Genomic DNA, 138,336 nt, shown 5'->3' with positions numbered 1-138,336 from the left:
ACATTGTCATATACGTCTAAAAGAATATCAGTTTCATTCAACTGTACCTACACCTTTAAAAAAACACCCAAAGTATTGCAAACTAGGACTCAGTCTATTCCATATTCAAGACATTCTTTAAAAAAAATACATTGTAACTTCAGCAGGAAATCAGTCTGAGAAGGCACTTAGCTCTTTGTCTAAGGAGACTAGTAGTCATCGGGTTCACAGTCCCCCAGGTTCATCCTGAGCACACCTTGGCTGTGTAGTTGTAACAGCAGTTTGAACTCAACTGGCATGGCGTGGAACGAAGTAACCTTTTGATCATCATAATAGTGGTTAGACAGTTCATGGAAATTGTATGGGTGAACAGCGAAGGGCCAGAATCCATACAGATCCACATTTTCACAAAGTTCCAGCGCCAGGCTAGCCATTATAATACCAGTGCTTGGTCGTACTGCCTTCAAGCCTTGAGAGCGCCAGAAGAGGCTGACATTATATAGATAGTCTGGATTGATGAAGACAGGTTGGACGGGTCCTCCAAAATCCTCAATGGTGTAGAGAACCCGGAGAGATACAGCAGTGTTCATGGCAAAGGAGAAAGGTGGAAGAAGAAGCAATGAGTTGCCATAGATACGCAGTTTCTCCATTAACGGAAGTCGACGTCCGTTCAGACCCCCATACCTACAGATATTCATGTGGTTTTAGGAAAACTAAACAAATTTTATTTAAGGTGATCAATCACTCCAATATTCATTTACTTGCGCACTTTCGTAAAAAGATGGTTGGGTTCGCTGTCACAAGGTTTGTCTTGATGCCAACATCTTTCTTGTATTCGTCTGTCAAAGGAGGTAGGTTGCACCTGAACAAACAACAAAACCACAGATCATGTTAGATGGAACTTTAACAGAAATATGTATGATCACCTGGGCAGCTCTCTCACCTGATAACAAATTGAGCAGAATCGATCATTTTCCCACAGTTGCTGTTTCCCAGGATTCCACTATTTCCAACCACAGCACAGGTGTGCCACTTTTTCTTTGGGAATGGATTTTCCTGGAATCATTATTAACAGAAACAAAAAAAAACAAGACAAATAAAAAAATAACTAGAAGCACTCAGAGAGTACAAACCTCTGCTAAGGCCAATTAAAAATAGCACAAAACAGATTGTGATCCAGATCACAACCAAAATTCATTGTATTTTTTGTCAAACTCCAAAATCTCCAAAGATTTCATCAAAATTTGTTCAGTAGTCTTCATGTAGTCTTGCTAATAGACAAACAAACCAATCGACATGACTAAAAACATTACCTTGGCGGAGGTAATATTAATATATTGTACATATATATTTATATATGTGGAGAGAGGAGGCGAGGTAAACAAATGAGGAATAATGAATAAAAAACAGCTTACTTTTGCAAAGTTGTTAAACATCCCTTGGTCCACCTGGTGGGTTCTCCACCTTTCCCCATCAAAAACGATCTTTGATCCCAGTGGAGTGTTCTTCTGGGTGATGATGGCTGCTTCTGAACCATTGCATTTGCTGCTCAGCTGAGAGCTGGAGAACCACAAGGACTTTGTTGTCAATAACTGAACAGTTGGGGGCTGAACACAAAGATTTGATTTTGGAAAACAAAGAATACCTGCAGGTCAAGTTAATCTGTAGCTTGTTATGTGACCCAAACAACAGCAAGTGTGTTTATGCAATAATAATCACCACAGCTGTTGATTGCGTTCTTTATCTCAGTTTCCTTTGTTCACTGCCTTGTCTGTCTAGTCTAAAGGCGTCCAGTCCTGATCCTCGAGGGCTGCCATCCTGCATGTTTCACTCGTTTCCCTGCTCCAACACACCTGATTTGAATCAATGGGTGATTAACAGGCTTCTCCAGAACACGAAGAGGTGATTTAACCACTGAAACAGGTGTGTTGGAGCTGGTTCCTCAACCAAGTCATGGTTTAGTCTTCGAAGTGGTCCAGGAGTACACCCCTCCACCAATCCCAGTTCATGCCTCCAAGGTGGTCCAGGAGGACTCCAACGCCCAACTCTGAGGCGGTTCAGGAGGATCCCAGCAACTGTCTCTAAGGGGACCCTTCCACTGATCTCAGCACCAGATTTTTATGAGTTTCAGGGGGACACCCTTTGGGTAAAACTAGCACCTGTGTCTAAGGAGGTCCATGGAGACACTCGTCCATCATCCCCAGAGCCTAACTTTAACGGGGTACAGGGAGACACCTCTCCACCAAATCCAGCACCCAACTCTGAGTAGGACAGAACACCTCTCTCTGTAATAAAACTAATTAAGCTTTATGAACTTTTAGTATCTTGCCTGTTTCATATTTAAAGACATTATCTGTACATAATTGGAAAAACATTTTTTTCTAAATCAAAGAAATTAAAAACCGAAAGTTAAAAGCATTTAGAGGACATCCTCACCTGAAGTTTTGGTAATTGTGTTCCTGTTTCCTCCAGGTTTGAGAGTAAATCTCTAATGCTTCCTTTATATTATTCCTGGGACACAGAAACACATTTCAGTGCTTTAAGGTGAGGTTTGAACTTGGTGCTGATCAGACCTGATTAAAGAAATGAACAAAAATGTTTCTAAAGGAAAAGTTGCTGTAGTCTGTTCTCACCCGCAGCTTTTACAAGACGCAAGGGACCGAGAAGCGCTTTTCATTTTAGGCTGATATCTGTGAAATTTCATGGTCCTGTAATAACAAGAGAAAAACAACAAGATCAACAAAAACAGAATAATGTAAACCAGAAGCTCTCAGAGAGATCAAACCTCCACTAAGGTCACAGCGTGATTAACAAATATTGTGAACAGGATCACCACCAAAATTTAATCCATTGTTTTTTGTGACAATCCCAACATTTCCTGAAAATTTCATCCATATCTGTTCATTACTTTTTACGTGATCTTGCTAACAGAATAACAAACACAACTTCCTTGGCGGAGGTAACAAAAGGGTCGCATGTAGGAGCAAAGAGAAGTTTTTAACAAAGGGGTTACTTGTGATCTTGACCTTTGACCCCATGACCTTGAGTCTTGGTCATCTTTGACCTAAGAGGTGTTCAACTGTGCAGTTTAACTTTCCTCCTTTGCATGGTTGCATAGTTAGTGCACAAGGTCACCTTGAAATCAACAATGATCACCCCTGAGGTGCCCATCTGTGGAGTTTAACATTCCTGTTACACAGCTGCAGAGTTAGAGCATGGGCTGATCTGTGACCTTGACCTTTGACCTTGAACTTTGTCCAGTTCGCCACCAAAATGTAATCACTTGTTTCTTCTACCATGTTTGACGTCTCCTGAAAATTTCATAACTTTTTGAGTAAACTTGTACACAGACGGACAAACAGATGCTACTGAAAACATATTGCCTTCGTGGAGGTAATAAACTATCCTACACTGAGTAGCATCTTCACTGCTGGTGCTTTTCACTCTTTTTCAACCTGGTGGATAAAGCTTTTAAAAGGTTGGATCCTGTCTTAAGTTGAGCCTTGTTCAAAGTTTCACATTTGTCCAAGAACAATTTTAGATTCTGAGGTCAATCAGAAGTCAAAAATAGAATAAGTATCCGGAAGCAGATTTAAAAGTGAACAATGCTCTTGAAGGAAGAGGACCTTTCATTTCATTGTATTTTTGTGGAAAAAAATCTGTTTTATATCAAAGTATTGTCATGGTTTGTGGGGGTAAACCCAGAATGCAGGCCGACACAGAAAACTCAAATATTCATTTTACAAAAGGTTGATGTGAAAGAAACAAAAACACACAGGGAACATGAGGAGCTGGAGAAGACACAGACACTTTGCTGCCACCTTTTTGTTACAAATCACTCCTGAAACTTTTCTCCATCCACTCCATCCTGCCTGGACTCTGTTCTTCACCTCTTTACCACACTCCCCGTTTTCCTCGACAATCGACCCTCTTACCCGCTAACCACTTACTCTGGATAACTTCCTGCATTTCACTATTCCACCACCAGGTTTCCTCATCATCTTTTCTTTGTCCAGATGACACACCAAGTACCTTCCTACCAGTCATGCCCAGTCATCTGGAAGCTCTTTCTTACCACCCAGAGCCTTTAACAGCTCCTTTCTGAACTCCTTACAACATTCTTCCTTCCTCAACTTACACCATTTGGTCTTCTTCTCTACCTTTCCTCTTTTCCTCTTCATCACCACAACACTCACCTTACACACCACCATCTCAATGCTGTCTGACCTCACTGTTCCCTGCCACAGCCTTACAGTCTACAATCTCTCTCTTAGGTTATCTATTCTACACAAAATGTCGTCTACCTGCGTACTCCTGCCTCCACTTTTATAGGTCTCCCTGAGCTCACATGTGTTTTTTGACAAAAGTGATGCCCAGATGCCCTTCCTGACACAACCCTTACCATTTATCTTGGCTTGGGACCGGCATGGAAGATACATTGACTTGTGCTTGCTAATGGCTGGAGAACATTTTGAGAGGAAAGGAATTAGGAAATGGTTAAATGCCAAAAAATGTCTGTAGAAATAAAGTTTTTCCAGAAAATATTCAGATTAAATTTCTTTGTTGGTGTCTTTACTCTTGATATGCTTTGTATCAAAGCAGCAATCAGTCATTCAATTTGACAAAACCTGGTAAATTAAGAATAACTCAGACAAAAATCTGACGAGCAAGAATCTGTTCCTCTCAATTTGGCATCACAAGGAAAAGTGTCTGAGAAGATTCCAGACAGAATAAAAACTCATCCGTGACATGCGCATCTTCCACCACTTCTTTCAAACTCCAACAGCATCACCAACAGAAAGGAAAATTTGTTTTTATGAGTGTTAATGTAAAATAGATGCAGAAGCAAACTTACTTGTCGTTCAACGTGTACCACATGAGAGTTGTCAGCAGGCTCCCCAAAAAGAGGAGATGGATCATCACAGAGAGCAGCTGTGTCCTCATTCTTTCCTCCTTCCTCACCTGTTAGTCCTCTCACAGTTTATCTTTCTTATTATTTTTATAACTGCACAGACCTGCTATTGCATATTTTTATTCCATCCCCCCAAACGCCCACCCACACCCACACACACACATTTACCACACCCCTTTCAGAGAATTGAATCTCTGGGTGGAACACACGAACTCTCAACACTGTTAACATGTTGTTGTTGTTGTTTTCTTCTTAAAAATGAACTTGTGTTAAAAAAACACAAGTAAAAAGGTACAGATACCAACACAAGTCTTCAAGTTTAGTGGTTATTTACATAGAGTTTACATACAAGTGAAGTTTATTTACTCAACTTCCATTTAATATTTACTTATTTAACAAAGTCAGTCATGTGGGCTGTGACAGTAAAAACAGGTATTTTTATCAGTAACTGACTTTTACATGGCAGGCTTGGTTACTCTTTTCCTTTTTAGGTGCTACATGTTTGTCAGTGTTGTATTACTCCAACCTTCTGGATAAAATAAGAATCACAATCTTTGCCAAAGAACTTCAATGATCAGGTTGGGTGGTTGAAGGTCGGGCCCAGAATGCAGGCAGCACGAGGAGGTCGAAAAACTAAAATACTTTCATTAAAGAAAACAAAAACAAAAGGCTGACATGGCAGCAAACTCACGAAAGGTAAACTTCAGACAACAGCAAGGAGACACAAGGACAATCGGACAATGCATGACTGCAACAATGCTTCACCGACTTATAATATTTTATGTATAACTGTATATGGCAACTTCTTTACTATAAATAACATACAAACCATATTTTATTACAAAACTGAAATTAACCTGCTATGAATTTCAAACATTTCTGGCGGTGGTGCTTTTCTGTCGCTAAATGCTGGTAAAATAATGACCAAATATTAGACAAATTGGTTTGTTGCGTTACAAGACAGACTGAGTTTTTGTATCGTCTGAGACATGGGCATTTTCCAGCTCTTCTTTCGAACTTCAACAGCAACACCAACAGAAAGGAAAACTCTTTTTAAGAGTCTTAATGTGGAATAGATGTAAAAGCGACTTACTTGTCGTTCAACGTGTACCACATGAGAGTTGTCAGCAGGCTCCCCAAAAAGAGGAGATGGATCATCAAAGAGAGCAGCTGTTTCCTCATTCTTTTTTCTGTGCTTACCTGTTCGTCCTCTCAAAGTTTGTTAACTATGTCATTCTTTTAGAATCTCACTCACTCTTCATGTCTTTGATGTCTGTCAAGCCTTTGCATTTGTTTTGTCTTGGAGTTTGGATCAGTCCTGTGCTTGTGGCACGTTGAGCCATTTGCTGTGCGTTTGTACCAGTCGGCCACAATATTGTGCTGTTCATCAACCTTTGGCTCTGAAAAATCTGGTCATCTAAAACATAAAGGTTATCTTTGAAATATCTGAAATCCCCATTAAGGCTGAATGTTTTGGTATTAGTATGTAGAGTAAAACTCCTATTAAACACTTACTTTAAATACAAATGTTGAAAAAACAAAAACCCTTGTGATAAATAGTTTTTATTAAAAGTTTACTCTTCACAAACATATGGGAGGATATCACAGTGTTAATTTACTGTTGAAGTATTTAAACATTTTAAACACATTTACTAATACATTGGGCAACGTCACACTATTAATTTTCTTTGTAATTATTGTAATTATTATTGTAACTTATAACCCCCAGCCCCTCCAAAAAAAATAATGAAATACACAAAACAACTGCACTTTGATTCTGCAGTAATAAATGTTTTGTTTCTTATCCAGGGATCTTTCTTAATCCAAAACTGAAAAATCTGAATTTCAATCTTTAAACCTTACAAGATGCTTTGTTTCTGCAGCTAAATTTACATGCAGATAAAACTCACTCCTTTCCCAGCAGAGAGTCATAAGGGTCTTTGTTTGCCTGGCTCACAAGAGAGATGCTTTGGTCACATGCATCAAGATGTGAATTAGAGCAAAAATAACTGGGTATAACTCCATTTTCGGTTAAAGAAAATGGAAATCTGAGACCTCATCCTCTGTTTAAAGTTCTCATTTGATGCAAATGGCTTCTTTATTTACTTTTCAAACCATCTGTTTTCTCTGTCCAAATTATGAACATTTTGGTACTCAAATGAGTGTTTCCTGGCTGCAAAGTTGTCGGTCTTAAGCTACAGAATAGAAATTCAGTTGTTTTGTTTTTTTATTTGTCATGTCCTGGATGACCAAGAATCTACACTAGCACATTGTCATATATGTCTATAAGAATATCAGTTTTACTTAACTGCACCGACACTTCTAAACAAATACCCAAAATAGTGTATATTAGGCCTCATGCTGAAGTTACAGAGAAGGCACTTAGCTCTTTGTCTAAGGAGACTAGTAGTCATCGGGTTCACAGTCCCCCAGGTTCAACCTGATCACACCTTGGCTGTGTAGTTGTAACAACAGTTTGAACTCAACTGGCATGGCGTGGTACGAAGCAACCTTTTGACTGTCATAATAGTGGTTAGTCAGTTCATGGAAATTGTATGGGTGAACAGCGAAGGGCCAGAATCCATACAGATCCACATTTTCACAAAGTTCCAGCGCCAGGCTAGCCATTATAATACCAGTGCTTGGTCGTACTGCCTTCAAGCCTTGAGAGCGCCAGAAGAGGCTGACATTATATAGATAGTCTGGATTGATGAAGACAGGTTGGACGGGTCCTCCAAAATCCTCAACGGTGTAGAGAACCCGGAGAGATACAGCAGTGTTCATGGCAAAGGAGAAAGATGGAAGAAGAAGCAACGAGTTGCCGTAGCTCCGCAGTTTCTCGATTAGTGGAAGTCGATGTCCGTTCAGACCCCCATACCTACAGAAATTCATGTGATTTTAAGAATACTAAACAAATTTTATTTAAGGTGAGCAAACGTTCCAATATTCATTTACTTGCTCACTTATGTACAAAGATGCTTGGGTTCGCTGTCACAAGGTTTGTCTTGACGCCAACATCTTTCTTGTATTCGTCTGTCAAAGGAGGTAGGTTGCATCTGAACAAACAACAAAATCACAGATCATGTTAGATGGAACCTCCACAGAAATATGTATGATCACCTGGGCAGCTCTCTCACCTGATAACAAACTCAGCAGAATCGATCATTTTCCCACAGTTGCTGTTTCCCAAGATTCCACCATTTCCAACCACAGCACAGGTGCGCCACTTTTTCTTTGGGAATGGATTTTCCTGGAATCATTACCAACAGAAACAAAAACTAAATAAATAACTAGAAGCACTCGGCGAGTGCAAAAATCTGCCAAGGCTGTAATACTGTTAAAAATAGTGTGAAATGGATTGCGATCCAGACCACTACCAAAATCTACTAAAATTTAATCCTTTCTGAAAAATTTCATTGAAATTTGTTTCTTAGTTTTTACCTAATATTACTAAAAGACAGACAAACAAATCAACCAACACGACTAAAAACATAAAATACTAGGCTGTAATAATAAAATATAAAAATATAATACATAAAACAGATAATCCTTGAGGTAAATCACTGAGGAACAGTAAATAAAGAACAGCTTACTTTAAAAAAATGGTCAAACATCTCTTGGTCCACCTGGCGGGTCTTTGACTTGTCCCCATTAAAAACAATCTTTGATCCCAGTGGAGTGTTCATCTGGGTGATGAGGGCCATTTCCGAACCATTGCATTCACGGCTCAGCTTAGAGCTGGAGAACCACAAGAACGTTGTTGTCAATGACTGAACACAAAGATTTGTAAAACAAAAGATACCTGCAGGACAAGTTAATCTGTAGTTTCTTATGTGACCCTAACAACAGCAAGAATGTTTTTGCATATATGACTGCTTTTGCACTGTCTTCAGTTTGGCTCTGACAAAGTTTAAGTTACTGGCTGTCGTGATCTTTTTCTTTTTGTTTCGTTGATGAGGGGTCTCTTCCTTTTCCACTATCCAGCATGTTTATTTATTTCCCTGCTCAAACACACCTGGTTCAGTGGTTAAATCACCTCTTCATGTTCTGCAGAAGCCTGTTAATCACCCATTGATTCAAATCAGGTGTGTTGGAGCAGAGAAACAAAGAAAACATGCAGGATAGTGGTCCTCCAAGACCAGGATTGGAGATCCCTGCTGTGGAATGACTGATTTTCACTGGAAGATCTGGACATTTCTGGACCAAACGAACCACCCTGAACTTCAGCCAGAGGCATCAGAATTTAACGAGGCTAATACTGGATCTGCTGAATCAAAGTGTCTGTGTAGGGTCCTGGAAAATTGCAAATGAAACAAAGGCATTATTTCATTTGAATGGCTATATTATGGTGAATTCAGTGCCATATTTTTCTATGGCACTATTTTGAGTTAGAATGTCTATCAGTGTGAAGGAAACTGTTATGGTTGAGTGAGGCAAACCCAATACGCAGACTCATAGCAAAGTAAAAAATTACACTGATTTATTAACAAAAGAGCACAAAAACAAAAAGCTGACGTGGCAGCAAAAAAAACACGAAGTAGCAAAACCTTTCTAAGAAAACGAGGTGTGAAAACACAGGAGCATTAACATTAAAAAAGCAAACGTGTAGGAATGAAACAGCGACGCATGAATGAAAAGAGACCGGTTATAAAGAAACACAGGGTTAGTGGATAATGGGTTACAGCTGGGACATAACGAGGAACAGGTGAGGTGGGCGTGGCAGACAGAAAGGAGAATTTCTGAGCTGAAGGAGGGTAAATAGTGACAGGAAAAAACAAAAAATAAAAGTAATACAGAAGGCAAAGAACCAAAGAAAAAACTAAACAATATACCCCAAAACTAAAAACACAAGGATATCAAAAATGAATACAATAAATAATTACAGAAAAATAACACACACAAACTCAAATCATGACAAAAACATGTTTTTTTTTTCATCTTTGAATTACGGATTTTGACAGCAGGATCTGGCAAGATCTGGACCCAGCCGACTACCCTGAACTAAAGCAGGAGGCATCAGAATCAAAATTTATCGAGGTTAATACTTGGTCTGCTGACTAAAGGTGCCTGTGTAGCAAATGAAACTAAAGTAGTATTGAATTTGAATGGCAATGGTATGATGAGTTCATTGCCATAGTCTTCCAGAGAGACTCCTGTTTGGAGTCAGGAGGTCTATTATTGTAAAAAAAAAAACATGATTATTTTTGAAGACTATATCTATTACTGACATTTCCAGAGTTTTGTCATAAGAAAGAATCTGGACACTATTAGAATTTATATCAAAAACCAACAGTGAATGCTATATAATATCTTGTCAAACTCCACGCCACCAAATTTCTGAGATAAAAGTCTGAGCCTGAACTCAGGACTTAGTTACCACCATCCTCCCTGCCAGGAATATGCCACAACATATCCTGGGATCTGCAGAAACTCTTCTTCCACAACAAGTTCCCATCTCTGAGCTGGTTCCTTGACCAAGTCATGGTTTGGACTTCGAAGGGATTCAGGAGTACACCCCTCCACCAATCCCAGTTCATGCCTCCAAGGTGGTCCAGGAGGACTCCAACGCCCAACTCTGAGGGGATCCAGTTTGGCACCCTTCCCATGATCTCAACACCTGATTTTTATGAGTTTTAGGGGGACACCCTTTGGGAGATGCTAGCACCTGTCTCTAAGGAGGTCCATGGAGACACTCGTCCATCAACCCCAGAGCCTAACTTTAACGGGGTACAGGGGGACACCTCTCCACCAAATCCAGCACCCAACTCTGAGGAGGTCCAGGACACCCCTCTGTATATTTCAAACCAAAGTTACAAATAAACATTTAGAGGACATCCTTACCTGAAGTTCTGGTAATAGTCCTCCTGTTTCTTCCAGGCTTTGGAGTAAATCTTTAAAGCTTTCTCTATGTCCTCCCTGTAACACAGAAACATATTTCAGTGCTTTAAGGTGAGGTTTGAACTTGGTGCTGATCTGACCTGATTTAAGGAATGAAAAACATTTCTAAAGGAAAAACTGCTGTAGTCTTTTCTCACCCGCAGTTTTTACAAGATTTGCGAGCAGCGCTTTTCATTTTAGGTTCCCGTCTGTAATGTTTCATGATCCTGTGATAACAAAAGAAAAACAAGAACAAAATTAGCAAAAACAGAACAATGGAAATGATCTATCCTACATTGAGTAGCATCTTCACTGCTGATGCTCTTTCCTTTTTCAACCTGGTTGATAAAGCTTTTAAAGGTTGGATCCTGTCTTAAGTTGTGCCTAGTTTAAAGCTTCACATCAGACCAAGAAAAAATGATTTTGGTTACTTAATTTTTGACCAGGACTGAAGAAAGGAACAGAGAGATGACAAGTATGAATAACAGATGAAGCTTTATAAGATCTAAATATGTGATAAAGAGGAGAAAACCAATACAGCTGTTAAAGGTCGAACAACCTGTAAAACAGGAGCAGAAACTCAATGACACGAGTTATTGAGTTTGAAAATAAACAAAGAAACTCAAATGATTTAATTCTTTTAGTTTACCTTTGTGATCAAAGCTTTGAGTGTTTTAAGCAGTTTATTCCAGCAGTTATAAAACTGAAGCTAATTATGTTCAGTTTAATTTAATTTTGTGTTTAAAAAAAAAAAGTGATGTGTTTAGTGCACAAATTTATTTACTATGACATTTTATGGCATCAACAACATATCACACATCTTAAAATACCCCGTCGCTCATTTCCAACAGTTTTAACAGTGCTTTTGTTGTTAGGATCTGTGCTTTTTAAGCTGTTCTTTGGTGATTTTATGTTGGGTTTTATGATTTCCCACTTCCTTCAAACTCCAACAGCAAAGCCAACAGAAAGGAAAATTTGTTTTTATGAGTGTTAATGTAAAATAGATGCAGAAGCAACTTACCTGTCGTTCAGCGTGTACCACATGAGAGTTGTCAGCAGGCTCCCCAAAAAGAGGAGATGGATCATCACAGAGAGCAGCTGTGTCCTCATTCTTTCCTCCTTCCTCACCTGTTAGTCCTCTCACAGTTTNAAAATCTGTTTTATATCAAAGTATTGTCATGGTTTGTGGGGGTAAACCCAGAATGCAGGCCGACACAGAAAACTCAAATATTCATTTTACAAAAGGTTGATGTGAAAGAAACAAAAACACACAGGGAACATGAGGAGCTGGAGAAGACACAGACACTTTGCTGCCACCTTTTTGTTACAAATCACTCCTGAAACTTTTCTCCATCCACTCCATCCTGCCTGGACTCTGTTCTTCACCTCTTTACCACACTCCCCGTTTTCCTCGACAATCGACCCTCTTACCCGCTAACCACTTACTCTGGATAACTTCCTGCATTTCACTATTCCACCACCAGGTTTCCTCATCATCTTTTCTTTGTCCAGATGACACACCAAGTACCTTCCTACCAGTCATGCCCAGTCATCTGGAAGCTCTTTCTTACCACCCAGAGCCTTTAACAGCTCCTTTCTGAACTCCTTACAACATTCTTCCTTCCTCAACTTACACCATTTGGTCTTCTTCTCTACCTTTCCTCTTTTCCTCTTCATCACCACAACACTCACCTTACACACCACCATCTCAATGCTGTCTGACCTCACTGTTCCCTGCCACAGCCTTACAGTCTACAATCTCTCTCTTAGGTTATCTATTCTACACAAAATGTCGTCTACCTGCGTACTCCTGCCTCCACTTTTATAGGTCTCCCTGAGCTCACATGTGTTTTTTGACAAAAGTGATGCCCAGATGCCCTTCCTGACACAACCCTTACCATTTATCTTGGCTTGGGACCGGCATGGAAGATACATTGACTTGTGCTTGCTAATGGCTGGAGAACATTTTGAGAGGAAAGGAATTAGGAAATGGTTAAATGCCAAAAAATGTCTGTAGAAATAAAGTTTTTCCAGAAAATATTCAGATTAAATTTCTTTGTTGGTGTCTTTACTCTTGATATGCTTTGTATCAAAGCAGCAATCAGTCATTCAATTTGACAAAACCTGGTAAATTAAGAATAACTCAGACAAAAATCTGACGAGCAAGAATCTGTTCCTCTCAATTTGGCATCACAAGGAAAAGTGTCTGAGAAGATTCCAGACAGAATAAAAACTCATCCGTGACATGCGCATCTTCCACCACTTCTTTCAAACTCCAACAGCATCACCAACAGAAAGGAAAATTTGTTTTTATGAGTGTTAATGTAAAATAGATGCAGAAGCAAACTTACTTGTCGTTCAACGTGTACCACATGAGAGTTGTCAGCAGGCTCCCCAAAAAGAGGAGATGGATCATCACAGAGAGCAGCTGTGTCCTCATTCTTTCCTCCTTCCTCACCTGTTAGTCCTCTCACAGTTTATCTTTCTTATTATTTTTATAACTGCACAGACCTGCTATTGCATATTTTTATTCCATCCCCCCAAACGCCCACCCACACCCACACACACACATTTACCACACCCCTTTCAGAGAATTGAATCTCTGGGTGGAACACACGAACTCTCAACACTGTTAACATGTTGTTGTTGTTGTTTTCTTCTTAAAAATGAACTTGTGTTAAAAAAACACAAGTAAAAAGGTACAGATACCAACACAAGTCTTCAAGTTTAGTGGTTATTTACATAGAGTTTACATACAAGTGAAGTTTATTTACTCAACTTCCATTTAATATTTACTTATTTAACAAAGTCAGTCATGTGGGCTGTGACAGTAAAAACAGGTATTTTTATCAGTAACTGACTTTTACATGGCAGGCTTGGTTACTCTTTTCCTTTTTAGGTGCTACATGTTTGTCAGTGTTGTATTACTCCAACCTTCTGGATAAAATAAGAATCACAATCTTTGCCAAAGAACTTCAATGATCAGGTTGGGTGGTTGAAGGTCGGGCCCAGAATGCAGGCAGCACGAGGAGGTCGAAAAACTAAAATACTTTCATTAAAGAAAACAAAAACAAAAGGCTGACATGGCAGCAAACTCACGAAAGGTAAACTTCAGACAACAGCAAGGAGACACAAGGACAATCGGACAATGCATGACTGCAACAATGCTTCACCGACTTATAATATTTTATGTATAACTGTATATGGCAACTTCTTTACTATAAATAACATACAAACCATATTTTATTACAAAACTGAAATTAACCTGCTATGAATTTCAAACATTTCTGGCGGTGGTGCTTTTCTGTCGCTAAATGCTGGTAAAATAATGACCAAATATTAGACAAATTGGTTTGTTGCGTTACAAGACAGACTGAGTTTTTGTATCGTCTGAGACATGGGCATTTTCCAGCTCTTCTTTCGAACTTCAACAGCAACACCAACAGAAAGGAAAACTCTTTTTAAGAGTCTTAATGTGGAATAGATGTAAAAGCGACTTACTTGTCGTTCAACGTGTACCACATGAGAGTTGTCAGCAGGCTCCCCAAAAAGAGGAGATGGATCATCAAAGAGAGCAGCTGTTTCCTCATTCTTTTTTCTGTGCTTACCTGTTCGTCCTCTCAAAGTTTGTTAACTATGTCATTCTTTTAGAATCTCACTCACTCTTCATGTCTTTGATGTCTGTCAAGCCTTTGCATTTGTTTTGTCTTGGAGTTTGGATCAGTCCTGTGCTTGTGGCACGTTGAGCCATTTGCTGTGCGTTTGTACCAGTCGGCCACAATATTGTGCTGTTCATCAACCTTTGGCTCTGAAAAATCTGGTCATCTAAAACATAAAGGTTATCTTTGAAATATCTGAAATCCCCATTAAGGCTGAATGTTTTGGTATTAGTATGTAGAGTAAAACTCCTATTAAACACTTACTTTAAATACAAATGTTGAAAAAACAAAAACCCTTGTGATAAATAGTTTTTATTAAAAGTTTACTCTTCACAAACATATGGATATGGAGGATATTATAGTGTTAATTTACTGTTGAAGTATTTAAACATTTTAAACACATTTACTAATACATTGGGCAACATGTCACACTATTATTTTTCTTTGTAATTATTGTAATTATTATTGTAACTTATAACCCCCAGCCCCTCCAAAAAAATTAATGAAAAACACAAAACAACTGCACTTTGATTCTGCAGTAATAAATGTTTTGTTTCTTATCCAGGGATCTTTCTTAATCCAAAACTGAAAAATCTGAATTTCAATCTTTAAACCTTACAAGATGCTTTGTTTCTGCAGCTAAATTTACATGCAGATAAAACTCACTCCTTTCCCAGCAGAGAGTCATAAGGGTCTTTGTTTGCCTGGCTCACAAGAGAGATGCTTTGGTCACATGCATCAAGATGTGAATTAGAGCAAAAATAACTGGGTATAACTCCATTTTCGGTTGAAGAAAATGGAAATCTGAGACCTCATCCTCTGTTTAAAGTTCTCATTTGATGCAAATGGCTTCTTTATTTACTTTTCAAACCATCTGTTTTCTCTGTCCAAATTATGAACATTTTGGTACTCAAATGAGTGTTTCCTGGCTGCAAAGTTGTCGGTCTTAAGCTACAGAATAGAAATTCAGTTGTTTTGTTTTTTTATTTGTCATGTCCTGGATGACCAAGAATCTACACTAGCACATTGTCATATATGTCTATAAGAATATCAGTTTTACTTAACTGCACCGACACTTCTAAACAAATACCCAAAATAGTGTATATTAGGCCTCATGCTGAAGTTACAGAGAAGGCACTTAGCTCTTTGTCTAAGGAGACTAGTAGTCATCGGGTTCACAGTCCCCCAGGTTCAACCTGATCACACCTTGGCTGTGTAGTTGTAACAACAGTTTGAACTCAACTGGCATGGCGTGGAATGAACCAACCTTTTGACTGTCATAATAGTGGTTAGTCAGTTCATGGAAACTGTATGGGTGAACAGCGAAGGGCCAGAATCCATACAGATCCACATTTTCACAAAGTTCCAGCGCCAGGCTAGCCATTATAATACCAGTGCTTGGTCGTACTGCCTTCAAGCCTTGAGAGCGCCAGAAGAGGCTGACATTATATAGATAGTCTGGATTGATGAAGACAGGTTGGACGGGTCCTCCAAAATCCTCAACGGTGTAGAGAACCCGGAGAGATACAGCAGTGTTCATGGCAAAGGAGAAAGGTGGAAGAAGAAGCAATGAGTTGCCATAGATACGCAGTTTCTCCATTAACGGAAGTCGACGTCCGATCAGAGCCCCATACCTACAGATATTCATATGATTTTAAGAATACTAAACAAATTTTATTTAAGGTGATCAATCACTCCAATATTCATTTACTTGCGCACTTTCGTAAAAAGATGGTTGGGTTTGCTGTCACAAGGTTTGTCTTGACACCAACATCTTTCTTGTATTCGTCTGTCAAAGGAGGTAGGTTGCACCTGAACAAACAACAAAACCACAGATCATGTTAGATGGAACCTCCACAGAAATATGTATGATCACCTGGGCAGCTCTCTCTTACCTGATAACAAATTGAGCAGAATCAATCATTTTCCCACAGTTGCTGTTTCCCAGGATTCCACCATTTCCAACCACAGCACAGGTGTGCCACTTTTTCTTTGGGAAGGGATTTTCCTGGAATCATAACCAATAGAAACAAAAAATCAAGATAAATAACTAGAAGCACTAGCAAACCTCTGCCAAGACCATTGTGTTATTTAAAACTAGTAAGTAAGTAAACTTTATTTATAGCACCTTTGACAGACATAAAATCACAAAGTGCTTAACAGAAATGGAGACAACAATATAAAATCAGTGAACAAAATTAACAGAAAGCCAGACTGAAGAGATGTGTCTTGAGACTTTTTTTGAAAGAGTCAGTACATTCTGAGCAGCGCAACGCTAAAGGGAGAGCGTTCCAGAGCCTCGAGGCCACCACCTGAAATGCTCTGTCACCACGGGTTTTAAAATGAGTTCTAGGTACCGACAGCAGCATCTGATTTGCAGACCTCAGAAGCCTAGACGGGCAGAGAGGCCTCAGAAGTTCTGATATATATTTAGGTGCCTCATTATGGAGTGCCTTAAAAGTTAAAACCAATATTTTAAAATGAGTCCTAAAATAAACCGGGAGCCAATGCAAAGAAGCCAGAACAGGAGTTATGTGAGCTGTTCTGTGAGTTTTAGTTAAAAGCCTGGCTGCTGCGTTTTGCACAGACTGAAGGCATGCCATGGAGGATTTACTCAGACCCACCAGAAGGTAGGTAGGTAGGTAGGTACATTTATTTATATAGCACTTTTCAGCACAAGGCGACTTAAAGTGTTTTACAACACAAGAACAAAATTACAGACAAAGTTACAGAACATGATAATGAACAAAATTACAGACAGGTACAAGATACAATGATAACTAATTGTCTAAATAAGCTAAGCTAAACCAACAGATCTAAGCATGACTAAATGTACAGAACTAAGCTAAGCTAAAACTAAAACTAACGGTACCGAACTATCTAAAAGTACCCCAGGCCCGCTATACAGCTGAAGTAAAACCAGACATATCTTAGCATGAGCTAAGACAGTCAAAAATAGTAGCTGAACTAAACAGATCTAAACATGACTAAATGTACAGAACTAAACTAAGTGTACAGGAAGATAAAGCTAAACTAAACAGTACTGAATTTCTAAATGGTACCAGTGACCCGCTAAACAGCCTATGTAGTAATTACTAAGATAGAGAAAGAGGGAAGGAGGAGGAGGAGGGGGGGGGAGAGATGACAGAAACGAGTGTGACAGCAGAGTATGAGTATGAGAATGTGTGTGTGTGTTTCCAGACGGTAGGAGGCGGTGTGATGCATTTGTGTGTGTGTATGTTTGTGTGTGTGTGTGTTGGCAGAAAAGTCCATGAATCACATTCACAGATGTTCAAAGGCAAGAGGGCAACGGGCTTCTGTTGACATAAATTCCAGGGAGAATTGATAAGACTTTGGCCTTCAAGGCCACATCAGGAAGCCAAATGTAGATAATAACAGTTGTTTTGGAACAGGCTGACTTTGTTTTGAGTCTGCCTTGAAGTCTTTGCTGGTACATTCTCGAATCCAAATAGACGAATTTCAGGTCCAAACTGTTGTTCCGAAACGAGCAGCTTCTCCAAGATTTTAACCTTTTCCATATTCTGAGTCCAGAAATTTCATTTAGCCCAGAGGCCATTGTCTTTGATGATGGAATATCAGCCAGTTCGGAGTAGTTTGCAATTTCGCTGAGAAACCAGCTGATCAGATCCATATTCTTAAAATCTTTGGAAAATATGTAAAAAGAGGCTTCGAAAAAAAAAGCAGGGCGGGTGGGGGCAGTTCAGGTGACAGAGAGACAGAGAGAAAGGAAACACGTCCGCCTTCCACTAGGTGCAGGAAAATTAAAAAAATAAATTTAAAAATTAAAAAAAAAAGAAAGAAAAGAAGGCCATTACAATAGTCTAAACGAGAAGAAATAAAAGCATGGACAATCATTTCTAATTCCTTCTGTGATAAAATAGCTCGCAGCTTCGAAATATTCCTTAAATGGTAGAAACAATTGCGAGCTAGACAAAGAACTGTTAAAAACAACACCCAGATTTCAGAGACCAATTTAAAACAATGCCAGAAAAACCAAAAAAATCTCTTAGTCTGTTGATAAGAACAATGTGATCCACAGTGTCAAAAGCAGAAGTCAGATAGTGCAATGCAGATTGTGATCTGACTTATAAATCTTATATTTACATATAAACTTCCATCTCGCCCTATGTATTCTACATTGGCAGTTCCACTTCATTTTAGCTCAGGTCCTCTTTCAGAGGCCTGGGAGCTTGAGGGTTCTGTTCAGTATCTTATGCCCCTTTTACACAGGCCCTAATTCAGAAGTCCGGCTACACTCCGCTCTACTCAGCTCGATAAAGAATGCATTGCGTTTACACCAGCCAGTTTGGTCGGTAGCAGAGGAACGCCTCCTCAAGTTGCGGGGGGCGGGGCCGTGGTGCAGGGGGTTGTGCTACCGATACCGAAACTTGGCGCAAGTTGTGTAAACAACGAAAACGCTATGGACAACGTTGGCCCTGTGTTGTTGCTGTTTTTTAAACTTATGGGGATTCTCTTGAGGATCATAGAGGGATCATATAAATGTTGATACAGGTGAACCGGCTCTGTTAGAGCACAAAAATCCTCCATTTTGAATGGAGCACAGTGTGCATGGTCCGTGCATAGTTACAAAACTTCGGAGGTGCACGACAATGCGCAAAAGTTTATGGCAAAAGTTCAAAAATGGTAGCAATCATTGACAGTACATCTTATAATCCAGTGCGCCCTAAAGTGCGGAAAATACTGTATATAAATATAGTCTGTGTGGTAAATCACAGAGGAACAAAATTTGAACAAAACAGCTTACTTTTGCAAAGTTGTTAAACATCCCTTGGTCCACCTGGAGGGTCCTAAACCTTTCCCCATCATAAACGATCTTTGATCCCAGTGGAGTGTTCGTCTGGGTGATGATGGCCATTTCTGGACCATTGCATTCAAGGCTCAGCTTAGAGCTGGAGAACCACAAGAATGTTGTTGTCAATGACTGAACACAAAGATTTGTAAAACAAAAGATACCTGCAGGACAAGTTAATCTGTGGCTTGTTATGCGACCCTAACAAAAGCAAGTTTGTTTATGCATATACAAATACTAATAAATTACTGCTTTTGCATTGTCTTCAGTTTGGCTCTGACAAAGTTGTAACTTACTGGCTGTGGTGATCTGGTGGCTTTTGCTTTGTTGAGTGTTTGGGTTTTTTTTGTAACTGAACTAGTTATTATTGTTTCCTGTTTCATAAATCCCCTCCCTGGTTTTTATCTGGTAGTCTTGCTTATTGAATACCAGCTTCTAGTTTAGCAATCACCACAGCTGTTGATTGCTATCCTTATCTCAGTTTCCTTTGTTCACTGCCTTGTCTGTCTAGTCTAGGGGCGTCCAGTCCTGATCCTCGAGGGCTACCATCCTGCATATTTTACTTGTTTCTCTGCTCCAACACACCTGATTTGAATCAATGGGTGATTAACAGGCTTCTGCAGAACATGAAGAGGTGATTTAACCACTGAACCAGGTGTGTTAGAGCTGGGAAACAAGTAAACATGCTGGATAGTGGCCCTCGAGAACTGGGATTGGACACTCCTAGTCTAGTATGTTCTTTAGTTTAGGTTTTATACCATTTCTTGCCCTATCTAGTTCTGTTCATCCTGCTTGTGCAGTGCCATTGGTTTTGTTTCACAATATAATACTATTGTTTGGTGCACACTATTTTCCTGCCTCCTGCTCTTGTGTGGGGGTCCTTCATCTTTGAATTACTGATTTTGACAGCAGGATCTGGCAAGATCTGGACCCAGCCGACTACCCTGAACTAAAGCAGGAGGCATCAGAATCAAAATTTATCGAGGTTAATACTTGGTCTGCTGACTAAAGGTGCCTGTGTAGCAAATGAAACTAAAGTAGTATTGAATTTGAATGGCAATGGTATGATGAGTTCATTGCCATAGTCTTCCAGAGAGACTCCTGTTTGGAGTCAGGAGGTCTATTATTGTAAAAAAAAAAACATGATTATTTTTGAAGACTATATCTATTACTGACATTTCCAGAGTTTTGTCATAAGAAAGAATCTGGACACTATTAGAATTTATATCAAAAACCAACAGTGAATGCTATATAATATCTTGTCAAACTCCACGCCACCAAATTTCTGAGATAAAAGTCTGAGCCTGAACTCAGGACTTAGTTACCACCATCCTCCCTGCCAGGAATATGCCACAACATATCCTGGGATCTGCAGAAACTCTTCTTCCACAACAAGTTCCCATCTCTGAGCTGGTTCCTTGACCAAGTCATGGTTTGGACTTCGAAGGGATTCAGGAGTACACCCCTCCACCAATCCCAGTTCATGCCTCCAAGGTGGTCCAGGAGGACTCCAACGCCCAACTCTGAGGGGATCCAGTTTGGCACCCTTCCCATGATCTCAACACCTGATTTTTATGAGTTTTAGGGGGACACCCTTTGGGAGATGCTAGCACCTGTCTCTAAGGAGGTCCATGGAGACACTCGTCCATCAACCCCAGAGCCTAACTTTAACGGGGTACAGGGGGACACCTCTCCACCAAATCCAGCACCCAACTCTGAGGAGGTCCAGGACACCCCTCTGTATATTTCAAACCAAAGTTACAAATAAACATTTAGAGGACATCCTTACCTGAAGTTCTGGTAATTGGCCTCCTGTTTCTTCCAGGTTTGAGAGTAAATCTTTAACACTTCTTCTATGTCCTCCCTGTGACACAGAAACATATTTCAGTGCTTTAAGGTGAGGTTTGAACTTGGTGCTGATCTGACTTGATTTAAGGCTCAGTAACACAAAGGAGCGGAAAAAAAACTTGATCCTCGGCAAGGGCCAATCTTGATCAATAGTTATTAAAAAGAAATGCAAAATTAACCTTGGTTTTAGATGTAATATGTCAAATCATTCATAAAGGAATAATCAAATACCTTTTCCCTAGTTGCATGTTGCATAGAATTATAAAAAAACATAATTTAATGAACACAGAAAAATAGATTAAGTTAATGATGCACAACACTCAAGTCAGATATCCGATATTGTTTCTTGGCTGCAAGTTCATCAATAAGAGTTTGATTTCCCATTTGATATTCTCTGTTGAACTTTCCATGTCAAAAATCAAAGATTACAGAAAAATTTAAACTTAATTTTCTTGGCTTCAAAGCCACAAGGACACTTTACTAAATAGGCTCATTTTTTAATGAAAACTGAGAAGCAATATAGACTCAGTTTGTCACAAAATGAACGGCCAGATCTAATAACATTTACTTGTTATCTTGGTGGCCAGATGAAATGTTACCAAGGGCCGGATCTGCCCCGTGGGCCTTGAGTTTGATGCATGTGCTTTAAGGAATAAATAATAATGTTTCTAAAGGAAAAACTGCTGTAGTCTGTTCTCACCCGCAGTTTTTACAAGATTTCCGAGGAGCGCTTTTCATTTTAGGTTCCCGTCTGTAATGTTTCATGATCCTGTGATAACAAAAGAAAAACAAGAACAAGATCAGCAAAAACAGAAAAATAGAAATGATCTATCGTACATTGAGTAGCATCTTCACTGCTGATGCTCTTTCCCTTTTTCAATCTGGCTGATAAGGGTTTTAAAGGTTGGTGTCATGTGAGGTGGAGGTGATGGAGACAAACCCAGTGCACAGACTCATTTTTAAAAAAGAAACTAATTTATTAAAGTAAAAATGAACTGAACAACAAAACAAAAAAGCTGACGTGGCAGCACTGACTAAATAATAACAAAGACAAGTACGTAGGACAAGGAGCGATGGAAAACAGGAACGGGCACAGAGACGGAAATCAGGACACAGAAAACATGCAATGAACCAGCGGGGTATTGACAGAAATGACCAGGTTTTAAAGCACTGAGGATAATCAGGTAAGTGGGAACAGGTGACATGATTATAAAACTTGAACAGGTGTAGGTGGGCGTGGCGGGGAGACAGAGAGAGATAGACTGAAGAGGGAGGAGAAAGTGAAAACACAAAATGAGACAGAAACCAAACACAAACCAGCAAACTAAATAAGAATAAAACAAAAACAAAACACAGGAAAAACCCAAATCCCCACAGTTGGATCCTGTCTTAAGTTGCACCTAGTTCAAAATTTCACATCAGACCAAGAAAAAATTATATTTTGGTTACTTCATTTTTGACCAGGACTGAAGAAAGGAACAGAGAGATGATAAGTATGAATAACAGATGAGCTGCCTTAAGCTCTAAATATGTGACAAAGAGTAGGAATACAATAAAGGTATTAAAGGTTGAACAACCTGTCAAACAAGAGCAAAAACCCAATGACACGAGTTATTGAGTTTGAAAAGAAACAAAGAAACTCAGATGATTTAATTCATTTAGTTTACCTTTGTGATTAAAGCTTTGAGTGTTTTAGGTAGGTCACTCCAGCAGTTAATAAAAAAAAGTGATGTGTTTTGTGCACAAATTTATTTGCAAGGACATTTCATGGCATCAACAACCCCCTCAGGCCTTCATATTCAGTATCTGCCATCTCTTCCTCACTGGTTCATTGTCAGCTCAAGCTGTGATCTGGTTACTACTTTTTGTCTGAAGTAGAGGCATAAAACGCTCGCCAAGCTGGAGACTCCAAGGGTTGACTTTGCAGGACGATGACTGGACCTTCTGGAAACGTGGTGAATGCACCCTCCCTCCCAAAGAGTGCTGCACAAATCAGACTGGAAGTCCAGCTTCTCTATTTTACATCACAATAAGTTTGCATGTTTATAGGAAAAAAGCTGAAACAACTTGCAACATCAAAACGAAACCAAAGTATCTTTAGAAGTCTATTCAGGCATAAATACACCCATGATGACATGTAGTCTAACCTGCAAGGCAAGAAAAGATCCTTGATACATGATAACAACAAAAAACTGTTTTAAAAATTCACAAAGCTCTTTTTGTGGCATCAGAAACATAAAACATATCTAAAGAAATTGCATTTTCTGCAGTAAAGCAGTGTAAACGCTGAGTGCTAAATGACTTTGCTGAAGAAGTTGAAATGGTGTAAAAGCTTCAAGAAGCAGAGCCCTAAAAGTACTGAAAGGCAGAAAAATAAAAGAGGAAGAAGGCTTTCTAAAAGCTAAAATAAACAGTACAATAGCTAGCATTAACAAAAGGTTAGAAACTTAAAGTAGAAGAACAGTAGCTAAAAACTAAAACTATAGTGTGAAAAGATGTCAGAAATCTAAAACAAAACAAGAATCATAAAGCAGGTTTCACAGCAGAAGGAAGTCAAGATTTCATTATAAAATATTTTGTATAAAAGCATAAAAGTTGCAAAACCCAAAGTTCTTGGTGCTTATTTCTGTGAGCTGATTGTTTTGATAAATAAATAGCTAAAATAGCAGAGTAGGAGGAAATGGTTGAATGTCAAAAAACATTTGTAAAAACATTAGTGAGAAATTAGAATCTGTTCCTCTCAGTTTGGAAAACAGCAACACCAACAGAAAGGAAAATTTATTTTTATGAGTGTTAATGTAAAATAGATGCAGAAGCAACTTACCTGTCGTTCAACTTGTACCACATGAGAGTTGTCAGCAGGCTCCCCAAAAAGAGGAGTTGGATCATCACAGAGAGCAGCTGTGTCCTCATTCTTTCCTCCTTTTTTCACCTGTTAGTCCTCTCAAAGTTTGTTAACTATGTCATTCTTTTAGAATCTCACTCACTCTTCATGTCTTTGATGTCTGTCAAGCCTGTTATTTTTCGTTAATCCACAGCACCTCACCACACACCCACATGCAAATTGTTTCTCTGGGCGGCACCCATGAACTCTCAACTCTGTTAACATTTTAACATAATTACATGTTTAATTTACTTATTTAACAAAGTCAGTCATGTGGGCTGTGACAGTAAAAACCGGTATTTTTTTATCAGTAACTCTGACTTTTACATGGCAGGTTTGGTTACTCTTTTCTTTTTAGGTGCTACATGTTTGTCAGTGTTGTATTACTCCAACCTTCTGGATAAAATAAGAATCACAATCTTTGCCAAAAAACTTCAATGATCAGGTTGGGTGGTTGAAGGTCGGGCCCAGAATGCAGGCAGCACGAGGAGGTCGAAAAACTAAAATACTTTCATTAAAGAAAACAAAAACAAAAGGCTGATATGGCAGCAAACTCACGAAAGGTAAACTTCAGACAACAGCAAGGAGACACAAGGACAATCGGACAATGCATGACTGCAACAATGCTTCACTGATGGGAGACTGAATATAAAGACTGGGCTGATAACTAAAACTAGAAACACCCAAGACTAAATCTAAGTACAGAAACACATGAAGACCAAACACGGAATTAATGAGACTAGAAATCTCACAAGCTGACAGAACTACAGAACTGAACGCTGTCATAAATCAATTGTAGTCAATATAAACGGACTTTTTTAACAAAAGAATTGTCAAAAGAACCTTCAGTGTCAAAGTGAAATCAAATTTCTACAGAGTAATACCAATTAAATCAAAATATGTCATTTAAAATAAGTGATTTTATAAATATTCATTCCCTTTGAAGTGGCTGTCCTAATATAAACTCAGAAAAAATAGCTTATCGAAAAGTCAGGGGATGGAAACAAAACAGTTTAGAAGACACTAAACATCCGCAGGAGTTCTGTTAAAGCCAACACGAGAGGGGAGGAATATGAGACACGTGTAAATCTAACAAGAGCTCAGTCCTCACAGACTGAGAGACGCCACCAAGACACCTGGGACCTCCTGAAGGAGCTTCGAGCTTCAGCAGGTGAGCTGTCTGAGCTTTATGGGAGAGCAGCAACGAGAAAGACACTGTTGAAGAAAACTCAGAATAAATCTCGACTATATTCGGCTGCCCAGAAGCACTTCCCCATGATATCGCCCTCATGCCATTTGCCAAACTCTAACTGAGATGATCACATTTGCACGAGCACCTGCATATTTCTCTGCCAGCCAAGTAAACCAGTTTCCCGTTGCGCCCGTGACTGAAAACACGTGCACCATAGTAACAACTCAGAGAGATGAGAACAAACCGGAACATTTTCCCAGCATTTCAAAGTGAGAAAGCTTGTTCTTTTAAGAATGTAACCCAGTGACTTGGCAGAAACCTCACTCTGTCACCACTCCCAGAAAAGTTTAATCTATATAATTCGTTTTTGGCTTCGCCAAGTGTTTCTGTTAAACTGTCTGTCAGCACTCCTCCAGCAGAAGTAATAAATTACTTTCTTTGTCCCACGAAGCGAAACAAATGAAGACGAGTTTTTCAAGTTACTTTTCGTTTTGAAACAAAAACCTCATATTTATTAAAGGAAGGCATATTGTAATATGAACTACTTATTCACTGCAACCATACAAAATGTAAGCACAATATTTGTGCAATTGACTGAGTTATAGCTACTGTTGTGTTTTTGAGGGTCAGGTGGCTGTGGCAGCCATCTTGAACCCGGTTGACTCTAAAAGGTTCTCAGCCTATTTCTCCCCGTCACACCCCTCCACAGGTGGTTGGTGCCTCTGCCCGTCGGTGCGTGGGTGGCTCTTGTCTGGGGCCTGGGTGCCCCTGGCTCGGTCGGGCCTCGGCTGGGAGGTGGTGCGCCCTCAGGGCTCGGGTCTCTCTGTCCATGGCCGGATCTGCTCTGGCGTAGTGGGTTGCCGGCGGGGCCTGTGGGCTTGTGGCCCCCTGGGGCTTCTGCATTGTGGCTGCTGGGGGGCGGCTGGGACTTGCCTCTGCTGCCCTCCTGGGTGGGGTCTGGTTGTCCCTGCGGGGGCCCCACGGGGCTCCGGTCTTGGGGGGCCACTGTGCCTTCGCTCTTCCTCATGCCGTCCTCCTGTCCTGGGGGGTGGATCTGTTGGCCCCCACGCTCACTACCAAATACTCTTAGAGAGAATCCTTATAGATGCACATATATGGGGTTCCATTAGTTCCAAAAATAAGTCGATGTCATATGTGTAGATGTGTCGTTGCTATGTGTCGTTGGTCTATGTCGTTGGTCTATGCTGCATATGGGGTTCCATTAGTGCCAAAAATAAGTAGATGTCATACGTGTAGATGTGTCGTTGATATGCAGCGAACGCATATGCGACATAGACATATGCAACATCTACATGTGCATCATCTACATGCAGCATAGACCAACGACATAGACCAACGACACATAGCAACGACACATCTACACATATGACATCTACTTATTTTTGGCACTAATGGAACCCCATAACTCTAGATACCTGTGTGTATGGGGTTCCATTAGTGCCAAAAATAAGTAGATGTCATATGTGTAGATGTGTCGTTGCTATGTGTCGTTGGTCTATGTCGTTGGTCTATGCTGCATGTAGATGATGCACATGTAGATGTTGCATATGTCTATGTCGCATATGCGTTCGCTGCATATCAACGACACATCTACACATATGACATCTACTTATTTTTGGCACTAATGGAACCCCATATAGATTCAGGTGGTTGTCAGATCCACCTTCAGTTGGGTTGCGGTTGTCACTAAATACCTTCTTGTACTTTCCATTGAAGTTAGAACTATTATTATATACCTCAAATGCTTATTTTCATTGTGGATTCTTTGTTTTGTTTCCTCCTTCTGCAGGTCCCGAGGCAGATTTCAAGGGTGTTGACTTGTTTTATCTCTATGCTTTTCTTTTTCTCTTCAAACCTTTTCCTCCAGCTCTTTTCTCCCCCTTTCTCATCTTTGTGTCCATTACAATTAAAATAAATCCAAAGCAATTTTTTTAAATAAAGTTTCACATACCAAGGGGAACATCATGGCGAAAGCCGAAATGCTCCGCTCGTGAAAGCAAATCTGTTGGGTCTTACCTTGACATTCAGCAGGTTATGTATTCTCAATCAAACTGAAGTCCCTTTTAGAGTCATGCTTATTTGGTCTTAATATCAAAATTGTGTTTGCTTCCAAGCTTGTTTGAACCAAATCATTTTGCTTTGTTTCTTTGTTTCCGTCAGTTCATAAATTTCAGCCAAGTCTATCCGCTGTTCCTGTTCTCACTCCGAATACCGCAAACATAATCTGTAATAGACCTGTAATTACAGTTCCTGGCAGCAGCCCAGCTGGTGCGATGTGTCTTTTGTTGACAGGAACATGCAAGTCTTACAGATCATTAAGTGAGGAATCAGGTTTTTCTAGAAGTAGCACATACTTTGTTGGTGTCTTTACTGTTAAAGATGCTTTCTGCTGGAGCAGTCAGTCAGTTTGACAAAGGCTGGAAAATTAAGAACAACTCCGAGGAAGATCGGTCAAGCGAGAACCTGTTTCTCTCGATTCGGCATCATGAGGAAAACCCTAACCCTCACATCCCCTTAAATTCTAACAAATGATGGCCGATCCTGAGCGAATTAGTGATTTCTCAAACTGTGAGTCTTTCTACACTTTGGTTCGGACCCGGCGCCAGAGGGCTAACCCTAACACTCCATTCCCCCAAGACAGATTACAACTCCAAGTAAATTAGTTGAACCTATGCAATGTAGTGACTCAATTCAACCAGCAGAGGGTGCTGGAGGCGATTAAAATGAGGGATTCTTGACTCCAGAATCTGATTATTGAGTTCAGTAATTTTTTTAAGATGGGTGAAGTTTTCTTTATTTGCATCACGTCAGGTTTGTTTAACAAAAGAGTGTAAATGTTAAAAATGTTCTGTATTTTTTAAAAACATTTCCACCTCTCTTCAGGAGAAGTTCATGTACAATTGCCTTCAAGTTTCTGGTGTTAATGTTTTAAACACAATGATTATAACGCAGTGCTAGTTTCTAAGACTTGTGCAAATATTGTTTATGAAAACCTGAGCATAATTTCTCAGCATTTTCTGATGACTACATGTCCCTGTTTAAGTTATTTGTTTTGTATTAATAAACAACATATGGTTATCTCAGTTGCAAGGTTACATAAACGTTTTTTTAAATGTATTTATATAAAATAAAATGACTATTTAATGCCCCCCTAAAAAATATTCCTCAGCCCCCCAGTTAAATTCTTCTGGAGCCGGGTCTGCTTTGATTATGGGTTCTGTGCTCAGTGTCTTCACACCAAAGTGAACTGATGGAGGTCTAAAAAGCAGGAAACGAACAACCGTCGGCAGAAAAACTTTGCATGAACCCAAAGATCAAATAGCAAACTCACACAAAAGAGACAAACAATCCCTCTGTGCAGCGGGGCTAAGAATTTTCATATCCTCTATGACCTGCAACGTATACAAGGACCCTCATGTATGACATGCAAAAAACTAAAAAAGATGCAAAATGTTTACTCTGAGTCAAATGGCTCTTGTTGTTGCCCAAAACTGTTTGTTTTTTTTTATTTTGCCTGAGCTACAGTGTTCAATTAATACTTTTAAAGGTGTAATAGCTAAAAAATATGGAGGGTTAGGAGTGAAAAAATTAAATAAATAAATATAATTTGAGATACATATGTGTAAATATCCCATGAATTATTTAAAAACATTATGAAAAATATCATTAAATAATTAAACATAACATGAAATATGCAATTAAATATTTAAATGTCCCATGAAATAATTAAATCAATCTTTTTAATAATGGATTTAAATGATAAAAAACAAATTTTATTTAATAATTTTACTGTGTATTTATTTGTTTCACGGCTCCTGCAGGCGCTGCGGTCATGAAATAATTTAAACTGAAAAGTGGGCGGGACTTGCGTGGCTCTTCTACAGATCCTGGCATCTGATTGGCTGCTCCACACAGCGAGTCACGACAAATCCACTACAGATAATGGCTTGGGCCCAGCCAGAATACACGTTCCCAAAACATTAGGGTTTTGCAAGAAAACAAAAATGTGTACAATCTTTTCTCTTTTTTGACATGAAGTTATTAGTTTGAAAGGAAGATTTAATCCTTTTTTTTTTTATCTGGGCGATTCTGTCCACCTTTCTTACCACCGGGTGGCAGCAATGCATCTTTAGTTGTTTGCCAACCCCCCCAATGAACAAGAAGCAGAATATGCACCTTTTGAAGCCCAGAGGAAGGAAAAATGTTGAAAAGTTGTCCAGACTTACTTCGATACAGCAAATTCCTTTGTCTTAGACTGAGTTCAGGCAAGACTGGAGCTTAGGTACCTGCCAGGTGAGAACAATTAACTTCACCAGCCACAAGGTAATTAAAGGCAAAACAACCCAGAATCTTCACACCTTTCGAAAAATGCATCACTAAAATCCAGCAGAAATTTTAATTATTAAACTTAATGCTCCTTTCTAACCTGTTATCCAGCAGAAAAATGTTAATTTTTTTCATTATTATAACGTAAACCAGCAGATTTTCACTCTTAAAAAAAGCCAAACAGGAGTCCTTCGGTGTCTTTATGTACACTTTTATTGGTGACCCGGTCAGGCAGAACAAAAAGAACCCTGTTTACTTCTTGGTCTCCTCCTCTTTGGACAGGTTCTTGATGATCTCCTCTTTCTTGGCCTGGAGACGCTCCTCTCTGCGCTTGCGGGCCTCCTTCGTCTTGGAGCGACGAGCTTCGGCCTGATCACTGCAGAGGAGGAAGAGAGAGTCGTGAAACGGTGCACGAGCTTCCAACCACTCCAAGAATTAAATTTTAATCTGTTTTCAGGAGACCCAACTGAGGCCACAACAGCTTCTAGCTCAGCGTCCACACTTCAGAGCCGATACTTACGCCAGGAGCTTCTTGCGGGCCTTGTCTGCCTTCAGCTTGTGAATATGCTCCATTAGGATGCGCTTGTTCTTGAACACGTTACCCTTGGCCTTCAGGTAGAGGCTGTGGTACCTGTGGAGGTGTAGCAGTGGAAAATGAACCCGTAAATAACATAACCAGGACACGCAGAGTGTTTGCTATTTCAAAAAAGCAAATCTTCATGATAGAGGATTTTTTTTTTTTTTACAATTTAGATTTAGTTTTAGACAGCAGGTCTTAGAAGCGTATTACACGGGAAAAAAACATTCCGGTGTTCATAATCACGAGAAAGGATAGAAAACTGGAGAAACTCAGAACCTACATGTGCCTGTCGATCTTCTTGGCCTCCCTGTAGCGACGCAGCAGACGGCGCAGGATCCTCATGCGGCGCATCCAACACAACTTCTCTGGCATACGGGCATTGGCCGTACCCTTCCTCTTACCTGCAGGCGGGGGTTAACACAAAGCATCAGTTTTGTCGATTCATTTCACATGTGCAGAAGTAAAACTCCACCATATGAACCACTTTCTGCCCCCCACAACCTTAGGCTTCAACGTACCGGGCCCCGTGTGCCTTCCCTTGCGGCGAGCAAGTGTGTTCTTGCGGCACCGGGCCCTGGAGTGGACCGTAACAGGTTTGCGGATGATAAGACCATCCTTCACCAGTTTACGGATCTGCTGACCTGCAGCCAGGAGGAAACAGGTGAGCTGTCAGACGGGCTGAACTGAACGACCACGAAGGAGCTTCGTTAGTCAAAAGAATAGCTAAAAAAAATGACATAAACGAGCAACGTGAAGAAACACCAGAGTCAAGTTCAGATATTTTAAAGACAAACTTGTATTTTCTAAATAGATCTGATTTATCTTATCCAGCGAATCTGGAGGAAGTCACTATTCTGCGTTATGGCTTTAATGTGTTTCATAAACAACAGAGGTTTTAACACAGAGCTTTGTTTTAATGTCTACGTTATAACAGCAATAAAACCACTGAGTTTCAAAGTTGTCTTAAAGGTTAAAAACCCAATTTTATTCATTTTACATCACTTGTATTTTGGCAATCTGGTTGGCAGCAAACAAGCTTTCAAAAACTGTACCACGAAGAAACTAATGTTTGGAAAACAAATTGGATGTAAAATATTTAAAAAGGAAAGTACATTTATATTAACGGGCTGCCCATAAGAAGTGTACATCTTTGAAATACTGACACAAATTTGCTTCAGAGACTTGATTCTACGACGCAAAAAGGAAAATTTGGGATTTAACTACAGAAAAAAAAACAAGTGATGCAGACAAACAAATAAAATTTGTTTGAGATTATTATTTATTAGGCTTCAGCCAACCCTTTAATTTAATGAAACTTCGCTTTAAATTGTGACTTTGTTACGACATTAAGCTCAGTCTTTACTGAAGTTTGATTCTGTACATCACAGCCTAAATGCATAAATTTTTTACTTTTCGACACTCAAGAGACTGATCACTTCTTTAACAGCATGGTTAAATTGAACCCCGGATTCTCTTTTTTAATGATTAAGATAAACTAAATATAAACATGTAGCACTGAGGGAGCTGTCAGTGTGTGGGGTAGTAGTTTGACACCATCATAGTCCAGGTGGACTAATAAATGCTCTTCTTACGGGAGTTGGCGTTAGCGATCTCATTCGTCTCGTTGGGGTCCAGCCAGACCTTCTTCTTCCCGCAGCGCAGGACGCTGGAGGCCAGCCTCTTCTGGAGCCTGAGCATGCTGCGGAACACAAAATAAATCGCTTATTCTGAGCTTTAAACCAAACCACGAACTCCTGCCTTCCTAACTGAACAGGTGGCGAGTTTGATAACTAGCTAGAACGGCTGTAACAGTGTCAGCTACTAGCTGGTTGTTAGCCGCAAAGCTAACATCCAGCTAACCGCCGGTTGGTGAGCCAACATGGCCTCTTCGTCTACATCGTGTAACAAAAATTAACCTAATATGTGGAATTCGGAGGTGTTCAAATTGGAAATATGCTTACAAATTATCTTGGGTCCTCGTTTACACAATATGAAGTTGTTATGTGCGCATTTAAACTGTTAAATCGTGACCTTTACTGATGCGCCGACAAAAACCCTACCTCGTGGCTGCTACTTCAATAGGAAAAGGAAGGCTTCACGAGCCCGTCCGGAAGCTACCATTTTCACAGGAGAGTCCAACTGAAAACACGAAAAAATCGGCTGTCACTAGTTTTAAACTTTAATATATTTTACTTTTATTTTTTACAGCGCGAATAAACATCAATGTTAAAACATCGAGCGAATATAAATTTACTCGAACGAAGGAAACGTTTAGGTTGCCTTCCATTTCTTAGTCCGTTTTCCCCCGCTTTGTAATATAATGGTACAAACCTATAATTTCGCAATGCATTGTGGGTTAAGAGTCACCCAAGAACGTATTCTGCTGTTTGAACACCAGAGGGTGGTGTTGAAGCGTTTTATTAACTTTTTTATTGTTTGTTTGTTTTGTTTGGTTCAGTTTAAACGTACAATAAACCATTTCCAAGAAAAACCCACAAACTTTGGTCATTTTGTTGCATGCAAAACAACAGAAATAAACAAAATAGTCAAAATGCACTTAAAACCAACAGCTGTAGAGAGTAATAATTATAATTTATTATATGTGTGTTTGCATTTTAACTCTACAGCAGTTAATAATAGCTTGTATGACCTGTAATGAAACAAAAGTACTTTACTTTATTTTCTGCTATGCCAGTTGTTTTTAGGACTACTTTTTTTATCTTCTTGTCTTTAAATGTATACATCTGGTTTTCAAGTTTATGCATACAGATTTTATTTGATCTTAGCTATGCTCAGTGATGTTACAGTAAAATCTCTGAAAGGAGGGGAAATGCAAAACCAGAAGAACCAGAAAAAGAAGAAGCGTGCAAATTGCTGAAATAGCACACAAAACAGTTAATCTTTCCTGATTAGGGATGCACTGTTAAACCCCTGAAACGTGTCAAAGGAAGCAAATAACGACAAAACACGACAGCGAGGAATGAAAGAAGCAGTTCAACTATTCAGAACATTTTGAAGAGAGAATTAAAATACTGGCAGTTTTTTTGTGTGTGTGTGTTTGAGTGGGCTCTTTTTTTTTCGAGGTGGAAATGAAAACAGTGTTGGTGTAGAGAGCTGATACTTACAAAGACTCTTATAAAAATAACCAACCAGCACGCTGCCATTTGACCAGCTGCTAATTATGGACGCTCATCTCTGTTCGGCAGCCTCCGTCACCATGGCAACGCCGCACGCTTTTACAGTGTGGGTGCATGAGGACCTCTTGTGTGACTTCTTCACCTGACGCAGTCCAGAATCAAATCGTCCTCGCCGGGCGAAACGCTCGGCTCGAACGTCTCCTCCAGGCTGAATCCAACACAGAATGGTGGAAATGAAGACGCTCTTCGCCGGTGAGGAGTTTAAACCCTCTGAAACTCGACACGGCTCTCTGACATTTGGTATTTGGAGGTTTAACATCTGGAACACCAAAGATGAGGTGATTTTTACCATCAGCCCAAGGCTTCAAGGAGGAAATACACCTCAGGGATTAAAATACTATTTGAAAAGTCATTTAACAGAAGATTAATCAAGATTTTTACAGGAAAATGTCTGAATTAAAGGTCTACACATCACCCACTGCTTTTCATGCCAGAGTCCAAATTAAAATCACCTTTAGTGAGAAATGACAGAGTTTTAAAACCTTAAAAAATAACGTTATGTTGCCCGAAGTCACACTCAGACTACCTGCTGTGAATGACTCTCAGCTACTACCACACCGAATTTTAGCTCAGTATCTGTAACACTGACTGAGTTGTAGCCACTGCTGTGTTCCCTAACATCAGTTGGCTGTGGCGGCCATTTTGACTTGTGTTGGCTCCATAATTTAATCAATCATGGAGGCAAATTTGATGATGATTTAGAGGAAGTGTCATGGAAATCCTTCCAGCGGTTCATGAGGCAGGGTTGACATCAAATAGTTAAGATTTTACACAATCCGTTAGCGCTCAGAATACGCGTTGGGAACCAGTCTCAGCTACTACCACACCAAATTTTAGGTCGACATTTACAAAATTGGCTGAGTTATAGACATATTTGCATTAATATTTGGTTAATCAGTAGATGTTCATCCATAGGTTACTTCCTGAGAGTTTTATTAAAATTCATCAAGTGATTCTTGAGATATTTTGCTAACAGACAGACATGAACACGCACCAAGTGATAATCTAAAATAATCTAATCCCACTGATCGTGAAATTAAAGGTATGAAGCAACAACAGAATGGTTATAAAGCTTTAAGGATTAATCCGTTAAGTGTCGACTCATTTGAACGCCTGCAGAGATTCTGTCCAAGCAGCAGCGACGAAGGACATCAGTTAGATGTCAAAGGTGTCGCCACGAGCTGAAGACGTCCCCTGACTCACTCAGTCACCTCGGGCAGCGGCAGAGGGATGAAGGAGAGGAGTGAGTGAGGAACCCGAGGGCAGCGTGGATGTCTGAAAGTACTGCTGCTTTTAAAAAAGAGGCTAAAAGAGGCTTCCTCCCACCGCCTGACAGGAAGTCTGAGCAGCAGAGGGACAGTCTAAAACTCTGCCATGAAGGTCGGCGGGTGATATGCATTCCTTCAATAACTGATAGGCCTTTAATTATAGCTTGTGGCCTTGTTTATTTATTTAAAATAATTTGTTGGTTTTAGATTCACTTGCACCACATTTAGCAGCATTTAGGATCAAATTGTTGAACAAAAATTGAATTTTTGAACCAAGAATTTCACACTTTCGCTCCCAGTTTTTGGTTGATTCCTGAGCTGTAATGTGAAACAGGAGCCAAAATATTTATATTTATACTGATCAGTAATTCAGCTTTAATCTGCCACGTCTGACCTCACATCCTCAAAAATCACAACCAAAAGACAGAAAACTATAAAAACACACGAAAGGGGACATCAGAACGTAAACAAAGGTGAGTTAAAACAGTGAAAAAGACAAAAAAAAAGTAAATAATTGAAGGATTGTTGCAGGTTAAATTATGTTATTGTTAAATATCTGTTGAGCCTGTTGGGTTCAAACAGTTTGATGTAAGGATGCTGCTTGAACACCTGCTGGCTCAGGTGTGACTCCGCCCACTCAGGGGTCCCCATCAAGGAGTCTGTCTGTGAAACAAACCTCACCCAGCTGCTTCCTGCGGCCTTCATCACCGGAGCGCTGCTGCTTCCTCCTCCTCATCATCATCATCATCATCATCATCATCACGGTGAAGGTGGGGTCTTCTCACCGGGGCGTGGACCTCGGGCTTCCAGCTGGAGTCTGCCGAGCGCGAGCTGAAACGACGTCAAGGCGGACAGAAGACGCGGAAACACACCGGAAGCCGAGGGTGCCGCCTTCAAAATAAAAGCGCCCTCAGATGTCCCTTTTTTAATGTATTCATCGCTTTGCTCATGTAAAAGTCACTATTGCTTGTTTTCCATAAACTGTAGAGCGGGGATATTCAACTGGCGGCTCGAGGGCCACATCCGGGCCACAGGTGAGCTCAGTCCGGCCCACCGATGAAATCATTTAAAATAAAACTAGAGTTTAAATCAGTGAGAAAAACATTTATAGATAATATAAAGATGATCTGCAACTCAGCCCGTCTGAAATGGAGTTCACTTAAACCAAAAGTACATTTTAAATCCTAAATAAAATAAATATAAAGAGAAGAACAGACGGATGTCGGGCTCCTGAGCTGCGGCTGTGGAGGACTCAAATACAAAACCAGACTCAGACTCCATTTTAGGACGGCGCTTCTGTTATCCATCTAGTTTCAGAGCAATCAGATCCCCGCTTCACCAAAAACCGCCTAAAAGTTTCTTTAGGGAAGCTTAAAATACTGAAAAATGAGGCCATGATGGAAGGCAAATTATAGCTACTACAACTATAACGTGGCTATAAAAGCCAACTTTTACAGATGTTAAGTTCAAATTTGGTGTGGTCGTAGCTCAGAGTCGTCCTAAACGTTTTTTGCTCCAAAGGTTTGGCACTAACTGTTGCTGTCAACCCATCCGTTTCAAGATGGCCGCCACAGCTGAACAACATGAACCCAAATACAGCTGAGAGTCATTCTCAACATGTTTTTACTGGACCCTACAGCTGCGGCGGGCGATGAGCATGGTGTCAGCAGCAGTCGGTGTTCTGGTCACGACAATAAACGAACTTTGATTCATTTATTTATCTTGACGTGACCGGATGCGCGCGCGCGTCATGCCGCCTCCTTCACAGCCGCCGTCAGAGCTCGGTGCGGCTGCAGGGAGGCAGCTGTTGCCATTATCACCACCAAGCAGCTCAGATAGATTCATCCTTGGCGTTTCTCTCTCCCTGGACCCAAACCAGAACAACAACAACAAACAGACAAACAAACAAACAAAGAGTCGGAGAGATGAGACTGTCGGCTCCGGTCTGAACACGCTGCAGCAGATTCTCTGAAAGTAAAATCAAATGGTACAGAAAAGTAGTAGTATGTCCAGGACGCCTTCCACCCCGAACCAGGAGATCCCGATGGGCATGATTGACCACCACCCGCACGCGCAGGTAAGACTCCTCAGAATCAGGATTTAAACCCAAAAAAGCGCAAACCGTTCGCGGATTTCACGGCGCGTTTTTTTTTTTCCAAGGCAGCAGAGATGCTTCACTTCTGATTAACAGGTTGTTGCCTCGGGAGTCGAAAACGCTCCTGTTCTCCCATTTAAACCCTAATTTAGTCCAAATAATTCTGATGAAATGAATCATTTCCACACCAGCACCACACCTGAGCGGTGCAGCTTTGAGCCATGATGTAATTCTTATTTCTGTAATTATTTGCATTTAATAAAGTAGATGTTGTAAAAAAAAAATGGAAATGACTTTTTAAGGCTGATATCTCTTCTTGGCTCGTGGCACCATCTGAGATGTTGACTTTTTACTTTATTTCCATTGATTTTTATGTGTTTTTGCTGCTTTTCCTTTTGCTGTTTAGGTTTTTATCATGTCTTGTGACAGCTGTAATGTGTCATTTATTGTAACTGTAGCTCCTTGGTCCTGTGGTTTATATATAAAGCTTCTGTCACCGATGAGAATTTGGTTCAAATTTTAAACCTGCTGGGAAGAGATTAACTGTTCAGTAAAGTTTGTATCGAGTAGGTTTAATCCAGCAGGGTCGGGTTGTTAATTTTAACCAAACAACCCAAAAAATTGGGGTTAAAATGACCAATTTGTTCAATTAAAGGTGAGATAATTGAACAAGCCAGAGTGGGTTGGTGTTAGGGTTAACCAACAATCAGAAGGTTAGTTTTAGGTTTTATCGAGCTCTTTGCTTATTTTAGCTTTAGTTTCAGCTTATTCAGCGAAGTCACTCACAGAAAATCCCATTTCTTTGTGTCCAAAATCTGTTGTCGCTTTAAACGAAAAGTTGCCAAATTTAACGGACAGAAAGCAGCTGAAACTGACAAAGCTTAGCTTTGTTTAACCAAATTATATTTCTGTGTAAACCGCCGTCTCACCTGTTTTATTTATCATCTATAAACAGGAAATAAGGAACAAACTGCCTTTTTTATCAGCTTAATAAGAAACGAGTTGTTTTAGTTTCAAATAGGACAAGATTCGTTCCTTTTAGGGGGAAAATGGCAGCCTTAGCTGGTGCTAGCTAGCACCAAACAATGTTTTTTTTAGGAATCCATTAAAGGACTTGTAATATTTTCTATTTCCATCTCCACTCTTAAAAAGTTTGCAGTTTTATTTCCCGTCTTTTGATAATGTCGGTCTTTTTTTAAGGCCTCGTTTTAGGCGCCAGCTCTTTGGAAGTGAGATGGTGATGTGGGCATGTTTAGTCATGACTCTTTAAAGTGATTAAAATAAAATAAAAACCAGAGTATCTAGAACAAACACACCCACGCCGAGCTCAGTCATTGTCTCTGTAGAAAAGAAGAAATAAAAGAAAGGAGAGAAACCAGCTCATCACAGACAACCGGTGCTTCAAACCATGCCAAGTCCTGCTCTCTCCTCTCTTCCTCCCACTCTTCCCAGCTCCCTCTCATCGCCCTCATCCCCCTCAGCTCCTCTGAATCCTTCCATGAGTGGCCCGCTATGTTCTCGCCATCTCACCTCGTCGTGTCTGTTTTTAGAAAATCAGATTTTTATCTGCTGAGAGGCTGCAGTGAGAAACAGATGGATGGCCTCCTGGCGCAGGCGGCATGGATTTTTTGTTTTGTGAGCGCGGCGCCTCCTATAAATCAAACGCGGCGCTCGCGCTGACGTGCTGGACGAAGGGAGGAAATGCTGCTCTGATGTCTCCAAGGAGGTGATCCGAGGTTCTGCCACAGAAGAAGAAACGAGCCCTCATCCTAATTCAGACTCGAGGGGCGCCTTGGATCAGGGGTGTCCAATCTGGTCCTTGAGGGCCACCATCCTGCAGGTTTACTTGTTTCTCTGCTCCAACACACCTGATTTGAATCAGTGTGTGATTAACAGGCTTCTGCAGAACATGAAGAGGTGATTTAACCTCTGAATCAGGTGTGTTGGAGCAGAGAAACAAGGAAAACATGCAGGATGGTGGCCCTCGAGGACCAGATTGGACAAACCCTGCCTTAAATTAAAGATCCCGTCGCAGATCGCAGATCAGCGAGGAGCTCTGAGCAACAAAACAGGCTGAAGGAATGCATATCACCCGCTACCTTTCAAGCCAGAGTTTTAAACTAAGACCACCTTCTTTTAAAATAACATTATTTGTGTCCAGCTACTAATTTTAGCTTTTTTTGTGTTGATCACCTTGAATTGGGTTGACTCCAAAAGCTAATCAGCTGTAGATTTTATATCCAATGATTACTTTTGTTAAAGTTTCATGAGATATTGTGCTAACGGTGCAAACGCAGACATGTGTGGTGGAGGAGGAGGCGAACCCGGAGCTCATTTTCAAAAAGAAACTGATTTATTAAAGTAAAAGATAATCGTGGCAGAAAAACTAAACATAACAGAATCCAGGAACGAGACACAAGACGAGAGGGACAACCAGACATGTTGCATGAAGCGACAATAAAGGAGATGACCAGGTTTTAAAACAGAGGGTAATTAGGTGAAGTGGGCACAGGTGAGATGATTACAACTAGGATCAGGTGGAGATGGGCGTGGCAGGAAAACAAGAGACTAAGAGGTGAATGATGACAGGAACCAAAGACACGAGGAACAAGAACTGAACTAAGACACGGCTAACAAAGACGACTTAATAAAATAAACAATAACCTCAAACTGAAACATGAATTCAAGAGAAGCAATAAACTGAATACAAAAACGCAAAGAAAACCCAAATCCTGACAAACAGAAACGCCACTTTGGCGTTGGGCGACGACGGCGCGCGAAGGATTCTCCCTAAAAAAGGAAATTAAACATTTCCCTGTCAGGGTGGCACTAACCCTGCCGCCCGCCGCAGTTTTAAAGCCCTGCGTTCATGCAGCCTCTTTAATTATACACCTAATCTGGGAGGATGTTTACCAACAGGAAGCCTCCCCTCCCTACTTCCTCTGGCATTTCTCTGCCCTTTTTCCTGAAAACAACCGGCCTCGTTTGGCTGCACAGATCTCTCAAAACAACCGTCTTCCTTTTTTCGTTTTTCCCCAGATCACGAGTTTTTTAGGTGTGATGTCTTCATCTAACAAATTAATTGCTAATGTATTTGGTGGCAATTCATCATCTCCAGCTCAAGAACCTTGTGATTCAAGTCTTATTTTAGAAAAACTCACACAATCCTCATCATTATTCTTTTTTTTTAAAGAACCTCATATTGGTTTGTTTTCAGATAGTTAGCAGCTTTTATCAGATTTTTGCTCAGTTTTCAAAATTGGGTTTCATTCGTAAGTATTTCCAAACAACGTGCTGCAGTGGGTGATTAGTTATTTGTTAATTATTGGTATTTAATTACCTCAGTTGCCGGATTAAACCTGTTGGGTTAGTTCAGCCGTGTCAACATTCGCAGTCCACCGTTTTAAGCCAGAAGTTGATCTAATTTATCTGCTTTAGAGTGTAATAAATAAAGATAAATTAAGATAAGATGGTAAAAACAACTAGTAAGATGTTTAACCTGGTTGGCTTTGTTAACATTAGTTTGCAGTAAATAGTGAGTTTGTGTTTTTAAAAATTCATCAGCTGATGCTAATACAGATTAGCACCAGCTAGCGTTCAGCTGTAATTATCTAATAACCCGTATTTTGGGTTGTTCTTTTCAATATAACCTTTTTAGTAGCTCTAATTCAAGAATTAGTCATTTTAATTGATTCTGGGTAAAAACAAACCTGTTAGTTGGGTTAAACTGACAACCAGCTGCAGAGTTCAAACTAACCAGGCTTGGCTCGGTCCAGATTTCACCCACAGTTGGGTTATTTTTTGTTAACCCGGCAACTTTCAGTGTTTGAAAGTTTCACACTTCGATTCTAGAAAGTAAAACGCCATCTAGAGTCACCCGGCTCCAAGGAGGACGGGTTTAAATGTGATCAGAATGCAGCCATTCCTAATTATTTCTTATTTTATTAAATCAGTGAACATTAATGCGCTTTTAGAACAAGACATGAAGAGCAATATATACATTTACTGACTGCATATCGCAGTGTTTGGTGTTAAAGACTCTCAGCTACAACCACATAAAACTTTAGCTGAGTATCTACAAAACTGACTTGAGTTATAGCCATTTTTGGCTACCTGTGGCAGCCATCTTGTATGGGGTTGACTCCAAAACTTAATCAGTTTTGCCCACTTTTTGCCTTTCAGTGGCAGGAGTTAAAAAAAAAAAAAAACTCGGAAAGGAGATGAGCTTGAAGTGGATCCAACTGTGCAGAGAACAAACGGTGAAAAACACAATTTACAAAGAAAACAGATAAAAAGTGATAAGGAAATCACAGGAAGTTGAAGTGGTTTAAATGACTCTGCTGCAGTTATTTAAACAGAACTTTATCAGCTCCTCCGTTACCTGGTGGGGATAGAAACCTGACGCGTTTTTCTATTTCCTCAGCAGCTGAAATGGAGACAATGTGGCTTCTGTCTGCTTTCTTCTTGTCATTTCAATTACAGACCCTATTTGTCTCCATTAAAGCAACAATTCTACTTTGTTCAGTCTGCATTGATGTTAAAAAGTGATCCGAAGACGACCTGCCTTTTTGTTTCAAGCAGACTTTGATCCGTCCGATAAATCCAAGGCTGATTTTATCCGTTCTGTCCCGGTTTGATGTTGGATTGTTGTGCTCACAACAAGGTGATGAATTTTTATTAGCATCTGTTGTAACAAAGTCTGCTATAAATGACCTTATCCAGGCAGTACGTGCTGTTACGTTCGGTTTAAAATATATAAAATCATGCAAATCTAAAGCTATTACCGGGGCCCCTGCCATAGAAAAGCAAAGGAAGGAATGCAGTTTATTCTTACGTAAACAGAAGAGTGCAACGACACAAATTATATATCAAAACGAGCAGTTCGGCCACAAGATGTGTGCCATTTTGTTTTGATTTTCCAACAAAAATAACCCATTGGATTACATGGAGAATCCTTCAAATCCTATTAAAACTCATGAACCACTGAATGAAACTTATTTAGAGAGGTGCCTCTACGACCGATTAGTTTATTGGCTAACACAAAAATGGCTCTAATTCAGCCATTTTCAGAGCTACTGAGCTCAAAGTTGGCGTGGTAGTAGCTGTTAGTGATCCCTAAGATATACTCGGACGGCTAACAGATCCTTCAGTTTACCTAAAAAATACTGGGGGGCAAACATAATAGATTTTAATTAAATCCTTATCAATCATTGGACAGATGTCTGACTGATTCAAGATGGCCGCCACAGATAAACACACCATCAAAGTTTCTTCAGGGTGTTTTCTGGTTGTTTTTTTTACTTCCACGCTGATTTAAATGTTAAACATGTGTATTTATGTCAATTTATTTATGATTCGTAGAAGTCGAGCTGTGTTTTTTTGCGTCTGAGCGTGTTTCCCCCTTTGAACGATAAAAACGCAGCACATATCTCCAGCTTTGTATTCATCAGAAAATATAACTCTCCGTGTCGCAGGAGATAAACTGGGCTGATTTCTCGTGCTCCGTTTTCAGAGGAGAGAGCGTAACAGATGTGCTTCTCTTCTGGAAACCTCTTGGCCGAGTGCGTCTCTTTGAGTTTGCACCAGTTGGCGCAACAGGTCGTGTTTGTTTAAAGGCAGGCCCGATAGCCTCATTCATCCGAGGGCTTATTAAACATCCTGCAACAGGCAGTGACAACAAAATGCTGAGTGACGAACGGCTATTATGGCTGGACGGTTCATCTGTCTCTGGGTAACCTGCGATTCCAAGAACAAATTTGGAGCGTTTCGAGGCAGTCGCTCATTGTTGACATTATCGTGGCTGACTGGTTCACTTTAAATGTTTGTGACAAGTTGCAGATAAATGAAATGGCTCCTCATGGTGTGAGTAATAAACCAAACAGGGTTTAAGAATGTCCCTGTGAAGAGAAGATGTTAAGGACGCATTAGGAATGCTTAAAGTGTTGCTCACTATTTGAGCACAGCGTATTTTAATGCATGAGTCACATTAGATGCAGGGGGATTTTTGTAAACAAGATGAATTATGCACCGGCGAGGCCTTTTGAGGTGCAACACAGCAGCTGGTTTGGCTTGGAGCGTTGTCAGAAAGGTAGGGGGCATCTGGATTTGAACCGGAGACCTCTTGATCTGCAGTCAAATGCTCTACCCCTGAGCTATACCCCCACAGCCGAGCCAGGCACAAACACACCTTCAGCGTGACGCGCCGCTGTGTTTATTCTTCACCAGCTGTTCTCTGTTCATGCTTCAATAGCCAGCCTCCTGATTGTCAACAGATTTGATTAGTCTGCGTTGCGTAACCATGGCGATGTGGGCCCAACCCCAATAGGCCATTTGCCTTGAGGTCTGCCGATGAGATTACGAGGTCTCGGTTTGCATCAGGCCATGAAAAACATCAAGTAAAAGCGTCTTCTTCGGCTGACTTCCTCTGCGGTCTGGGACGCTCGGCGGCGTTATCAGAGGCGTTTACAAACTCCAGCCCAAATGTTACAGGCCGTCCAGAAACATGGTTTTCTAGACAAAAATAAACTGTCAGGATCACGTTGTAGAGAAGGATGATTAAACATGTTCTGTTTCTTTTTCCCCCCCGCCCCGCTGCTCTCCAACCTTTCAGGGAAAATACGCCAAGAGGAAGAGCCGATTTAAGCGCTCAGATGGAAGCACCTCCTCTGACACCACCTCCAACAGCTTTGTCCGACAGGTAACACTCAACCTTCTCTCCAAAGAGTCCTTCAGGGCCACAGACTTCAACTTTTCTCTTGTTTCATTTCATAAAGTACAGTTTAGTTTATATAAATGTGTCATTTTTGGACACTACATGTGACTTTTACGTCTTTGCTGCTCCATCTTAAGAGTTGTTACCCATCACTTTTTACCCTTGAAGTCAAAATATCCAAACAAATAATGTTTTCTTTATTTAAAATGTACAATTTAAGGATATCACCATCAGCTTTCATGTTTAAAGTAATTTGTCAAGCAAAAACAGTTGCCATTTGGTATTTCTGGTTTCTCAATTATGAGAATTATTTTGTTTTTTTTTTCAACATTTCCACTATATTATGGCATAAAATGAATCCCATTGTAATTTTAGCTACAAGTCCGACCTTTAAAGTAACTATTCCAGATTAAACAAGAAATTACTTAAAACTGCATTTGTAACTTGAAAAAAGAAGTATTTTTTAATTTATTTTCAGACAAATGTCCCATATTTCCTAAGATTGCTTGATTTTATAATGAAATTATAATAGTTGTAGTTTTAAAGCTACATGTAACTCATATAACTAACCTTTGGATGCATCAGATGTTTGTTGGTTGGACTGTCTCTTGCTTTAAACAAAAGTAATCTTCAGAAATAAAGTGACGTATGCAATAGCTGCAACATTTACCTCTCTGCAGAGACTGAGGGGTGTATTTGGTCTGCCCTGTTGGCGTTTTCTTCTTTTGCTGTTACTACCAAGTCAGTTTTCATCCTCGGCTGTCTGCAATTTAGTTAATCCGAGTGCCAAAAACCCCTTTATTTCCTTGTCTTTAAAGTAGACACGTCTTTCTGTCCTCACCTGCGTGCACGCCACGGACTGAAATGGCTGCTGGGATGTCGCCGCTAACAGTCGGAGCGGCCATCCGTCAGCAAAGACTTCACCGATCCTGATGGTGATGATGATGGCGGTCATTAAATTTACCCACAATAACTCCCTCTGACCTTTATCTATCTATCTATCTATCTATCTATCTATCTATCTATCTATCTATCTATCTATCTATCTATCTATCTATCTATCTATCTATCTATCTATCTATCATGCTAATTTATTGTAGTTTCTGCAGCATTTCTAGTTTTTACAGTAATTAATTTTAACTTTTCCCACTTTTACTACAATTCTTCCTAAGTTGCACAGCGTTTCCAGCGTTTAAGGTGATTCGTTTTCATCTTAGTTTGCGCAGCTTTTTTAGCGTTTGCAGTAATTCCCATGCGCCAGATGGTGGAAAACTAGCATGGCTGTCACTACAAGAGAAGATAAATAAATATATTTTGGACCTTTGCTAGAGAAGGAGTTTAATTATCCAGCTGCAGGAGTAGATGTCCCTGTGAAGCACGGATAAAGAAGCTTTCCTCGCAGAAAACGCTGGGGTTCGAGCAGCACAGACTCCTGACCCCCGCAGCATATCGGGTCTGGACATGACATTTCTCAAAGCCATGTTGTGTCGCAGCTAAACGTGTCGTCCCCCCCCCCCCCTTTTCCGCCTGACCTCTTCATTTGGGAGAGGAAACGATGTGCCCCGTGCTGTTTCTTTAAATAAATAAATAAATAAATAAAGAATCCCCTCGCTGTCGGTGAACACGGGGAGCTGAAGTCTCCTGTGGTTTCCAAAGGTTAGCCGTCTTCTCGCCTGCACACACACACCCTCCTTCTCCGCTGCCTTGTCCTTCATTAACTCAAAGTGGAGAAGAACCACGTGCACGGGAGCCTTTCAGTAATCAGGATTTATGGCGCTGTGGAAGGACCACATTACCAGCTGCAAGAATGAAACATGCTCCTGTGTTTCGTGATTTTGCAAATTACCGCCGGCGGGGCTCGGCTCGTGGACTGCAGGCTGTACGGCACGTCCTTCCACACGGGCGAGCTCTGAAATCATTTTAAAATTAATAAAATAAAATAAAAAAATCAGCATTCAGGGTTCCTTATGGGTTTCTGTAAATATAGCCTATACGGCCAACTGAAGGCACAGCCCTGTATAGGCTTTACAGTCTCACACATGCCCACGCAAGCGCACACTCGCTCTCTGCACACACACACACACACACAAGAGCCCACAATCAAACCAACGGCGGAGCCGGCTGGTACACTCGGCCTGGTTTCCATGGCAACCGGGCTGCTGAATCTTCCCCTGCGTGTGAGCGCAGTGGGATGGAGAGACAAAGCAGAGGATGTTTCGATGGGTTCGCGTTCGCCCGTGGGTTTAGCGTGCGCCGGGTCGTGGGCGGGCGCAGCCCACGCCTTTCGTTAGTCTTGCGTGTCGAGTTCAGGAAGTCTCTAGGTGCGCAGAAGACAAAACAAACGACGACACCAACAGGTCTCCTGTTGCTCAGACCGGGCCTGGAGAGGCAGTTCAGGTTTTATTTTAAAGTGTGTCATTTCCACCCAGTCGGCACGCACACACTCATTAACCGCTCGCTGTGCAACGTCACATCAGAGGGGCTGCCATGATGCACGCTCAGGACCTGGGAGTCCTTCAGGCTACGTGAAGGCTTGCGTTTTCCTCTTCTGCAGAAGAGACGGTCTAGACTGAATCAGAAAAGCACTAATGGTCTGAAAGTGGTGATTGCTGGCGAAACAGGATGCTGCGAACAATCAGCATACAGACACGTTATTGTTCCTCCTTTCTCTGTCCCAGTTTTCTCCGCTGTAATGACTCTTCACTGAAGGCTCCAAATGCTAAACAGATACGGAGTGAATAATAGGAGGTGTAATTTACATTGTGTAACTGTCTGTTTTCAGGCTAATTTAACACTAAGATTCGAGCCTTCGTGAAAAGGCTTATGGAAATTAAAGACCAAGCATTCCTTGAAGGAATGCTTATCGCCCGCCATGTTTCATGCCAGAGTTTTAGACTAAGATCGTCTTGTGTTGAGTTGTTGCCGTTCTGATTAAATCTTGAAACAACATGATGCTGAATCTCACGGGATACGGTGAGATGTGTTAGTGCTCAAAGGTGTAAACGACTGTCAGCTACTACCACATCAAAAATGAGCTCAATATCCGTTAAATTGACTAAATTATAACTATTTTTGTGTTTTGTAACGTGAATTGGCTGTGGTGGCCATCTTGAATTGTGTTGCCTCCCAGTTTTGATCAGTTTTAGTTGCGCAGCCATTGATTACTTTCTGACAGTTTCAATAAGATCTGCCCAGTGGTATATGAGATATTTTGCTAACAGACAAACACGGTTATTGCTAAAGTTTTGGCAAAAAATCCTTCACAACATCTTGAGCTCAGAGTATGTGTTTTCAAGGACTCTCAGCTACAACCACAACAAATTTCAGGACAATATATGCGAAATTGATTGAATTATACCTTTTTTTGTGTTTTCTAAGTTTGGTTGGATGTGGCGGCCATCTTGAATCGGATCGGCTCCAGAAGTCAATCAGTTGTAGATGCTTATCCAGCGGTTACTTCCTGAAAGTTTCAATGAGATCTCTTCAGTGGTGTATGAGATATTTTGCTAACAGACAGGCAGCGCAGACTCCAGCAGTTAACGCCCAAAGGTTTAAACGCAGCTCTCACATTATCGGTTAGCGCTCAGCGCATAAGTTAGGGGTCAGTCTCAGCTACTACCACACCAAATTTTAGATCAATATCTGTAAAATTTACTGAGTTATAGCCTTTTTGTCTGTGCTACTGTTGCTTAGCTGCGGCAGCCATCTTGAATGTAATTGACTCCGGCAGGTCGAGGCCCTCCTGTTGGATCTGTTAACAGCTCTGCGACTCGTCATCTTCCCCCCGGCTGATTGTGTTGTCACTGGCTACAAACGCAGGCCAGGAGGATGTGGATGGGCAAAAAGAGAGACCGCCGGCATCGTGTCCGAGGTCGCCCTCTTGTGGACGGAGTAGATCCTGGTTTCAGAGTGGACCTTTTACTGTCCCAGTCCCATAAGACGTTCAAATCCACAATTTATACGATCCTGCTGACGGCACCGAGGAATTTAGAGGTCAGAAATATGAGATTATGAGTATTTTAATTGGTTTGCTTTGATTCACCGAAATCGCTGAGCTTTGTGTCCTCATTTCAATACTGATGAACCGAACTGGTGTTTTTCAGATGAATCCGGAGGATAGACAGAGGTGTTTTGCAGGAATGATATCGGAACAGAAGCTGTGGAGGAATGGGGCAAAAAGCGAGAGAGAGAGCGGGGGGGGAGCTTTCCTGGGTACACGTCAGCTGGCAGCACTGAATGGCTGACGGCTGCATACCAAACCTCCTTCTGGGTCTCGGCGTGTTCACGGCCCTGTTTCTGCCCAGCCAGGGCTAAATATATTTACCCAGATTGCAAATGTAGCACAAGTCCTGCAACCCGACCCCCTCAGCCCCGCTCCAGCTCCCTTCCTCTCCACAAGGCTCCTCTGGGCTGTGGAGGTGGGAGGTGGGGGTCCCATAGAGGAGTCCTTCTCTCTTATCACACACACACACACACACACACACATGCACTTGTTAAACTAGCTGCAGATAACTCAGACGTATAACTCTGTCCGTGGAGGTTGGCGTTGCCCCCCCCCACCTGGTTTGCCGTGGTGAGGCGAGCGTGGCAAACGAGGCATGGAGAGGACTGAGAGGATCCAAAGGCCCGTGGTGGTAAGAAGGATCTCGATCACTCACCCCAGCCTGTCGGCCTGCGTTTCTTTCACAGATGGAGTTTTTGAAGTTTAGAGGACTCTTTTTACTCTGAGATACGAAAGCGCGGGTGCAGCTTTCAGTCGCTCCCTCTCGTCCCCCCCGAATCACGTCCTGCGCGATTCCATTTTGGGCCGGGCCACAGCTGCTGGAAAGGCGCCGTGTTTTTAATTAGACTCCCAGTCCCGGTAGCTGAGACCGTCCAGCCATTTCTGGGCGTGTCGCTTCTTCCACTACAGTCGCCCTGTCCCCCCGACGGGCCCGGCTCGAACCCGAAGCCAGACTTTAAAATGTTTGTTTCTGTAATCTTTGCTTAGAGGAACGACGGGTTGAAGGCATTAGTTTGTTTTTAGGATTTACAGTCAGTTTGATGCCTGTGTGTTGTATTTTTCAGCTCAACAGAACAAAAAAAAACAACTTTTTCAGAGCTGAAAACAGAAGTCACAGGTTTGTTGTCCTCACAAACCAGAGATTCACAACCTTTAAGATTGAAAAGGACATTTTTATTATCTTAAGCCTTAAAATTGATCATGTTGTTGGTTATTTAAAATGCTGAAAGAGCTAAAAGTAGGAGTCTTTTATTTAATGGTGCTCACTGTAACGTCATGAAGAACGGTTAAAAAAATAAATCTGTTTTTTCACAGTTTTTTTCCTGGTATCGACGGGTAACGTGTCCTTAAATTAAGAACATGGAAGCCAAATTTGTGTGTTTGTTTACCCACGAAAACAGCCGAAGTGACTGAAACCAGGTCGACAATGGGGACGTCCACAGAAGGGATGTTTGGGAGTAAAGTATGCAGATAAAAAGGCTTTGTTTACGTTGAGCGTGGACCCGCATTTCAGAAACGAGTGGAGTCAACTCGTTCAAACGGGTTTCTGCTGTATTTGGAGAACAAGCCTAAAAACCGACAACAAATTACAGCATTTTAAACTGAAAAGTGCTAAAAGTGTCATTTTAGATGTAAATGTTACTCAGGTTGGTCAAAGTTACAAACGGCCCCTGCAGAGGCTCTGAGGGGCCACATGTGGCTCCAGAGCCGCAGTTTGGAGACCCCTGTCATAAACATCTGAGGAGCGGCCATATTTTCACAAAACGTATTCATTATTTGGTCAGAAAATGCTCTTCTTTTATTGATTTTATTGCATCAAAACAACTGATTTGATTTATTTTGTTTGGGACTTTCTCCTATTAGTCCATGAAGAGAGAGATTTTAATTTTAATTTTTTTGTCTGTATTTTTAGTTTGCATAAAAATCCGATCTACGCCTGATTAAATGATGGACTTTTTTCTAATAGTTTTGTTTTAACTGTCTGGTGATCAGAGTTGACTTAGGATTGAATTAATCTAAGTAGTTTTAACATGTAAGTGGGTTTATCTGAAACAGATCTGCTGATCAGCCATAACATTACGACCAGAGGCCTGTAACGAGACGTGCTGTCGTGTCGGTGACCAAATTTTTTTTAAGTTTAAGTTGTTAAATGAGGTCTGCGTGGATCGGATGGAAATCCAGAGAATCTGGAGTGTTTTCCTGCTGAAAGAGGCCCCAGGTGAACCAGGTGTGCTTGGATGCACACCAGCCCTGATAAAAACAAAAATGTGGTTCATCCAATCATCTTCCAGTGGACTGTGGTCCAGTTTTGATGCTCACATGTCTGTTGTAGGCAGCAAACCAGGATGCACTGTACGTTTTGTTAGCTTTTTATCAAAACCAACGTTTTATGGCAATTTGCTCTTTTGTAGGATTTATCAACACTGGCCTTTGCTCCATATTTGCATCGGTGAGCTTTTATCACTCGTTAAGGTGCTGTTTGTTCACGTTTTCCATGGATCGCTGCTGTCTGCAGCCTGGTAACGTCTCCCAAAGCCAGCAGCTGTGGAGCAACTATTACAGATAATGCTGTTCAAACCTTTACATTCATCCATTAGTCTGGTTTCAAAACACCCTCATCCAGGACAGAATGCTCTGTCCAGACTGTTTTTCTGCTCTTGCCCGTGGTCGGGTCGCAGAAGCAACAGGTTTGGGAGGAAAACCAGACATTCCTTCCCACAGTGTTACATTCCAGCTCCTCCTGGGGGATCCCAAAGTGTTCCCAGAATCGGAGAGGATGCATAACCCCCCACCACCAGTGAGGCCTGGGTCTGCCCTGAGGTCTCCTCCCTCAAAAACCTCCAAACGAAGACACCCAGGAGGCGTCCTAATCAGATGCTCCTCACCTCTCTCTTTTCCGTCGCTGGGATCCAGGATCTCGTTCCGTCAGTCATGATCCCTCCTCATGACCAGAGCAAAGCTGAGAATTGGGATGTGGATGGTAAATAACGCTTAGACTCCGTCATTACTGCAGACGAGGCTCCGACCCTTCAGCCCGTCTCCTGCAACATCCTCCCTTCACTCCCTGACACCTGTAGAGACTCAAAAGGAGCGATCCACCTTAAACAGGTTATTAAATGGCTTTTCACTTCACCTACGAGTGGTCATAATGTTATGGACGAGAACTGTATGTTTCTAATATTCCTCTCTGTGAGAAAAATCACAAAGAAGCCATTTTTAAATAAAAACCACCAACTCAAAGCCCATCAGTGGAGCCTGAATCTGATTCTGTTTCACATTTTAATCTCTCAGAAGAAATTCGGCCGATCTGTTCCTGCTGCAGGAGTTCCTCTGCTGATGTGTAAAAACAGGAGTTTCTGTTCCCGTCTGTGACTCATCTTTCTGGTCATTTCCACACCGTCCAGCTGGTTGCCATGACGCTGCGACAGGAGAAAAGAAAAGGCCGTTTACGCCGCCAGCTGAAGGATTCAGATGTCCTTTGTACATGTGGCTATTTTCGATTTATCCCCCTTTCATTTCCAGTCGTTAGTTCGCTCATTCAGCCTTAAACTGAGTTCATCTCGCTCCGGATTTCATGCTGGCGTTTCTGAAGAAACTAAAAATTTAATCCTCTCGCTTTTCTTTCCTATTTTTTTATAACTTGCACCCCATCTGATGCGATAGGTGTGAAGATATTTTTATCTGTTTAATTATCAAGGTGGAGGGTGTCAGCCCTCCGATGGTAATCAGTTCTCCGTCAGACGCCGAGCTTACGGCACCTCCTGCCGCGCTCTGATTGCTGCCGGATGACTAAAATCATTAAACTCTGCTCTGTTATCTGCACAGATACAGGAAGACAGTGTGGTCTTTGTAACAACAGCTAAGCTATCACAATAATTATGCCAAGTCAGTATTTTCACAGTCTCTTAAAAACAAGTCAGTTTTCTTGCTGTAGAGCAGTGGTCTCCAATCCTGGTCCTTGAGAGCCACTATCCTGCAGGTTTTACATGTTTCTCTGCTCCAAAAACAAGATTCAGTGGTTAAATTACCTCTTCTTGTTCTGCAGAAGCCTGTTAATCACCCATTGATTCAAATCAGCCCACAATAGTCTGCCTGTTAGCAAAATATGTCATGCACCAGTGAAGGAAATGTAATGAAACTTGCAGGAAGTAATCATTGGACGCACATCTACAGCTGATTAACGTTTGGAGAAATGGCTGCCACGGCTAGCTGATAATAAGAAAACAAAAATGGCTTCAGCTCAGTCAGTTTTACAGATACTGACCTAAAATCTGACGTGGTATTCGCTGAGGGCGACTTTATTCATTTCAAGGTTTGACCAAAACTCATCATAACTTTAGTTTTAAAACTCTGGGCAATAGTCCTTTAATTATTCAAATAAAAGTCATCTTTTGCCATCTTGCCCTCTATTACCCCTCCTCTGTTCTGTTGCTCCGTCTTCCCAGCTCCATTTATTGAGTGTTAATTCTAACGAGGTGCGGATTCATCAAAGTGGCAGCCACAGAGTGCGAAAAGGAGAAAGAATTTCTGATTAGGCAGCATCACCTCTCACCCTTCCCTGTCCCCACACGACTGAAAACTTTCAGCTCTGTAAAAAAAAAAAACCTCTTTAAAATCCCCCCTTTAAATGTCGTACTGTCTCGTTTGATGCAGCCTCATCGATCACCTGTTGAAAAGCTCTGCCTGCCGATTATTTCCCCTTTGTGTGTTTACAATCGATCCCCTCGGAGCCCTCGCCAGGGCCGCCCGTAACGACCTGCAGCCGCGGTTACTATGACACTGAGGCTCGGCCAATGGGAGCGCGGCTCTGCCGTCAGGTGACCTGTAGCTATTTTGATCGGGAGCTGAATGTGAAGTGAAGCAAGCGGCTAAATTAGAGGCACAACCTGATGGCATCAGAGAGGAAGAAGTGAAAAGCCTCGGCTTATAATTCCCCCTGCCAGGACCTGCTGGTGGCTTTCATGGGGAAAGGACCTTTCAGAGGCTCCTGAGGAGTCTTTTTTTCCCTCTCATCCTCCAAGTATTGACTTTTTCCTCCCTTCTGTGCTCCTGCTTCCTTGTTGTGTGTGATGTTAAATCAAACAGACGGATGACTCAGAGGCAGATCCACTAACACGAAAGCATTGTCCACCTGTCTTCCCCCCTCATGTTTTTGCTGCATCACTGACCTGCTGTGAAAAGCCGGTTGGGTTATTATCACCAACCACAGAAGTGTGTGTGTGTGTGGGAGTGTGCGTGTGTTCATTTGCCTGTACTGCTGGCAAAATGTTTCATGAATCACTGGACTGGTTTTAATAGAAAGTGATCATTGGGTTGACGTCTACGACTGATTTTGGAGTCAGCTTGATTTAAGATGGCCGCCTCAGCAAACACGAATCTGGCTGTAACTGAGCTGAAAGAGTCGGTGTGTTATTTGACTCTGAGCGCTTAAAACTTTTGCCATTAAGCCGTTTGATAGCGAAACATCTCGTAACCCACTGAGTGACTTTAAATGAAACGTTCACAAACTGATCAGTGGGTGAACATCTGGTTAAAGTCGCCGGAAGCGGCTGAGAACAGGTCCAAGATGGAGGAGGCGTCTGAGCTGAGAGGTCCGACAGGCGGCGGGCGATATGCATCCCTTCAAGGAATGTTTGGCGTTAAATTTCCTGTGGGTTTTCCCTCCTCAAGCTGGATCACTTTGACCGGTTTGACTCACTGAAACAGGAAGCGGGGACGGTCTGCGGATGCGGCCGGCCGTCGCCGTGGTAACAGGGAGTGTCTCACCGTCGCTCTGCCGCTGCCGAGTCGCAGCGCGCCTCGAGCTTAAATCAGCATCAGTGTTAGTTTATTTCTTTTATTTCAGGCTGCTTCTTTTCTTCATTTTATTTTGTAAACATATAACATCTTAGATATATAATAACATAAATGCTGGAGTCAACCCTGTTTGTCTGTCAGCAAAATATCTCATGAAGCAGTGGACGTATATAAATTAAACTTTCGCAAACTAATTATTGGATGTTTATCTCCAACTGATGAACTTTTGGAGTCAACCAAATCCAAGATGGTCGATGATTGTTTTATTATTTATTAGTTTTATATCTATGATGTGAAGCAATTTGTGACTTTTATCTTGAACAGCAAATAAATAAAGATTACTTACTTATACTTGGTTATTGGTTATTTGACAGTAGTGGCTGTCATATATTTGTATACATTATAAACAGTCCTGTTCTTCAGTGACACAGTTTCATTAAAATTTGTTTGGTAATTCATGAAATAACATTGGACACAGAAAACATCCCGAGAGCGTTGGCGCACTTTGTGAAGTTTAAAAACAGTTCTGAACGTTTTGACGTGACGCATCGGGTCCGAAACTGATTCCACTCCTGGTTGATTTGTGTTTAATGTTTATCCTCTCTGACCTGGTGTGGTGCAGGTCATCTCTTCTCACAACTCTTTAAAAAAACACCTACAGCGAGCGACGACTCCTGCCTGGCAGCACCTCCTACAGAGCGCCAGGCAGCCTGTCAGCTAAATTAAAAAACAAAAGAAAAAGAAAAAAAACCCCGAGAATGAGTGGGATTGTTATATAAATTGAACACTCCAAACTCTTCATGGGCTGAACGGTGCTCCGAGCTGCAGCTTTTTTATCGTAGCACAGGTGCCTGAATCAGGGTCAGCAGGAGGGAGTCAAGTTACAGCAGCGTGAGCGCTGAATGTGCTGGAAACTTTAGCCACTTCATGAGAATTTTATATCCTCGCTGATATTATAAACAGTCCTCAGCCCGGTGTTTTTGTCCGTACTCGACACGCCCACACGCCAAACCCATTGTGCCTTTTTGCATAAAGATTTCAGAGCTCATTTGCACTTCAGCTGTGGTGGAAACGTCCCTCACTCGTTATGCATCATTTCCACCTCAGGTTACGCAGAGTCAGCCTGCATACAATATGTTTATGTAGGTTTCCCTCCACGGGGTAGGCTTGATGCATGTTGGAATGAGGCAGGGGGGGACAGGAAACCAGATGGAGACAAGCAAACGGGTGATTTAACGAAAAGATGCTCTTGCCGTTCCAGTTGTGGTCCGACTCTCATGTTTTTTGTGAATTAAATGTGCATTTCAGGGCTCTGCAGACTCCTACACCAGCCGGCCGTCGGACTCGGACGTGTCCCTGGAGGAGGACCCCGAGGCCCTGAGGAAGGAGGCGGACAGGCAGGCTCTTGCCACACTTGAGAAAGCAAAGGTCAAACATCCACATCCGTCACATTCAGTACTCCATGAAAGCTTTAACCGACCTCTAATTTCTTTAAACTTTGCTTCCAAAGAGCTGGATTATCTTGTAACCCGTAAAGCTAATCCTGATCAACAGTTGCAGACTTTCTGAAGGCATTTCAAAGTGTTTCTTTGGACTCTGGCTGCTTTTTTAAGCATTTTCTGCCTGTTTTCTTGTGCAGTGAGTGCATAAAAAATTAGGAAAGTGGCCAAGTGGAGGACAAAAGAAGTGTCAACCTACAGAGATAAATAATATCTGAAATAAGAACGAATCCATCAAAGAGCTGACACAGAGCCTGCGAGAGGCATCATCCTTGTCTTAATCATCTACTGCATGTGTCAAACTAAGGGCCCGCAGGCCAGATACGGCCCTCGACCCGCAAGACAAAATTTTAAATGTTTTCAAACTGATCTGCAGCAGATCAAGTCTGTCACTTTTCATTTTGCTTTGAAAACCGAGCGATCTTTGTGCAGATTTCTGCCGATGTTATATAAAAGCAGAGAAAATCATGATGTTGAGAAATAAAACTGCGTGTTTGACTTTTGCACAGTCTGCATATTGGCTTCCTAATGTCTACTTTTCTTCCTTTTACGGCTGCAGACCAAACCGGTGGCGTTTGCTGTGCGCACAAATGTCGGTTACAACCCAGGTCCCAGCGATGATGTTCCTGTGCAGGGCATGGCCATTTCCTTCGAAGCCAAAGACTTCCTGCACATTAAAGAGGTCTGAACTCCCCCTGCAGAACATGAAGTTAGGATTTCAGCGCAGAGTTTTATTAGAGGGTAGTCTGACACCGAGGAGGATGTCAGGACACAACTTGCAGCGATGGTGGGTGGAGAGCCAGAGAGGTTTCAGGCTTCGCTGCATCGTCCTGCAGCAGGCCACGAGTGGGCGTTGGTGCACTGAAGGCAGAGAGAGACGATCCAAATTCTGGGGAAAAGAAAAATATTTATCTCATTCTGAGGTTCAAAACTTTTTGGTGCAAATGCTGATCATGAATCTGGCCTTTTACTGAAATGTTTAACTCTTAGTCAGCCCTCTGGTACCTTTTAATTTAGTTTATCTTAGCATTTATTATATCTTAGTTTGGTTTTCTTCAGTTTATTGTAGTGTGACTTTGTATGACTTGTTTTAGATAAGTTTAGTTTAGCGTTTTATATTACTGTCTGTGTGTTTGTTGTGTTTTTGTTTTTATGATGTAAAGCACTTTGAACCGCCTTGTTGCTGAAAAGTGCTGTATGACTAAATTTGAGGAGAGGGACGTTTCAGTAACTTTAACACTGAGAGACTGCTGAAGAAGCTGAAACGGAGCTGTTAAAGCTAAAGCAGAACACGAGCTAAAAGCTAAAAGTAGCAGATGGCTTGCAAAAATCCAAATTTAGGAAAAATGGTAGCAAAATGCTAGTTAAAAGCTAAAGTTTTAAAAAGGTAGCTAAAAACCAAAACTAGTATAAGGCTCGTGTGGATTTTATTGATACAATTGCTCTTCTTCAGCTTGCCCTAAAAGTAGCAAAAGGCTAGCTAGAAGCTAAATCTAGCAGAACAGTAGCTTGGTACAAGAAGAAAAAAACAGATTTCAAAGAGAAGAGTATTTCTGAAAGAACTGACGAGATGTCATTGTGTTGCTGTGGGGAAAAAATTTGTAAATAAGGTTAAAAATTTTGACGAATATGTCATTTCTACGATGCTGCGTTTGTGCGTGAAGAGTTGGGTTGTTTGCGGTTTCTGCAGAAGTACAACAACGACTGGTGGATCGGGCGCCTGGTGAAGGAGGGCTGCGAGGTGGGCTTCATTCCCAGCCCCGTCAAGCTGGAGAACACCCGTCTGCTGCAGGAGCAGCGGATGAGACAGAACCGCCTCAGCTCCAGGTAACGGCACCTCAAACGTGAATCACTGCTCATCTGTAAAACAACCTGAAACAGACAAAAGCCGAGCTGTGAGTCACTTAAATCTGTGCAGCTTCTGTACACGTACCCCCGAGCTCTTTTGTCTCCATATTTACAGATAAAAACCACAAATATTTACGTTCATTTTGACATTTTTCCGTATATTTATAACAGCAAAGTAAAGCTGCAGTTTAAAGTGATGTGACTCACCGTAATGCATTACCTTCTGACATAATTTATTTGTACTTTCCGTGTCCGTGGCAGTAAATCTGGAGGAAGTTCCAGTCTGGACGTTGCCACGGGAACCCGCAGGCCCACCCCGCCGGGAACAGGTGAGGTCGCTGTGCGTGCCATCACGCAGAAAGAAGAGGTGGCGCCGGATGTTTAAATGCAGGTGTTAATCAGCTGGAGGATGAATCACGCCGCGTCTCCGTGGGTTCCTGAGTGAAGTGAAAGGGGTCTTAGGAGGTCCGTCGTTAGCACTCAGAACGGGCCGCCGCCATTAAAGCTGTTAATGTGTCTGGCTTCTGCGAGCGTCCGTCACTGGGAGGACAAAGAGACGTGCAACACAAACAGAAATAAGGTTCCTGAAGAAACGCTGAAGGTTGCAGCCCACGGCCCAAAGGTCCAACATTAACGTTGTAATAATCAGAGCTGAGAAAAAAAAGTGCCTACGTGTTGATGTATGAGCTGCATGAGAAGTGTAACAAAAACCAAGTTAAAGAAATAATAAATCTGCTTCCAGTGGCTCATTTAAAAAAACAATACTTGCTCGTGCAAAAACTATAAGTTGGATCTTTAAAATATTTGAATTTTTGTTTCTACAACATTTCATTTAGAAGATATGACAAGTTGAAAAGATTTTAGGAGAAGCTAAAATAGAACTAAAGTCCACGAAAGCTCGGGTGTGCACTCTGCATCCTGGGGGGAATTGAGAAAAAACTCTAAGTCCTTCAGCAGTGAAAGACACACTGAGTGAAAAAAGACAACAATATCCACGTTTATGTCTAATTTGTACATGCAATAAGAAGAATTTGTTTGCAAAAGATTTTAAAATTCAAAACATTTGACGAGTTAGAGAACGAGCTGAACATTCAGTGGGAAAAAAAATCTGTAAAAGTCATAAAACCTAACAGATATCAAAATGCCGGTTCAGTCACGTGAAGTCCAACTTTCTGTGACCGGTTTAAACTTTGATCCATGTTTCTGCTGAGAAGCAAGTCGGAGCTACAGAGCTCCAGGGAGGGCTGGGTGTTCTCATCGGTTTTGCCAAACTCCCATTGATCCCCATTTTATATTTTCTGCAGATTTTGTCTGCTGTGCAACGTCAAGCTGCAGGACATGTTCAGTAATAAGCGTCGTCTGAGCTAACTAAGCTAAGATTGTTCAACATAAAGAGTTCATTGTCACTTAAAGTAAAAGTTTCAGGAACATATTTATTCAAGAGTTTCATCCTGCAGCAGTAATATATTTCAGGTTTCTTTGCAAAATCTTGAACACTAAGGATTCTTTCTCCTGTTTCAAATTTGTAAGAATTATATATCAATCTTTGAGCATCTAGCTCCTCATCAAAATTAAATTCTCCTAAAATCTCAGGCTGTTTTTTTTAAAACGAGACGCCCACCACCATCACTTCGCCTGGTTCTTTCTTTTCTTTCTGTCTATTTTCTCTCAGTTTCTTCTTCTTCAGCTCCCTCCCTCCCTTTTTTCACACGTCTTTCACGTCTTCGCTTCAAATTTAGTTACTTTCACACTCAGTTCACCTTACATCTGTTCTGTCGTGTTCTTCCTCAAACACCCGTCGGTGTTATTTTCAGATAAAATCATACCTTTTTTTTTGTCATCTCCTGCCTCCTGTTTGCTGTCTCTCATGTTCTTCCTCTCTTTTGGTTTCCCTGTTTCTCTCTCCTCTTCGTCCTCCTGTGTGTCTCTGCGACAACCCTTCCTCGTTTTCAGCTCACGTGGACATGTCCACTGGGTCCTTTGACGCTGAAACCCTTGACCTGGATGCCGAGGAGCCCCCTGACTCCCAGGGTGACCCTCTCTCCCCCAAGGGCATGTCAGGCAGTGTAATATCCCCCCAGGCCAACGCCCACCGGCTGCCCTTCTTTAAGAAGGTAACAGGGACCCGGGACTCCCTCCTGCTGCTCCTCCTCCTCCTCCTCGGACTTGATCCTACTCGTGGTCAGGTGTAATCTCTCCCTAACTGCTCACAACCTCGCTGCTCGTCTGGCTCCTGACTCTAACCCCTTTATGTGAAGCTGACATATGTGTGCTAAAATCAGTCGTCTTCAACTAACTGATAATCTCTGAAATGCCTCCTGCTCGACATCCGTTTGGGTTTTTTAAACAGCGGCTGTTTTTTTCCTCTAATTTTTAACTTGTCAGTAACTGAACATGCTCTTGTTTTTGTGCTTTTCTTTGTCTCTTTTGGCTTTTCTGTGGAATGATGCTCTAGGTGGTCCGGCTAAACAGAAACAGAAGTCGGTGAGTGTTTGTTCACGGGACTAACCTCTAACACAGGGGTGTCCAATCCTTGTCCCCTAGGGCCACTATCCTGCAGGTTTTCCTTGTTTCTCTGCTCCAACACACCTGATTCAGAGGTTAAATCACCTCTTCATGTTCTGCAGAAGCCTGTTAATCACCCATTGATTCAAATCAGGTGTGTTGGAGCAGAGAAACAAATAAAACCTGCAGGATGGTGGCCCTCCAGGACCAGGCCTGGAGACCACTGCTCTAACATTAAAGGTACTCACTGCAGAAACCAAATTTACTTTTCTCATATCTGTGGTTGATGTGATCTTAAATTAAGAAACTAAACAGCTAAACGGCAACTATCTCAGGTGTTTTTTGCTTAAGAAAACAGCCAAAGTGACTAAAAACAGGTCAAATGTTAAAATTATCGGCCATATTTGTTGACCTACAGTCTGCAGCAGCAGGTCGATCACATGAATCAAGCTTCCACGTGATTTTCAGCAGATTCAGTCGAGTGTTTATATCAACATAGCTGGAAAACGACCACATTATGAATTATGTCTGATTTCATCCTTTGCAGTGAGTACCTCTTTAAATCGTGTTGTTTGACCTCCGTTGTCTCGTGTCGTCCGGCTTGCAGCAGCCTGTGGCGGTCGCTCAACTCTCCATGTCTCCAGATGCAAATGTTTCCACCGTATCGCTTGTAAATCGCTGCGGCGCCTCTGTCAGTCCATCCCCCACCCTCCTGAGCTCGTTTCACAGCTGTCAGTGAGCAGATCTGTCCCAAACCCTGTCCGTCAGAGTGCGGCCGTAATGCATCCTGACACGCTTTCATTTTTGTTTCTAACGGCTGATCTGAGCGACGGCAACCTGCAATCAGCTGTGCTTTACGCTCCTCTTGCGCTCATTAGATGCTATCATGGGGTTATTTTTGCAGCGAGAGGTACGGACAACATTTGTGCTGCTGCAATTCAAGTGTTTTTGTCTGGATTTAGTCACAAAAGGAAAAGCTTTTAATCACAGGGTGGAAATTGGAGTAGAATGAGTCAGAGGCAATTTTATTGTTTCCCAGAAAATACAGGAAAGCCTAAAGTAAAACTACCGACACGCTGTGGAGTAAAGGACTGGAAACAAAGAGAGAATCTACTAAACAGTGAATTTTAACCATTTAAAAAATCCATTTTAATCTGAACTATCACTTTAAATTTACAAATATTTACAAACATATTCATCCCTTGGGAATCTTTCTGTTTTGTTGCTTTACAACCTGGATTTTAATCTGATTAAAAGCAATAATTCTCCAAAAATAGAACAATGAAGGTAATAGGGGGAAAAAAGTAAATATTACAGAGCTTAAAAATGGTGCCTGCGTATGTATTCAACCCCCAAGACTCAGTATTTCCGCAGCAGTTCCAGCATCAGATCTCCTCGGGGGTTTCTGTCCGTTCTTTAGCTCCTCCGGGTTGGAAGGTGCTGCTGGCGTCCGACAGCTTCTGAATCAAAGCAGAGGTTCTCAGCTGGACTCAGGTCTGGGTTTTGAGCGGACCACTCCAGGACCTTTAGCTGGTTCTCCTTAAACCTGTGGAGTGATGCTTCAGCTGAGTTCCTCTCAAGTATTCCTCTGTTTCTGCTCCATCCAGCTTTCCTTCAGCTCTGACCGGTTTCCTGGTCCCTGCTGGTGAAAAACATCCCCACAGCATGATGCTGCCACCACCGTGCTTCACTGTAAAGGTGTTGTCAGCGTGATGAGAGGTGTCAGCCTCAGACATGGTGGCCTTCTTCCTGCCTCTCTTCCATGAAGCTCAGATCTGTCCAGCTCCTGTGGACCGATCCTCCGTCAGGGTTATCTTTGGCCTCCTGGATGTTTTCTGATTAATGCCCTCCTTAGCCGGTCCTTGACTTTTGGTGAACGACCCTCTCTTAGCAGGTTTGCAGTGGTGACATCATCTTTCCGTTTCCTAATAATGTATTTGAAGGAGCTGTGTGGGATGTTCAGGGCTTAGGATGTTTCTATAACCCAACCCTGATCTCTGCTTCTCCGCAACCTTGTCTCTGAGTTCCTTGGTCTTCATGATGCCGATTGCTCGTTTGTAGCCCTTACCACTTTGAAGTGTTGGGTCTTATTCAGCAAACTGTGTGGCTTCTGAAGGTAATGGTTGGTGTTTTTTCTCGTTTAGTTCCATTAATCTGGAGAATCGTTCCAGGTTGTGAAGCAACAAATCAGAAACCAAAAGGGATGGATGCTTTAAGGCGGTGTAGATATTAGTGTCAGTATTTTGTCTCCGTGTTATAAATATTGCAGCTCCTGTGATGTCCACTATCACTCCTATTACTCACCTCTCTGAAGTGCTCTGTGTTTGTGTTAGTCAGAATGAATCAGTAGCATCGTTATGTTCTCTACTCCAGCTTTGCCCCCTTTATTGACAAGAGGCATTCGGATGCTTTTAAATGATGTATTTTTGGCTCCCGCGAACAGAAACGAGGTGAACGCTGAGTTTTTACGTAACGTGCTGCTGAGTCAGGGGTCACCTCAGTTCTTTCTGCAGCCTGAAGCGTTTTTACAGAAATCCGGAAAAAGAAAAGAAAGAAATCATCCAGTTTTGATTGTTGGGATGTCGTTTACCTGAAGCTCTCATCTTGGACGAATCGTTTTTGTTGTAAATCGTGAGCTACAAAGAAACGTAAAAAGTTGCCTCTTTGTGTTGGTGTTCAGTATAAATTTGGTGTGAAGAGCTCTTTGTTTAGTTTGTACTTCAGAAAAAACAACAACACCAAATGCAACGTATATTTTATTTAATTTCAAGCAGTAGAAACAAGAATGAAGGAGACAAATCTTGCAGAAAATCAGGCATAATTTAGATTTGTGGTCACATATCTGCTTCAGTCCTCCATCTTCTCCTTTTTTCTTTTTTGCATGATGCAGACTCTCTTATAACCTTTTTAAAATAGTCTCAATCAATACGTCTTTTAAAAACATTTTGGCTGCTTTTCCCACTCATTTACAGGCCAGGACTCAACTAATTTTAGAGGAATCATTTATTTCCATGTTTGTTAAGACGCTTAAATCCAACCTATGAATCATTCAGACATAAAAAAGTCTCCTGAACTCAAAGGAGGAACCGGTCATTTGTCGGCATTTAGCAGAAAACCAAGCAAGGAACAAATTTTGAAGTGATTCTTGCAGCTGAACCTATAATAACACCAAAGATAGCTCAGTTTGAGACGTAAAATAGTATTTTAGCATAAACAAGTTGTTTCCCAAAGAGTTATTAGCTATTAAAGGATGATGAATCTTTCAGTTCTTGAAGGATTTTTTTGTTTTGACTCTTCTTTTGTTCTCCAGTTGTCTGATTTAAGGACCAAGGCTTCAGAAACTACTGATTGTTGCTTTAAAGGGTTACAAGAAAGCAAAATGTGACGACATTAGTGTCTGGTTTAAGCGTCTGCAGTTGTAATTCCGTGTATTTGTTCAGTAAAAATCCTTGCTGCCAGAAATGGTTTGACAGTTCCCGTCCAGAGCCAACGAAAGAGAGACGTGTGAAGGATGACGTTTGTGTTAAGAGCTGCAGGACGCTCAGGGAGCTCTCCTGGCACACCGGCGTCTGCTTTAATTACGGACGCTTTAATTATGCGAGCCTGCAGACTGAGAGGCAGAGGCCGGCTCTGAGTCCTCGTGGACTCACGATGAAAGCCGTGGACTCCTCGGAGGCGCGAGCGTAACTCTGACGGCTGATCTGTGTGAACTTCATGACAGCATGAATCGCCCTGACCCCGTCTCCTCTGCCGCAGATGGAGCACGTTCCTCCTTACGACGTGGTTCCCTCCATGAGACCCATCATCCTTGTCGGACCCTCGCTGAAAGGCTACGAGGTACGGATGAGAAATTAGCTCATTTTAGCCTAATTTTGCTTCCAATGTGATTATTTTTTTATGCTCTTCTTCCGTCCCAGGTTACAGACATGATGCAGAAAGCGCTCTTTGACTTCCTGAAACATAAGTTTGAGGGCAGGTAAGAATGAGAGCTCATCGACGTTACCTTTGCAGTCTTTAGGACGTTTGCTCTGTCCTTTGCTCGTTTAATTTCTGGGCCTGTCTTTCCAGGATATCCATCACACGCGTGACAGCAGACATATCTCTGGCCAAACGTTCGGTCCTCAACAACCCGAGCAAACACACCATCATTGAGCGCTCCAGCACCCGCTCAAGCCTGGGTGAGGAGACGCCGCCTTCCTTAAAATAAAAAAATAAGAAATGCCACTCGGGCTAGGCTCGACTGAAACTTGCTCAGTGCAGCGTAGAGACAACGGCGAGAGAGTTTAAAGCATTTCTGTTCATTGTGTTTTGTCGCTGAACATATTTCACTTTGTGTTTCATACCTATACTGCTTTAAGTGTTTTATTTTTATTCAGTCAATGCAGCCTTGATTAACTAAACATAAAACATTTTTAGTCATTTTATGAAAGTAAATTGTTTCTCTGAGTCAGGATGGATAACATCAGCTTGTCTCATTGATGATTTTTTTATAGTTTCTGGAAAAACTCTACTTCAAGCCTGTTTTTTAATTATTATGTTTAGAGTTGGGTCCTATAAAGTCATGTTTCGTATTTTGACGCAGTTTCTATTTTTTAATTATGATTTTTGATCATCTGAGAGGCGTGGAGGAAACTGAGCCAGTAGCATCAGAACATTTTCCCCCAAAGTTTTGGACCAAATGTAGATTTTTTTGGTGATTTTTTTTATATGATTATTATTAGTTTAAGGATACTAGCTGTTATTTCAGTCAGACAGCTCAGGAGGGAACTTTAAAATGTTTAGATTTTGGCTTCCAGGCTCCGATCCCATCACTCCACGATCAGGTTGCGCAGCGTGATCATGGAGTGATGGAAGTAGATCGACCCCCTCACACCGAGGCAAAGAGAGCCCATTTATTTGTTATTTAGGCTCAAAAGGCTGTCCAAAGCTTTGTGAAGGTTGACCTTTAGGTGGTCCTAAAATAACAGCACCTTTGCATCTCATAAATGTTTTTTTTTACTGTACAAAACCTTGAAGGTCAAGCGATGACTACCTTTGAAACCTAGGAGAACGCATAAACCTTAACCTGAACTTAACCTTATTTTGCCTCTTAAACCGTCCTTCAGAGAATAATGTGTTTTTTGGGCCACTTACCTGGTTTGTGGGCCTGTTAGTGTGAAGAACAGGGCATTTCAGGGTTTGAATCCCTGTCACAGCAGATATGTTTCTTTTTAATGCTGGTTTGGCTTCCAACTTCCATTGTGACTTATTCTTAATTAAACAATTAAGTAAAATAAGAAGAAAATACAATAAAGTTTGCAGGAAAGCAATCAAAGTTGCATGCATGTGGTGTCAAATTTAGCTGCAAGGAATGAGACAGACCATAACTTTGGTAAAAAGTTTCTGAGAAATGTTCTGCGATGCATCTGTAATCATCCTCACTGCAGCAAGGTGAGAAGAGAAAGCTCAAGTGTTCAGGAACTGTCCCCCCAGGTGGACACAGGTTAGGACTTCCTGGATGTGGACATAATTAGACGATGGCATCACTGCACCTCATCAAAAGACACGCAAGCTTTTATTCCAGCTCTGAATGAGTCTGATCTGGCATCCTCTCTTTTTTTTCATCCTGTCATTCCTGCCCTCCACCCATCCTCCCCCTCTGCTCTCCCACCACCCATCCTCCTCCTCCTCCTCTTCCTCTTCTGTCTTTTGATTCAGACATACTGGGTACGTATGCTCTGCTCGCAACGAAACAATGAAGCCTCTCTGCCTCCTCCCTTCTCCCCCCTTTTTTTCTTCTGACTATATTCATCATCTGCTCGTGCACCGCTTGTCTGCCTGTCTGCTTGCCTGTCAGTTTCTCTGTTCCTCATACTTCTGTGTGACAGCCTGTAGTCAGTAACAAAAAGAGAAGAAATATAAAAACCCCAAGCAGGAAGGGGATCCATCAAAGGGCAGCAGAGAGGTTGGAAGCTGAAGCTAAAACTGCTGACTAAAACAAGCAGAGGGGACATTTACGTACAACCCCCAGTCCCAAAAAAAGTCGGGACATTGTGCAAAAAGTAAATAAAAAAACAATGCATTGATTAGCAATTTTATAAGCCAATATTTTATTTTCAATGAAACATAGGAACATATATCATCTGCTTAAACTATGAAACTGCCATTTTTTGAAGGAAAAATGAGGTAATTTTGAATTTTATGTCAGCAACACATTTTCTAGCTGTTCAGCAGTCCTGGATGGGAGCAGATGCTGTTCTAAAACCTGATGTAAGCTGGCACTAATGCACCCCCATACCATCAGAGAGGCAGACTGGATGGTTTGAACCCGTCTCACCTCAGAACAGTTCTCCTCTTTGGTCCAGAGGAGACACATCTGTTCACATCTGGCTTCTTCTTTGCCTGATAGAGCTTTAAGCAGCGTTTGTGGACGGCACGGTGAACTGTGTTTACAGACGACAATCTGTGGAAGCGTTCCTGAGCAGAACAGAACCAGAACCTGATCACCAACATCCAGTGACATGCAGTTTCCTGCAAAGCTCCGCCCATCTTTACTTCTAAAATGCTCTTTTTATCCCCGGTCCTCTTACTGACCTGTTGCAAATTATTGTTTTAAAAACGTTTTAAGACATGTTGCTGCCATAAAATTCAAAAACACCTTATTTATTCCTAAAATGTTTACTGTGTTCCATGTTGAATAAAATATGGGTTTATGAGATTTGCAAATCATTGCGTCTCACGTCCCAGCTGAGGTTGTATATTCTGACCCATACAGTATGTCTTCAAAACAAAAAGAACAGTATATCCCCTTAAAGAGCTGATTTTCTACCTCCATAAAGTCAGTTTAATCATGACGGAAGGGTAAGTTAAATTTTTAAAGTCTTTTGTTGGGAGTTAATGAAAACTTTACCTGCTAAAGTGCTAAAGTTCACGTTTCTTATCAGCGCGCAGAAGTCCTGTTTTGCCTCAAGCTTTAATTCCTCATCCCTCGGCCCTCTGAGGGCTGCTGAAATGTGCGCGAGCGGCGTCTCTCTGCAGATTGCCTCGCCTCCGTTATCTCGCCCTGCCACTGGGTTGGCGGCACACGCTCCCCGAGCCTCGACCGGGCGGGCAGCGTTCTGGTCTCCAGTTTTAATCCCGCTCCTCTAACGGGCTGATTAATGGCAGAACTGTGGTTCTTACGGGCTGTTGTTGAGGAACAATGAAAACCAAACACCATAACCATCAACAGACTGGAATGGCTCACCTGATAGAATAATTACTGCTGTGTTTATGGTGCTAACAGAAACTAACGTTTCGTTTCGTTCCTTTGTTTTGCTTTAGTTTCTGTTTCAGTGATAAATTGTGGCCTTATTGTAAGCTAAGCACCACAGGCAACTCATTTCTAAGTGCCTCCTTTCACCACAACTTTTAATTAAAAATGATCCAAAATAATAATAATAATAATAATCCAAATTGTCTGGAGGTGGCAACTGAATGAGGATGCTGCAGTGTTCCATTTAGCGCCGCATAAATGGAACTTCAACTGTGGTCCGATTCGATTCATGTGCTGACAAGTGTGTGTGTTGTTTTTATTATTATTGTTATTATTATTATAATTTGAGAGGTCTTCGGCATGCATGAGTAACTACTAACATGCACAAGGTGAAGGACGTGTGGCTCCTTTAGACGCTGCATCTCCTCAGAGAAGTTTTGGTTTCACTGTATTTATGGTTTTTTTTATTTTGTCTGTTCCCTGGGCCTCCAGCTGAGGTGCAGAGTGAGATCGAGCGTATCTTTGAGCTGGCTCGCACCCTCCAGCTCGTTGCTTTGGATGCAGACACCATCAACCACCCCTCCCAGCTGGCTAAGACCTCCCTGGCTCCTATTATCGTCTACATCAAAATAGCCTCACCTAAGGTACGACAGCAAATCATCCGATGCTAATAACTCTTCGTACTTTTACTAAATTATGCATTTTTCTGATGCCTGATTAGCAGGAGGTAGTGTTTTTTTTTTTTGCTTGCACGTGTTTGTTTGTTTTAACTTTTGGAGTCAAAATGGCCGCCACAGCTAATCAGCCTTGGCCAGCACAGAATCGGCTACAACCAAGCAAATGTTACAGATACTGAGCTAAAATTCTGCACGGTAGTAGTTCAGAGTAATCAACAACACATGCTCTGAGCTCCTCATTCACATTTGATTAATTAACTTTTGGAGTCAGCGCAACACAAAATGGCTGCTGCAGCTAATCAACTTTAGCCAGACAGATACTGAGCTGAAATACGACGCGGTGGTAGCTGAGAGTCTTCAACGCGGATCCTGAGCGCTAACACATCTCGGGAGATCTCCAGGCTACAGCTTCATCCGTCCTTGATCTTAGTTTAAACCCCTGACATGTTGGTGGGTGGTGCAGTGGTTAGTGCTGTCAGCTCCCATCAAGAAGGTTGCAGGATCGCCTCCTGGCCTTTTCCATGTTTTCCATGTTCTCCCTGTTTCTCCCCGTTTCCTCCCACAGACCAAAACTTGCATGTTAGGTTAATTGGTAACTCTAAATTGTCCCTAGGTGAGACTGTGAGTGGTTGTTTGTCTTTGTGTGTCCCTGTGATGGACATGGAACCTGTCCAGGTGTCCCCTGCCTCTCGCGCAGCAACTGCTGGAGATAGGCGCCAGCTCCCCGTGACCCAAAAAGGAGAAGCGAGTAAAGAAAATGGACAGTCGAATAAAAGTTGGTGGATGAAATGCATTCCTCCAGGGAACCCTATTCCTTTAATCTTTTATAATTTCTCTGACTGTGTCGCAGGTTCTCCAGAGGCTCATTAAATCCAGGGGGAAGTCCCAGGCGAAGCATCTAAACGTGCAGATGGTTGCAGCAGACAAGCTGGCCCAGTGCCCACCTGTAGGTTCTGCTTTAAGCTTCTGCTCGTCAGAGAAGAACCACGAGGACCTACCTCAGCCGGTAATTGTCTCATTCGTTTATTTGTGTGTGGCGTAGGAGCTGTTTGACATCATCCTGGATGAGAACCAGCTGGAGGACGCGTGTGAACACCTGGCTGACTACCTGGAGGCCTACTGGAAGGCGACGCACCCGCCGAGCAGCAACCCCCCCAACCCTCTGCTGAACCGCACCATGGCCACGGCCGCCCTGGCTGCCTCCCCCGAGCCCGTCTCCAACCTGCAGGTACAGGTGCTCACCTCTCTGCGCAGGAACATGGATCTGTGGCCTGACATGGACGGCGCTGTAGCCAGCGAGGGGAGAGAGGAGGAGCACGCCATGTGAAGTCCCCCCCCCACACACCTGGGCGAAGGGACGGGGCACACTCCGGCAACTTGACCCCAAACTCAGCCTCCTGGGCTTTTTAAAGCAACAGTGCAATAAATAAAATCCTGTTTATGCTGTTTTTAAAAAAAAACAGATCCAGATTAAATCACCTCTTCAGGAATCAACAAACACAAAGTGCTAAAAAGGAGCCAGTTTCTCACACATGAGCAGCCAGTTGAAGAACACCTACAAGTGTTGGTTTTTCTTCTGTTCAACGCTGCGAAAGCAACGCAACTCGGTGCCCCCCTCTGCTCCCTCCACCCCCCGAGTTCCCCATCCGTTTCACCGCAGCCACGAGTAAAACAATATCTGCTGCCCCGACCCTCCTCTCGTTATCTCCGCGGCCTCATTTCTCCGGCGCATTTTGTTCCCTGAGAGGAGAATCCAGTTTGCCTTCCTCCTCCGTGTTGCCATGGTACCGCCCCTGAAAACAGCAAGTCATATCCGCCTCTTCAGAGAGCAGGGCTGAGTTTGGTTTGCCGTCTCTTAACACTTTGTTCGGCCTAATCGATCTATCCGGAAGGTTAGCAGCCAAAGACTAATAGAGTTTGTTGCTTCGTCTCAGTTGTTACAGGTTACTCGTTAACTGTAACGAGCATATCAACTCACAGCTCTCAAGCGGAGACAATGCACCAAATAGATGTCTACCATTATTTGTACACAAGTAACAAATACAGAGCAAGAAAAATAATTTTTACTTCATTTGGTTTATTAATATGAACCAAATCAAGTTTAAAGACTCTGTAAGGCAGTTTGATTATTTAGGAATCAAAAAGATTATTTTATTTGCTATGAGCTCATCCAGCCAGCAGGTGGCGGTGTTGTAATGGTAGACATTTTGTGTTGCTTTTTGCTTGCAGGTTGATGAGGTTTTAGAATAACCTGCAGAAACACCAGTGTAGTTATTGCACGTTTGGGTTTATTTTATGTCACGTTTACTGTCAGATTTCAGTTAAACTCTCAATTCAAGATGGCTGCAACAGTTAACCTCAGACGACGCAAGAATTATGACGACTCCGTCAGTTTTAAAGATACTGAGCTGAAAGTTGGCGAGGGAGTATTTGAGAGTCACTCACAACGCACAGTTTGAGCTCTAACACACCTCACAAGTTCTCACAACACTGCATGAGACCGTCCATGACGTCATTTACAAGATTTAACCAAAATGGCTGAAACACTGTCCTTTAAAATGATCTTAGTTTAAGACTCTGGCATGAAAGGCAGCAGGTTTAAGGAATGCTGTTCTTTAAGCTTCAGTCTGTTTTTATTTGCATGCACTGCCTGCTAACCCTGCTAACTACTGACGGTTCCATCTGCTGTTTGCGTCTCTGCATGTTTTTTCCGTGTGGCATGGCTGTGCTGGCTGCAGGGTCCATACCTGGTGCACGGCGAGCAGAAGCGGGACGGGGTTCTGACCGAGTGTGGCGGGAGCAGCGGCCTGCACGACTACCAGACAGACCTGGGCGGGAAGCCTCAGCAGCAGCACCAGCAGCAGATGTACCTGCGCTCGTCCCGCAGTCAGCTGCGAGGCGGCAGCGGGAGAGGCCTGTCGCGGCAAGACACCTTCGACTCAGAGACCCAGGGCAGCCGGGACTCGGCCTACACTGAGGCCGGGGACTCCTGCATGGACATTGAGACCGACCCGTACGAGGAGCCCGAGCCGTACCGAGGGGGCGGAGGCAGCCGTCTCCACCTGGCGCAGCATCACGGCCGACAAGCCTCCTGGGAGGACGAGGGCGCCGAGCCGGACCAGGAAAACCTGAACCACCCTTCGATGCCGAGCCAGACGCAGCCGCACGGACGCACCAAGCTGAGGGAGCGTTACTGCCAGGAGCCCGTGGAAACGGGGTCCAACATGGGCCGCAACAAGAACCAGGACGACTGGGGGAAGGGCGTGTACATCCACTGAACGCTCCTCTCAGAGGGGGCGTTGGTGAACAGGAAGGAAAGGTTCTGAAGTGTGGGTTTGGGGCCACGCCTGTCAGGCTAACAAAACCATGTTTACATCCCAGTAAAATGTAAAGATACGCATCAACTGCCAGATCTCATCACGTTCTTGCAAATCGACTTATTTATGTTTTTGGAGAAATAAATTAAGTGTTTCTTATGTTAATACTGCATGAATATCATGGATTTCTTTACCGACAGCACAAGGGCAGTAAATGCTACAGTTCTAGATCTACGATTGTAATCCGTACGACCCGATCTCTCCTTCAGTTGTAGAGTGTGAAGGCTGATGGGGGCTGTAGTCTGTCATGCCTGTCCTCCGCAGTCTTAAACAGGGTCTAATGTCACTGTTCCACCGTATGTATCGTATCAGGGTTTCTCTTTAGATTGTTCTACCTTTTGACTTCCAGGATTTTCTCCCAAACTGGGATCCAGGAGTCAAACGCCTCGCATTCTCACTCTCTTATCGCTCAGACCTTAAAAACCTGGTAAAAGATCTGCCATTATTACAACCCCAGCCCCGAGAAACTTGGGAAGTTGTGTAAAATGTAAATAAACACGGGATGCAGTGATTTCAAAATCTCATGAACCCATATTTTATTCAGAGTGGAACATATTAAACATATCCGATGCTGAAACTAAGAGAATCATTTTATTGGTCAAGGCGTAATGTCAGTATTGGATGTTGGTGACCAGGTTATGGTTCTGTTCTGCTCAGGAACACTGTCTGTAAACACAGCTCACCGTGCCGTCCACAAACGCTGCTTAAAGCTCTATCAGGCAAAGAAGAAGCCAGATGTGAACAGATGTGTCTCCTCTGGACCAAAGAGGAGAACTGTTCTGAGGTCAAAGCCTGCCTCTCTGATGGTATGGGGGTGCATTAGTTAGCTGACACCATTAATCAGGTTTTAGGACAACATCTGCTCCCATCCAGGACGGCTGAACAGACAGAACGGGACAACCTCAGGTCCAGATGTTTACATACAGGAGAAACATCTGGAACGACTCTTTTGCTGCATTACTGTTCAAACTTTCTTGTTTTTCTTATATTCCGCTGTGAAGGAGACGGGGGATCGTGAGATTTGCAGATCGCTGCGTTCCGTTTTTTATTTACATTTTACACGACTTCACAGCTCTGTCAGAGTTGGGGGGCTCCAAACAAATTTCTCACGTCAGCTCGGGTTTCGAAGAAATACGCTCCAAAGATGTTTACTTCCTCCCCCGGCTCGGTCCGGGGTCTGCGGAGGCCCGGACCGGTCCCTCGGTCTCTTCTTCATGGTTGCAGCGGTGGCGTGAATGAACGTGTCCTGCCTTAGTCACTCCCGCCCTAAGACACAATTATTTCAAGAAAACTCCTATCACAAGTGCCGGAATGTCTCGCCAGGCTATGTCCACTAGCGGGTGGGATGTCTTAACTCTTGTTACACTCGTTTTCATACCATGTTTCTGTCCCTCGGTGTCTTGTGGCTACTCCGAAGCGTAGCCTGCTGCTGTTGTCGCACGTTTCTCATCTCCTTTTTTTTTTCTTTTCTTCGCACCAGCCTTGTTGTCTGTTTTTGAGCGCTAACGGTGATATAAAAAGTACTTGTGTGTGAGGTTAATCACTCCGAACTTCCACTTAAATTGATAGCTTGTCTTGACATTAAACTCCACTCTCTTCTCACTCCTGATTTCTAATGGAATTAGTGTTGTTTTTGTTTATTTTCCTGTGATCATTTGCAATTTTTTTAAAAAAAAAAAAAGAAACTTCAGTTCTTGTGAGGTAGTATGAGGAGTATCATGATGGGGAGGGGGGTTAGGATCAGCTTTGGTCTTTATCTAAAATCCATGAATGTCTTTGGTGGGCTGCTTCAGCCCGCCCCGTCTTCAGTTGAATAAGTAAATATTAAATTATGATCAGTAAATAATGTTATTGTTGCGTTATCGCAATTGTTAAAATTATGAAATAACATGTATCATTGGTGCCTGATTGTAGCTACATTTTGCTTTTTCTGCCTTTCATTTTTAATCTGTGGATAAATTCGTATTTTAATTAAAAACTTAATCAGAAAAACGACGTTGTGTGTCGACTCTTCTGTTGACTCGATTAAACAGAACGAACTAATAATCTGTTAAAATATTTAAATCGAATAGAAACTTTAGGGAGGAAAGGTGTAAGCTTTAAACGTCTGGGAGAACTTTGTGCTTCATGCTGGTTGGATTCCTGAAAACCTGCAAAACAAAGATCAGATTGCCGTCTCTTTAGCTTCCTGATTCTTCCGTTCTGCAGATTAAACCTTCATGGTTGATAAATAAGATAAAATGTAAAACCCAAGCACATTTTCACACTTCTGGGTACACTGCTGAGGTGTTCATGGTTGCGTTCAGCGAAGAGACGTGTTAGAACGTGCAGGAACCGTGTTTTTTTATTTCTGACACTGTTCTTTTCTAATCGCCTGTGGCTTACTGACACTTTGCATGGGCGGAAACTTCTCAGTTGCGGTTTTGCAGCTGCCTGCGACACAAACGGGGGCCTCACATCAGCGCCTCTCTGAGACAAAAACAACGAGCAGTTTAACTGTACACACAGAACGAGGTCAGGTTCAGGCCGGAATAAAGATGCTGTTCAGTGAAATGTACACTTTCTTTATTTATTAAGGATAAAACAAGCAGGGCAGGGGTTAAAAGAGCAAAAGAGAGGCTAAAGTAAGCAAAACACAAGCTAAAAACAGGCAGCTGAAGTTAGCAAAGCAGGTAAAATTAGCAAAACATACAAAATCAACAATAATTTAGCTAAATGTGGCTAAATGGATGCTAAAGCTGAAATCAGCAAAACAGTAGCTGTTTGCAAAACTGTAGCTAAAAGCTTAAAGTAGCATAAGAAAATATAAAAAGAGTAAATACGCTGAAGCAGATTTAAAAGAGAACATTTTTGAAGGAACTTTTCATAATTTGTAAAATGTACCTTTTAAAAGGAATAAAAATCATTGTTGTAGCTGCTGTGTAGACAAATAGCTTTCTATTAAACTTTACAAATATTTAGACTATTTGTTAACAATCTCTACAGTAACAGCTGCATCTGTAGTGAAATAAATGCACTGGATTTATGTTTTTTTTACTCAGTAAATAGTACTTAGACACATAAACAAACACATTTAATGCTTGTTCCAAAGTTTTTGTTTATGTTGTTGTACTTCAGAGAGACAAAACTGATAAAACTTAAATATATTAAAGAATAAAGTGTAAGTTATATTAAGAAATGTATGTTAGATTAAATAATCTGGGTACAATTTTACATCTAACAGGCTTTATTTAAATAAATACATGCTTTTACCGGCTTTAAAAAAAACGTTGTTACAGTTTAACAGGTCGGGTAAGTTCTGGGAATTACCTGAAGTGTTCAAAGAAAATTTCAGGGATTTTTATTTGATTATAATTCCTGTTGATTCCAGGCTTTTGCTTTCTGTTCCTTAATCGAGGCCGATAAACAGTTTCACTTCCTTTTACCATATTTGGATGGAATGCGTTCCTACGTCACCAGTTCCGTCAACAGAAGAGACGCTCGTAAGGCTGCGTTCAGGTACTCCCCGACATGCTCGGATATCTGACATGTTATTAATATGACGGCTGAAGAAGCAGTTCAGGCGGCTGTTCTGCTTGTTTAGCTTAATATTTATATATTTTAAAAACGGATAAGTGGCGAAACGTTTTTATTATTATTAACTATAATGCTAAAATAAAAAAATAAAAAGATATTAGAAGTAACAGCTTTCTAAGATCAGTTAAAAAGCAATTTTTGTATTTTAAAATTAATCATTATTGATGCTGAAACTAAATTTGTAATCATTTATAGACTTTTGAATGGTAAAACTAAGAAAAGCATCATCTTAAAAACAAAAAGTAGCATTAAATTCATTTTTATTTGCTGCATTATAAATTTAAATCATTTTGGAAACGGAAAATTGTCAGTTTAACGCCTAAATATATGTATTTAAGAAAGCTTTTTAGTAACCAAGTTGTAAATAAATCGTTAGTTGATTCCAATAATGTTACTGTTGCTGTAAAACACGATAAGTAAAGTTACACATCCAGTGTTTCAGTTTTTCGACTCGATCAGCTCACAGTTGTCTCGGTGCTAACATTTCCCACGGGAAATGAACGCGTCACGGCTGAAACGCACCGAGGATTTTCCGAAGCGCCTCCTTCCGAAGCTGGCGAGCCGAAAGCAAACAGGTATTAAAGCTCAAAGCTGAGTTTCTTTCTGTCAGTCAGCCGTTGGCAGAAACAGAAGTTTGTCTTCTTATTTTATTGTATTTGTTTATTTTCCTGGATTTTGTTGTTTTCACCCCACCACTTGTTGAACATGGGCTTCCTGCTGACCAAAATGATGGCCGTGTTCGGAGACGCAGGTAAATCTGCTTCAATTTGTGCTACTTTTACATTATTTTTTATGTTTGCTCTTGTAATAAAGCCTCTCCAGTAAGAAGGTAGTGTTATTGATTTAGATCAAACCTGTTAAAAAAGTTCTTTAATCACTTTAATTTGAGGATTTCCATGAAGCTGAGCTCAATTTCATGTTCTTATCTTATCTCTGTGTGAAGTAATGTGCTGGTCAGGTTACAAGTCAGCCAGTTTATCTGAACCCTGTTTGGACTTTCCCACAGAGCACAAAGTCATCATCGTGGGTTTGGACAATGCTGGGAAGACCACCATCCTCTACCAGTTGTAAGAACTTCAACTATTTTATGAGTTATAAAAGAACTCCATCGTTTTGTTTTGTTTTAGTTCTGATTAAATGTGTTTTAAATTCCCCAGTTTGACGAAAGAGGCCGTCCACACATCGCCCACCATCGGCAGCAACGTCGAGGAGATCACAGTTCGAAACACACACTTCATGGTGTGGGACATCGGAGGACAGGAGAGTCTCCGGGCCGGCTGGTACTCGTACTACTGCAACACCGAGGTAACACGCCAGGCGACGCTTTAAAAGTGTCCAACGGTCGTTTTGCTGCTCTTTAGTCTGACACTAGAGTGAAAGCACATTCCCTACCTTATTAAATCTTTGGGCAATGATTGACGGTATCTGTGATGTCTTTTATTGTCTTCTGCAGATCGTCATTCTGGTCGTGGACAGCACAGATCGGGAGAGACTGACTGTAAGCAAAGAGGAGCTGCACCGGATGCTCGCACACGAGGTATCAAACTCTAAAATCTCCTTTCTGCACGCTCCGTTCATGAGCAGGTCCACGATATTACATTGCTGTTAAATAACTTTAATAACTGGGTGCAGATTGTTAAGCTTTTTGTCTTTGAGCACTCCCTTGACGTAAAACTCTTTTGTGGTTTGGCGAAGCAGCCGTGGTATTTGTGTTGTTATTGTTGAAACTCACTGCCACTTTCGGCGTGTGACTCATTGTGTCATAAGTGAGAAGCGAGTTAACTAACCCGTCACGCAACATGATGAGGAAGTTTCCCTTTGAGACAGGCTGACAGGCGTTCCGCTGAGACAGCGGGAACACGTTTCAGGGCTTCCCGTGGAAAAAAAAAAAAAATCACCTCTGTGACAATCACATGTGAAGCTTCCCCTTTTTTGTTTTGATGCAGGACCTTCAGAACGCCGCCGTTCTCGTTCTGGCCAACAAACAAGACGTGAAGGGCTCCATGACGGCGGCGGAGATCTCCCAGTGCCTCACGCTCGACTCCGTCACAACCCACTCCTGGCACGTTCAGGCCTGCTGCGCCCTCACCGGAGAGGGGTGAGCACATACCTCACGCCTTCCTGCGTCACTTGTTGCACGTCAACGAGTCGGAAAGAAAAAAACAAAACAAAGCTAACGTTTTTGTCCTTGTCCCAACTTTTCTTTCTGTTCTCACAGCCTTCCCGCCAGCCTGGACTGGATGAGGTCAAAGGTCGTGGTGAACTGAAAGGCCTCCCGAAGGATTGGACTTCGAACCGAGCCGAGAGGCGACGCTGTCGGGATGCTTTACGGCCGTTTTCAGTCGCTTCTCCCTCAGCCTCAGGGTGAACACACCTAGAAGATTTCAGGATCCTCTTTTTTTTAAAATTATTATTATTATTATTATTTAATACCTGTTTCCTGGTTTCTTCATACCTCAGCGTTCTGGCAAAGACTTCCTCACTTGTGTCCAAAATGCATAACTATAAAGAGTAATTAGCGAACACGCCCAACCATCACACCGGGAAGAGCTCGGTCGTTTCTCAGAAGTTTATTTTAAGATAAAACCTCATTCCAGAGAACAGCTGAGGTGTTCTCTGGAACACGTTTTACTCAGAACAACAAATCTAAAGCATCTGGAAAAGCATCAAGCAACAATTTAACCTTCGACTGTTATTTCCTGTCCACTCGTTGCTGTTCTCACATCGCAACAAGCCTCTTACTGAAATGTTTACACTAAAACCGAGACGAATCTGTAAATCATAAATGTGTTATTTTTACTTGTTTGCCAGTGAACAACAGCAAGTTTTGTTCCGAAAATATCTTAATTTATATATTTTTGAAAAGCAAATCTCTTCAATTGTATTTTGTGTATTACAGCAGTTTCCTAAATGGGGAAACGTTGCTATAGCTGCTAAAGACAATGAGTCCTATTAACAATGTATATATTGTAAATTTGTGAAATAAATATTTTTTATTGAACGTTTTGGTCTGCGTCTGTAAATTATGAAGGTTGTCCCCTAGCGCCTTCAGCTGGGGGACAGACGGCATAAACATTGCAGGGTAAGCTAACGCTGTTGTTTATAGTTGTTACCGTTCCAAAATGGTCTATCGTTGTTTTCTTCGCTCATCTTACGCTTCAGTCTGGCTACACCCACGACCAATGAGTGAACAGGAGCTAAGCTTGCACCACCCACCAAAGCAGGGCTGCCGGCTGGCCCCACTCCGAAGCAGGGACCAAAAAAGCAGGGCCGGCCTTGAAAAAATGCCGGTGGAAACGCACGCAAAGCAAGCAGAGTAGAGTGGAGCCGGGACCTTTAGAGCCGGTGGAAAAGGGGTAATATATTACTGCTCTGTGAGGAATCTGACCATAAACTAGGAGGCAAGCAGTAACAATAATGACATCAGGAGAGATTACACCATCCCCCCTCATTATCTGATTGTGTTACTTGTGTTACTGGTGTTACAAACACAAACTGGAACTCACTGGAACGCGTCCTCGTGGTCGGGTATCAGCCGCTGCCCCAAGTCGAGGCGTTCAAGTAGTCGGTAGTCTCGTTCTCGAGTGATGATTGAAGGATCGGGACCTCGTCCGAAGTGATGAGGGAGTCTCTCTGGTCCGTCATGAAGAAGGAGCCAAGCTGAAAAGGCAAAAACTCTGGATTTACTGGTCCATCTGCATTCCAACCCCCAGCTACGATTATACGATGTAAGGCTGATGGCTGAAGGAATGAGATCCTGCTGAAAGGACCTTCCTCTGTGGGGTGGCTGGCATAGACATGAGACCTGGAGGGGTGTGGTTGGGAGGAACGGCCCCCCTGATCTGAACCAAACTCCTACTTCACGTCATCATTTGAGTGAAAGAGGACACATCTGCAGTTTAAGCATTTCTAAGCCATGTAAAACCCATGTCTATGGTGCACTCTGTCCACAAGATGGTACTGCTGCTCTTGTCAGTTTTAAGGAAGTTAAATTAGTTTACTTCAGTCTACAATGTTAACATTTTTAGAATCCAGCAAAGTTAATTTGAGTGCATGTCCTGTTGTACGCATTTGTGAATTTATCTGAGACTAATTTAGCTCCGTACGACAAAGATTGTCATTGGGACGCAAAGCGCCAAAGACTGGCAGCCACTTTGCCATCGCAGCTTGGTGGAGACGTTTCTCATTTACTCTCAGGGTGAAGTTTGGGAAAGATGAAGATGACCTTTCAATATTGCCAAGACCTTGTGCATGGCCCACAGAGAACCACGGAGAACTTTAAAACATTTCCACGTTTTGTTTAAATACCAAAGGGCTGGGGAGTGGACCATTTCATTTATATACACTCCATTGTTTTGTTGCTACAGCTGCTCAAACATGGACTCGGATTCAAAAGTTCTGTTTTCAAATGTAAAATCATATTTTGTAAAATAAACCTGGTTTATATGTTGTGAGTAGAGGATGTAAGTTAGGAGATGCTGTGTTTTTTCGGATAGGTCTGGTAAAACCTGGTTTGCACTTCTGTCATAACAAAAAATGTACATTTTTAGGTCATAATACTGCTGTGAAAACAATATAATGTCAAAATAAATATTTAATGATCATATATGTCTGATTTAAATAGAACTTGCAGAAAAAATATCAAGCAGGGGGCATCCGGATTTGAACCGGAGACCTCTTGATCTGCAGTCAAATGCTCTACCACTGAGCTATACCCCCGCACGAAACACAATGACACAGCTACTGTTTTTATAGATACAGGTAAAAAGGTGATACCCTTTAAAAGATTGATTTATTTGTGATTGTTTGTCGAAAACGGCTTGATCTTTAACTACAGTTTCTCCTGTAAATGATTATTTCAGAGACTTGATGTGTTTTTGTCCTCTAGGTGGCGAAGCAAGCGTCATTTCTATGAAGTCAGCTAAAACACGTCATCTAAGCGTTGCTAAGGTAAGCGTTGCTAAGCTAACCGTTGCTAAGCTAACCGTTGCTAAGCTAAGTGTCGCTAAGCTAACCGTTGCTAAGCTAAGTGTCGCTAAACTAAGGTAAGCTGAACTAAATGTGGTTCACAAACTTTTTTAGTGAGTGTAAGAGAAATTTGAGCTAATAAACAAGAGTAGGTTTCTTTTTTTAACTTCAACAGCACAAAATATATCAGTGACAAGAGATTATAAAGACATTTTCCGTATTATTAACTCAGTTTTGGTCTCCTTTGCCTTATTTCCAAATCTTAAACACAGCAGGTGTTTTGATTCCTTACAGCAGAAAAAGCTCATCACAGTAAAAAAGTTTTGCCATTTTTCCCCTCTGTACTGCTTTGAAATCTTTCATATTTGAAGACTTTAAATGTCATCTAATGTTGAAAAGTAAACTAAACTAAAAAACTACAACTATGAAATACAAGCAAAAACTTCAAAATAAGAAGGTATGAACCTAAAACTCTCAGAATACCCCTACTATGCAAAGACTTGTGAAACAGAGCTGCTGAATTAAGACGTTACTGACCTCTTCTGGCTGAAATGACATAAATTTAATCATATTGTGAGAATATAACTCAACTGTGCTGCAATAGCATTAAATTGTTCTTTTTATTTTTCTTTTTTTGCAAAGCGATCGACACTTTTAAACACGATGTAATTAACAACTCAGCGTCTGCTGCAGCTCATCAAGGGAACATTTGGGAAACAGATAAACAGGAAATTCCCAACATAAATGATTGCTCAGCTCTGACATTTGAATTCCCCGAACTGTAAAAGTCAGTTACCGAATAAATCGTGGCTTGTTGACGTGGTTTCACATCCTTTGCGTTTAAATTAATAAACACTAAGTAGTGTTTTTTGTGGCTGACACGGCCAAAAAAAGAACACGGACTTGACAGCAATGATTATTTAGATGCAAACACATCCTGCTGAATTACATTTGTCAGGGAATTTTAACTACTTTTTAAAAGCTGTTTTATTTCTGGTCAATGGAGATTTATTTCAGGTTTTTTCTTCCTGCGTCAGAGCTTCAAATGAGTCTAATTTACTGAATAAATACAAAAAAGTGGAACAAATATGTTAAATGCAGTCATTTCAGAGGTGAAACCTGCTTCTGTGATACCGTAACATCCAGCTGACATGGAGTTTTAATTGTTTTGGTTAAACCTTAAAAATAAAGTTTGGGAGGTTATGTGTTGTCTCAGCTACTACCACACCAAATTTCAGCTCAGTATCTGTAAAACTGACTGAGTTGTGTTGACTAACTTCAACTAGCTGTGGCGGCCATCTTGAATTGGGTTGGCTCCAGAACCTCATGAGTTAAAGTGGTTTATCTAACGATTATTTCCCAGAAGATTTGTTAAAATCCATCCAGTAGTTCATGGGATATTTTGCTAACAGAGAGAGTGGGTCAGTATCTGTAAAGCTGACTGAGTAGAGCCAGCTTTGTGCTCTTCAAGGTCAGCTGGCTGTGGCGGCCATATTGACTTTGGGTTGACTCCAAGCATGAATCATCTCGTAGTTCCTGGGATGTTAAAGCGTCAGATTTGTTTTTATTCTTGTCACTTTTCCAGTTTTTCACCACGTGCTGCCCCAACAGCGAAGCAACACAGCTGATCCGTTTGTCTTTGCCGTCGCCACGACAACCAGGGACACCCGCCGAGGAGGAGAGACAGGGTGTAGCCAGAGACTGGGTGGTGCGTGACGTGACGTGAGGAGGAAAGAGGGAGAACATTTGTTTTGTGAGGAGAAGAGGAACCAGGACCGGAGGCTGTGACTGCTGGGTTCCTGCGGGTGATCATGTTCTTCTGCTCGGTTCTGCTCTTCCTCTGCTCCTCCCAAACTCTTTGGGCTCAACAGCAACCAGGTGAGTCGTGCATATGTATTATTTTTGCTCCACGTGTGTGCTTTTTTTCCCTGATTTGTGTTACAAATCTGTCTTGCAGCTTTTTGACTTCTTTTAACCACTTTTTACCTCACACCTGTTTCCCTTTAGACCGAAACGCCAACAAACGAACACTTTCTCGTGCGCCAACGTTTGTCCTGTTTTAACACGTTTGGAGCCACAGAATCTTTATGAAGCGGTGAATATGCATGCCATGCCTCTTCTGTTTTACACGCCAAAGGGTTTACAATGAAGCTGCACAATAAAAAAACACAAAAATAAATTAAAATGCCCGATTCCGCAGGCATGCAGCCCACAAACAGGCAACTTAGAATTAGAGCTGGACTTGTTTTTCCTCTTGCCTGGCAGCTCCAGTCTGGGGTGAATTTTTCGCAGGTTTTGGGAAAGAGGGGAAAAAATGGTTTATTTGTTGCTGAATTCTGCTCCTCTTTAATCAAAGTTTTTTGAGTCAGAGTCAAGATTGATGCTGATGTTTGTTTTATGTCTTGTTTGGTTTTCCTGCTCATTTGGTTTGTGGTTTAAGATGAGAAGGAGCTGTCAGTGTTGGGGACTAAATGTTGAGAAGAAACAATGAGGAGAATTAAGACCGGGGCTCTTCTGCGTGAGGAAATGTGCCGCGGACTCCATGACAAACTGTGCAGGAGGTGCCTGCAGCTGAAGAGGCTCAAGCCAACACCATTCCTTCTCACTCCTTATCTGCTTTGGCGTTCGACCAGATAAACAGTCCAGTTATTAAAAGATGACTTCAGTCCTGAGAGGGTCGTTGACACCGTCTGAACCAGGCTGGAAAAACATAACAAAAAGCCTTGAGCTGAAAATGAATTGTTTTCTTTATGACCTCGGATTTGATCGTCTCTTCTCTCGTCTTGTTGAGAAGTTCGTTCCTCCAAGAGGCTGAAAGTGATCCAGATGTTTTAGATTTTAAATCCCACTGACACCTTATTATCGTCTGCAGATCCAGCATCGGTCGGGTTGTCGTAGAAACGCTGACTCAGCACTTTTGTTTTCCTGCTTTTTTTCCATTTTTCACTTTTTGCATCCTGAAAACTTTGTGCTTTTTCAGCCGTTTATTCATAAAAACGTTCGGCTCATTCAGAGATATGGCTGCTGTGACTTTTGCTTTTTGTATCTTTTATACGTTTCAGAATATTTAAATTTATTTATAGGGCCTAAATATTTTAGTTACCTTTCTCCTAATTTTAGCTACTATTCTTCTATTTTAGCATTCAGCTAGCCTTTTCATTCTTTTATCTTTTAGCTACAGATCTGCTGCTTTAGCTTCAAGCTCATCCTTTGAAACTTTTAACTCGCATTTTACTATTTTTACTTTCTAGCCAACATTTTCACCTTTTTGCTAGCAGTTTGCTACTTTTAGTTAGCCTTTTTGTTCTTTTAAATAACCTTTTGCTGCTTTTAGCTTTAAGCTACCCTTTGGCAACATTTAGCTAGACTTTTAGCTAGCGTTGGGCTGTTTATATCTTTTAATGAGAGTTTGCTCCCTTTAGGTTTTAGCTATTGTTCTACTTTTACCTTTAGGCTAGCCTGTTCCTGTTTTGAGCTAACCTTTTGTTACTTTGACCATTTAGCTAGCAATTTGCTAATTTTAGCTTCAGTTCTGCTTTTATCAGCTTCGATTCTGCTCGTTTTAGCTTCTGTTTCTGCAGATATTACGGGTTTGACTTGATTAAAATGCACGCGTTCATCTTAAATTAAAGGTAAAAACATTCTGTTAGATCATTTGTCTCCAGATGAGCAGAAAGTCATCTTTCTCCCGAGAGTTGAATTATTGTGTTTTCTTAACAAAACACGACCAAATGTGTTTTTACAAGCCGTGCTAGAGATTGCGCCATTTTAAGATCCGTTGGTGTTTCTGAAGGGATGCTGGTCTAAAATGATTAAAAACATATTTTCTCTGAGGCAGACGTGAATGTTTTCTCTTCGTCTCTGTCTGTTCCCAAAACATCTCATGAACCACCGGGCAGATTTTAACGAAACTTTCAGGAAAGTAATTTCGACCGATTAACTTCTGAGCCGACCCAAATCGATTTGGCTGCCGCAGCTAAATACATCAACATTACCCTAAACAAATAAAAAAACAGTTTTAATTTAGTCAATTTTACAAATAGTGAGTTCAAATTTAATGTGACTGCAGCTGAGAGTCATTTACAACCCACACTCTGAGCACAAGATGGCACATATTGTGTAAGTTTGACCAAAACAGCTGTAAATTAAGAGGATTTTTGTCTAAAACTCGTATTAAAAGTTGCCGGCTTTTAATATTAGTAATTTTTTACGTCCAAAACACAAACTGAGGACAGAAGCGTCGCCTCTCCGGCCTTTAACGGGATAAGAAGGGTTAAGTTAAATCTGTAATTTAACTGAAGTCCAGACAGGAAACAGGCAGAGTCTATTTTGGTGACAAACAGCCGAGGATTCGCATCATTTCAGCTGCAGCTTCCTCGACGTGAACCCCACGTGTTTATTGTGGCCGATGTTGAGCCGCTGCTCAGGAAGGGTGCGTCCTCTCTGACCACGCTCAGCTCACCACGCACCGAAAAAACAAAACAAAACAAAAAAAACCAACCAGCTAAACGCTGAGGTTTGAGCAGGCAGAGGTCAAAACATCTGGACGCTTGTGCATCGGAAATAAAAACCCCACTGGTGTTTTTCCACATCGTTCTCTGAAACGTTTACACTTTCTAGTCGAAACCTCACGTTTATCCTCCACCAGGTGGGTTTCTACCAAACATTTTATAATAAGAGGAGTCTATAAAGCGTGGCCAAAGACGAGAGCCACTCTCAGCCAGATGTGTCGAAACTGCAGAAGAAGAAGCAAAACAGGAAAGTTGTAAAGCGATTAGCTAGGAAGGCCATCTTGAATCGGGTTGATCCTAAAAGTTAATCGGTTAAAGTTTCACGTCCAGTGATTATTTCCTGAAAGTGTCGTTAAAATCCATCAAGCTCTTCATGAGATATTTTGCTAAAAGCAGCCAAAGTTGACTTCAGCAGCTAACAGCAAAGTTTTACAAACAGCGTGTGCTTGGAGAGTAATTTGAGGATGACTCTCAGCTACCACCACACCAAGTTTTAAACCCAGACTAGTAAAGCGCCAGCTAAAAGTAGCAGGACAGTTGCTAAAAGTGTCAAAAGTCCAGCTGACGGTAGCAGAATGCTAGTTAAAAGTAGTAAAAATTAAGCTAAAAAATAAAACTAGCAAAACGAGAGCTAAAAACTGAACTTTTCTTGTCTTGCTAGAAGCTAAAAGTATCAAACATCTAGCTAAAAAATAACAGAATGGTAGTTAAAAGTAGTAAAATTCTAGCTAAAAGCTAAAAAATAGCTAAAAGATACATAAACACTAAGCATATCAAGTTATGGTAAAAAATAAAAATAGCTAAATGCTAGTTTACCCTCTCAGGCTCAAATTAAGTTTTAGTAACAGGAAAAATCAGATATGTTGTTGCAACGCCTGCCTTGAGAGGGTTAAAAGCAACAAGAAGCCATCCGAAAACTAAAAGTAGTGTTAGAAGACAAAAACAGAGCCAGTTTGCTGAAGCAGATTTCAAAGAGAAGATCTCAACAAACTAATATTAATATTTACAAAAAAACAACACTCGTAGCAGCCATCTCCAGAATGAGCTGAACATTTTGATAAACAGCTAAAACAGCACAAAGTCTGCAGAAGCAGCAACGTAGGGAAAAATAAAACCTTTTAGTGTAAAGAATTGGGATGTTTGAGCTGAAAGGGATTTTTTGTTCCTTCGAACATTTTCAGTGACCTCAGCAGATCTGAGCACCAACTTAATATTAGGTTTGTGCACTCCTCCCATCTTTATAAGCCAAATTATCTGCTGCAGAACAGGCAACGTCTTTTTTCCCCTGCTACAGATGCCACGACGACGCAGACCTGCCGCTCGACAGTCCCAGCGATCTACGAACCGCCACGCGTTTCACACACAGGGCGACATCAGTGCCTCTGCGACAGAAACTCCTCAAACCGGAGCTGCGACAACTGGAAAACGCATTAGTGCTGCAGCAGCCTGCATGCAGAGGGATATTTAAAGCAGGCCTCGGCGTGTCGCACAGAGGTTTGGCTGAGGTCAAACGGGGAACAGCTGGCCGGCTTGTGTTCTAGCTCACATCCAAGACAGAAATGAACACATCGAACCAACATCAGCTGACGTTTTACTGGCAAATCAGCCTCAATGGAACCAACAAGAGCCCATTAAGGTTCATGGAAATTAAAGCTGATATTCTAAAACTTGCCAAAAGGTGGTAATGTTGGACGCATTTGTCTTGGAGCAAAAATAGCCATCTGATGAAACCTTTGGAGTCAACCCATTCAATGCTGACCGAAAATGTCATGTGGTAGTAGCTGAGTGTCATCCCCAAACTGTGACATTAAAGGCAGCGGTAACAGGTTTTATCTTATCTGTTAATGTTGTTGGTTTGAACCAAGTGTACAGAAGCTTGCCACAGTCCTTAATCTGGCTAAAATGTGTGACTGAGATGGTAAGATACTCATGAGAATAAGCATTTTATCTTTCTATTTCCTGACTCGTACAAATACAAAACACTTAGCTGGGAGTTTGACCAAACAGTGACTTTATTTAAGCCCCGCGCAGTAAGAAATGAGGGGTGTTTTTGTTTTAAAATTCTCTCTTAAGTCATGGAACCGCTCCAAGTCTGTCCTGGTTCTTTAAAACATGCAAAGCTGGGACAAATTACTTAACTGGTGTCCAAGAAAACAAAACATCATAACAAAAAACAATGTGGTTGTTGAGCCAAAACATACTTTAATGGTTTTTATTTGGGTAATTTAATATAAATGAATGATAGTCAGACAAAACTAACTTGCACAGCTTCTCCTTTACAATTACCACTCATATTTTAAGGTTTTCCGGGGCCTTTTTATCAACTTGGTTTGGTGCTTCAGCAACTTCACAACCTGTGATGCTAACACTAGCTAGTGCTGCTAGCCGTGTTAGCTAGTGCTGCTAGCTAGCATCACCTGGAGAACGAGCAGGAACAAAACAGCCGCAAATAATTTATATAAAAATAGAATGTCAGGAATTGTTCGAGCCTAGGTTGTCTAACCGGACCACCTGGGGTTCGGCAGAGGCACCTCGCTCGGTTTTATTCTGCTCAGATTGACAGATTCCCGGCAGGAAAACCCCGGAGCAACAGAGACGAACTCTTCGCGGCAGCCAAGCTGTCCACGGCGGCAATTCACGGGGTTTCAAGCAGGGAACTGAGCTTCACGGGAGTGACTTCCCTGGCTTTTTTAATTCTGAAATACTCACAGCCTGCCTTCAAATCCCTCCTGTAGTTTGCTGAAAGCCAGGGGAGAAAACAGCAAACGTTAAGTACAGGAAGGAACACCATTTTAGGGTTAGAAACCACATCCCGAGAAAGAAAAAGCGCCACACGGGTTTATATAGGCTGGGTGTGACGTCACGACGGTGTCCCGTACTGTCAAAAAAGCGAACTTTTTTTTAAACGTTACTTTTCATTGGTCCAAAATATGCTTAGAAAAGCTTTTTAAAATAAAAACTTGACTTTGTACATTTCAGTACAACTTTAAACTACAAATTCTTTAACTTTTAGTGCGGAAAAATAACCATATTTGCAATTAAGACACAAAAAGCTGTGCATAATAAATACATAATTATATAGATAATATTTTAATAAGTTTATTTATAAACATATTTTGTTTAGATTTTGAAATTATTTCATATATTTCTTTCTAGAATGTTTTTTGTACCTAAATTGCTTTACTGAGCATCTTTCTTTCAAAAAACGTATTTTACATCAATATTTTCTGTGAAACAATAGATTAAAGGATTTTCCGAAATGACTTTCTCGTTTTACGCTACATGAGATTACTGAGAATCACTCCTTCGCCTGTAGCTCAGATTACTTTGTTTTATTTTTAACGAGGAAAGTATACTTTCATGTACAACACAATATGTCAGTTTATTCAACATGAAACAAACAAAAAAACACTTATGAGCTCAGTCAGGGCATTTCTGACCAGCCACATCAAGAGGAGGTTGTGTAAGGACAAATACGTCTTCAGGTCGAGATCAAATAATCGCTATAAATATACCAGCAGACGTGAATTTTCCACGCGCAATAAAACTCACAGCATTGTGGAAAAATAAACACCTAACAGGAACCAGGAATGTGTGGCTTGAAACCAAGACGAGCCTTCAATTAAAACACGCAGAACTTTAAAACAAAGCCTACCCACCCCAGTTTGCTTACCGGAGATGGTTTCTTTTGATTGTGGGGGTTTTGACAAGTCTTTTCAAAAAGCAGGGAAAAAAATGTTTCTGCCTTCATTCAACAACGTCTTAAACTGACGAGGCAGACGCGTCCAAAAGACGGTTTTAATTTCTCACAAGGCCGAGCGTCTGAAACCACGGCTGTAAACATCTCCCTCAGCAGAACGGGCTTTTGAAATGTTTTGTTGTGCTTCGGTTGTTTGAAATCAGCGGACTGAAATCAGGACTGACGGAGGTCCGTTTCTCCTCGCAGATGATCTGCACAGCGTGACCTCTCAGCGGCTGATGGACGCCGAGGACGGAGGCCAAAAGGTGTCCCCAAAGAGGATCGACAGGGCGGTTCAGGGTGGAGTAAGGATCAACACTCTGCCCGACAACGCGACACACGTAGTGGTGAGTGCTGCACCACCGAGTAAATGTTTACGGCTCTTATTATGACTCTGGTTTGTGACCTCGCCTGTTTGTTTTAGCTGGAGTTAAACAGTGCCCTCTTTTGGAAAGAAACACATGTTCACGGTGGTGACTCTCACAGCGCGTCCTGCCTTTTTACAGCCTCCTCTTCCTCTTCTTCTGTCTGAAACAAGGACTCTAACAGGTACTACACGTGGCGAAGCTTTGGCCCCGAAGACCAGCGAACGCGCGACCTGTGGTTTGACATGAGTGACGTCCGGCACGGCCAAGTCCGAGTCCACAGCCTCCTGTCGAATTCCTACAAACAAGCTGTGGTGAGTGTCATCAGACGCCGTCACCGCCGGTCGACGAGCTGAAGGAGAACCTCGGCCACCGTCGAATCGAAGGCAGCAGGTCTTCTTCATTATTCCCGAGGAGTTTTCTGAAAACCTCATGGTCGAGAAGCTAAACAGCTCCTACCGTTCTTTGGAGGGATGCACATCGCCCGCCACCTTTCAGACTGACCTCACGTTAGGCTGAGAAACGATGAAGTTGCAGCAATTTCGATTAAACCTCAAAAATAACTAATGTGCAATCTAATGCGGTCCTGAGTTGACACAACAAACACCTAATCAGTGAGTCTCAGCTACAGATTTTAGCTCAAAATCTGTAAAACTGACTGATTTTTATCCATTTTTGTTTTTTTATAGCACTTAGCTGTAGCAGCCATCAAGACTCCAACAGTTAATCAGTTGTAGAGGTTATTATATATTAATATTTTACAATAATAATAATTTTTAAAAAAACTCCAGCTGCCTTTGAATCAACTTGCTAGGATTTACTAATTGAAGAAATCAAAGAGTATAATCCAACAACAATCATAAAGAAGTCTGACGATTTTGGCAACAACGTCACTAAACTTGTCAGTCTTACACAGAAACTGCTAAACAACTGATCAAAAAGAACCTTTTTTTGATATTCTGCACTTCAACATGTTTGTTGAAATCAGTGTCTTTCTCTGAGGGTCGTTGGTTCATTCAGTCATTTCTCAACCTTTGTGCAGAAAAAAGGTCATCAGATATCTTTTAATCATAAACTATATGCCATTTTGAGTTCATGTTTTCAAACAGTGGTTTGCTTTAAGAAGGGGGCACCCAGATTTGGACTGGGGACCTCTTGATCTGCAGTCAAATGCTCTACCACTGAGCTATACCCCCACAGTCATAGGTAGATTGTCAAACTAAGAATTATTTTGATATCCTACTTAATATGACGTATTATCATCACTAAACCTGTTAATTCAGCACAAAAACACTGAGGAACAGATCAAAAACCTTTATTTTAACTAAATATGCATTTCAGGCACATGTCTTTCTCTGAGTGTCATTTGTTCACACAATGAGCAGAAAGATGTCAAGTGACTTCTAAGGAGAGGAACTCAATAAATTGTGGAAGCTGCTGTTTGTAAGAACAAATATCAGGAAGGGGGCACCCAGATTTGAACTGGGGACCTCTTGATCTGCAGTCAAATGCTCTACCACTGAGCTATACCGCCACATTTAGAGGAGCTTAGAGACTGAATGTTGGTCCAACAGCAATCACAATGACTGATGACTTTGGTCAAATCTACTAAGTAAGAAATTGTATTATCATCACTAAACCTGTTAATTCAGTACAAAAAACACTAAGGGACAGATCAAGAACCTTTTTTAAACAAAATATGCATCTCAGTAATCCTGCTCATGAGGGTATTTTGTTCACACAATGAGCTTCATTCATGTGAGCAGAAAAAATGTCAGGTGTCTTCTAAGGACAGGAACTCATTATTTTGTGGAAAACTGCTGTTTGTAACAACTTACAGCATGAAGGGGGCACCCAGATTTGAACTGAGGACATCTTGAACTGCAGTCAAATGCTCTACCACTGAGCTATACCCCCACATTTGTTAACATTCATAGGTAGATTGTCAAGCTAAGAATGATTTTGATATCCTACTTACTATGAAATTGTATTATCATCACTAAACCTGTTAATTCAGCACAAAAAACACTGAGGAACAGATCAAGGACCTTTTTTTAAACAAAATATGCATTTTAGTAATCTTGTTCATGGGACTCGTCTTTCTATGAGACTCATTTGTTCACACAATGAGCAGAAAGATGTCAGGTGACTTATAAGAACAGGATTTCATCATTTTGTGGATGCTGCTGTTTGTAAGAATTTAAATCAGGAAGGGGGCACCCAGATTTGAACTGAGGACCTCTTGATCTGCAGTCAAATGCTCTACCGCTGAGCTATACCCCCACATTTAGAGGAGTTTAGAGACCGAATCTTGATCCAACAACAATCATAGGATCCTGATTATTTTGGAAGACTTACTAGGTGAAAAACTGCATTAAAGGGGACCTATTATGCTTCCTTTAACAAGTCAGGATAGATCTGTGGGCTTTACAAAACATGTTCATTTCATTTCATACACAAAATCATTCTGCATTTAGCGGGTCTAAACCAACATTTATTGATTGATTTAACATCAGTAAAATTTGCATGAATAATGTCAAACCACACTTGGCTCTTTAACAAAGAACTCCTTCTAGTAGAGGAGCCCTGTGATACCTCTTCTTCTCTGAAAGGTATTGGTTTGTTAGATGCTTTAACCTGCTAAGTGCAGACAGACAGGATTTTACTGCAGACCAGTCCTTATAAGAAGTCAAGTCTTAACATGCTGTGGTTTGATTAGTGAAGGGGGCACCCAGACTTGAACTGGGGACCTCTTGATCTGCAGTCAAATGCTCTACCACTGAGCTATACCCCCACAGTTGTTGATATTCATAGGTAGATAGTCAAGCTAAGATTTATTTTGATATCCTACTTACTATGAAATTGTATTATCATCACTAAACCTGTTAATTCAGCACAAAAACACTGAGGAACAGATCAAGGACCTTTTTTTAAACAAAAAAAAACCATGCATCTCAGTAATCTTACTCATGGCACTTTCTCTAAGGGTTTGTTCACACAATGAGCAGAAAAATGTCAGGTGACTTTTAAGAACACGGTCTGTAAGAATAGACTTCAGGAAGGGGGCACCCAGATTTGAACTGGGGACCTCTTGATCTGCAGTCAAATGCTCTACCACTGAGCTATACCCCCTCCTCTCACCTATGATGATGTAGGCTGTATTAAGAAACGTAAGTATCTTGAACCGGTTCCAATTTTAGAGAACTGCTTTTACCACATTTAAATGGCTTTAGAGACTGATTATTGGTCCAACAACAATCATGAGAACATCTGATTATGTTTGCACAGTCATACTAACTGAGAACTTGCTTTAACATCAGGTGTAAACTCCTCCACCGCAGTGGGCGGAGCCCTGCGCGACTATAACTGAGGATTGATGCTTCATCGACACGGCTTTGTAGTTTACCAAAGTCGTACTAAAACATCACGACTTCTTACATATATATGGCACACTTGTTTTTTGAGAAAAATTGGAGACATGTAAGTGCACTTTATAGTCTGGAGAATATGGTAAGTGTGTCACAGGACTGATTAATGCATACAGTAGTCTGTACTCAGGAAGGGGGCACCCAGATTTGGACTGGGGACCTCTTGATCTGCAGTCAAATGCTCTACCACTGAGCTATACCCCCTCCTCTCACCTATGATGATGTAGGCTGTATTAAGAAACGTAAGTATCTTGAACCGGTTCCAATTTTAGAGAACTGCTTTGGTTTTGTAATTAAAAATTCCTCCTGAACTTGTTTCCTCTATGTTTGGGTTCTTATTGCAGCTTTCTGTTGTTATTTCAGTGCAACAAAAACTTCTGTTTTTAAATATTTACACAAACCTAATGCAATAGTCCTAATATTCTCAGAGTGTCATTTTGCATCCATTTTTTTTTCCCCTTTCAGAGAGTCGCCATGTCCTTTGACTTTCCTTTTTACGGACATTACCTGAGGCAGATTGTCATAGCAACAGGAGGTACATTTTGATTACCCAACAGATGCTCAAGTAACCTTTTCTGCACGTGTTCGGGGAGCAGAAGTGTGTTTGCTGTGACTTGCGCATTTCTCCATCTGGTCATTTTCAGGATTCATCTTCACGGGGGATGTGACTCACCGTATGCTGACGACCACGCAGTACATCGCCCCGCTGATGGCCAACTTCGACCCCGGCCACTCCAAAGAATCCACTGTGCAGTATCTGGATAACGGTAGGAAACCGTCTGGCATTCCAACACTTCTCTGTTAGACGTGTTTTCTGACTATCGGACTGGTTTTAGGGGAGGTTTTTGTGGTCCAGTGGGAGCGGGTCAGACTTCCAGACGAGGAGTCAAAGGGTGCCTTCACCTTTCAGGCGGCGCTTCACAAAACAGGAAGGATCACTTTCAGCTACCGAGACGTGAGGCAAATCTACCCTCTCTGCTTTGAAAATCTTTTCTAAGTCAATCTCAACGCTGCAGAGAAATAAAAAAGCTTTTCTGCTCTCCAGATCCCGCTGCCTTTAGGTACGATGGGGTCAGCTGAACAACCCGTGAAGGTCGGCTTGTCTGACGCCTTCGCAGTCAAGTCTCCAGGTTCCTGACAATGATCAACGTTTTTTTCAAGAGTCTAAGGAACCTTCGGTCAGTACTGTACGTAAATCTGTTCTCTTTCAAACAGAAGCAGCTCAGCAGACGATCCATGAATACCATCGAGTGGAAATCGACACGACACAGATCACCAGTTATTCTGCTGTAGAGCTCACACCGCTGCCAAGTACGGAAAACCCCAACCTCTGAGTGTTTAACACTTATTTTAACCCTTAAACGTGCCAATATCTGCGGATGAACAATAAAATATCTACATATCTCTGTTCAGCCTGCCTGCTACATGACAGCTGCGAGCGCTGCCTCTCGTCCAACCAAACCTCTGGCTGCAGCTGGTGCAACGTTCTCCAGAGGTGAGGGGAAGCCCACGCTGTAACGCCTCGACTTTTCCATCCCCCGTTTCATCAAAATGTTGTGTTTCAGGTGTTCAGACGGCATGGACCGACACAGGCAGGAGTGGCTGGATTATGACTGCTCGGAGGAGGTACAGCGTGAGTTATTTTACATCTCTGTGGTGCTTTTTATTTTTAAATTAAGGTTTTTCTTTTTTGGTTCGGCAGAGCAAAGACAGGACCTGTGATGATTACTTCAAAAACGACAGCTTCACCGTTTTCTCTGCTGCGCCAGAAACCGAAGATCCAACATCTCCTCAACAAAACGGCTGTGAGTGTGGAGCTGAGGACAGAGGTAACGAGAGGAGCGGCTGTCTCTGCTGAGACAACACAAACTACAGTACAAAAGGAGCTAAACACTAGCTGAAAGATGAAGGAAGCAAAATCCTAGGTAGAAGCTAAAATTAGCAAAGGGACAGCAAAATGCTTAAAGTTACAAAAGGCTGCTGAACGCTAAAACTACAGAAACATTAGTAAAAGCAGCAAAAGATTCACAAAAAGCTGAAAATATCTAAAAGCTAGCTGAAAGTTGCCGAAGGCTATCTAAAAGATAAAAGCAGAAAAAGGCTAGCTACAAACTTAAAATGGCAAAAGACTTGCTAAAAGTATCAAAAGACTAGCTAAAAATAGCAAAATTTTAGCTAAAAGTTGCAATACATTTGCTGAAAGTAAGCTAATACTAGCTAAAACTATCAAAAGGCTAGCTAGAAGCTAAACATAGCAAAGGGCTAGTTAAATCTAAAAGTGTCAAATGGAAGCTAAAAGTAGGAGAACGATAGCTAAAAGCTAAAAGTAGCATAAAAAGACAAACAAAGTAAAGTATTTGTGGAAAGTATTTGTAAATAAAATTATTTATTTGGAAAAAGATAAAAGTTACAAATGAGCTGAACATTTGATACATGAATGACTAAAATAACACAAAGTCTGCAGATGAATGTGATGAAAATGTTCTGCTGCTCAGATTTTATGGCCTGATCTTCTGTTTCAGACGATTCTGAGCTTCACACGTTCAGGACGGACAGCGGTGAGTTCCTGTCCTCCTCACACAGACACCACCTGCAGAACCCGCCGGTTTGGATTTATAATCTGTCGTTTTAATCTCACCGCAGACGTGAAAACAGAGTCTTCGATGAAGAGTAAAGGCTTTTCTAACACGCCGGTGGTAGCTGGTATAGCAGCTGCTCTGCTCCTACTCCTGGCTTTGATACTCGTGGCCGTTTGCATCCACTTCCACCCTGCTGCTTCGCCGCTTTACCTCCACCACGTGAGCCGATACCTCCACCTGCAGCCCTCGCTTCGTGTACTCGCGTCTCGTGGTTGAACTCCGTCTCTTTATGTCTTACAGAGACGCAAGAGCTACTGGCCATCCCTGAAGTTTCAGAAGCAGCAGTCTGGTTACGCAGAGGTGGACGGAGAGGGTCATGTGGCGTGTTAGAACCGCACAGACGGATCAAAACCACTGAATATGGTGCTGCGGTGACACTCTTTTTGTTTTTCTTTTTCTAAATAAACCCCAACATGTTTTCATAAAAGTGTTCTTCATCCTGATCTGTTTGTTTTCAGAAGCCAAAAGGTGGAAAAACTCAAAATCAGACAAAAAAATATATATATATCTCCTAACTAAATAATAAACAACAAGGGGAAAAATAACTATTAACAATATATAACGTCCCATATTAGGACGTTTAGAGTAGAAAAGATATAAAAGCTTCATAACAAAACAACAACTACAAAAGTTACAGAAAACTAATTTAAAAGTACAGAGATTTGTTAAATTTTGTAAAAAATATATGATATTGTTCAACGTTGCAGTGTGTTTTGTCATGTAATCTTTTTTTTACAGCATGTTTTGTTTTTGTTGTACAGTTTTGTCAGTTTTCTGTTTCGTCACTCGACGGCTTCCCAGTTTTATTTTGGGTTCTGGTGTCTTTTTATTAAATGTCTTTTAAACTGTGTTCAGAAAAACCTTCATGTTTTTATAAACATGTAATGTATTGTCAAATGTGTGATTCGAAATATATTGTGGTCTGCTTTTGTTTTGCTTTCAGACTAATTGTTACGTAGTTATTTTCTATTTCCCTGCTGCCGAATGGCTGCCTGTGTGTTTGTCTGTTAGCAAAATATCTCAGGAACCACTGGACCGGTTTTAATAAAACTCATTAAGTCGTAACTGGATGCATGTCCATTGGAGTAGCTACAATTCAAGATGGCCGCCACAGCCAGTTGATCTTAGAAAGCAGAAAAATGTCTGGGACTCTGTCATTTTTACAGTTATTTAGCTAAAATTTAGCTGAGATTAATTCATAATTCGTACTCCAAGTGCTAGAAAGTGCACAATATATTTGCTTAAACCTTCGCATTACCTGTCGAAGTCAACCTTGTTTGTCTGTTAGCAAAATATCTCCAGAACCACTGGTCAGATTTTAATGAAACTCTCATCTGAAGGACATTTATGTTTGATTAACTTCCACAATCCATCCCAATTCAAGATGGCCGCCGCAGCTAATTGACATTGGCAAACAGTAAAATGGCTCTAGTCAGTTTCATAGATACTGAGCTCAAATCTGGTGAGGTAGTAGCTGAGAGTCGTCCTCGACACATACAGTGTATTTCGAGCTATAACATATCTCGCGAGATCTTGTGCGAGATCACGCGATATTTGGCATTCAGGAAGCGCTTCGAGGAGCACTGTTTTACAGCTTTGCCCGGCAGGTGGCGCCCTAACCAAATGTATCACCTGGTTATCGTCTAGGACGTGCGGTGAACGTGGCAGACTGGTTAAAAAAAAAATTAAAAAGGCGATTTGGGAGCATTTTGAAATGGTAAATCCCCCCAAAAACCCCACAGGATGAGAGCTATGTGAGCACATATGTTCCTAAAATAAAAAAAAATAAAAGCCTAGATTAGGTTTCAATGCTTGTGGTAACCTTTTTTGGTGATTAAAAACTGGTGATTTGAAGTTAATGAAACGATTCGGGCCCTGTGTGCTCGGGCACGCGCACCGGAGGCAGGGTAAAGCCAGAGCGCGCTCCCGTGTCTGGTTAGTGGAGTGACAGCCAGCTGTGCGGCTACAACAACAACCTCCTCCTTCGCTTAGAGCAACCGGGTCGGGCTTCTCTCTTTTTTTTTCTCTCCTCCTCCTCCGACCACAGTCCCACGCCTGGAGCTGTTCCCGAACCGAACCCCACGACAGCACACCGCCAAGGCCGGAACGATACGCGTTTTCTGGGGCGAAACTGGGCTCTAACATCCTCCCGACATGAATCCGCTGTGTAGCAGATGTAACCAAGTCGTTTACCCCACGGAAAAAGTGAACTGTCTGGACAAGGTAAGAGATCGTTTTTGTGTCATTTGGGTTGGTTAAAGACACGTACGGGGTTTCGCCCTGTTAACGGAGTTCATTTCTACCGGACTGGTACCGAACGGTTCTCGTTTTTTTTCGGTGAGCCGAGCCGAGCCGCAGCCCGACCGAACAGGTATTTCGACGTTAGCATGTTAGCATGATAGCTTCGTTAGCTAACGTCTGGAAAATACGAAGGCACGCCAGCGCGGTCTTTTTTTTAAACAATAAAATTTTTAAAAAGCGATATAGAGACGAGCCAGGGTAGCGTGTTGTTATTTTAAAAAAGAAGAGGAGTTTGGTGGGTTTAATCATAGAGGAGTGGCACCAAAAGGTGTCGATTCACCCCCAAAGCCGCGCCTGGTTTGGGGCCTTCGCAGGTGTTGAGCCGAAAAAAGCGACCCCTGCAAATCCTGGGTCCCCCCTTCTTCTTCATTTTGTTTTACATAAAATCTATTTTCAAGGTAAAACAAAGACTTTTAAACGTGTCCCCTGGGCAAGGTGTTTGTGTTACTCGTGTTAACCGGATTAAACGTGTTTTTTTATATCCCAACTCTACCCCTTCCACCCCACCAAAAAAAAAAAAAAAGAAATCACTCATTTGTCTCAAATTCACTGGCTGTAATCCTAATCGGGGATGATCAGTAAAGCAGGTTTAGTTTCACCTAAAGAGCCTAATCTCAAATCAGGGTGGTAATCTTGTCAATTTTAACCCACATTCACTTCGGAGAGGTCAGAGTTTCTCTGGGGATCTGCAAAAAAAGAAGTGAAGGAAACGAGTCTCGTTCCTGTTTTCGACTCCATTTGTGTGTGTGTGTGTGTGTGTGAGGAGGAAACATTAAACCCTGCCTGCATTTACTGAGAACTGCACAAACATTTTAAACTGCAACAAGATAAAGTGCAGGACAGCAACCTGGGTGTGGTCTGTTTGCTTTGCATATAAATGCCAGGAGCTGCACAGATGTGTTTTTTAATCTTTCCTTTTTGTAAACCAAGTAGATGATTTGTCTAATGGACACCTCAGAGTCTGTAGAAAATCAATCCCTTCTGAGATTATCTGTCAGGGCTGACAGGCAAGAAGGAGGTGGAGAAAGAGCTCGCTGAGCACTTTATCTAAAGTACCATCAGCCCTGGACTGCAGCACGTTTACCCCTCTGTGATCCGAGCTCAAATTGATTCACGCCAGGTGTTTCGGACGCTGGCGGGTTTGAGGGAAATCGGCGTGCGGCCCCGGACGTGCCCTGTGACCTGCATTCCAGCAGACGGACACTCCCAGGAAACGCGCTACGTCCCTAATACCTAATCGCTGATTTTTTTTATCGAAACTCCCAGAAAGTACAGCTAGGTGCACAAATGCAGCCATGTTCAACCAGCCTCAGCCAACACACACAAAAAAAACCCTGACTGCAACTCAGTCGGGTGTGGTAGTAGCTGACAGTCATCCTCAACACATTCCCTGAGCGCCAACGCCTCCTGCATGCGTAACGGCGTTTCTGAGGTTTGACCAAAAAGCTGGGCGCTCACAGGAGAGGTGCAAGCATCGTCGCCAGCCCGTCCGGAGCATTCATTAGGGCTAGGCGTCGCTGAGCGCGCACGGAGACAGGAAGTGAGCGTCTGCTCGATCTCGTCTCTGATTTAGCTCCCATTCAGGGCCTAAAATACCAGCTGGTTCTGAAGAATCGCTGAACGCTCATCTGTTGGAGGAACTTCCCTTTTTCAAGTCAAACCTACGAGGAAAACGTTTCTCCTGAACTGCTGAGTGTGTGTGTGTGCTGACTGTTACCACCTGCAGATTGATATCACCTGCTGGTTTGTGGAAGATGGCCACCGCGGCTGATTGCACAGAAACAGTTTGGTGTGTTTTGAGCTGAAACTCTGTGTGGTAGTCGCTCAAGCTCACGCGGGAAGGTGGCACGAAAGGTGGCGGTCGATATGCATTCCTTCCAGATGCTCTGTCAGCCTCTGACACTGATGTTAAACCGACTCGTTCTTTAATTTATCTGAAATATGTTTGTAATTAAAAGTCGAACTGGGAAAATATCTGGATTAGTTGATCCCACATGTTTGATCAATAAAATCAAACCTTCAGGTAAATGAAAGCACCTGTAGAAACAGAAGTTTACATGGTTTATTCTGTAATCAGCTTCAGGAAGTGACTTCACCATCTGTTAGGTTTATTATGAACTCAGTGGATGTAGATGTTTTTATGTTGTTGAGTCTGACATACTTTTTATGACGGTTTGAAGCATTTCTGCAGAAATCTCGAGCCGCCGCTCATATTTTAGATCTGGGTTCTTTTCTCTGCTTTTTAAGTCCTCTTGAAAGTCTTTTTAAAAGATTTTCTTTACCCCAGTGATTGTACACAACCGCTTTCAGAGGTGCGTTTTTATTTTTATTTTCTGTCGAAGCTCCAATGTTGTCCCTCTGAATCATTCAAGCTCAAAAAAAAGACTTCAAACCTGTTTTGTTTACACATAACAGACGAGTTCAGGTTGGATTTTCAGGCTCTCTGCCCCCTCCGTTTGTTTGCTTTTCTCTGGTTGCGTCTTTAGAAGATGCTAAAAGTCGCTCAGTTTACTAAACCAAACACTCGGCTGATTTAAGAGGCTACAAGCCTTGAGCTTAGCACACATTTCTTTCAAAGAAAGCTCCAGAAATGTGTGTTGACTCGAGCGTTTTGCTCCGCTTGTGTTTTTGACTTCCTCATCTGTGCCCATTTGCAGTTTCCTAACGTTTGGATGGTTTATTCTGTGGCTGCTGTGTCAGATATCTGGTCAGGAAAGGAGCCGCCATTGCGCCGCCTCTGCCTCAGTCCCAGGAAACCGCTGCAAAGAGGGGTCAAAGGTTAGGGCTGGGGTTTAACGGCCATTATGGAGCGAGAATGCCGCCTCTTATGGATAATTCCTTTAAAAGTTTTTGAACGAGTAATCATATATGTTTTTACAAAAGGTCTGAATGACAGTTTAGCCCTCTTGAGGCAAACTGCACAAACCAACTTCCAGAAAGCAATCCCTGGATCCATCTCACTCTAGTTACCATTTTGAGTCGACCCGATTCAAGTTGGCGGCCGCGGCAGACACAAAAATGGTCCAAACTGGGCTAAAGTTGGGCGTGGTAGTCGCTGAGCGCCATTCTCTCCATGTACTTGAAGCGCTAACGCGTCTGATGACGCCGTGGTGATTGTGAGGTTTGACCAAAACAAGTTCAGCTCCAAGTCTCTTCAATATTAAAACATTTTAATTTAAGTCTCTAGGGTGAAAGCTGGCGGGCGATAAGCATTCATTCAAAGAATGTTAATTCAGCCTGTATTTCCCCACCTGTTGGTGGTTCTTTTAAAAATGTAGTCAGGTTATTTTAAGAGCTGAAAAACCAGAAACTACTTTGTGTGTTTTAGCTGCACTTTTTATTTTTTAAAGCAGAATTTAAAATCAGGAGTTAAATAAAATAAACAGTTTAGTTCTGGACATGATTGTCCAGCGTGATGAAGCAGAACTCTGTCAGCTTTTCTTCCTCTCCTGTGTTGTTTGCTGGGATTTATTGTTTCATATATATATATTTTAAATCTCATTACTGTAGAGGATGTGCGCATCACTAAGTGCACCTCACAGTCCGGAGTGGTTTGAAAAGTGAATTTAAATCCGCCCCACTCAGGTCGAAGCGTTTTTCTGCACATTGGTCAGACCTAAAATTAACCGGCGTTCGTTAACATCCCCCCCACAGAATCACCAACCAGATGCGAGCGTCTTTAGGTGATTTCTCTTGCACAAAAATAACCTCCAACACCCTGAATAATCCGCTCTGTAAACTTCACACACACGCCGACGTGGGACGCGGCTGACATCGGATGAGCAGCAGTTAACACTCGAAACCACACACTTTGTATTCTGCAGGCGTCTGCTCAGAGCTTTAATAGGTTTAATAATCACTAATGAGCGCGTCTTAAAACAGTCCAACCGTATTGGGCCATCGTTTATAAGGGGGTGTTTCTGCCTGCGCCTTTATGGCTGCTGCTGAAATACTTCATGAACGACTAGACGAGTTTTAAGGGAATCCCCAGAAAGTAACAACTGGATGTACGTCTCTGACTGGAGTCCAGGTGCTGATCGACCTTAAAAGAAACACATAAAAATGGCTGCTGCGTTGGAATAGTAGCTGAAAGTCATTCACGACACATGCTCTGGGCGAGGGGTCTTGTGTTATCGCTGAGATGATCTCAGTTTAAAACTTTAAGATTAAAAGCAACGTGATATTTGAGATTTGGTTTATTTAATTAAATTAAACAATTCCATGAATGAAACGAGAGGGGCGTGTAAACCACAGGAAGGTGGTTTGTTTGTATGCTCCTTCCTTCAAATGGTGCTGTTGGTTTGTATCGCTGCTCATTATTTATTTTTTGTTTCTTTTCTCCCTGATGGAGGACGGCAAGGCTGACTGACCGGAGCCTCGGACCCCCGCCGACACACACACACACGCATCGCTCACTGAGACGTATAACCTACATGCAGCACAACTAACACTCACGTTCACGCAGGCTACACACGTGCCCTTGAGCTGCGCTGATGCAAGGAGACAGAGTGTGTGTGTGTGTGTGTGTGTTTTATTTCTAGAGCTCCATCTCTGCAGTGTCCTCATTTTCCAGCTGACTGTCAGATCCCGCCTCGGCTCAGACGAGCGAGGTTTTCCTGGAACTAGAGAGGACTAACGGCCGGACGGCCCCTCTGACACACATTTGGGATGCGTCTCATCATCGCTGCTTTGTCTCTCCCCCCGGTACGACGTGAATCTGAGCCTGAACGACTCATAGAGATTAGTTCCTCTTCACGTCTGACTTGTGAACATATTTTAACACCTTGATCATATCTGCAGGGAGCAGGAGTTACTGATTGACATTAAACACCAAATAAAACAACTTATTTACAGACGTGATCAGAAGGAAGGAGTTTTTTGTCAGCTTGTTTCAGTTTTGATTCTGTGACGCGATTATAAACAAATATTGATGCATTTCAGTTGTCTTGAAACCTAAATGGCTATGGCTTTCTTTACATAAACACTGATTTATGATAAAATAAAATTATAAATCACAGGCTGCTAACAGTTAGCGTTGCTACTAACCTAGCATTGAAAAGCTGAGTCGATTATCGTCGTGTTTCTTACACGAATCAAACGTTTTAGCGTCATTTCTAAAGCCAGCCGTGTCGTGACGACCTCAGTTTTTAGTTTACAGATTTATATTTTTCGCGGCTCATCGAAGCAAGGATGAAAACGAGCTACAGGAAACTACGGTAGCTCTGCTGGGACAAACAAGCACAGATCAACAAAATCTTTTTCTTTTTTTTTTTTATTTGTAAATTGGTTCAATGATGTCGCATCTAAAACCAGATTTTACCTCCCAAACCTTTTATCTGTTATGTTTATCAGTCCCGTCTTTTTTGGGTGTGGTGTGTTTAACCACACGTTTATAAAAATATTATCTTAAATATTAAGTGTGACAATTAACTTTACGTACTCTGAGTTTCCTTTTTTTTAAACTTGTTTTGCTCAGCTGTAAGGCTTTATTGGTTTATTTTGACATCGATCAGATCTTTTTTTTATGAACTCAGAGGTTAGAATTGATGATTTATCGTTTCTTCTTCTCCTGTTCCTTCCCCTCCTCCAGGAAACATGAACCAGGAACACATGCATCCAAACTCTTTGTTGTAAATGCATAATAAAAAGCAGATTTTGCACATTTGCTCCGTCTCTGGCTGCAACAGGAATATAAAGTACGCTCTGCAGTTGATAAGAAAAGTGTTTCTTAATGTATTCGATGTGTAGTTTAAACATGCGTAGCATTTTTCCTGAAGTGAGAAGCACCTTTAATGTTTTAAGACGCACATTCTTCAGCTGTGGGAGACTTGTTTCGGCTCGTTTAAAGCTTCACGCTGCAGCTTGTCGCTCTCCATGTTTGGCCTTTTTAACCAAAACTAATTCGGACTCTGACAGCCGAAACGTTCATTGAGAGACAGGTCGGGGTGTAAAGCGAGAACGAGTTTGTCCTTACAGATACCGCAGGACGTCTGCTGTTCTAAGGGCTTAGAAATTCTATTATTTTAATATGACTGAGGTTAGTTTTTAGGTCGAGTCCTTTTTATGTGGCTCTGCAGTGAACAAGCGCTGCAGCTGCACTTTCATTTTTATTTATTTTTAACCCCTTTTCTCAGACTCTGGTTGGGTTTCAGAAAGAAGGCACCAAACCTCAACTCGGAAGCGAACCTGTAGCGAGACAAAGAGTTTCTGAGAGCTTAACATCGAAGAGGGAAAAACTAACAAACTGTCCATTTAATCAGTGGTTTAGCTTAACGGCTCTGTGTAACGCTGACGTTAGCAGTCGTTTGGACAGCTTAACCATTACTCAGTAAAATGCTTTAACCACCAACCCTCGTCTCCACAATAATGGTCGACGGGTTGCTAAAACTCGCTCCCAACTGCTTTTGAGCCACTTGTGACCCAACCATTACTAGTTAAAGCACACAAACATTAACAATGTGCTATTAAACAAAGAGCCTCATCAACTATCTGTGATTTATTGTCTTTATAAAGGTAATTTGGTTTCTGTAGACTGTGTCTAGACCCCACATTTGGTGTTTCGTGACCCACATTGAGGTCCCAGTCCCAACTTTGGGAACCACTGAAGTATTAAGTAATTACTAACTTTTATGCTAAAACTCTGGGGCTGACTTTAATAGTTGTATATCAGTGCAGCTCCTGCACCTTAAATCTGTTTGTTTGGACCATCGTTTGTCACTCGAGACGATATTATCTCCGTGAAGGCGAGGAATGTCCCGCTGGAATGTGGGTTTACCTGGTTGAGCGAACCGAGGGAATAGTTTACTAAACGTAGACCCAAAGTCAATATTTAATCTGGGAGGGAACAGGAATGTCAAAGTCCGTACCTGGCTGTTGAACAGCTTAGTAATGGTAGCAATTAAGGGGGGTAATAAGACACTTAACCCACAGATAGGACAAGATGCCAGGTCTAAAAATAAAACCTAATATATTGCCTTATTTTTAAACTTTTTATAGAAGAAATAACATGTTTGTTTAAACTTCTCCCACACAGACGATTGAAGCAAAGTCATGAGGCAGGTCTTTTTTTTTTGTTTATTTGGTTTGTTTTGCTTTCGGTTCACGAGACGGGAAGTCCTGTGCCGTTTTGGTCTTGCAGCATCTTGTGGCACAGCTACCAACGGCGGCTTCTTTTTACTTGTGTGTTTAATTCTGACTGAATCAGCGTCGCACGCGGACCTTAATCTGCTCGTAGCGCCCTGTTGTTTCTGGAAAGGGTGACGCGACGTGTCCGTCTGTAGCCGGGCAGGAGGAGTTTTTTAGTTAAAGATTTGGCTCAGGTGTAGTTTCCACTGCGAGCCTTTTCTTCTGCCTACAGGCACGAGCTTCTTCCTTCCTGGGTGGTCTCAACATCCGGACCAAACGGGCAGAGTTTGTTGTTAAAGACCGGCTCAAAGCCATACATTAGATGGATAATAACACAGAAAAGAAGCTGCTTGTTTGTGATTCCGTACATCTCGCTGCCATGATTACGATTATGCCGACATCAGTTTGCTCTCAACGTTTTCCTCAAAGCTGTTATCGATCCATACCAACGCACATGAAGGGACCGGGGGAATGTTTCAAACCGAGCTCGGATTTGTTTACGAGAAAAGGATTAGAAAGTAACGGTCACTACAGCTGCTACGTCTGATTTGGATAGTCTTTCTGTGCCGTTTTGTTTGGGAGATTAGTGTTTTTGTGTGTGGGCAATTGACAGTGTTAGCGAGTGAAAGAATGGGAGGGGTGGTGTTACGCCCTCAGGCCACGGCAATAAGTATTCCTCCCTCCTCTTTTCCTTCTTTCTCTCCGTCTTTCCAGTCATCCCTCTCTTCCTCGATGATGGCAGGAAGCAGCCAGATCATTGCTTCACTCTCTGGTGTTTCCTTTGTCTTACCCTCCCTCCACTGCTCGTAACCTTCCCGCTCTTTACTTCAGTGTTTTCTACGCCCTTCCTCCTCCTCCTTATTTCATCCAGTTCTCTTCCCTTCAATCTGTTAGGCACCTCAGGCCGGAGATAAAGGCCGGGAGAGTGAGCGAAAAAAGGGGTCAGGTGGGTGGGAGGACTGAAAGATGGAGTCCAAAGCTCTTGAGACGATGGAGGGTTTGGAAACACGAAGGGAGGAACAAACTGACCAAAACGCAACGCTCAGTTTGGAAACGAAAAACCCCAGAACTTCTGAGGTCATCGGCTGGTAATAAAAGTGTGAAATTTCACAATCACTGTTGATAAAAACACTAACACATTTGGTTAAAGCAGCAACACATGCTCAAACCCCAAACCCTTACCGATGATGCTCTGACTGCAACGGTTTGGCCCGGCCACCCCAACAGGAAGTTGCTTTCTTATTTTTTTTTTTAAGCCATTCGGCGTCAACATGAACAAACTTCTCTCCAACGTCCGTCGCTTTCAAACCTGCGTCCATTTGAAACCTCTGGGAGCTGAAAAAGTAGCTCTGCCCTTCGTCTGCGAACACGGGCGATGTCACTTGGTCAATTTTAGGCTTAAAAACAAAAAAATTAACCTTATTTACAAATATTTTACCTGTAGAAATATGCCGAGATCTCTTCAGTTCCTTTAAAAACAATCTGATTCAGCTGACTGGCTTTATATTTGTCTTTTTATGCTACTTTTAGCTTTCATTTAACCTTTTTTTTTTAGCTAGCATTTTAGCTATCTTTCTGGTATGTTGAGCGTTTAGCTAGTCTTAGAGCTACTTTGGGATAGATTATACTATGATTAGCTTTAGCATTTTGCTTATTTTAGCTAGCGTTATGCTCAGTTTCAGCTTCTTCAGCAGTCATTCAGCTGTCAGTGTTCACTGTTTTGCAGAAAATGTGTTTTCTTGTTGGTGTCTGGTCCCTCGGTGGGGCTGAAGTGAACGTGTCCGATCTCTGCCTCTTTAACCCGCTGTGTCCTCTCTGTTTCTGACAGTACTGGCATAAAGGATGCTTCAGCTGCGAGGTCTGTAAAATGACTCTAAACATGAAGAATTACAAAGGCTTCGAGAAGAGACCATACTGCAACGCGTAAGTTCTCCCTCATCCTTCCTTCTGAGTGTCTCGTGTGTTTTTTTTCACCTTCAGACGGGATTTAATCTGACCACAAACTGAAACGGGGCCTTGCTGAATGTTTGTGAGGGTTTCCAACCCAACTGTGGCCCCTCTCTTCCTCCTCTGCTGTTTATCTGCGACTCGTCCAGTTATCCCCCCCTCCCCCTCGGAGTAAAGGCCTATGGGTGGTGTGGGAAAGTGCCTCCCTCCCTCCTCTGTGTGGGGAAGGGGGGGAATCAACAAAGGAAATTCCTGAAGTTCCTCTACAGTGACAGAGGCGGACCCTCTGGAAACTAGCATGTTCCCTCATGCTTCAGTACATGCTAGAGGCTCCCCAGGAATCCATGGAATCCCCTCACTCGTTACGTGGAACCATTTTCTCCTCCTCCGGGTTCGTTTTTCAGAGCTGCAGAGAAAAAGGCGTCTCTTCGTGTTCCGACAGGCTCGTCAGCCGAACTGCCATCTTAACACATCAGAGCCAGCGTTGTCCGTCGGACCGCCGCTGGAGCTGAGCGGTCTCCGGCGTTCGCTGCGGGTCGTAGCTCCTCTCTGAGTGAAGTCGGGTACAAAGTGGGAGTGGGGCACTTTCTGTCGACACGGTGCAAAAATACAACAACGGGGGGCGGGGAATATGAAGCAGTTTCTGCAAAAATGAAGAGTAAATGCTGAGCGCTGAGGGACTTCACTGCTAACAACAGCCAGAACACGAGCTAAACGCGTCAGCAGGAGCTAAACCCGTCAGCAGGAGCTAAACCCGCCAGCAGGAGCTAAACCCGCCAGCAGGAGCTAAACCCGCACAAGCTGAAGTGAGCAGGGCAGTAGCTGAAGGGAGCGGAGCGGTCGCTAAAAGCAAAACTCAGCAAAATAAGTAGCAACAATCTAAAATTAGCAGTAGCTAAAAACATCAAATTTAGCTTAAAGCTAAAACCCACAAAGCGGTAGCAATAATAGGGTGATAAATTGAGATGATCCAAATAATAAACGTCTAAATGAAGCACAGTCGCTCTTTTATCTGCTTTTTGGTAAATAAACGCCGTAAGCAAACAGCAACAGAATGAAACCAACCTAAAACCCAAAAGTCAAAAACTTCCTCTAAATTAGTTTGAGTCACTCGCTTGTTATTTGTCAGATTATAATTATAAAGTCGGGTGACATTTCTCTAGAAAATTAGCCATGATTCAGTTTGAGCTCCGTATGGTGTTATTATTCAGCCGTCTCATCTTTACGCAACTAAATAACGTCTAAGTTTACCGCCTGTTTCTGGTTGTCGCCTAATTTGGGCCGAAGTGTGGTTCAGAGGTACGAGCTCGAAAGGCTATTTTTGGAGCGTGGCTGTTTGCACGAAAACACGAGAATATTTCGATAACGAGGTCTTTGTCTCTCAACACTTTCTAGTTATAGTTGCGCTTATCTGCTAAAGGTGCGTTTTGTCAAGAGGAAGTAGTATTTATACGTCGGTATTAATACTACCTGCGCGAACGAACCCGCAGTTTTTGTTGAGCAGAGAGGCGCACGTCTCTCGGTACGTGCACGTGCTTGCAGCAAGCACCTGAAGGAGCTACCTGCTGGGTTTTCACATGATCATACGTGCGTTATTGTTGGAACTTTTTCACATCCCTACTATGACGTTTTTATAGTATTTGTGGCTTTTCGTTGATCTCCGTCACACAGAATATAAATAAATCAAAAAGGAAATCTTAAGTTTTCTGTTTTGGGCACCGACCCCCTCCTACATTTAAGCAGCACGCCGACTCTCCAGGTGTGTTCGCTCCACCTGTTCTCTCACGCGGACCGGTTGAGTCAGGACGACGGCGTCGGTGACCACGGCACGACTCGCCCAGCCCCGGTACGAATCTAATCAGCTGCGAGAAAGAAAAACAGCAATTTGGAGGCGCCTCAAACTTTAAATAAGTTTATTACAGTGTTTAAATTCACATGGGAGCATCAACTTGTACCTGTTACTCATATTTACTGCCCGCCGCTGAATGATAAACATGCCTGATGCCTCTGTTAGCAAAATATTCCATTAACCACTTGACTGATTTTAACTAAACTTTCTGCAGACAATTCCTGGATTTACTGGAGTCAGTCCAATTAAAGATGGGCGCCGCAGCTCATCCACATTAGCCAACACAGAAATGGGTGTAGCTCGGTCAGTGGTAGTTTTACTTCAGTGACTGCTGGGCGTTTGGCGTCATTCTGCTGGAACCGAGGCTCGTCTTCCCGCCTCGCCGTTTGTGCTGCACGGGAGCGAGGCTCTTCAGAGTGTTTATTTCGCCTCGTTGTGTTTGTTTAAAGCGACCCTCGTTGGAGTAAACATCCCCTCAAGAGGCTGCTGCCTCAGGAACGAAACGCCGTTCCTCTGCGGGACAACTACTTTGTTTCGACTCCCTCAAATTTGACCTTGATAATTGATATAGGTGCAGTTTGTTTTTCGCTGCGTTTCCACTCCCTTCCCTGAGAGTTTGGACGATGCTGTCAGCGGGGGGTTGTGGGAGCGTTGGCATTCACGGCGCCTTTTTGTTGACAGCGTTCTGAATTACAGCTTGTGGTTATTTGTTGTTTTCTCATTAATGAACGGCCCAGTTCAGGATGAGAACCACTGACGGCGTGGCTCAACTCGGTTGGTTGTTTTTCCGGTTTATGATGCAAATGTTTCTGCTGAATTCTTTCCATCTTCACTGGCAGAGAGCTCCAGAAACTGAGCTTTCCTGCGACTGATAGAACATCCCCCTCTGCTTGTCGTGCATATTTAAAATAATGTTTTCTTCAAGGATCGAACATCTGAGCTTGCAGATTTTGCAGCTAGTTGGTCTTGACTGTGTGGATGAATCCTGGCTGCTAAATGTTTTATTACGACCTCTCCAGGTGTCACAGGCCGGCCGCCACGTCTCCTGGTCCCACTGAGCGAGCAGACCGCTCCTCCTGTACAGTAGGCAGCTCGTCGGTGTGATTACACAAGCGTGCCCCCCCCCTTAACTCCCACCGTTCACCCCCCTCCCCCTCTGTTTTTATCACTCCTCCTTTGTGCATAGGTCACCATCTCCTGCTACCTCATTAACAACCTGACAGACGAGCGTTCCTGTGAGTCACGTCGTCGAGAAGACTCGAAGAGCGCGGGCGCACGCCGCGGGATCTCGGTCAGCTGGCTCGCTGGCCTGCGAGCGCAGCGGCGGTCTCTGCAGACGCGCTGGAAGTGATGCAAACACATACGCTGATTGTAATCGTGCACGTCGAGCATGCACGCCCAGCTGCTTCCAACGAGCAGGGGAATGAAGGGAGGTGTTCCACCACCACCCAGATACGCCCAACTTCAGGAGGAAATGCTTTAATGTTTGGCTGCTCGTTTTTTTCTTCACTGGGGAAATAAGACAAAGTATTGTGAAAGACCCGATTGTGCTGTTCTTCTAGAATCACGGCTGCATGAACGCATCAGATTAGAGTAAAAAAGAATGACTCCCAAAGCTTTATTATGTTTTTGCTTATCTGTATTTATTTTTCTGTAGTGTTAGCAAAATATCTCTTGAACCAGAGGACAGATTTAATGAAACTTAATCACTAGATGTTCATCCACAACTGCAAATAATCAACACCAAAATGGCTGCAAATCAGTAAATTTTACAGACAATGAGCTAAATTTTGGTGTGGTAGTAGCTGACCATTATACCAAACACCTGCTTCGAGCACTACGTTTAAAACTTTGATATTAACTGTTTGGAATCAACCCTGCCTGTCTGTTAGCACAATATCTTGTGAACCGCTGGATGGATTGTGATGAAACTCTGAAGGTCATCAGCTTCAGTTCAAGATGGACGCCAGGGCCAATCGACCATAGCCAGCACACGGACAAACTGTCATCTTTTAACAGAACATCCTCCTAGTGTGAAAGTTTGGCAGGAAATGTTTTTATTTGATATAATCACACCAGGAAAGACGGTTAGGATCGTTTTCTCACGCTGCCATAGACGCCGTAAACACACTGCTTAAGTGGGTTACCCAGAAGTACCGATGGTGCCTAAATATTTATTTTTAGGACACCCGGTATCCCAAGGCAGGCCAGGAAATGTAGTCCATATGAGCTCCTCTTCTCCCTCTGGAACTGTGCCGTGTGTTCTTCCCGCCTCAAGGATTGCACGGTTCCGGCAGCCATCTTTAATTGTGGGCCGAGGGCCTGCAGCGTGAAGCCTCACAGAGTTAGTTCCCTCACGCACGCCTTGTTTTTATTATCCCCGTTCAGAAGCAGCGATCTGGACGAGTTTGAGGAAAATCAGACGTCTTTAAGCTGTCTGGGAAGAAGTCTTGATGCGCGTTCGAGGGAATAAAAGCATCTTTTGACCTGGAACAGTAAACTGGCGCCTTCCCAGAAATCCTCAGACACGACAGTAAAAAGCACTTAACTTTTTTATTTTTTTACTTGCAGTAGTCCTCTGTAGATTCTTCATTTCTGCTCAAAGAAAACTGGGATTGCTCTGCCTTTTAATTTAGTTACGAGACGAAAACGAGTCTTTAGAAAAAGTCCGGTGGTTTCAGACGTATTTCTGCTGGACTGGAGGACGACGGGCCTTCACGCTGTTCTGAAGGGGACTGCCCGTGATGTCACTCCTGCTCGCCCTTCTGCCTCTTTGACCTCGCTGCTGCATGCTCTTCCTCTTCCTCTTCCTGCTATTTCACAGCGCCGCTCACAAGTGGCAGAGTCCATACCAGCGCTTCAGAGGCATTTTTTTGTTTTTGTTTTGTTTTTTTCCACACCTGCTGTGGCTTGCCTCCAACTTCTGGTGCCTTGAGGCTTCCAGTCCCCCCCCCACACACACACACACACACAGCCCTTTTATTGCGTTTCCTCTCTTCCAGGCTACCTTGGCTCTCACTGATGGAGCACTGTGTGTTACACTGACATGCTTTTTGTCTACAGGGCCTCCTAACTCAACCTCAGAACTACCTTGAATAATAAATGCCTCCACAGTGGGGCCACAGGCTGCACACTGCCTGATTTATGCTGGGTTTTTTACAGAAGCTGTGTTAGAGCCTTGCCGAGTCTGAGTGGACGCTGGCATCTGCTTTGTGTGTGTTTTTGTTCTGTTTTAAACCCGCTCTTCTCTGTTTATTCCTACAGACACTACCCCAAGACAAACTTCACCTGTGTGGCTGATACTCCAGAGAACCTCCGCCTCAAACAGCAGAGCAAGATGCAAAGCCAGGTACCTGTGAGCCATTATCTGTGTAACGTAATAAACTGCTCGTCTGCGCCGGATGTTATCATGTGTCCCGAGCAGCTCCGGGTCTGTTCACACCTGACAGTAAAATATATTCCTGAGAGACGGGTTTGTTCTGGGGTCATGGTTTCACACTCCACATGCAAATGAACACTTTGAGTAGCAACAAGCGGGACGTTGATAAACCGAAATATTACAGACATTCATCAGACTGAGGCTGTTCAGATTTCTGAACAACAAAAAGGCAGAGAGTCTGCTGAGGGTTTCGGAGGAAACCCTTTCAAAGACGACTCTGAGGATCAAGGAACGCCGCTCCTCGGCCCACTTCAGACCACACAATCAGTCTCATTGTGTTCGAACACGCTCATGGCTACGAGGCAGGGAAGTGAGCCGTGAAATGCGTTTTTTAACCGACATAAATGAGACTACGGAGTCCGACAGGATGACGTGATTAATGAGAGGTTTTGGAAACAACAAATTCACCGACGAAGTCAAAAAAAGCTACGCCAGAAACTGAAGGGATGACTAATTTTTCAGGTTTTTCTTTTCTCTTCAGTCGGGAGAAGATTTAATCCTTCATCACTGAACTCCTGAACGCTGCAGGAAGCGCCGTCTTTCTGATTGTTATCCTAAACGTACTCGGCTCTGCATCTGAGCCCGTGCTGCAGAGTAACCAGCAAACAGTCAGAGAAAACCGTCTCGTGGCATTTACACGGAAACTCAGCTGTTCCGGAGGTTTGAGTCCTGCTGTGATTTCTCTCTAATATCTGTTTTTGTGGTTGTGGTGCTTTAAGGAGGAAGGGGTTTGACCACGTTGGTGCACTCCTTTCTGGAACAAGATTAGATTTTTATATTTAATGAAGCTGGTTTGGTTTTGGACTGTGCCACAGTGACCGTAGGGTTTTTTTTTTACCACTGGTCCTTTTGTTACTGAGCAACATTCTGGGAAAACCTGAATCCACATTGATGTTTGTTGAGACTTGCCACCTAAGGTACCCAAACATTTTTGCAGTCCAGTCCCATTTCAGCCTTGGCAACATGGCTGGCACGCAGTACCAGCCTTCAGGTTCCTCCTTTGTCACTAGAACACCAGTAGGGCGAAACTTTTAACCCGCCTTGGTATTTTGACTCTACAAACATAAAATGGCAGAACTGAAATAACAAATTCCTGCACTCTTTCGGTTCATCCTGTTCCTGGGGAAAAAAGGGATGAGGACTAATTTGCAAACGTGTAACAGAACTGCTTCTATTGGAGCTAAAAATGTAACAACCAGAAAACAAATTAAGAGGTTTTTGTTATTTTTGCTTTCATAAAGGCAGTATCTCACTGGGGCTGCAAGGGAATCATCAGGGTGTCTGATGGCGTCCGTGGTGGTGGTTCGTTCTCAGTCCTGCTGAGTTTCGATGTTCTAAAACGGTGTTCCCCGTCTCAGGAGGACTAGAGTTGTAGTCTGAATCCTGCGCGGGAGCAGAAGACGTTCAAGGCTTCCGGTTTATTCTTCAGCAGATTAAAGGCTGCCAGGGCAGGCGCTCTGTAGGCGGAAGTCAACAGAATAATGTGCGTGACCAAGAATGCAGTTTTACAAGATTGTTCAAAACGCTGCATCACAGGTTGCTGGTTGCTTCGTCCCGAACACTCAGAACGCAGAAAATAAGCTTAATTCCTGGCAGTTTTGAGTCACCAGCTAGTCTCCGACAGTCGTGGTCGAGTGCGACGCCGCCTGGCTTTGATTGAGTTAGAGAGTTGTGCTCACATTTAGGCTGTCAGCCATATTTATCCGTTTTCTTTTAGCCTGTAGCTAAATAAAGACCTACTACAGCCTGAGTGGGTAGAACAATCAGTCATCTTTGGCACCAAACTTTATTTGCTTTTGAAAACCTTCAAGTCTGTCGTTCGTAGTTTCACTTCCTGGGTGTGTTTCTTTCAGTAATGGTTTTAGAAGCAGCCTGCATGCCGAGGGTGGTTGATTTTTATCCACCCGTGTGGTCATGGAGGTGATGAACACCTGAACTCAGCGATATAGTGTCAGAGTCGGAGCTTATCAAGGCCTAATCCGAACGCCGCTGTCAAACAGAACGGGTGAGACGTGAGGAGAGAAGAGGTTTTATGAAGTGGGGGGAGGACTGAGGGACAGATGGTGTTTTTGTAGGTGGACTATATCTAAACAACCCCCACAGAAACCCAACTGTTCATTCAGAGACGGTTCATAAGAGTCAAGTGATCATAAATTATCCACCCGTCTGTGTCAGCAAAATATCTCCTGAACCACTGGACAGATTTGATTAAAACTCTGGTAAGATGGCGGTCGCAGCCAGCTGATCCTGGAAATCACAGAAAGCGGCTGCAACTCGGTCAGTTTCGCAGCTGCTGAGCTGAAATTTGGCGCGGAAGTCGCTGAGAGTCGCTCCCAACACGATCGTCGGGTCAGATCAACCCAAACGGCCGCGGCTCTCTGCTCCAAAAGGGCGACATGCATTCCCTGAAAAGGAACGCGAGGCGTTCGGTTTATCTTGCGTCAGACGTTAACAGTGGAGAGGAAGCTGCTTGCACAAACGGAAGTGTTGAGCATTTATCACGAAAAAGTCCCGTTCAGAGGCGGATCAGTTTCCTGTTTTATAAAAAAAAAAAGACTGAAATGAAAGCAAAGGTTGTTTCGAATAACTTCCCGCTAACTGCAGGGGTATCTGTTTAATGTCATTTTAATTTTGCTGTTCCTGTCTGTCCGCTCGCCACCACCATCACCGGAGCCGCGTTGCTACGGGAACCTTATTGCTATGGCAGCGGGGTAGAGGGTTGTCACATCTCATTACAGGACTTTGTGGTGGAGAAAACTGGGGGGAGAGAGACAGGAGGAGGAGAGGGTGAACGGCGGCAAAAACGGATCAGACAGGAAGGCACCGAGAAAAGGGAGGAGGAAGACGCGACAAAATCTCAAGAGAGAAGAAGAAGCTAGAGGAATGCAAATAGAAGCAGAGGCGAGGATCATGCTCTTAAAGCGGTAAAATATGAATGAATGAGAAAAGGAGCTTCGGGAGGGAAGATTGTGGGTGGGGAGAGAAAGCACGGCTGTGATTGGTGGAGAGGAAGCTGTGGCGTGGACTCAAAAGGACAAAGAAATGAAGACGGGGGAGGATCGTATTCTGACGAGAGGAGCGAGACTGCAGGGCGAAGATGAGTCAAAACCACATCAGTCCCCCTGAGCTGTCTGTGTGGGCGCCGTTACAGAGCGGGCTGTAATTCTTCTGGGAGTCGGGATCAGCCATGTTTGTTTTTTAAAGGTGGACGCCACGTTAGGACCGGGTGGATCGCACTGCGACACCCACCGTGTGTGAATCACAGCTGACTCACGAGGCGTCGGGGAAATAAACGGAGGGTTAGTCGGGCCTCCGAGCTGTCAGCGGTTCTGTAGACGCGAGCGGCGGGGGGGTGGAGGCAGGAAGAGGCTGGGCATGTCGCCGTCTGACACCTGTCCGCGCCTTCCTGTTTCAGGTCCTCCAGGTCACCTGCAGCGCCGAGAAACAGAACGTCCACATTCTGATAGTCATATTAAAACATGGGTTGATGGTTTCCTCCTCTGCCCTGAGGGTCAGAGCCGGGTGGGTGGGGTGGAAGCACACACACACACACACACACACACACAGGCGCTGATTGTCACCTCTCATTTTAACCATATATGGTTGCTGTCATGTCCTGTACAGAAGGCCTGCCCTCCTCACCAAACAGGAAGTTCACGTCACCACAAAGCCTGTCGTATGCAGGAGCCCGTTCTTACTTTGCACACACGCACACACACACACCTATTTCACCTACGTTTGTTGCAAAAAATAAAAACAGAGCTTCCTGGTCACAACCAGTTCTTGTAGCAGTGTTAGGAAACGTGTCGTCCTCGTTACAGTTTGTTAAAATGAAAACATTTCAGTGTGAGCACCTCTGAGTATTTTCATGTTAACTCTGTTTAAATAAAGTTTTTTCTTGTGGCTATAAAAGTTCTTTATTAGCTCTGAAACCCAGAACGAATAAACTACAAGTATCAGTTTTCTTCTTTGTGATGAAGGATTTTAGTTCGACTCATCTGGAAGTTTTACCTTCGGTTTTTCCGCGTTGACTCGCGTGCGCTGTGGCGTTTCCTTTTTGACTGTTGCCCTCATTTGCATTTCGAGTTTTACCCCCACTTTTTTTTGGTTTTTTTTTACGCTGCTCCTAACCTGATCCTGTTTGCCCCGCAGGTCCACTACAGGGAGGATTTCGAGAAGAACAAAGGAAAAGGTTTCAGCGTGGTCGCGGACACGCCGGAGATGCAGAGAATTAAGAAAACGCAGGATCAAATCAGCAATGTGAGTCCCAGCCTCAACCCTCCTGACCCTCTGAAAGGGAGGGGTTATTAAGATGAAAGGATAATAGTTATCAGTTTCAATAATATATAATACAATACTTTCATAACGCTGTTCTCTCCTCTTCATCCAAATCCTTGGAGACTTTCAGTAGCTCTGTGGTGTCCAGTCCTGGTCCTGGAGGGCCACCGTCCTGCAGGTTTTAGATGTTTCCTGATGTTCTGCAGAGCCCGTTAATCAGTCAGACGTGTCTAAAACCTGCAGGAAGGAGGTCCTCCAGGACCAGGACTGGACACAGCTGCTGTAGATCTCGGGGACGGGAGTCTTTAGGCGCCTCACAATTTGATTCGGTTGCGATTTCATTCAAACAGGATTTTGAGAATTAAATGAGCTTTAAAAAATAAGATGATGGTGAATGCAGAGACATACGATGCTGAGATGTTCAGAGCCGTCTTATGAGTTTCCAGCACTTTAGGATTTAATAAATCTTCAACATAAGATCTTCTATCATGGCTCTGAAGGTAGTATCTCACCGGGCTGCGTCCGGCTCAAAATTTAAAGAAAAGAGGCAAATTTTCAGCTGCTGTCTCACTGATTTCTGAGTGTAACGAGCAGCCGGTTCTTTGTGAGCGCGGCGAGGACATTGAGAGCCCTGCTGCAGACACCGTTCGCCTACTAGTCACCAGAAGTTCAGATACTACGGTTAGAAGTGGCGTGAAAACGTTTACCAAGCTCCTTCCAAACACCGTCTTTATTTCAGGAGGTGTCGTCTGTGTGCACACGCCATAAACTCTGACATTTTGATCGAATATTAAATAATGCCCTCTACTCTTAGTCCATCAAGCCTGCAAACTTTCCTTTTTTTTAATATTTTTAATAGGTTGACCTGAAGTCCCTCTCCAGGTCTGTCTGCTCCAGTTATCCATCTGAAGCTTTTATTTTGTTATTTTTCCGTAGCTACAGAACAGCGGTGCAGAAACGCATCGAATGTTCTTCGCTCAGTTGTGAAGGGCTTTTATTTATTTCTCACAAAACACAAGTTACACACAACCGCGTCTGCACGGGCCTCCTCTCTAATGGTGTAATTAGCAGGGTGGCTGATGGGTAATTACTGCTTTCAGTCAGTGAACGGTCTCACATGTGTACGATGATGAAGAAGCTGCTTAAACGAGAGAAAGAAACGTTTATTGCATTCATTTAATAAGAAAAAAATCTGGTTTTAGTTAAAATTTGTAATCATGAAGACACATTTTCACTGCTGTGTTTGTTCTCGTTTTTAATTCTTTCACTTTCTGTTTCCTTCTGGACACTTTTATGAATCCACACTCGCCCTCTGTTTAAACCTAAATAAACTAAACTAATCTCCCTCTCACACACACACACACACACACACACACACACACTCTGCAGCTGAGAATAGCGGCTGTGTTCGCTCACTTCAGTGTCTTTGTGCAAACGCTCCCGTCCAGACTGTGAACGCACTCGCAGCGAGCGCCGCCGGCACACTGAGCTCTTTCAAATCATCCCCTGAATCCTGACGGCGGCGCAGCGAGTCGGTCTGTTATCGGCGCGGTGACAAGTGGAAGGCCGGCTGTTCGGCTCATTTTCAGCGGGCAGAAAGGAAAGAACCAGCTGTGTTGTTCTGCACAAGATCAGACAGAACCTCTAGTTTCAGGATCTACAAGTTTTATTGTTTGGATTTGGACAAAACTTCTGCAGAAAGAATAAAACAAGCAGATTATTTAGGGGGAAAAAAGCATAAAGTCGTATCCTAAAGCCTCAAGAATTGAGAACATTTGTGGGTTATTTAAGATTTAAATATCCTCAAATAAAACTGAATTTAAACTGCTTTATGTGGCTTGACTTTTGTTCGTTTTGTTTTTATATAAGAATAACTTCCTGCTTGTCGCTTAATGCCTTACAAATTGAATAATTTTCAACAGACGTTGGAAAAAGTGAAATTTTCTGGTGGATCTGGATTGTGAGCGCGCAGTCAAAAGTCGGGCTAACGATCTGTGAGCTGATTTTAAACCCGTTCTAGTAAAAAGTCGAGTCTAATGAGCTCAGCTGGTCACACGGTGCCTGTATGTGAGGCCTTTGTGATTTGACAGTAAATAGATGAATTTAAATTAATTCCTGGTCCTGCAGGCAGCTCAACACACCTGATTGACCTCCTGACTTTCTGCTGCAAGAACTCCACACAAAAACGCTGAAAAGTCTCGACAGAAAAGCAGCTGAAAGTCTCCGTTCCTGTCGTCAGTTTGAGTTTAAATGTTACTCGGGTTCGGGTCGTTTTTAGTCGAAGGAGGAGAAACTCAAAGGTTATATTTGTCTGATTTTTCAGCTTCAGATGAAACATTTGTTGGAGGTTTACACTCGTCTGCTTCCTGTTCAGTCTTGCTGCCTCTGATGCTCAGTTTTATCTACTTCCTCGTTTTTGTTTTTTTTTTGACCCGTGTTTCTGTAATGTGTCAACAAGGGTTGCCATGCAGCTCTGACCATTCAATTCTTCCGGCTGCTGAAATGTCATTTCCTATAAGCACCGAGCTGCTTCCTGAGCCTCCACCAACTCATCCCACCTATCAGCACCGGAGGAAGTGAGGGGGGAGACCCCTGGTGGATGGAAAACGAACTGCGCACAGAAACGGCTCAAGAGGGGCGGGAAGAAAAAAAAAAAGTTTGAACACGCGTGCGTTTTCCACCTTACTCACTTCCTGTTGTGTGTTTCAGATTAAGTATCATGAGGAGTTTGAGAAGAGGAAGATGGGAGGAGAGGTCCCTCTTCAGCCGAGCACCCACAACCAAGGTACTCGACCCGCTCAGGTGCACCTCCACACAAACGTCCAGGATTAGAAGTCGGGAGGTTCGGTAATAATCAGGAGCAGGACTCCGTCGGTGGTTGTTCCACAGTCCTAACAAACCCCCGTTATTCTGTCCTTTAGCTGTTAATACAGGAGCTCAGGTCTTTGAGACGATAAACCTTTAATAGTTCTGACTGTAAACTTGAAATGGGAACGTTGTGGCGTGATGAGTCAACCAGCAGTTTGTGTTTTACTTGCCTGATTTGCAACTTTGTACAGAGACTCATTGTTTAGAGGTTGTGCAACAAGGAAGTTACCAGCTTGTCTTTGCTTGTTAAGTTGGTTGTTTGTTTTTAAACTCGTCATCCTCTGAAAGAACCGACTCAAACATTCAGGCAGGATTTAAATAGTTCGGGTCACGCCGGGTTCTGAAATGACGCCCCGAGTTTTCATCGAGTTTCCTTCCCTCTTTGCTCCTTCAGGAGGAGCCTACCAGCCTCCTGCAGCCTCTCAGAACTTTCACTATGATCCCACTCCTGAACCGGTGGCCCAGACGGCTGCTGCCCCACCTCCCAGTGGCAGGGTAAGTAGGGGCGTGGGAATCTTCAGGCGCTTCAGTGATGCAATCATTGAAACGCTCAAATGACCGTGGCTTATTTTACATAAATGTGCACAGTAACATGTCATAAAAACCCTAATAATCACACGCAGATACCCGACAACTAGCGCAGATGCTAACCTAACATTGAAAACGCCATAGAAAAGCTAACACGACTAGCATCACTGAGAATTTATGCAACAAATCGAATCATCGCTCAGAAAACTTCAGCTATTATTTACAGACACACATTCTTTAAGGTTCAGTGAAGCAAAGAGGAGAAGGACAGGAAGCTACGGTAACTCTACTGGGACAAACTGCACCAAAGATTGAGAACAAAATCTTTTTTTTTTCCAAAATCCTGAATCTTACCCTCCAGTTCGAGAAGTTAAGCAAATAAATGTGAAAACATTTAGAAGATTTTGTTTCATATTTGAATTCTGAGCAAAGATAAATAATGTTGAAAGGGTACAAAAGTTGTTTTGTTTTAATTTAAGTTGCTTTAATTGCACTTTTATACCAGTTTTTACACGACAAGCAGCTTTTCTAAGCTGGGATTATAAGATATGAAGACAGAAACAAAACAAGCATTACACTCAAGCCGAATGTTTTAATCCTTTTTAGGCTCTGGCTGCAGAGCTGCTGGAAGTTATAAAATAATGTTCTGTAACGATTTAGGCTGCAATTTCTGAACTAATCTTTTTATCTAAGAAGTTTCCAGACTGACTCTGGTTCAGTCGCAGCAACGTCCCATTTGGGGAACTGAGCGGTTCAGATTTCAGTTCCCAGGTTGTTATCGGCACGTTTTAAAAACCCTCGACGATAACCGCGGCATCTTCCTCTGTTCCCCCTGCCTCTTCGTTGCTCCGACAGGGGCGGTTCAAGGCGGTGTACGACTACGTTGCCGCCGACGACGACGAGGTGTCCTTCATGGACGGAGACGTGATCCTAGACGTGCAGCAGATCGACGAAGGCTGGATGTACGGCCGCGTGGAGCGCACCGGCCAGCAGGGCATGCTGCCGGCCAACTACGTGGAGCTCATCTGAGTGAGAGGGAACGTAAAGGAGGAAGAGGAGGAGGAAGGAAGGGAAAGAAGGAAAGGAAAAGCCCAGTGCCATCTCATCTTAATGCCGCTTTCTCTTAATTTTACTCTCTAATCTGTCCTGTGTGACCCTGAAGCTTCTCCCCGCTCACCGCCCGCAGACGGCCACTTTCTGCCTGTCCTCCCGTCTGCTTTCTGTGTCCGTCTGTCTGTGCCGATGTCTGCTTCCTGTTTGTCTCTTAGCCACGCCGACTCCACTCTCGCTCAAACGGAAACCGAAAGGGTTAAAAAAAGCGTCGCCGCGGTAAGTCAGGGGTCGCGCCGCGCAGCTTCGTCACGGCTGTAGCACTAAAACAAAAAAAATGTACGAAATCATTCCCCACAAGTCAGTCAAGACTACTGACTCTTCTTTTTTTTTTTTATTATTATTATTATTTTGCAGCTTGATTTCGACCAGACTGGAAACGGTGTTGAATCTCAGTTCATCAGAAATAAGCTTTTTTTTTTGACTTTGTACATTCCTTTAACCTGTTTTGCACCAATCAGCCGCTCAGAGAACAGAGGAGTTTTTAATATATTTATGTGTGGCGCGCATCTCGCCTCCGTCTGCACAAGTTCTCACGCCCGTGTTTAAGCACTGCCTTGTGGGTAATGTTGTGAAACTGGAAGCCTAACCGCCGAGCGCCTCCTGCTGCCTGCAGGAGGGGATCAGGGACAAGTCAGGGGGGGGCGGGCCGAGTCCCACCTCACCCCCCCACACTGGTCACACCGCCTCAGTTGGCGTGCTCGTACTGTACGCGCGCTCTTATTCCTGCTTCAACGCCTCCACCCGCCCCCACCCCGCCGGTCTTAACAGAATCACATCGATAAGTCTTACAGGTACTCGTTGCAAAGCATGGAATCAAACGGCGCAGTTCTGAAATGCGGGTACGCGCTCAGTGTAAACATGAGGCCTGCTGATCGACCCGCCTGAGTAAACATGGCTGCATCAGTTGGAAATATAATATATCAGGACTTTGCAACGAGTATCTTTTAAACTATTTAAAAAAGAAGTCCGGAGCTGGTCCAGTTCCTTCCCCTCACAGAGAGAAAAGCCAAGCACAACTCTGTACTGATTCCTTTTCTTTTAAAACGTGTTTTTGTGTGAAGACATTCCATTTTTTTTTAGTTTATTTTTTCCATTCGGTGTGAGAGAAACTGCTGAACGTGTCGCCGTGGTAAATGTTTATCATGCTGTTCTTACTTTGCTTCATTTCTTCCTTTCTTTTTTTGACTGTGCTAATTATCAAATAAAGTAAAATGGCTGTAATCTGGAAACCCGAGACGACAGAATTCCTGAGTGTGAAACCGGATTACCTGCTCCGCTCGCGGTTTAACGTCGGAACAGAGATTAATCCCAGACAACTACTTTCGGTTTCCTGTCTGTAAAAAAAATGTTAGCGGTGAGTCGGCTCATTAACATCATTTCACCCTTCGTTGCGTAATTTCGAACAAAAAAAAAAAAAAAAAGATGCCACAAAGCGAATTCTGTGGCTCTCAGCCGATATTTGCTCGTTTCTCAGTGATGTAAATAAAGTCCCTCATTCTCATGTGATGCACTGCCACCGTCAATATGAGCAGTAAGGGGTGGAGCCTCTTTAGGTTTGGGGGAGGGGCCAAAATCTCCATCTTCGTCAGCGTGACCTTAAAGGTACTCGTTGCAGACGGAGAAATCAAACTTTATCAGACGGTGTAGCTCGAAAATAGTTTTTCCAGATATACTGATATGCAATTCTGAAACGCGGGTACGCGCTCAATGTAAACAAAGCACTTTTATCTGCAGACTTTACTCAACAAATCTGAGCGTGAATACATCTAAACTGTCTGACTTCTCTCGGTTATAAAGCTGTAGTTTAAGGACGCATTACCTTGAGGAAAACAGTTTTTATGGCGCTGCAATGAGTACCTTTAAGTCCGGCTTCCATTTTGTGGCTCGACGACGCCGTTTATCTGTAAATGCTTCGCAGAGGTAAGCTGGGGGGGCGGGGACAGGATTTCACAGGTGCTCTGGGGAGTGGCTCGCCTGCAGGTGAAAAGGGGGTTTTGTAGTTTTTAACGAATGCGGCGACGCGTTACGGCTTTGATGGAAGTTGTCAACGATGGATATCCACGAAGCTTTTACTCTTTAATGTGACGCTGCAGACGATTCGATATTATTTAAAAAATAATAAAAATACGATTTCAGACTGGTTCGTAGGTCATCAAACTGATTTAATTTCCTTGCTGATCGCATTAAATCCTGCTCTTTTTTTTTTCTTCTTGTTTTTATTTTAAATCAAGTCCGTTTAGATGAAATGAAAATATGGGCAAAAGGCAGTCGGTGTTTTAGAAGTGAGGTTCAGGATGGAGTTAGGAGGAGGATGTAGGTGTGCCGGTGGGGACAGAGGGGACAGGGGACAGGGGACAGATGGTCTCTGTGTCCCAGCCTGTGAGGTAGAGCGAGTCGTTTGTCAGGAGTTGACCTCTTTGCGCCGAATGCCACTCCTCTGCTCAAACATCACTACTGAACACCGTATCATGACCTCCTCCGCTCCCGTCTCTCCTCCCGTCCCCCCTCCGTCCCTCCCTTCGTCCTGCGCTTCTCATCATCGGTCACCCCCCCTCCCCCCGCTTCTATCATACTGGTTATATACTGTAAACGTCGCAGAGTGAAATCATATAATCCACAATCGCAGGTTTAGCACTCAGACCAATTTTGTGCATTCCATATTATAAAAAAATGTTTTTTGTTTTTGATATAATTTTATTTTTTAAATAAAAAAATAAAGATATGCATATTGTCATACACGTGTATTCAGAAGTCAGAATACAGTCTCAGTTTAAGGACCTGATATCATCTCCCGTTGCCCTGTTACAGCACTTCAAACTGTACTTATGATCCTGCAGATTCAATAAAATGTCTTTTTTTTTTTTCTCAGACAACTTGTTTGTTTGTTTTCATTGACAGAAACTGTTTCAACCTGTCTGATCGCACTTTAGAACCGACAGGAGCAACCGAAGCAGATATATTAGTTATTTTATTTATTTATTAACCAGGAAAATCTACTGAGACCACAGATCTGCCTGAAGGCAGCCTAAACATTCATGTTTTTAAACATGAATATTATATTAGTTAAAAAAGCGTATGGTGATGATTATCAGCATTAATGTTCTTTGTTTTATTTACAGTAAGTTAAATACAGTGAATTTTCGCTGATTGTTTAATTTGGTGTTTTATCATCCACCACCAAGAAAAGCTGTACAATAATGTTTTTTTTTCTTTTCAAAAATGTTTCATTAAACCACTGGTTGGAGTTAAGGAAAATAATCACTGGATGTGCCCCTGCAGCTGATTGACCTTTGGAGTCCAGCTGATTCAAGATGGCCGCCGCACCCAACCTTCTTTATTTAGAGTTTCAGTGGTTCATGAGATATTTTCCTAACAGTTAGTGTTAAACAACTTGGTGACTTCCTGACCAAATGTTAGTTATAAAACTGGCTGCCATTTTTGTAGTTCTTTAGGATATTTGATTGTGGTGGCCATCTTGGGCTGTATAGGTGTAGCTCAGATGAGATACTAACACCACATTGTAGCTCAATATTTGTTAAATTAAATAAATTACAGCCATACTGTATATTTTTAAAGTCAGTTGGGTGTGAAGGCCATCTTGAATTGAACAGACTCGTAAAAAGTTAACCGGAGGCACAAACGTTCGGGAGTGGGCGGGGCCTGGAGCCGAGTTGCAGCCGAACGTTTCCGATCTGTTCCGATCTCCTCGCGGCTGTAGCTCTGCGCTGCGGATCCTCGTCGCGCCTCCGCCCTCCATCATGGTGGACATTCTGGTGTTGATGTTCTTCGCCGTCATGGGCCTCGTCTTCCTCTCCTACATCATCTACATGCTGTGATGAAGAGGCGCCGTCGGCCTCGGGGCGGGGGGGGGCACGAGCGGCCGTCGCGCGACCGCACCTCCGGTAAGAAACGCCGCTCATCCTCTCCAGGCACAGTTTCTGCATTTTGTTTATTTATATTTACATTTTTAGCCATCAAACAGTGACAGTGAATGCATCATCCGTTTCAGATAGAAGACCCCGGTCCGGGCCGCCATGATGCTGCTCCCGAAGCTCTCATTTGGGACATGAGTCCACAGGAGGACAAATGGACATCCTCTTCTGCACTGTCTTCACCCTGTCCCTGTTCCTCACACCTCTGTCCTGTTTGAGAGGTGGAGCAGTGGTTTGGCATCAAACCTGTACCCCCATTAACCTGAATTATGTAGATTTAGCTCTTTTTTGTTGTATATTTTGTTATTTTTTAAGCAGTTATCTCCAGAACCCCCTCACCTCATCAGCTCCTGCGCGGTTCAGGTAGTTTTTGTTGCACCTGAAGGATCAAGGATCACTCAGAAACCACGTCCTGCTTTGCTTTGATACCGTCGTGTTTACAGACAGCTCGCTGAAATGACCTGTCGAATAATAAAGACGCCTGCGGTTTAAACCAAGTGTCCTTTTTTCATCGACTCGGCTGGAAAATAAAAGATTTCAGGTTTGTTGCTGCAGCTCAGTTTGATTCATGTTAAAATGAATAATTAAAGCAAATAAAGCTGAAAGGATGAGTCTCAGAAACACATTATAGGTTGATATTTGTATCTTCATCACCTGAGGAAACTCTGGTTTCTAGTTTTTATTTTCCTTGATTCTCCTCGAATAAACGAGGTGGCCGAGTTCCACATATGTATGTCTGTAGTGGTGGCCATCTTGTTTTTTGTGGACTTGGTGATTTATCCACAGACCAAAATGTGCAGACGCACCGTTTGGACGCTCTTCTCATTGCAACGTTTAATTAATCCGACTGTACCCGTCGAAACAAAGGAGACTCACAAACACCGGCACTGCCGTTTCGCTTCATGCTTCTCCGTTTTAATAGTTCTCTCTAAGTTTAAAGTTTGTTTTCCCACAAAATATTCGGCCAGATAAAAGCGTCAGCAGGATTCGAAGAGGTGAGACTCGGCGCTGTGAAAACTGTCCTCCTCGGCGACGTAGAAAGTGTCCTTGTCTCCTTCGCCTCCAGTCCTGCGCAGACTGAGCAGGTGAAGCAAAAAACATCTTACATTCGCTGATTTACTCACCTGGACTCACCTGGATTTAAATGAATAATAGTTCAGATGTGGTTTAATCTGAGCTGAGAGTTTTCAGCATCTCAGGTGTGTTTGTTTTGATCTCTTGATGCTGATCGGCACTTTTTAGGCAGGAAGTGATTTAACAGAGAGTAGAAGAAACTCCAAGTCAACAAAGTCACATCAGAACCACGTCATTGTTCCGGTAATTTGTTTGTAGTTTTAGGTTTTGTCAAGCCAGGCCGTGTTTCATAGCACACCCCTCTGGAGCTGATTTTTGTTCTGCATGAATGAACTGAAGTGAAGATTGTTGAATTCCTGAGCGTGTCTTTACACATCCTCAGCTTCGGGTGGCGCCGCATCGCCGGTTTGTGAGCTGCCTCAGAAAAGGCAACAGCTCGGTGTGCTCCAGAGGAAATATCACATTAAAAAAAGCTCACACCTGGTTCTGTCCTGCTCCTGACGATCCATTTCTTCCAGCTCATGTCGGGAAATTTCGTGGACGAGAGAAACGCCGATGGAGTTTCCCATCACGTTCACGACGGTGTTCAAGCGGTCTCTGAATCAACAAATAAAAAACGTTCCACGTCAGAAGGGGCTGATTTCACGGAGTTCTCTCTGACGGAGCTGAAGCTTACAGCAGCCACTCCACCACCACCAGGATGGAGGCTTCCTTCGCAGGTAAACCCACGGCGGTCAGGACGAAGAGCGTCGTCACGGCTCCTGTCGCTGGGATCCCCGCCGCGCCGATGCTGGAAACCGCTGCCGTCACGCTACGCAGAAAACGTACAACTACCGTCACTTAATTTGACTTTACAGACGAACCGAGTGATGAAGTCTACGGCTGACCCGATGGTGATGATCTGGGGCAGCTCCAGGTGGACGCCGATGAGCTGCGCGATGAAAACCACAGCCACCGCCTCGTAGAGGGCGGAGCCGTCCATGTTGATGTTGGTGCCGATCGGCAGCATGAAGCGGGTAATCCGGCGGTCGATCTTCAGCCTCTCCACGCAGCAGCGTAAGGTGAGCGGGAACGTAGCCGAACTTTGGGAAAAGCACGTTGGATACACTCAGTCCCGCTCGCGTCGCTGGACTCCTCCTCGCTCTGATTCGATGGCGATAAACAAACAACTGAGGACAGTGTCACCGAGAAGCTTACCTGGAGGAAATGAGCGCGGCGGTCAGCAGCGCAGGAAAAAACCCCCGGATGACTGTAAAAGGGTTCCGCCTCACAAACAACAGGTAGATCAGAGACAGGACGATCGGTCCATGAATTAGGAGCCTGAAACACAAACCAGGTGAGAAGAGCCAGGCTCAGAGGCCCTGTCTTCACTACTCTAAATATTTTATTTTAAACAAAATTTATCATTTTTACTGTCTCCACGCGTTCTAACAAAACTGAAGAAGTAAACATGCCACACCACCAGGAGGCAGGATTGATTAACGACTGTCTCAGCTCGACCAGAACTTGTTTTTTTCTGTTATTAACCGCTGAAGCAAAAGGTCAAAGTTTACTGGTGATCCATTCATCCATCCAGAGCTGGTGTCTCCAGCAGGCGTACGAGAGACAGGGGACACCCTGGACAGGTTGCAAGTCCATCACAGGGACAAACGAAACAAACAACCATTCACCCTTTCACTCACACCAGTCAGAATCTCCACTCTTAAAAACTTTTCAGTCAGTTGTGGGGTCCATTTTTACATGTTTCTTCTAAATTTCTTTGAGCGTGGCGAGATCACTGCGATAACAGAGGCTGAAGAGTTTCGGTTACCTGAGAAGAACCCGGCTGAAACCCTCATATGTCGTTAAAGTTCTGTCATTTTTAAGTAAAAGCTGCATTGTGAGATAAAATGAAAAAAAATATCCTGGCGTCATATGAAGTCAGTGTCTTGTATTAAGCTGTTGATTGTTATTTTCAATATTTTGTGGTTTCTGTCATTAAGCATTTCAGATGTTCTCTCTGTGGTTCTGAGGTCACTAATGGAGGAGAGCTGCGGGTTCTGATGTTCAGATTTGGTCAGGAAGCTCTCAGAGAAGCTAAGATCAGAGGAGCGTTAGACAATCACCGAGCTGAGCTTCTTTCTGGAGTCACCTGAGATAAATGACCACGTTCAGTAAACCTGAAACCAAAGAAGTGAGGACAGACTTACCCAGTGATGACCACAGCCATGAATTTCCCCAGCTTCAGGGTCGTTTCCCAGTCACGAACTTCTACAACGTGATGCGCAATCATGAAGAGGACGCCAACTGGCAGAAAACTAAAGCAGAAACGTTTCCGTCACTAACCTGAGACCACCTCCTAAGAACTGTCGACATGTAAAACAATCAGCTGACACGAGTAAATAACATTCAGGGTGTTTCTTCATCGCCCGCAGTGTTCCAGCTTACCAAAGAATCATGTTTACACCATATTTGGTGACCTCGTTGATGCTGATGACAACCTCCATCAACAGTTTTGCCCGTTCCCCCATCTTGTTGAAGGTCAGTCCGACCACAAAGGAGAAGACGATGAGGCCCAGCGTGTTGGCGCCGTCGACGAAATGACCCTCCAGCACCACTTCAGTATCGTTCTGAAGCAACAAAAAAGATGATGAAGTTATCGCAGCTAAGGGAAAAGGCTTCCGCAGGAAAAGGCAGAAAGGTTTAACTGTACCATGGTAAAATTTGGACCGGGAACAGGAACTTCAAACTCCCGCCTGTTTGTCTGGTACTGAAGGGAGAGAAAACAGACGGTGAACGCTGCATTTTACAGACAGGAAGAAACTGGACCTGGGAACTAAAAGTACCTGCTGGAAACAAGCCTGGAGCAGATTCTGTGGGACCATGTTCCTACAGAGACAGATGACTTCAGACAGTTTATCCTCCCGTGAAAGAAACAAGAGGAATACGACGTGAAGGAGCTGTGATTCTACCTAAACAGATCCAACAGGGCGTCAACCATCGAGAACTGTTCCTCATCCTCAGAGTCATTTTCGATGACACTGTGAGCGTCGCCCCCTGGCTTCATAATCACCACCAGAATCAGCCCTGCAGCACACACACACATGTTCTTTACATGATACCAACATTAAAATGACAGGATATAAAAGCAGTGAGCATGATAGGCCTTTCGACGGATCACTGATGTGTCCCAGTGTCTTCAAGCTGATTTATTAAATGAAATCAACAGTTTTCCAGTTGCCATGCAACCTCCCGGGACCAAAAATTAACGTTCGAGAGGCAAAACTCCAAAACAATGACAAACTAACGTATCTGATCGACTGTTCTGCGACTGAACGATCGCTCACCTACGGTCACAGACATCAGAGTCGTCGAGATGAAGTAAACTCCGGCACGGATGGCGATTTTCCTGGAGGTGTTGATGCTGAGACCAGCAACTCCTGTGGGGGAAAAAAACAAAAACACGAAACAAATGGAGACGTGACGTTTTAGACGTTTCCAGGGTGTTGTAGTTCCATTCGAGACGGTTAAGCAAACTTTTAGCAGCGGATAAAGCTTAACGCTTCCGTGCTGTGATCGATCCTGATCTCCGGAGCCTTTTGAGAATGTGAAGGCGGGGAAAATATTCAACATAACAAACAAGTCCTTTACGATTCCTGTGAAATTGCCCTGAAACTACCGTTCATGCTCACTCTGTGTAAACTATGAGACAGCAATGATCTGTCTTCTAAAGATCTATTAAAGCTTTCTGATTTGTGTGTGTGTGTGTGTGGTGTCATTTAAAACTCTGAACCTGCAGTTTTATCACTTCTCTTCCAAAAGGATGAACAAAGCCAAGATTAGGCATCAACATGTGGTCGTTTCTTACTTAAAGATGAGCAAACAGCACATAAAATCACCTAACATCCCTGAATTCAAGGGGGTTTAAAGGCACTTTGTTCCAGTTTAGTTCTGCTTTTCACCTCGTTCGGTCTACGGGAGCCTTTCAGGGACATGCTGCAGGTGTGAAGGCACTCACCTGTCAAGACGCTGGTCACGATGAGCGGAACCGTCACGAGCTGCAGCATCCTCATCAGAATCTCCCCCGGAAACCCGATGTACTGCTGGTTCTCCTCGGGCAGGTCGAAGCTCTTTGCTATCATCCCGACGATGACTCCTGCGTGGAAACAACAACAACAAAATAACGTAATTTCATCTTTTTTATTATAATTATTAAGCTGCTTCATGGCGTCGAACCAACTCACCCAGAACGACAGCTGCCAGGTTGGAGAACACGAGGATGTTCTCCGAAACGCACCTCACGAACCTCTTCCATCTTCTGGCGAAAACACTAGAAATCTGCCAAGTGGTGTTCATTTGTGTCCTACTGAATCAATTACAGCGGGATAAAAAAAGGAAAAAAAGCAGTTTGTCTTCGTCTCGGCGTCCGTTGGTTCGGTTGCCTTAAGCTAGCTCGCGAGCGACGTTTAAATTATGCATTTTAACGTCTTAAAAACGGAGCAAACGAAAAGTTTGCGTTTTTTTAATCATTATATTGACCATGAAGCGACTGCAGCGATAAAAGTGCCGAATAAAAAGCATATTTACCAGAAAAACGCCCGTGTGTTTTCGGTGTACCGAGCCCAGTGTTTACATTTAGCGCCGTTGAGCGCACGAGCCGCTCAGTCGCCCAGTCCTTGTGCGCATGCGCCACTCATAACGTCACAGACTTGCTCTTTCGGAGACAGTTTTGTCAGTCTTTTTTAAGCTTTGGTTTTGTTTACTCTTTTCGTATATGTTTTTTTTTCCTCCCTCGATAAATGTTTTAAATTGAATGACTTTCCTGGCGCAACCCGGGCTCGAGCCCGCAACCTCAGGATTACAAAAGCGCGGTATTATCCACCGACCGTGATCCAGATGTGCAAAATTAAACCCTCACTTTTTGATATTTTTCTGCCAGGAATCTGTTTTTTTTTCATCTTTAATAATTGTCTATTATAACAGGCTTTCTAGAAAACCCTTCTTTGAACTTCAGCTGCTTTTTTCACTCATTTTCTCCCCCTTTCTGACTAAAACACAACTCTTTTCTCAGTCTGCGCTTAAATTTTTTTTTAGAAAAGTGAACAAGTGGAGGAGAAAATTTAGTTTCAGACCTAAAAAGCTTTGAATAGTATCCTTATCCGCTGTCTCCCTAAAGAAGAAACACACGCACAACAGCTCAGATGTCACCATTTATTAAAAGAGCACTTTAATTTGTACACGGTGCTTGAGTGTTTTTGTGATTTGCTCTCCAACGCATTTAATAAATCAGGACAAAACAGAAAAATTATGATAAAACTGAATTTTTAAGGCTATACAGGACGTGAGATATTCTGTTATAAGCTAAAGACTTGCAGATTTAACACATCAGCCACACTGCCATCATAAAGTTTTAATAAAAAAAAGCATGATTTGAGGTTTTAAATGTTTGTTTTCTGACCGGTGCAGCCATTAAATGATTGGTTTCACCTGCAGGTGGCGCTGTAAACATCTGTAACCTCAAACTGAGCCCAGTCCAGATGATGATCCAGCTGTGCTTTCAGAGCTGATGGGAAACAGCAGGTTAACGGTGAGGAGCGCTGGTTACCTGGAGGTTTTAGCCAGATTTTATTGTCTTCAAAAACATTTAACCTTCGGCCAAATATTAATTTGAAACCTAAATATTCTAATTGTTGTATTTGTCGTACAAATGAGACTCGAAGCCCTTTCATGTAACTTTATGCGTCTCTTCTTTAATACTGTTCTTTTATATTTAAGTTTGTTTTCCCACAAAATATTCGGCCAAATAAAAACGTCAGCGGAGTTCGAACGGCGAGATGTGAGACTCAGCGCTGTGAAAACTGTCCTCCTCGGCGACGTAGAAGGTGTCCTCGTCTCCTTCGCCTCCCATCCTGCGCAGACGGAGCAGGTGAAGCAAAAAACATTTTTAAATCACTGATTTACTCACCATGGATTGATTTCTAATTTGAGTTAAACAACTAAACTCGATCTTGTTGAGGTTTTCTCTGCGTTTGGAGAGGATGTTTGGTCTGATTCGGTGCTACACGAGTAAGTTAAGCTGAAAATCGTGATGAATTCCTGAGCGTGTCTTTACAAGTCCTCAGCTTCGGGTCGCAGAAAAGTTATCTGAAAACTTGAAATGCTTGATATGCTCCAGGAAACTGCCTGCTTTGAGGAAAATCCCAAAAAGTTAAAACCCTGAGAGCTGCACCTTTCTTTCTCCTGATGATCCATTTGTTCCAGTTCTTGTTTTGAAATTCTGTGGACAATGGAGACGCCGATGCAGTTTCCCAACACGTTCACGACGGTGCTGCAGCGGTCGCTAAAATACAAAAAAACGGATAAAAGCAATAAAAACAACGTTCCACATCAGAAGGGGCTGATTTCACGGCGTTATCTGTGACGGAGCTGAAGCTTACAGCAGCCACTCCACCACCACCAGGATGGAGGCTTCCTTCGCAGGTAAACCCACGGCGGTCAGGACGAAGAGCGTCGTCACGGCTCCCGTCGCTGGGATCCCCGCCGCGCCGATGCTGGAAACCGCTGCCGTCACGCTACGTAGAAAACGTACAACTACCGTCACTTAATTTGACTTTACAGACGAACCGAGTGATGAAGTCTGCGGCTGACCCGATGGTGATGATCTGGGGCAGCTCCAGGTGGACGCCGATGAGCTGCGCGATGAAAACCACAGCCACCGCCTCGTAGAGGGCGGAGCCGTCCATGTTGATGTTGGTGCCGATCGGCAGCATGAAGCGGGTGATCCGGCGGTCGATCTTCAGCCTCTCCACACAGCAGCGTAAGGTGAGCGGGAACGTGGCCGAACTTTGGAGATGCACATCACCAAAACAAAACAAAACACTGACTTCTCTCTCTTAGAAATCGTTGGACTCGATAATCTGACGGTGATAAACAGACATTCAGGAACTTTGGAGTTGAAAATCTTACCTGGAGGAGATGAGAACCGCGGTCAGCAGCGCAGGAGAAGCTCCCTGGATGATTTTGAAGGGGTTCTGCCTCACAAGCAGCAGGTAGATCAGCGGCAGGACTATTACTGCATGAATAAGGAGCCTGAAACATAAAACTCATCAATCATTTGTATTTAAATGCTGGCTTTGAGCTACTAACCCCTGCCTTGAACAATAAATGTGAAGAACAATTCTCTCCTTCTGTGCTTTAAGGGTTAAAGAAGCAGCCGAATCAAGAAGCAAACTGATTTAGCTGTAGGTGTATCTGCGATTGATTTAGAATTCCTGTCAGTTTACAGCTGACATAACTTCAAATGTGTTTATAGGAGTTTACCTTCCAGACTGGAGAGTTTGCTCTCTATATTATTTATAAAAGGAAAAATAACTTTCCAGCTGATTGCTAAACTAACTACAAAAATAAAGGTTGTTGTTGTTTATGTTAACGTCTCGTCGATGATAATTTTAGGTTTGAAACTTCTTTTGTTTTTTGTTTGCTCACGTTTCTCATTTTATTAAACTTGCTGCACAACAGAGTCGAGTACTGGACAAAAAAAAACAACAAAAAATTAAAAGTCCTCCAGAAAGCCCGGAGAACTTTAATGATTACAGGAAGTCAGGCTCCGTCGAAGTGAAACGTAAAGAAACGAGGTGCTGTACATTTTTATTTTTTTAATTCTCTGGTTATTTTTCAACATTTTGTGGTTTCTGTCATTAAGCCTTTCACGTGCTCTTTCTGCAGTCCTGAGGTCACTAATGGGGGAAATGCGGCGGTTTCTAATGTTCGCAAACGGCCGGGAAGCTCTCAGAGGAGGAAGACTGGGAACCATGAAGCTTTTTATTCACGTGGCTTTTCTTTCCAGAGGCTAAGGTGGCTTTGATGATAGCAAACTGCTGGATAATGTCAAATCTTTTTACTTATTGGATTCATTTTACTACTTTTTGTCCCAATAATTTAGTCTTGGACTGTAAAAAAGAACAGACAAGTCTGGAAACAGTCCTCATCGGATTTAACAGCCTGAATAATTTAAACAGTTTAACAAATGGTAGGCAGGGTCAACTTACGCCGTTAGTTAACTTAACTAACAACTTAATTTCCTCATTTATAAGTCTGTTTGTGTTTGAGACAATAAAAACTCAGCTTGGTTTGGAAGTGAAATGAACAAACTGCATCTGTATTTGTAGATCAGAGGAGCGTTAGACAAGCTTCTTTCTGGATTCACCTGAGATAAATGACCACATTCAGTAAACCTGAAACCAAAGAAGTGAGGACAGACTTACCCAGTGATGACCACAGCCATGAATTTCCCCAGCTTCAGGGTCGTTTCCCAGTCACGAACTTCTACAACGTGATGCGCAATCATGAAGAGGACGCCAACTGGCAGAAAACTAAAGCAGAAACGTTTCCGTCACTAACCTGAGACCACCTCCTAAGAACTGTCGACATGTAAAACAATCAGCTGACACGAGTAAATAACATTCAGGGTGTTTCTTCATCGCCCGCAGTGTTCCAGCTTACCAAAGAATCATGTTTACACCATATTTGGTGACCTCGTTGATGCTGATGACAACCTCCATCAACAGTTTTGCCCGTTCCCCCATCTTGTTGAAGGTCAGTCCGACCACAAAGGAGAAGACGATGAGGCCCAGCGTGTTGGCGCCGTCGACGAAATGACCCTCCAGCACCACTTCAGTATCGTTCTGAAGCAACAAAAAAGATGATGAAGTTATCGCAGCTAAGGGAAAAGGCTTCCGCAGGAAAAGGCAGAAAGGTTTAACTGTACCATGGTAAAATTTGGACCGGGAACAGGAACTTCAAACTCCCGCCTGTTTGTCTGGTACTGAAGGGAGAGAAAACAGACGGTGAACGCTGCATTTTACAGACAGGAAGAAACTGGACCTGGGAACTAAAAGTACCTGCTGGAAACAAGCCTGGAGCAGATTCTGTGGGACCATGTTCCTACAGAGACAGATGACTTCAGACAGTTTATCCTCCCGTGAAAGAAACAAGAGGAATACGACGTGAAGGAGCTGTGATTCTACCTAAACAGATCCAACAGGGCGTCAACCATCGAGAACTGTTCCTCATCCTCAGAGTCATTTTCGATGACACTGTGAGCATCGCCCCCTGGCTTCATAATCAGCACCAGAATCAGCCCTGCAGCACACACACACACAAACACACACTTTTCTTTTCTTTACATTACCATGACCATGTCTGTCAGCAGTTTGGGCGTTCTTGCAAAGGCAGTAAATGCTGTTGCTTCATAGCTAAGGAGGTTGTTTGGTTCGAATCTTAACTTTGCATGTCCTCCCATTTGTTTTTAGTACTCTTGTTGTCTCCAGAGTTCATAAAAACATACATGATGGTCCCAGTGGGTGGCTGCAGAACTCATTTAAAACAACTCCTCATGTCAGTGAAACTTCCAAAACCTTCAGGTGCATCTGATCAGTTGTTCTATAACTGGAATCATGATGGTCTAAATGATCTTTCACCTATGGTGATGGACATCAGAGTCGTCAAGATGAAGTAAACTCCGGCACGGATGGCGATTTTCCTGGAGGTGTTGATGCTGAGACCAGCGACTCCTGTGAGGGAAAAATATGAAACGTAAAATAACACGTCCTCTGTCAGAAGACAAGCCTATAGTTACGGTTGGAGGACAAACTGACCACATGTCCTCACTCTGCTGCTGCCTTTACTCGCTCTACTTTGTCCCCACAGAAACTACACCTGGACCAGTCCTTCTGTCTGTCTGTCTGTCTCCTTCCTGTCCTCTCTAACACAGATGGACGCCCTTCCTGAACCTAGTTCTGCTGGGGTGTGTCTTCCACTGTCGCCAACGTGCTGCTCTGGATGGGGAACTGCGACAAAGTGAAGATCTGACGCAATGTCCTGGCTTCCTTCGACCACCTTAACTAATTGGCTTTTCAGAAAATGCTGCATCTGTATTACAAGAGGAACGAACTGACTGTAACCAGAACTGAGCCGTGATCTGAACTGGATTTCGGATTAGGACTTTTTCCTTTCTTCTGTGTGGTGTTTGGGCTGCACGGCAGGGCAGCGGTTGAAGCTGTCGCCTCCCGATGAGAAGGTCACAGGGTCGCTTCTCATCACGGGGCCTCTCCGGGTGGAGTTAGCTTATTCCGGACACCCCACAAACCAAAAACATGCGCATTAGATGAACTGGTAACTCTGCTATTGTCCCTATGTGAGAGTGAGAATGGCTGTCTGTCTCTACGTCTCCAGGTGTCCCCTGCCGACCGGAATGGAGAAGAGGTGACCATCCCTGGAATTACGGCTAATACTCAAACTGGAATTTCAGTGAAATTGTCCTAAACATATTATAACACAGTAATGATCTGTTTTCTAATGATAGTAGATCCTTTATAGGTAAGTTATTTCATTTTTTTGTCCTTTTTTTCTTTATGTTGCAGATGTATCATGAAATGCTGAGCATCATTCGAACTATGGGAGCCTTTCAGGGACATGCTGCAGGTGTGAAGGCTCTCACCTGTGATGACGCTGGTCACGATGAGCGGAACCGTCACGAGCTGCAGCATCCTCATCAGAACCTCTCCCGGAAACCCGACGTACTGGAGCTGCTCTTCGTTCAGGTTGAAGCTTTTTACGGTCATACCGACAATAACTCCTGCGTTTAAATAAAAAAAAAGCACCCCACGTGTCAGATTAAAGTTTTCCAACCTGCTGGAAACCCTTGGAGCCAACTCACCCAGAACGACAGCTGCCAGGTTGGAGAACACCAGGATGTTCTCGGCCACGCACTTCAAGAACCTTCTCCATTTTGTATGAAATCTTCTACAAATATACCGAACGTCGTCCATTTTATCCCACCGTTTGTCTCCTAACGACAGGCCTCCTGCTGGCTGCTTGGCATTCTCCCGAGACACGTCCGTTGGTTCTGTTGCGTTATGCTAGCTCACGAGCGAGGCGTTTAAATTACGCATTTTAAGTCCTTAAAACACAGCAAACACGACGTTTATTGTTTCATATGTACGGATAACGCGATGGCAGTGTTAAATATGACAAACAGAGAAGTACAGTTACCTGAAAACGCAGGTGTACTTCCGGAGGAGGGAATCCCGTGTTTACATTTAGCGCCGTTGAGCGCACGAGCCGCGCAATCGCGTACTTCTGCTTGTGCGCATGCGCCACTAATAACTAACACACTCTCGTCATGACTTATAGAGGTAGTTCTGTCAGTTGTGCTTTTATTTTATTTTTTAAATTATTTTCTGTTTGTTCTTTTTTTCGCACCACAATCGTTTTAAACCGGATTCCCTTCTTGACGCAACTTGGGCTCGAACCCACAACCACATGATTACGAGACACGAAAGCGTAGCTTCTATGCGCATGCGTCAATTGGTGTTGCCAAATATACGATAATCATCGTATTTATCCAATAGTTTTAGAATCTATACTATATAGAGAGTTAATAGTTCACGAAAGGCCCATTCTGGTGTGTGTATGTTTGTGTGTGTGTCCCTCACTCAGCACATAAAATAGTTTGGGTCAAAATACGATCATTTTTATTTATTTATTTATTTCGAACAGACAGTAAAAACAATCAAAAAAAGAAAAGAAAATGAAATACAATGAAACAAACTTAAGAAATAAAATGTATAACAAATTATTCTGCCCATGTGACATGCAATTTTTTTTATATTCTGTTCGAAAAGGAGCAGGTAGAAGATACATCTTATAATGTCCTGCCCTTTTCCTACTTGATTAAACTGTATGATGTTTCGTCATTTCGAATTTGGCAACCCTGGCACCAACCAGAAGCGCTGTACACAAATTGTAGTTCGCGGTCCCGCTTGGTCGCTCACTTCCGCACTAAAAACAGTAATTGTGAGGGTTCGTGTTAATTTATTCGTTATTACTACGTTTAAATGTAGATTCTGAGACACCAAAAAAAAAAAAAAAAACGAGAAATATGCTTCTTCTGAGTGTCTTCTGCGGTCACGTGATCTACGAGGAAGCGACCGTTCCGCCTTTAACCCGTTTAAAACAAGTTTCTGTCAGTTTTAAAAGTATCTGCCTCGTAAGTTTACATTATTTTTCCATTTTTACCCCTCTCCTATGAATTGAGTTGATATTGTTTCCTTGCCCAGTTTTAGTTAAGCTGCTCTACTTTTAAACGTTAATTGGTTGCTAAAACAGTTAGCCGTTAGCTAATGTTAGCAACATGTTAGCCACCAAAATGCTAATCAGATGTAAATAAATAGGTCTACGTTTATCTCAGATTTAAAGCAGTTACTAACTTTTAATGGCATGTACACTGACCGGATAAGCTAGTATCATTATGACCACTTTAAGGATGAATTTAAAAGCATTTATCCTTACAATAACATTTTATCATTTGTGTTATTTATGTTTATTTTATCCAGGTTGGAATGTTTACCAAGGCATGGCATCTGACCCTAAAATCTAAAGGTGAGTAAGAATTTCAAAATTTACAGACACAAGCTTTAAAAAATGAACACAAAATTGGCTAAAATTAGTAGTATTTTAAAATAGTTTGCCTTTAAGGAACCAGATTTTCGCTTTCTCAAAGTCTTTTAAAGGTTTTCTTTGGAAGGTTTGAAGTAATTATACACGCCACCCTTCAGATTGTTTTGCAGAGCCACTGTGTATTAAATTAACATGTTATTTTTGTATACAGTAATTTTATCTTTGTGCCTGGCTGCCCAGTATGTCAATAAATTAGGACAAAACAAAGAGAGATGGTTAAAATTCAACCTTTTTGAAGGGATAGGAGAAGCAATTTGTAATAAATGAGCAAAATCAAGAGAGTCAAGTTTTGTTGCCAACAATTACAAGTTGTAAAGAAAAGTACAAGTTTTTGCAAAACCCCTGATGAGTTTGAGTTACTTTACCCCCCAATCAATCATTTAATGATGTAGAAATTGTGTTAGAAGCACAAATATGTTTAAAAATTACATATTTTGACAGCTAATATGGTGATATTATATGCATTATAACAATTTTATTTGTAAAGCATTTTAAAAACAACACCGTTGGCCAAAGTACTGCACACTAACAAATAAAAGCACCAGAGGTAAAATAAGAATAAAAAGTATAAAATACAATCAAAGCAATACAACAATTAAAACCATAAAACAATAAAAATAAAAGCCAGCATCTCAAACTGAGTTTAAAGCCAAAGAGCAGAAAAAAAGTGTTTTGAGAGATGATTTAAGAACAGGAAGTGAGTCGGCCTGTCTGATCTGCAGATCATTCCACAGTTTGGGGGCAGCGGCTGAAAACGCTCGGTTACGTCTTTAACCTCCTGTTTGACTTCAGGACGGCTGACAGGAATTGATCCTCCGGCCTGAAGGAGCACGAGGAAAACATACGGCTGGAGCAGGTCGGACAGATACTGCGGGCCGAAACCCTGCAGGCATCTAAAAAAAGACAAACAAACAGGGAAACTTTGAAGTCAATCCGGATATGAACTGGAAGCTGATGTAGTGGCGCTAAAACCGGAGGGACGCGTTCTCGTTTTTCTGGTATCAGTTAAAAGACCGGATCGATCTGTCTTCTTCCAAATCTCAGCTGGATCGTGTATCATTCAGGCGCATTTCTTTTAAATGTCACACTGCTCGTTTATTCGTTCCCCTCACTTCCTCCAAACACCTAAAGTCTGTCCTACATGTGACAGAACAGCTCTGGGAAATAATCTGAATTCCTTCGCTGATAGCATAATCTACCCCTCTCACCGCGACAATACACCTACTGTTCTGTCCAAAAAGTACTCGCTCGGTCACCTCAGTACGAACTGCGTCTCTGGCCTCTCTGGATCGAATGACACTGCAGCAAGCTGACTCTGCGGCCGTTCGTTTGGGTAAAAAAACGTACAGGATGGTGTTTGGTTATTTTCTGCTTTGAGCTGGTGTTCTTGTTTGGGCACAGTTTTGTATTGTGTGTCCGTTGAGTCACGGCAGGATGGGGCAGGTGCTCTTTTGTTGTTTTTTTTACTTTTTCCTGGAGCCATATTTTGGTCACATTCTATAACACATGACATCTTTATGTGTGTATAATTACTTAAAGAGGAAAAGAGACCCGCCCGTAGAGTGGTCTGGCTATTACAGAGTTGCCGGCAGGATTCCTCACATTTCTGAGAACATTTCGTTCCCTTCGGCGTTTTGCTTCAGTTTCATGCATCGTGCAGCTCAGCTGGACACTTCGGGTCTAAAAGTTCGACGTCCATCATCACAGATGTGAAAAGAAATAATCATCTGGGGATTTTTGGGAAACTCGCTGACAATAAAGACAAATGATGTAGTTTGTTTTGAACTAATGGATCTGATTTTTTGCCTTTTCTGAGGTTTTTCATTTTGCACAGATGA

The 138,336-nt window shown here is 42.6% G+C and overlaps 9 protein-coding genes, 2 long non-coding RNA genes and 8 other non-coding genes across 29 annotated transcripts in view; 5 read left to right on the top strand and 14 right to left on the bottom strand.

The window, feature by feature from the left end:
- LOC108237738 (alpha-2,8-sialyltransferase 8F-like) overlaps positions 1 to 6,106 on the bottom strand; it is an 8,650-nt gene extending 2,544 nt beyond the window's left edge. The window contains exons 1-7 of one of the 2 annotated variants that reach the window (XM_037978819.1): positions 5,985 to 6,106; positions 2,613 to 2,687; positions 2,416 to 2,490; positions 1,395 to 1,539; positions 923 to 1,035; positions 749 to 841; positions 1 to 663 (exon numbers count right to left, since the gene is read on the bottom strand). The exon at positions 1 to 663 is cut by the window's left edge and continues 2,544 nt beyond it. In XM_037978819.1, coding sequence (XP_037834747.1) covers positions 189 to 663; positions 749 to 841; positions 923 to 1,035; positions 1,395 to 1,539; positions 2,416 to 2,490; positions 2,613 to 2,687; positions 5,985 to 6,073 — 1,065 coding nt within the window. In that variant the 5' untranslated portion in view covers positions 6,074 to 6,106 and the 3' untranslated portion in view covers positions 1 to 188. Of the gene's footprint in view, positions 664 to 748; positions 842 to 922; positions 1,036 to 1,394; positions 1,540 to 2,415; positions 2,491 to 2,612; positions 2,688 to 4,834; positions 5,007 to 5,984 lie in introns of those variants that run through there. The other variant, XM_017419364.3, reaches the window with a different exon arrangement.
- Positions 6,107 to 6,452: 346 nt separating this feature from the next.
- On the bottom strand, positions 6,453 to 11,917 carry LOC108237709 (alpha-2,8-sialyltransferase 8E-like). Its single transcript, XM_017419331.2, has 7 exons — positions 11,790 to 11,917; positions 10,927 to 10,995; positions 10,733 to 10,807; positions 8,485 to 8,629; positions 8,029 to 8,141; positions 7,855 to 7,947; positions 6,453 to 7,769 (listed from the first exon to the last, which is right to left on the bottom strand). Exons 1-7 carry the CDS (start codon positions 11,876 to 11,878, stop codon positions 7,295 to 7,297), a joined length of 1,059 nt encoding a protein of 352 aa, XP_017274820.1. The 5' UTR covers positions 11,879 to 11,917; the 3' UTR covers positions 6,453 to 7,294.
- A 2,814-nt stretch (positions 11,918 to 14,731) lies between these two features.
- On the bottom strand, positions 14,732 to 27,406 carry LOC108237693 (alpha-2,8-sialyltransferase 8F-like). Of its 2 annotated transcripts, none has more exons than XM_037978820.1 (7): positions 27,220 to 27,406; positions 21,807 to 21,875; positions 21,048 to 21,122; positions 19,214 to 19,358; positions 16,323 to 16,435; positions 16,147 to 16,239; positions 14,732 to 16,061 (listed from the first exon to the last, which is right to left on the bottom strand). In XM_037978820.1, exons 1-7 carry the CDS (start codon positions 27,225 to 27,227, stop codon positions 15,587 to 15,589), a joined length of 978 nt encoding a protein of 325 aa, XP_037834748.1. In that variant the 5' UTR covers positions 27,228 to 27,406; the 3' UTR covers positions 14,732 to 15,586. The 2 variants fall into 2 exon arrangements, with proteins under 2 accessions (XP_037834748.1, XP_017274794.1); XM_017419305.3 differs by lacking the exon at positions 27,220 to 27,406 and adding an exon at positions 23,931 to 26,172.
- Positions 27,407 to 29,723: 2,317 nt separating this feature from the next.
- rpl19 (ribosomal protein L19) lies at positions 29,724 to 32,219 on the bottom strand. 2 transcript variants are annotated; one of them, XM_017419312.3, is made up of 6 exons: positions 32,170 to 32,219; positions 31,702 to 31,808; positions 30,628 to 30,750; positions 30,390 to 30,510; positions 30,050 to 30,160; positions 29,724 to 29,905 (listed from the first exon to the last, which is right to left on the bottom strand). In XM_017419312.3, exons 2-6 carry the CDS (start codon positions 31,805 to 31,807, stop codon positions 29,782 to 29,784), a joined length of 585 nt encoding a protein of 194 aa, XP_017274801.1. In that variant the 5' UTR covers position 31,808; positions 32,170 to 32,219; the 3' UTR covers positions 29,724 to 29,781. The 2 variants fall into 2 exon arrangements, with proteins under 2 accessions (XP_017274801.1, XP_017274802.1); XM_017419313.3 differs by having other exon boundaries at positions 32,071 to 32,210.
- Positions 32,220 to 36,343: 4,124 nt separating this feature from the next.
- cacnb1 (calcium channel, voltage-dependent, beta 1 subunit) lies at positions 36,344 to 72,053 on the top strand. Of its 7 annotated transcripts, none has more exons than XM_017419442.3 (15): positions 36,345 to 36,651; positions 43,280 to 43,366; positions 54,489 to 54,608; positions 55,239 to 55,361; positions 56,370 to 56,506; positions 56,789 to 56,856; positions 58,983 to 59,011; positions 62,789 to 62,869; positions 62,950 to 63,008; positions 63,101 to 63,210; positions 64,730 to 64,738; positions 66,759 to 66,910; positions 67,794 to 67,889; positions 67,986 to 68,171; positions 69,682 to 72,053. In XM_017419442.3, exons 1-15 carry the CDS (start codon positions 36,559 to 36,561, stop codon positions 70,219 to 70,221), a joined length of 1,890 nt encoding a protein of 629 aa, XP_017274931.1. In that variant the 5' UTR covers positions 36,345 to 36,558; the 3' UTR covers positions 70,222 to 72,053. The 7 variants fall into 7 exon arrangements, with proteins under 7 accessions (XP_017274932.1, XP_017274931.1, XP_017274928.1 ...); XM_017419439.3 differs by lacking the exon at positions 58,983 to 59,011 and adding an exon at positions 58,481 to 58,641 and having other exon boundaries at positions 36,346 to 36,651; XM_017419443.3 differs by lacking the exon at positions 64,730 to 64,738 and having other exon boundaries at positions 36,344 to 36,651.
- A 2,392-nt stretch (positions 72,054 to 74,445) lies between these two features.
- On the top strand, positions 74,446 to 76,244 carry arl5c (ADP-ribosylation factor-like 5C). Its single transcript, XM_017419332.3, has 6 exons — positions 74,446 to 74,647; positions 74,903 to 74,963; positions 75,054 to 75,201; positions 75,350 to 75,433; positions 75,843 to 75,994; positions 76,115 to 76,244. The coding sequence occupies exons 1-6, from the start codon at positions 74,602 to 74,604 to the stop codon at positions 76,161 to 76,163; spliced, it is 540 nt and encodes a 179-aa protein (XP_017274821.1). The 5' UTR covers positions 74,446 to 74,601; the 3' UTR covers positions 76,164 to 76,244.
- Positions 76,245 to 78,543: 2,299 nt separating this feature from the next.
- Positions 78,544 to 78,615, bottom strand: trnac-gca. Its single transcript has one exon. It is a non-coding gene; the product is annotated as a tRNA-Cys (tRNA).
- A 1,897-nt stretch (positions 78,616 to 80,512) lies between these two features.
- Positions 80,513 to 94,611, top strand: LOC108237700 (plexin domain-containing protein 1-like). 2 transcript variants are annotated; one of them, XM_037978682.1, is made up of 14 exons: positions 80,513 to 80,742; positions 87,322 to 87,461; positions 87,653 to 87,793; positions 91,373 to 91,442; positions 91,552 to 91,674; positions 91,744 to 91,862; positions 91,953 to 92,037; positions 92,123 to 92,218; positions 92,321 to 92,402; positions 92,473 to 92,533; positions 92,610 to 92,712; positions 93,430 to 93,465; positions 93,551 to 93,705; positions 93,787 to 94,611. In XM_037978682.1, the coding sequence occupies exons 1-14, from the start codon at positions 80,676 to 80,678 to the stop codon at positions 93,874 to 93,876; spliced, it is 1,368 nt and encodes a 455-aa protein (XP_037834610.1). In that variant the 5' UTR covers positions 80,513 to 80,675; the 3' UTR covers positions 93,877 to 94,611. The 2 variants fall into 2 exon arrangements, with proteins under 2 accessions (XP_037834610.1, XP_017274808.1); XM_017419319.3 differs by having other exon boundaries at positions 80,525 to 80,742; positions 92,610 to 92,736.
- Positions 88,592 to 91,375, bottom strand: LOC119617524. The gene is made up of 2 exons (XR_005233849.1): positions 90,694 to 91,375; positions 88,592 to 90,610 (listed from the first exon to the last, which is right to left on the bottom strand). It is a non-coding gene; the product is annotated as an uncharacterized LOC119617524 (long non-coding RNA).
- On the bottom strand, positions 88,604 to 88,675 carry trnac-gca. Its single transcript has one exon. It is a non-coding gene; the product is annotated as a tRNA-Cys (tRNA).
- Positions 88,942 to 89,013, bottom strand: trnac-gca. Its single transcript has one exon. It is a non-coding gene; the product is annotated as a tRNA-Cys (tRNA).
- trnac-gca lies at positions 89,325 to 89,396 on the bottom strand. The gene has a single exon. It is a non-coding gene; the product is annotated as a tRNA-Cys (tRNA).
- On the bottom strand, positions 89,691 to 89,762 carry trnac-gca. Its single transcript has one exon. It is a non-coding gene; the product is annotated as a tRNA-Cys (tRNA).
- Positions 90,202 to 90,273, bottom strand: trnac-gca. The gene has a single exon. It is a non-coding gene; the product is annotated as a tRNA-Cys (tRNA).
- Positions 90,540 to 90,611, bottom strand: trnac-gca. Its single transcript has one exon. It is a non-coding gene; the product is annotated as a tRNA-Cys (tRNA).
- Positions 91,040 to 91,111, bottom strand: trnac-gca. The gene has a single exon. It is a non-coding gene; the product is annotated as a tRNA-Cys (tRNA).
- An 868-nt stretch (positions 94,612 to 95,479) lies between the features above and the next one.
- On the top strand, positions 95,480 to 120,454 carry lasp1 (LIM and SH3 protein 1). Its single transcript, XM_017419431.2, has 7 exons — positions 95,480 to 95,769; positions 104,801 to 104,895; positions 110,033 to 110,117; positions 114,360 to 114,467; positions 117,195 to 117,270; positions 117,748 to 117,848; positions 118,737 to 120,454. Exons 1-7 carry the CDS (start codon positions 95,701 to 95,703, stop codon positions 118,908 to 118,910), a joined length of 708 nt encoding a protein of 235 aa, XP_017274920.1. The 5' UTR covers positions 95,480 to 95,700; the 3' UTR covers positions 118,911 to 120,454.
- Positions 120,455 to 122,566: 2,112 nt separating this feature from the next.
- Positions 122,567 to 123,480, top strand: LOC119617523. The gene is made up of 2 exons (XR_005233848.1): positions 122,567 to 122,896; positions 123,004 to 123,480. It is a non-coding gene; the product is annotated as an uncharacterized LOC119617523 (long non-coding RNA).
- A 337-nt stretch (positions 123,481 to 123,817) lies between these two features.
- Positions 123,818 to 135,113, bottom strand: LOC108237798. Its single transcript, XM_037978689.1, has 28 exons — positions 135,032 to 135,113; positions 134,697 to 134,939; positions 134,478 to 134,615; positions 133,459 to 133,551; positions 133,006 to 133,120; positions 132,880 to 132,922; positions 132,747 to 132,803; positions 132,482 to 132,663; positions 132,244 to 132,351; positions 130,946 to 131,068; positions 130,628 to 130,822; positions 130,417 to 130,551; positions 130,209 to 130,319; positions 129,797 to 129,888; positions 128,567 to 128,639; positions 128,224 to 128,345; positions 127,998 to 128,135; positions 127,327 to 127,419; positions 126,952 to 127,066; positions 126,826 to 126,868; positions 126,693 to 126,749; positions 126,428 to 126,609; positions 126,190 to 126,297; positions 125,198 to 125,320; positions 124,888 to 125,082; positions 124,677 to 124,811; positions 124,481 to 124,597; positions 123,818 to 124,003 (listed from the first exon to the last, which is right to left on the bottom strand). The coding sequence occupies exons 2-28, from the start codon at positions 134,806 to 134,808 to the stop codon at positions 123,904 to 123,906; spliced, it is 3,105 nt and encodes a 1,034-aa protein (XP_037834617.1). The 5' UTR covers positions 134,809 to 134,939; positions 135,032 to 135,113; the 3' UTR covers positions 123,818 to 123,903.
- Positions 135,114 to 138,336: the final 3,223 nt, after the last annotated feature.

This window comes from Kryptolebias marmoratus, linkage group LG12, assembly GCF_001649575.2.
Source record: "Kryptolebias marmoratus isolate JLee-2015 linkage group LG12, ASM164957v2, whole genome shotgun sequence".
Taxonomy (NCBI): Eukaryota; Metazoa; Chordata; class Actinopteri; order Cyprinodontiformes; family Rivulidae; genus Kryptolebias; species Kryptolebias marmoratus.
This window is presented reverse-complemented; position numbering and strand designations above follow the sequence as displayed.

Excerpts from the sequence above, each read along its gene's own strand:
- LOC108237709 (XM_017419331.2), bottom strand. The coding sequence starts at position 11,878 with ATGAGGACACAGCTGCTCTCTGTGATGATCCATCTCCTCTTTTTGGGG. Across the intron at positions 10,996-11,789 it reads TGGTACACGCTGAACGACAG|GATCATGAAACATTACAGAC; the intron begins GTAAGTTGCTTC and ends TTGTTATCACAG. Across the intron at positions 7,948-8,028 it reads TCTGCTGAGTTTGTTATCAG|ATGCAACCTACCTCCTTTGA; the intron begins GTGAGAGAGCTG and ends TTGTTTGTTCAG.
- LOC108237693 (XM_017419305.3), bottom strand. The coding sequence starts at position 24,019 with ATGAGGACACAGCTGCTCTCTGTGATGATCCAACTCCTCTTTTTGGGG. Across the intron at positions 21,123-21,806 it reads AAATCTTGTAAAAACTGCGG|GGAGGACATAGAAGAAGTGT; the intron begins GTGAGAACAGAC and ends TCTGTGTCACAG. Across the intron at positions 16,436-19,213 it reads TGTTTAACAACTTTGCAAAA|GAAAATCCCTTCCCAAAGAA; the intron begins GTAAGCTGTTTT and ends TTATGATTCCAG.
- rpl19 (XM_017419312.3), bottom strand. The coding sequence starts at position 31,807 with ATGCTCAGGCTCCAGAAGAGGCTGGCCTCCAGCGTCCTGCGCTGCGGG. Across the intron at positions 30,751-31,701 it reads GATCGCTAACGCCAACTCCC|GTCAGCAGATCCGTAAACTG; the intron begins GTAAGAAGAGCA and ends TCCTGGCTGCAG. Across the intron at positions 29,906-30,049 it reads GCCCGCAAGAAGCTCCTGGC|TGATCAGGCCGAAGCTCGTC; the intron begins GTAAGTATCGGC and ends CCTCCTCTGCAG.
- cacnb1 (XM_017419439.3), top strand. The coding sequence starts at position 36,559 with ATGGTACAGAAAAGTAGTAGTATGTCCAGGACGCCTTCCACCCCGAAC. Across the intron at positions 36,652-43,279 it reads ACCACCACCCGCACGCGCAG|GGAAAATACGCCAAGAGGAA; the intron begins GTAAGACTCCTC and ends CCAACCTTTCAG. Across the intron at positions 67,890-67,985 it reads AGCTGGCCCAGTGCCCACCT|GAGCTGTTTGACATCATCCT; the intron begins GTAGGTTCTGCT and ends TGTGTGGCGTAG.
- arl5c (XM_017419332.3), top strand. The coding sequence starts at position 74,602 with ATGGGCTTCCTGCTGACCAAAATGATGGCCGTGTTCGGAGACGCAG. Across the intron at positions 74,648-74,902 it reads GGCCGTGTTCGGAGACGCAG|AGCACAAAGTCATCATCGTG; the intron begins GTAAATCTGCTT and ends ACTTTCCCACAG. Across the intron at positions 75,434-75,842 it reads ACCGGATGCTCGCACACGAG|GACCTTCAGAACGCCGCCGT; the intron begins GTATCAAACTCT and ends GTTTTGATGCAG.
- LOC108237700 (XM_017419319.3), top strand. The coding sequence starts at position 80,676 with ATGTTCTTCTGCTCGGTTCTGCTCTTCCTCTGCTCCTCCCAAACTCTT. Across the intron at positions 92,038-92,122 it reads CTTCGCAGTCAAGTCTCCAG|AAGCAGCTCAGCAGACGATC; the intron begins GTTCCTGACAAT and ends TCTTTCAAACAG. Across the intron at positions 92,534-92,609 it reads ATTATGACTGCTCGGAGGAG|AGCAAAGACAGGACCTGTGA; the intron begins GTACAGCGTGAG and ends TTGGTTCGGCAG.
- lasp1 (XM_017419431.2), top strand. The coding sequence starts at position 95,701 with ATGAATCCGCTGTGTAGCAGATGTAACCAAGTCGTTTACCCCACGGAA. Across the intron at positions 104,896-110,032 it reads AAGAGACCATACTGCAACGC|ACACTACCCCAAGACAAACT; the intron begins GTAAGTTCTCCC and ends TTATTCCTACAG. Across the intron at positions 117,271-117,747 it reads GCCGAGCACCCACAACCAAG|GAGGAGCCTACCAGCCTCCT; the intron begins GTACTCGACCCG and ends TTGCTCCTTCAG.
- LOC108237798 (XM_037978689.1), bottom strand. The coding sequence starts at position 134,808 with ATGGACGACGTTCGGTATATTTGTAGAAGATTTCATACAAAATGGAGA. Across the intron at positions 130,552-130,627 it reads CCCCAGATCATCACCATCGG|CGTGACGGCAGCGGTTTCCA; the intron begins GTCAGCCGCAGA and ends TTTTCTACGTAG. Across the intron at positions 126,869-126,951 it reads GCCCTGTTGGATCTGTTTAG|GAACATGGTCCCACAGAATC; the intron begins GTAGAATCACAG and ends CTGTCTCTGTAG.